Source organism: Cervus canadensis, chromosome 20, assembly GCF_019320065.1.
Source record: "Cervus canadensis isolate Bull #8, Minnesota chromosome 20, ASM1932006v1, whole genome shotgun sequence".
Taxonomy (NCBI): Eukaryota; Metazoa; Chordata; class Mammalia; order Artiodactyla; family Cervidae; genus Cervus; species Cervus canadensis.
In genome coordinates this window covers 46,548,341-46,692,519 of record NC_057405.1, presented here as the reverse complement: position 1 = coordinate 46,692,519, position 144,179 = coordinate 46,548,341, and the positions used below count along the sequence as shown (strand labels likewise).

Sequence of the window (144,179 nt, the reverse complement as noted above, 5' to 3'; positions counted from 1 at the left end):
TGGCCAGGACTGTCCCTAAAATCAAACATCCTAGGACTTCAAACTGATGTTACTGAATCTTATCAGATAGCAAACATCACAAATTTTAAATACTGTGGGTTTGTTGTGGAATTTGTGTTTTTGGTTTTTGGTTTTTTTTGTTGTTGTGGAATTTGTTTACAGTATCATAGTCATTATTTCATTCAAATAATGCCAAAAGACTTTCATACAATAATTGACCTGCCTTTTACAATGTGTGACTTTAAAACAGATTTGCCAAATTTCAATCACATGTATGTTATTTCTTTATAACCAGAGCACAAACTATTTCCTAAAGGAATTCATATACTATATTCCAAGAGTGGCTGCATCAGCCAGAAAATATATTTCAAAACCAGACTCTCACTATAAAGCAAGGGCATAGCTGAATTGCACATGACTGAATAGGATAATGGTAAGAGAAGGAAAACACAAAAATAAAACAGTGAAAAAGAAAAATATTTTGCTTTTAATGGAGGCAAAGATCCTTAGGAAAGTAAAACTTTCATTGACAAGCTAGCTCTTGTGTGCTTTTGTGTGCTCCTGTAAAAGGAGAAGGTTAAAACCATCTATGGTTTCCATATCATGACAAAATGCTCATCTTTGCAATCCTACTGACACTGATCTCAGCGGGCCTCTTATGCCACCAAAAGAATAGTTCTCTGCCGCCATTAGCACCTAATTGGCCCAGCAGCTAACCTAGCAGCAACCTCTCCCTCTGTGGTCAACACCCCCCGCGGTGATTTGCACCTACTGACACCACAGCGGCTAATTCACCTTCAGGACCTGTCAGCTTCCACTCGGGTCACTTTAACTCTGCCTCCTTTGTGACATGGATCCGCTTTTAAAATGGTGATAATCTAGGAAGCATTCCTCTCGGGACCCAGTTGTGATTATATAATCTGTCACAGATCCAAAGGGGTTCTAAATACAGGCGGACACTGAGATTCCACAAGGGATAAGGCACTGGAGGCCCTCATGTCAGATAACCTACTCGCTTCCCTTGGAAGCAGTTCTGTATTTTTATTCACGTACAAAATCACACAATAAGGGCAGCACTGTTATCAAAAGAGGGAGGTAGGAGAGAGCTCTTAGGGGTTAGCCCAACATAATTTTCCAAGTTCCCCTCTGATCTAGGCGCTGAAATCAAAAGCACACACTTCAGAATGAATGGTAATGGGAGCACTAAGTGATTTGAACGGTGATAATTGGTGTGTCATTGCCCATATAAACAAAAGAAAATGCATAAATAGGAATAATCCTGCCCTAGTCCATACAAATTTCACATCCATTATGCAACGAAGCTACAATTACCCATGGTTCTGGCACCCCTGGTACCTCAATTACATTATGTTCTCTTCAACACAGCTTCAATTTCCACTTCAAACTCCCAGTTAACTTTCTTGCAATTTTTAAAATATAAATCCTATATGCCAGCAGATCTGTATGTGAAATTTGGTAAAGAAATAGTATTCTTGGCTTAACGCCAGTCACCATCTTATGCTGGCCTGAAACCAGTCATGCTGAAAACCGATTCTCACCTTGTCTTACACAGGAACTACTGGCATAAAGTATATCTATCTACACCCACCTGCACACTCACTCAAGAAGTGACACATTCCCTCATGCAGGCATCAATTCACACATGCAGATAGGGAGCCAAGAGAATAATGCCTCCCACAGCCAGACAGTCATTATAGATAGATATATGCATGCATGAACACACACAGCCAAACCTTGATGCATGCAGAAGTATTCACACATATGCAACTACCACACCTGTTTTCACTCAATAAAAACACAGCATTTCCCCAAATCTCTACTGTGCACCACTGCTCCCATGAAATATTCAAAAGCAAAGAGATATCCCTTGACAAGATTCCCACAGGCAAGCATGCTAAGGAGTTCTGTCCAGTATCCCCCACCTCTTAGAGCTTCTCGGTGAAACTTAGCTGGCTTTTCATTGAAGGATCACACTCCTTATCACTTACTAATATTAGTATGAATCAATATTTCCCACATTTAATTGTTCTCTGCTAGCATATTCTTCTGTTCCTGAAACACTTTTGCCCATATGGACATGGCTAAGTCACAGGTTTTACAGCCATTCCATATTGACTCGGAGGAATAAGTGGAAAAAAAGAAAAGAAAGGAAAATTTTCCTGGCTGTTGGTAGAATGTGAAGCATGGATGAAATACCTCAAGAAAACAGAACAGCATTAAGCAAAAACAGCACTAAACCTGTTCAAAACCAATATTTAAATCAAGCAAGGTTAAAAGCTATTCATTTTTAAAATCCAAGTGCCTAAACTAGAAGCTCTGTGTCAAAATGCAGTCTGTTTCTGAAAAGAGGCTGTGACTAAGATTTATTGCAAGGAATTTAAATTTCAACGTACATGAACTCCAGTGACAGGCAGTAAAAACAACATTAAGAGTCAGGAGCTATTTCTTTCTTCAAAAAAGAAGGAAAGAAGACTTGCAGTAAAAATTCTAAAGTAAATAGAAATCCACTGATAGCAAGTATGAAATTTGTTTCTAGTTTCACAGGAAAAGTAAATAAATAAAGTGGGTCTAAGAAGGAGTCTCCAACCTAGGAGGAATCACATCCCACTCAACCACTTGTCTGCCCCATATGTCTTCAGGACTGGTTGATGGACAAGTGTGCTCACAGCCAGAAGTGGAACCAAGGATGTTCACAGACCTGGGCCACAGATACTCCAGCAGAGTTTAAAAAGCGAGCAATTGATAAATACAACAGCCCAAAATGTCTCTCTCTGAAGCCAGACATGAAAAAAGAGAGGACCGGGAATGTGAACAGTAGAGAGTCAGAAAGGCAAACAACCATATAAAAGCTGCTGTTCCCGTTAACCTATTTCAAGACATGCATTAATTTTAAAGTGTTTAGCAACACATTCACTTTGATACATTTTAACACAGTGGTCTACTTTTTATTTACAGAAGCCACAGATGAGGAAAAACAGATAATTGGGGAATTTGGATTAAAACACATCTTTATAAATCAGACCTCTTGGAGTACCAGAGGTCACCTGTGGTCCCACAACTTCATCACAGATTCAAGTCTTCTAAGTTAATTCAGCAAACATGCACGCATGCCATAATGAAATACATCACAAGAAAAAAAGGCTGACTGTGGCAGCCACTGAGGCATTTCTCCATTTTCTGCTGACAAGATCTTGAACATAATCCCTCTGCACAGACCACTGAGCCACGGGCTGTGCACCAAGAACACACTAAATGATGAGGTCAGGTTATTCTATACAGTCATGCTTCATGTCTCCAACATAATGCTCAACCTTTAAGACGACACAGTCTATGGCCTTTTCTCCAGGCTATGAGTTAACCCCTCTACAAAAGGAGCATAATGACTGACCATCCCAATATCTCAATTTTCTTTCACTTTTAATACGTACTGCAAATGGACCTAATTATAGAAGTGTCAGACTATTTTTAAGTCTTTCTTGAATGTTACAATATTCCTTCTGTTATATGTTTCAGTTTTTTGGCCACAAGGCCTGTGGGATCTTAGCACCCCAACCAGGGATGGAACTTGTACCCCCTGCATTGGAAGGTGGAGCCTTAACTCCTGGACTGCCAGGGAAATTCCATCAGTAGGCTTTGAACACTGGGGCAGAGAGAGAGCTAGTCCATATAATTTGCTGCCCAGACAGACACTTTTGAGAGTGAAAAAAAAAAACAGGATTGGAGGACGATGGGTATCAGCTGATTGTCTTGGGCAAATGGAAACATATGCCCAATGGAGAGGGGCCCAACCCTAGATTCTAATCTAGTCTGGTATTTAGGAACCATGCCTGGGGAATTTCAGATCAGAGGTACTAGTTTGAAACTCTCACTCTGGGTAGTTTTGGCATTCTCTTCACTGTTTCTAGACTTTGCCCATTCCTGTCCCATTGGCTATGACCTTACATTTAGACTCTATATTTCATCCAAGTGAATCTTTCAATATTTTACAGTTTTAAACTATCTAAATAGTAAGTACAGAGTTCAAAAGGAGCATGATAAAAACATGTGGCAAACATTTTTTTTCCAAAAGCTATTATAAGATCAAATAACAGCTCTTTTTTCTCTGCCCAAGCTTTTTTAAAAAGGGGAATCTATAATGTTCTATTTTTAGATCTATTCTGATTTCTATTCTAAAAATAAAAAAGAAAAGGCATCACACTGAGAATACATAAAGAATGAAAGAAAAAGTCAGGAGACTTATACCAAAGAAACAAAACCCAAGGTTACGAACATGACAGGCTCTGTGTGAACCCTAGCAGGGCTGGCAATAAACCCAAGAGGCAGTCTGAATAAGCACGAATAGAATTAAGACTGTGAGTTAATAGTTTTATTTGTTGGCTCCTGCTCAGAAGTCAAGTAGTTGAGTTTAAGGTCATGGACTTCAGATAATCTATTTTCAAAGTTTCATTCTAAGTATGGGACAACTGCCTTCATTATGTGATCTGACGTGTTCCAAAACTGCTTACTGCTGAGAAATACATCTCACTAGGCTGTCCCGGGACCTGCAAGCCCTGGTACTTTGTTGCCGGCCATTTCCTGTTACAGTGGTCATTACTTGTCTGGTCACAGCTCTTTTTTTGAGAATCTGACCCTTCCTCCTTACTCCTACCACCAAAACAAAAATGCATCGGTAATACGCACTAAATAATAATTTCAGAAGTTCTGGGAGCTTTCTGCACCCCTTATTATGCCCATTTACAGGCAGGTTAAGACTTTTGCTCCTTTAGGGCTTTTAAAGAAGTGCATTTTTAAAAATGGGTTAGGGATTTTGCCAACTTGAGGGCAATATGTTCATGGTTTAATTCTTTATATAGTTATGCAATGTTTGTTAAACTAGTATAGTCTATTTTATCTGATAATTAGTAGCATCTTTAAGAATTAAAACACCGAAAATATGAAAGGCAATAAAACTAAGTCTATATTTATAGATAATTGAAATTAAACTTTTCTTCACTCAATTAATACTTATTATGCATCAACTGTGTTTCAGACATTATGCTATGCCCTGGGAATGAAATGAAAACTAAGTTAACATATCACCTAATGAATACAATAAAATGGCAAGGGCTTTAGGGAGAGAATTGATTTTTTAAAATTTTATCAAGAGCATGCTGTATGCCACACTATATGGTCTATCTTTCTTTACAGCCAAATGCAGTGTTTTTATTTAAACATTATTTACAATATTTTATAATGAAAACACTAACACAGAAATCCAAGGTCACCTTTATACTATCTAGATTTGTTTTTTTTTTTTTTAAGCTAACTCTAGAAGGCAAATGGAGGGTGAATACACACTTAAAGGGAAAAGGGTACTAGTTTTAGGCAGTTGTCTGTGTTATTGATAAGGCTGAACAGGAAGTATATTTGAGATATAGGACTTAGAGACTAATTAGTCCAAAGAGGCTAAAGGTAAGTAAAAAGTGGAACTGACCCCTACGTTTCTGATGTTAACGACTTGGAAAATGAAGGCATCTGAAACAAGAAATGAAAAAGAAACATCCAGATAGGAATTTTTACAGTCTAACCTAGTAATTAGGCATAGTGATAGTCAGTCGTGTCTGACTCTTTTGCAGCCTCATGGACTATACAGTACATGGAATTCTCTAGACCAGGTAACAGGAAGTAATATACAGTAAAGCTTCAGGAAACTTTTCTGTTAATCTTCCTGGTAAAAAATGCATCGATCTGTGTGAACAAACACAGTACCTCAGGTCTTAGAATCATCAAGCTCTAGAGAAAACAATACCTCTACTAAAGCCAAGTATCTTTAGATTTTTATGCAGTTTTGTGTGTGTGTGTGTACTAGTGTGTACTTGTTTGTAAAGAATAGTCGCCTCGTGAGTTTGTTCAGCAAATTTAAAAATATATACAAAACCCCTCATTTTTTTCCCATTTGGACATGTAGAATCTTAGGACCATAGAGTATCACTACTTCCCCACTTGCATGTCAGACTATCCACATTGTCCATTCAAGAAGCAAGACTGTCAGGCAATAAACTCTCTGTGGGAGTGGGTCATTGTACACCATAACAGCTCAATGACACCCTCTAGTGGGAACTCTCCATGAGGAGGGGGGAGGTATATTTTAGTTTCTGCTTCATCTTCTATTTTAATGTACAGAATTCTGAAAATTTGCACATTTCGTAAGAAAATAAATTCTCTAGGGGTGAATATGTTCTCAATGGAAGAGTGAATAGAAAATCAGAAAATTTGGTGTCTAAATGGACTTAGATTCATACAAAATATATTAAAAAACAAACTGACTTCAGAATGGTGAAAGGAACCTAAGTAATAGCTGCAACGACCCACTCAGAGACCCCAGATGTTTTTGGCAGTGCAGTCTGACTGCAATGACCAGAAGCATCCTTCCTGCAGAGACACAGTCAAAGCAAAAGGGGACAAGTCTGTTATAAACACAACAAAGTCCAGAAAAGGCTATGTGAGAAACAGAAAGAAGAAAGAAAGGTATTTTTATATGTCAATATACCTTTGCTGGGGCAAAAATCTCAGGTGAGCTTTCTTTGCTGAGGAGAGAAGAGAATATTCAGACAAGCTGAGAGAAGAGGGTCTGTAAATCGTTCTATCTTGGGTGAAGGGTTAAAAGGGCATTTGTGAACATGAACATACACAACTTAGGCCATGATGGATAATAAGTGCATTTTGCCATTATGCCACTATTGTGGGTGTCAGTTGGTCAAGACCCAGTACTCAATTCTCTGAAGCTGGGTCCATTGCAAAAGTCAATACTGAGACTTAGTTAAATGCCTAAAGCCTTGCAAACTACCCTATCAGGAGTGAATTCCCTGAGGCACTTCATGGAGGAACCCACATGACCAGCTGCAGACAAATCTCAGCCTCAAGTAATGCATTTTCAGCAAACTCTTCATAAGCAAAAACTAAAAAATAATATCAGAACCCATTGCATGTGGTTCATTTTATGTCTGCTGATTATTTACACTTTTCCTTAGTTAGCGTAGGTGTGGGCACTAAGGAAAGATCCTTTTATAAAATGGTCAAGTTAATTCATATAAATGTGTAAACTACATAGACCTGATCAGATATTTCAGATCAAGTCTCTGGTCCCCAAGTAAGAAGCCATTTCTGCATCTCTTTCACTAAACTTTTTCTTCCAGTCTGGATGTTTGATAAACATTCTATATTCTAGAAGAATGGAGAGATCATCTCAATGAAGTTTAGCATAAAAGAGGCAACTGGTGACTATCTGAGTCCGAAGGCTTGGATTACAAGTTTGGATCCTGACCCTGCAAATGACGAGTTGTGCCACCTCAACTGAGTCATTAAACACCCCTGATGCTATTTCCTTGACTGAAAAAATAATAGGGGAAATTGTCCATGATCTTTGAACCTCATGGGGCATACTGAAGAATTAATAAGACCACATATGCAAAAGCACTAGTATATAGTACCCAATTAGTATTCGGTTTCCTAAATCAGGCTTTATCTTTTTTAATAGTTATAGCTATCTTAAGTTTTGTTTTTAGTCATTCTTTATTCAACAAACTGATGTTCAAGTGAAGGATATTTTTCCCCAGCTATAAATGACAAAATATAAGCAGGGTTGGTTAAGTGTGGAGATTCAAATTTTTCAAAATAAGTGTCTTGTTGCTGGTATGTGTCCACCATCCTTTTTCCCAACACCTTCCTCTTTTCTGAGAGACAGGATCACACACTGATTTCTAACAGTAGCACATCTACTACATCTTATTGTGTAGATGATATTTACTGCTTACGAATTCATACAAATGTTTTGAATCCTTTTATCTTGAACCAGGAAGGCTTCCTTTGCCATTCCTAAAGAAAAATACAATGCACACTATAGTGAAACTACTTAATAACTGTATTGCATATTTGAAAATTGCTAGAAGTCTTAAAAGTCCTCCTCACGAAAAAACCTGGTAGCTATATTAAACTAAAATGCATTCCATATGGACTCAGAACTATGAAGCTGGAAATGCCTCTACACTAGGAAATGTTTTGCCTTCAAAAACAAATTTTTGAAGGAATATATGTATATTGCTTGGTTGTTCCCTATTAGGAGTTTATCAATATCATTACAGAAAAACTATAAAACTGGAAAAAGAAAATACCCAATGGATGAGGAAAATGCACTTTTGTTGTTGCTTTTTTTTGTATCTGTATTTGTTCCCAAGGACTTTGGGAACAAAGTACTACAAACCGGGTGGCGTTAAAAAAAAAAAAAAAAACAGAAATTTATCCTTTCATAGTTCTGAGGCTGGAATTCCAAACTCAAGATGTTAGCAATGTTGATTTCTGCTGGAGGCTCTGAAGGAGAGTCTGTCCCATGTTTATCTCCTAGACTTTGGTTGTTGTGAGTTGCTCAGTCGTGTCCGAATCTCTTGCAACCCCATGGACTGTAGCCCCTCCAAGATCCTCTGTCCATGGGATTCTCCAGGCAAGAATACTGGAGAGGGTTGCCATTTCCTTCTCCATATATTGTGGGAGTTGCTGGCAATTCTTGCTGTCTTTTAGCTTATAGACACAATTGACTCTAATCTTTGCCTCTGTCTTCACGTGACATTCTCCGTTGTGTGTTTCTGTGCCTACTTCCAAATTTTCCTTTCCTTATAAACACACAGTCACTGAATTAGGGTCCACTGTAATTGTTTGACCTCAATTTAATTTAATTTCATGTGCAATAACCCTATTTCCAAATAAAGTCACATTCAAAGGTTAGGATCTGAACATATATTTTAGGGTGACACAATCCAGCCCACAACAAATGTCTGACTCAAAAGTACTGAACAGATCCAAATACAAACTTCTGCATAATTCTTTTCAGAAAATAATCTTCCATAAATTTTTCAGAAGTAAACATGTGTTCAGTCGCTCAGTTGTGACCAACTCTTTGCAACCCTATGTACTATAGCCTCCAGGCTTCTCTGTCCATGGGATTTCCCAGGCAAGAATACTGGAGTGGGTTGCCACTTCCTCCTCCAAGGGATCTTCCCCACCCAGGGATCACATGGACAGGTGGATTTTTTACCACTGAGCCACCTGGGAAGCAATGTACTGACACATTTGTTTTTTAAAAAGATGTGGAATGAAAGTTGCAACTCAATTTCTATAAAAAGAAAAAACCCCGGGTGAAACCTGCTGAGTGAGTCTTTGCCTGAGTCCACAGGTACTGGTGTGCCAAGTTATAGGTTAGCCAAAATTAGTACATAAATTCTAACACCACCCAAGCAAAGCACAACCCCCTTCCCAAACACTGTTTAAGATGAAAGTAAACAGCAAGCACATTTAAAATGAGAAAACACTTTTTAAAAAACTGTAATTTGAGCTAAATGCTCTATTTTTTTTTCATTTATTTTTATTAGTTGGAGGCTAATTACTTCACAACATTGCAGTGGGTTTTGTCATACATTGACATGAATCAGCCATGGAATTACATGTATTCCCCATCAAGAATGTTTAGTATATCTAGCAATACTTATATCTAATAAAACAGGGTTAGTCATACTTTATGCAAGCATAAGAAAGAATGGAAAACTTTTATTCCTTTAAAATATTGACTTTAAACTCATAGGTTTTACATTGTGACTCCTTTTTTGAGTCACAGTTTTCTACATCAGAAAGGAAATTTTTAAACTTTATAGTTACTATGCCCACTTTTAGTTTGAGGCATTTGTTTTAACTTCCTCTTTAGCAAAACTTTTTACCAGAGCTATACTAAGTAGTAAGAATTATGAATTTTATATCCTACCTTCTTTCATTTTCCCTGGGGCAGGTAGCTAACAAGAAGCTGGTAGTATGTCAAAAAATTTGAGAAACTCAACCTCTAGACCATCAAGCATAGAAAAATCCAAGCAAAATTGAGTAATGGATAAAAGGTGGGCTTCCACTCAGATATCTCTGCTCATTCTTTCACTAACTATATCCCTACATCATGGTATTGTTGTGGAGAGGTTAATAAGCAGGCAAATACAAAGCAGTGGGCAAAAATTAGGTGCCTGGTTGGTAATTTTACTGATTTTCAAGTGTTAATGATTCTGAGCCTGTTTGTACTTGCCTCAGTTAAGGAGAATCTCAGTGTCTATGAGTTCAGGCCTTAAAAAAATATTGCCTACCAAGCAAAAGAATACACAATGCAATTTCACTTCCAAAAAACACATTCTTCTACCTAATCAGCAGGGTTTAAGAAATGGATTTTACTGCAAAAAAAAAAAAAAAAGAATTGAAAGTACTACATTAACTTTGTGCAAAAATGGGAAGCAAAGTGATAATATTTGGCATAGTCAGGATAACAAGAAACAGAGTCAATCCATGAATTCTGAATAGCAAGATGAACAAAGATTTCATCAAAGAACATGCTGACAAACATAACTCTCTCAGACTGGTCCTTCCTTGCTTGCATTAGAACCAAGGTGTGTAGATACTTCAGCTGTGTTCTCACGACTTCACCTTTCCTTCCTTCAAACCTCCGTCCCTAAGGATCTTCTTTCCTTCCATCCCTCCTTTCCAGAAACAATCCTAAGGAACTCAACACAGCTAGGACCACCTTCCTCAGTTACCACTTTGATCTCATCACTGCAATCTTCTATCAAGTTACAAGTAATGCTCACAGATATTATTCCTCCAACCAAACTGGCCCAGTTCAAACCCAACTCAGGATCTAGCCTAACTATTCACTCTTCTTAAAAGTCTTACATTTTTCATCTCCGGGATATTTTACATGCCATGCTCTGTAACAGCAGAGCTTAGGAAATGGATTTTATTATTAAAAGGAAATGTTACAAATAATACTGTGAAAAACTAGAGTGCCAGAGTGATAATGTGTAGCTATAAGCCACAGGATAAACTAGCCCCTCAAAAAACTCTGGAAACTCACATCTCTCCTTCCTCATGATCTTGCCTTACAACTCTCTTCCACAGAGACTTTCTAGACCCTGCTGGCTAATGTAGGCCTGCTGGCTACATTCCCAGGCATGTCCTCACCTGTACAACAGCCTCTCTGTAATACTTAGCACTCACCTCAATTGCACCTGTGGTTGGTGACGTATGTGCTTGCATGCATCCACCTCTTAGAAATGCTTTTCTGTACTATCATTTCTGTATTGTTTTTATGGACTTTCTGTACCATTTCCCATTAAATGGAAATATATATAATTTCCATAATACATAATAATTATAGATTCCTAAAGAAGCTGTGGATCAGGAATGCACCCTCTCAGACTGGTTGTCTACGTGCCCCTCAAAATACTGAATACCTTCCTTAAAAGAAGCTTATAATCTAATATGGTCAAATGAATTTTAAACAATAGGTCGTTGTCAACAAAGTCACTGTATTTCAGTCATAACTGCCATATTTCCTCGAATGGATATAAATCTCTAGAAAGATCCCTAAATGAAAGAACAAAGGAATGTTACGTTTCTCTGCTTTGTAGTTTTAAAGGCTGAACGCCATCCTTCTTTTCCAATTGCCACCCCATCATGTTTGAGAAGCGCTGGCCGTTTTGTGCTCAGCTCCATTCATTACCCTGACATCCTTTGATTCCGGGCCGGCTCCCCAGCCACCATCCTTCCGAGGTGCCGCCAGTGCAGCTCATTCAGTAGCCATCATCACAGTGAAGTATATCCCAGCAGCTCCAGATGGAAGATGGGGGTAAACAGCTCCCCTAAGAGTGCTCTCTGACGCAGTGCCATCAATCAACCCGCAGCTGGGACCAAATCGCTCAGTGACTGAGCCAGCGACTTCCTGCCAAAAGTGTAGCACACTTCTTAGTGCCCAGCTTCCTTTAAAAGGGAGATGTCACAACTAGGCGTTTTAGCATTCAAGAAGTCCTCAACACCTAATATTTATGCCTCACTTTCTATAACAGTGACCCATAATATTTTTTATCTAGGTTTAATTATTTTATTCTAACAGACAACCAAATTGGTAACCGTCTCCACTTTACTTCCCCTGCAAAGGCAAAGTCTCTTGTTTGCTCGTTTCTTTAATAAGTCATAAGACAGAAAACCAAATAGGTTATTTTACAACATGAGTTGTTTCATTAAATAAATGTTATGGATCATGCCCATTCCAGGCAATAGTAACATCTGCTGACACAGTCATGGAGCAGCAACAGAGAACGGTTTATTTTTTCCTGCAAGAAGCAGATGGGGGGTGGTCCTTCCTTAAGCCAAGATCAAAATTGAGAGCTAACAGTTGGAACTCTGCAACACAAGAGCCTTGGCACCCACACACTTAGGATAAACATCCTCACAGTGACTGCCAGGAATATATTTCTCTCTACTGTAATGTTAGCAGGAGGGTGGGCAGCAAGACACTGCCATGGAGAATAGGAGCAAAACCACGAGTGAAAAATAACCAACTCCACTTGTAATCATACATCCCATTATAAAAATGTTGAACTTAAAGTTACGGCACTTGCAAGTCTTAGCAACATATTCAGGTGAATTGTTAAGAGTCATTGCCTTGGAATTAACAATGTTATTTACATCACATATTTTTAAGAAGGATATCCACCCCCAAATTTACACAGGTTCCCTATTCTCTGCAGATATCTTCTCCAAGATGCTGTAGGTCTCCCATGTCTCAGTATCCTAATTTGCAGGTAGTAGTAGAATTCTTAAGAACTCGGCAAATCATCATTTATTGGTTCCACAAACTAATTTCCTTTTCTTCTGTTAGATAAGAAGAATCAGTCCACCTACAGACAACAAAAGTCTATTTTTGCAACAATTTTCCCATTTCTGTACACACGCAAACACATACATTCCTCCTTCCACCTCATTTCTACTTCAAATGTGCAAGGAAGACCTAGGGAAATTGACGCAGATAGAATGATAAAGTCATTAACTCCATATGATTGTGTGTGTGCCCTAAGGTACATGAGAGATTCCAGGCAGGAGTAACAGCCTCTAAATCAGGGAGCTCGCGTTGAGTTGAGTGATAAGAAAAGCAATGGAATCAGCTTACGGTAACTCGAGAACTGTCGACATTAGTATCCTCACTCTATAGGTGAGAACACTTATTACCTGGAGACACGAAATCAGTTGCCTCATGAATTCACACTGAACAGGCCCAAGAGTTTAGACTCTCTAAGTCTGCCATAGTAAAGTGCTGAAAGGACAAGATTACGAAAATCTTCTAGGAAAAAATCATTCTGTCAAGATAGTACAGAGTACAGTTATTTATTCCTTCTACAAGAATCTATTCATCAGTTAACATGTTCAAGTAATTACATAACTAACGAAAACAAGATTGAATTCCCTACATCAAAGGAAAGATAAGCTCAGAAATAAGGCTGACTATAAATGCCATGTATGTAAGTTAAACCTCTACTTACTATCTCCATATCCAGGTAACAACCCATTTTGGTAAGGGAGATAATACTAGAAATAAAGTTGGGAAATCTCTGAAACTATGTGCAAACCATTTAGATACAGGGCAATTAAAAAATCATAAGATAAGATGATGCATTCAGATTTATATACAGTTGTCATGATACTTAATGCTATGTTTAAAAGTCTATATGTAAAGTAAAATTCCAAATACACATTTCAAAATGGAAAATACGTCCCTCTTGATGGATGCTAGATTTTTGTTCTATAAACTAAGACTTTAGATTATGCATAGAAACTAACCTGCTCTGGAAATTAATCCCTAAAAAAAGTATATGCTCTTTCATTTAAAAAATATTTACTAAAGACCTGTAAGTTTAAGGTTCTTCCTCCAAAAAATGTATATGCTGTTAAATGCCTCAGAATGAGAGTTTAGAAAAAGATGAACAGGCCTTGGTGTAGGGCATTCTTTTATTAGGAGGAAATTAGCAGAAATGGTTTTACTAACACCTTCACACTCTCTGACGCAAGACTGCACCAAACTGCATTCACTCTGCTACAGCTCCCCAGCTTGGGAGGTGTTTTCACAGTAACAGGCGGCTGTTACTTCTAATAAGTCCTGCCCACTTGGACTTGTGTTAACTCAGAACACAAAGGCCTGGAAAGGTTGGTACAAAGGTCAAAATGTGTGACTCACAGACTGAAAGGATCTGATTAAAGATCCTCTATTTATGAAACATTTAAATACAACATCTCATTTTATCCTCACGCAGGTCCTCAGAGACGTCAGACAATTATTAGAATTCCAACTCACAGATGAAAAGCGATCCTTGACTATGATTCCCAAAAGGTCAGGGACAAAACTAGAACTTAATTCTCGCCCTCATGACTGTGAAGCCTTTGTTCTTTCCACCACACCGTATTTAAACCAAATGCATATTTTGTTCATGATAGTATTTTTTAAGCTTGAAAAATACTTGGGTCTTTAATGTGCCAGATTTTAGATGAATAAATCAAACCAGCACAGAAGAAATATCCACTCTTTTCTCAGCCAGAACATTTTCTTCAAGGTAAGGAAACAAAGATATTCATGGATGGAATTGTTGATGAACGAGTTCATGTAAAGTAAGTTGCTAATTACAAAGTACAGTTAATAAATCCAATAGGGAAGAACAAGTGTGAAACTTGAATCACAAAATGAACTTGAAACACAGCCCCTGTATGAAAAGTGACTGATGGTTCCTACTAGACTAGAAAGCGGAAATTGCTGGGCTTTATTTAAGAAGGAAAAAGCAGGATTAGAAGTGGACAAAACTCTAGAAGCAAACACACTGCCTAGAATTCCTACTGCTGTCTGGCTTTTCACTGCTGAAACTTTACAGACACCAGAAAAAGTAGAGCAGAAACACCATGTAAATTATTGAAGGGATGCTGCCATTTCCTGAAGCAGCTGCGATAGTCTGTCCATAAAACATTAACATGACATTTCTGAGTTTTGACAGGTCATTTGGAAGAGAAAGGGTAAAGAATACACAAGTCCTTTGGTGGGAATGGAGACATTTGTTCTGATAAAAAGAAGCAAGCTCTATGGCTGGTCTGCATGCCGGTTTCTACTGAAAAACAGGTAGAAAACATAAAAATTTAAAGCTCAACACTGAAATGGATTAAACTTGATTTGTTCACTATAATATGAACAGGCAAGATTAGAAACTTCTAAAGCTTTTCTCTCTCCTTTTACTTTTTCAAGAAAGAAAGATGCTCTGCCTCCTGAACTATGTTCAGCATTTAATTTATGCCTCTAGTAAATAATTGAGCTGCATGCCCTTTGTACACAGTGAATTAATGTGTTTATCGTTGTGACTAGAGGGGGATAAAGGATAAAAAGTATTAGTTTCTTTAGCTAGCAAAAGGACCATTCCTTTTTTTAATAATGATTTTTCACTTTACTGGCTTATAGGTAGGGCCAATTTTCCTTGCATGAAGACCATCCTGAAGAATACTGGCAAAGAACCACCTGCAGAAAATATACTCCCCATCAAATTATCACCCCTAGAAACCAGAGTCATTCCTTGGATGTAGCCAATGAGGATTCAAAAGGTCCCTATCATTAATAGTAACATTTGTTGAGGTAAATATACCTCAGTGCCTGAGAATGGATTCATTAGTCCCTGAGACCATTTCTATATAAATAATCTTTGCACATGTATGTAAATCCAACCATGTTAGAGGGCTTCCTAGGTGGCACAGTGGTATAGAATCTGCCTGCAATGCAAGAGACACGGGCTCGATCCCTGGATCAGGAAGATTCCCTGGAGAATGCAATGGCAACCCACTCCAGCATTCCTGACTGGGAAATCCCATGGACAGAGGAGCCTGGTGGGCTACATACACTGTATGGGGTCACAAAAGTGTCAGACATGACTTAGTCACTAAACAAGAGCAACCATGTTATACTTTCTCAAAAAACAGTTGATTAATGCCACAATATCTTCCTTTAGAATATGGCCTATTAAAAATACGCAAAACCAAGGCATTTATAGAAACAAACTTCAAGACATGTTGTGAAATACTTGTGAAGCTAAACATTTTGTCCTATTGGCATAAAAAAAACAGGCACAGAGCAATGTAATTTTTCAAATTCTCCTCACAGAAGTATGAAAAGTAAGCCAAAGGAGAAAACTACAAATAAGTGAGTTAGTAATGATTATGATACTACATGCTAACATTCTATAGGAAATTTTTTAATTTTTCTTTTGTAGTTTAACCTATTAACTTAAAAACAAAAATTGATAAACTCGTAGTTCTTTACGTTTGTACACTTTTCTGAGAGTGACTCCAAAACAAGTTTATGAGAGGTAGGATTGTTCCATAGGCATTAACTTCCAAAAGTCATCAATATATTCTAAATAGCCTTAGCTCTTTTAAATTACTTATTAGGAATACAAAATGATTTATTTAGACTTTCTGTGGAGTTATTTACATGATTTCTCTTTGCATAACACCTATTAATACATGAGCTTCACAGAGTATGCTTTAGAAAGTGAAACATTCAGAAGTTCTATAAGGCAGATTTCGTGAAAGTAGAAAGGAGGATAGACGAGGAGCCTCTAACTCTGCCTGGTGGAGCTGGAGACAGAGGGCAACTGAGACTGAACAAGACACTTCATGGTGGAGAAATCCTCCATGCAGAATTTATGAACTTTGGTTAATCTTCCTTTCATCTTGGCTGGCCGAACTATGCAATCCTAATCTTTTAAAGTTCACCTTAATGCCCAGCCCTCTCCAGCTGCCCTTCTATAGTCCTCCTCCAATCCCTTATGTTTTCTTAAGTTTTAATAACCAACATTACACACAAAATCCAGGAACGTATTCCACATATGCATGGAAGATTATGTTCTCTATTATTCATACTTTATTCTCATGTTAGTCAAGTATTTCACTAACATTTTTTGTATGCAGAAGCACATCTATTCATCCAGTAACTATTTCCTAAGCACCTACCATGTGCCAGACCTTGTTCTAAGCACTTAGGATACTTTAGTGAGCAAAACAGACAGTGACCCCTGCCCTAGTAGAGGTGATATTTTAACAGAGATGGACAATAAACATAATACAAAAGACTGTAGAGTACTGAAAAAGCAGTAAGTGTACAGAAAAAAAAAAAAAAAAAAAACAGTGTAATATCACAGAGACTGCTGAAAGATGGAGAAGAAATATTGAGGGAATCAACCAAATTGATTATGATATATATGTGTGTATATATATATATAGGCTTCCCAAGTGGCACTAGTGGTAAAGAATCCACCTACCAATGAAGAAGACATGAGACATGGGTTTGACCCCTGGGGTCAGAAAGATCCCCTGGAGAAGATTCCCTGGAGAATACTCTAGTATGCTTGCCTAGAAAAGCTCATGGACAGAAGAGCCTGGCAGGCTACAGTCTACAGGGTCACAAAGAGTCAAACACCACTGAAGCTACTTAGCGAATATATATATATATATGGCTTCCCTGGTGGCTCAGACAATAAAGAATCTGCCTGTAATGCAGGACTGGAGTTCAATCCCTGGGTCAGGAAGATCCCCTGGAGGAGGGCATGGAAACCCACTCCAGTATTCTTGCCTGGGGAATTCCACGGACAGAGGAGCCTAGTAGGCTACAGTCCATGGGGTTACAAAGAGTCAGACACGACTGACTAACACTTTCACATATATATATGAAATATACAAATTGATTATGATATATGTATATACACACATATATGAAATACACATATGTATAAATGGGATAAATTCCTCTGATGGCATGGAAGCGCCAAGGTGTTATTGATACCTTAGGCTCGTCTCTCTTTTGGCCTACCAGTCCCACGGCCCCAATGCTGAAGGCCATCTTGTGGTTACAAGACAGCCATTGTTCTCCATCTGTCATGTCTACACCAGGTAACAGTAAAGATAAACAGGCATAAAATGCACTTATCACTGCATGAGTACCCTTAGTAAAAATTCCTACTTAAAGCTCATTAAGGCTTGTATCGAAAGAGAGGCTGGAAAATGGTTTTTAACTGGGTAGATATACATCCATTGATATAAAATTTCTTTTAGTGAATAAATAAAAGAGCAAGGGGATAGTGGATAGACAGCTAACAATTTCTGCCACAGTAGTTTTAATGTAAAGTTGTAATTCTTCTTAGTCCTCTTATCTTCCTGAGAGTCTTAAACTAATAGCATAAATTCTAGTATTAAGTACTTAGGGTTTTTCCTCCAGTTGTTGCCTTAAATATTCACAAGCAATACAACTAACAAGCACATGCGTGCTCAGTCATGTCTGACTCTTTGCTACCTCATGGACCATAGCTCACCAGGCTCCTCTGTCCAGGAGATTTCCCAGGCAAGAATACCGGAGGGGGTTGCCATTTCCTTCTCCACCGGATCTTCCCAACCCAGAGATCGAACCCACATCTCTGGTGTCTCCTGCATTGGCAAGCAGATTCTTTACCACTAGTGCCACCTGGGAAGCCCAACAATCACACAAAGATTCCCAAGCAGCCATTTTCCCCTCTCACAGAGCCAATTGATTTCCTGAAGTTTTCTCTGTGCCTGGCATTTTGTTCTTAGTCTTACCTAATTGCTTGACTCTCACAAATGGTGGATATTTCCTTTAGTAAAAAACAGTAAAATGTGTCATATTACTGTCTACTGAATTGATAACTTTAACAACAAATAACACTATTTACTGAGGAAATTTTCCACAAATTTCAGCATAAAATTTATTAAAGTGGGCAAAGTCTCAAGTTTAGTAACTCTCAGATATCTGGACCTTTACAATTAAGAATCTCCTGCCCAGAGATGGGATGAGGGTGCTCAAGAGGGAGGGGAACGAACTGAAAAAGTAGCACTGACATATATAGACTATCATATGTAAAACACGCAGTGGGAAGTTGCTAAATAACACAGGGAGCCTGGCCTGGCAGTCTATGATCTAGGGACTGGGGTGGGGGGAGGGGAAGGAGGCTCAGGAGGAAAGGGATATATATACAAAACTATGACTGATTCCCCATTGTTCTACCACAGAAACCAACACAAAATTGTAAGGCAATTTTCCATCAATTAAAAAAAAAATGTTTTTAAAGAGGTGGGGGATATATGTATACTTATAGCTAGTTCACCATTGTTCTACAGCAGAAACCAACATATTATAAAGCAATCATCCTCCAATTAAAAATAAATAAAAATAACAACAACAACAATCTCCTCAGATGATTTTTGTCTAACAGGAATCAAATCAGAGCCCAGTTTGCCTCTATCATCTGCCAAAATGCAAGTCACTCAGCTTTCTTGAGTCAAGATTCTAGCTATAAAATAGGACTAATTACTTAAATGAGCAGATACTGTTTGCCTTAAAAGTGTACAATGCTGGTCCATTTCCTCCTCAGTCTGGAAGAAATCACAGTGGAGGTGAGGAGCGTCACTTTAGTGACCCTTCTTCAGGTTCCCCTACCTGTCGCCTGCACCGGGTCGGCCTTGACGTTGAGTCTTGCCTCGGAGTCTCCGGGTCTCTGCGGTGGGGAACCTGGGACCCCTCGCCCACCGGCGTCTCCGCGCGCCCCCCTCGCAGCCCTCAGGGACAGGCCGGCTGTGGGGACCTCGTGAGACCGCCCGGCTTCGGGCCTCGGAGGCGGCCAACCTGGCCCGTCCCGGGTGTATTTGACCCCATTCTGTGTGACTTTCGCTCGTCATTTGACCTCCTGGTCCCAGTGTTCTCACCTGCAAAAAGGGAGGGTGGTTTCCTTCTCAGCCGGCCTTGAGACCTAAGGCGCAAGGTCTGCGCTCAAGCCGCGGGTGTCGTCTGAGTGGTAGCTGAGATATTCAGGCTGGGAAGCTGGACCAGGGTCACCATGCCTGTGACGGGAGGGCTGGGGGGCTTTGGGCAGCCCCCGCGGCCACACCTGCCCAAGCTCTCAATGCAGTCAGCGGGCAGGGGTCTTACAGCCTCGGGGGGCGGTGAGTTCTGCGGGAAAGCTAGAGGGTGGGGGGCGGGCCCCGCCTCCCCTCCCAGTAACGAAAACGTGTATTAGGTTATACCAATTTGACAAATTGGCAATAATGAAATGATGAGTCAAACAGTGGTTTCCAGGTGTGTTCAATTTCGTGTCAGCAATTGTAGGTCTTTAGGGTTAGGCATAGAACTGAAAAGTAAAACTGAATTCATGATTACAATCTTAGAAAGACTAAAAAACCTTCTTGGAAAGTAATGTTTCACTTAGATTTTAATTGGAGGAGGAAGATAGAAAATCATAGCTTTAGGAAGCAAAACCAACTTATATTTGATTTTTCTTCTTGTTTGTTAGAGAAATGATGGCAACAAGGTTCCAATCCCTCAGGTGAGTAGGAAGAAAATAATAGACATAGGAGGAAAACAGCCCAAATTAGTTAAACTATATTCTCTGTAACTCATTAACACAGTACCACAGGTGTAGGGTGTTGTAGCTTCTCTTATGAGGTAAAAAAAATAAGCATTCACCTCAAGTGTCTGGCTACAATGACACAGCCTCAAAATGCTAGTAATTAGTATAATTACTTTTGCCAAAGAATGAAACATAGGCAAGATTGTATCTGGTGTATTTATAATTATTCACAATCAGAAGGAGTGCCAGGGTGAGTCCAGCTGAGCAGTGTGAGAGACAGCTTCCTGGTGTGAGGTGACAGTCATTTGGATCCTTCTTTTTCAGGGATAGCGTGCCCCAGTTGGTGTTGAAAGGGTTCCTCATTGTTATCTCTTGCTCCTGTCTCCAGGACAGCCCCTTCCACTGCCCCCCACAGTGGGACCCACCATCCTGCAATGAGCCATCTGGAGAGGGAGAGCTGGCCCCAACTCCCGCTGGAAGTTGTTAGCGCTGTCCCACACTTGGCACCCAGAGTCTCCGGGGAGTTGACCTCTTAACAGGCTTTCTTCCCGTGTCAGAAAGCTGATTGTACCCTTTTCACTACACTGTCAGCGTCCAGCAGTTCTTCAAATTACAGGACAAATCTCTAAAGCAGACACAGGCTCCCCATGGGAGGCAGTCTGCTATCCTGAGATTCCTTCTTAACAAGCACGAGGACCTTGTGGTTTAATTTAAGGGGAAAGAATCCCACCCTGTTTCCTTTTTGTAGCTTTTGAAAATAATTTAAAATCTAAAAGACATAGAAAAAGAATGAATAATAGAAGAAGCCAAATTAATCTCCCAGTATGGTAGTCTCTGGCCATGAGCTCGGAAGTTAGAAAAGCTCGTGTGCTCCATCATTGACCAGTGGTGTGATCCCAGGCAGGTTAGCTAACCTTGCTGCTGCTGCTAAGTCACTTCAGTCGTGTCCGACTCTGTGCGACCCCATGGACTGTAGCCCACCAGGCTCCTCCATCCCTGGGATTCTCCAGGCAAGAATACTGGAGTGGGTTGCCACTTCCTTCTCCACCTAACCTTGCTACTCCTCAGCTTTTTCACCTGTAAAAAGTGTGCATGTGTGTTGTGTGTGTATTCAAAGATTCATAGAAACAACTTAGCACATAGAACCCTTAGCTATTAGTATAAAAATAGAAGACATCAGAGAACTACTGGTGTGCCTCTAACACATCCATTCATAAAAACAAATAATTTAATGGCCCTACTAGGTAGCAGGCTTCTGTATTAAGTCCTGGGAAGCAAAAAAAAAAAAACCTTCCTTCCTCTCAAAGAGATTCTTTCTAAGAATGATATGAGGTCAGACAATCCTAATGCAGGTTTTAACAGCAATCTTTCACATTCCGAGCACAGGGCTGTGAAGTATCATAAATGACCATCTAGTCCAACCCCTTATACTACCCTTTGATTCCTTCTCTTTACTATCTTTTCTGAAGAAAAAAACAAAATCAACTCCTCCACAATAAGACAGTTCTATGTGACAGTTCTTAGAGAAAGTTTAAGCCTCAAGAAAATGATAGGTGCTTAATACTTTACTGGTTTCAAGGTTTTTTTCAAATGCATGTAATCAACACCTTTTGCAAACAATCTTTTTCAGGTTTACTCACTTCAAGATCCACCTTCCCCACATCACACAGTATCACAAGGTCTCCTCTCCTTTCTCTGGGTGTCATGACACCCTCCCCTCCTGCTAGCCAGCAGGCAGTGGGGGAAGTGATCTCAAGTAGCACTTATGTAAAAGAAAACCTGCAACTTTGATGTGTCAAGAAACTCAGATGTAATCATCCCACCCTCCTTTTTCCTGCGATGCAGTTCTTTTAAAAGACAAAAGTCTACTTTCAATTCTGAGCCCATGCTCTTTTATTTTCTATAGCACTTGTAGCCTGCCTGGGCTTGAACATGAAAACCTCCATCGAGAACCATTCCCATTTTGGATGATGCAGCCTGCTAGAAACCTCTTTATTACACTGAGGTCAAATTATTTGTGCCCCTTTCTTGTCACATCTCCTGCCATTTCTGCTCTGATCTCTATGCTCCCACTAAGACGAACTGGTTGATGTTCCTCACGACATGCTCCACTCTTCTGTCCTGAGTCTCTGCCTTTGCCTTCCTTCTCTGTGGATTATCCCTTCTTTCCCTTTTTCTTTCTATTCCTTTCTTTATTTTAAAATGGAGCTCAGACATGCCCTCTCCAAGAAGCAAACTATGACCACCCCCAACCTACACTTACACTTTCATCCCGGGCTTATTCAGCACTTTCTATGACCATTTTGTGTCCATTTTGTTAAAAATTTGTTATAAAATTATCTCTAAAAAAAAAAAAAAAAATTATCTTTGAGCGTGACACCTTGATTCTTTACCACTTGAAAGCTTAAATCATGTCTTCTTCTGCTTGAGAATTCCAGTACCTGCTTCAAAATAGCCTCTCAAAAATGGTTGTTAAAAGAACAAATGGTTGTGTTCCCCCCCCCCCCCACAACTGTCATTCTTTCATTCTTGTTTGATCACACAGAACTAAAAATAGGGCTAAGTCTTATTTGACATGAGTCATTTGTACATTTGAGGAGAGATGTCATCTCATGTCATATCATTCATGTATTCATTCATTTACTCATTTGATCAGCAAATATTTAATGATAGCCTTCTACCTGACAAGTATTATTGAAGACACTACAGAAGAAGAACAGATAAATGAAGTGTAAACCCTGTCACTAGGAAGAATATAATTTTGGATAGTGTCTCTGTAGCTTATGTACTCCATTGTAAATTTCAACCACCTACTTCACCAGTTTCATGTTTTAAATATTTTTAAACTTAATAATACTTTAACATGGTCAAAATAAAATTAAATTTAAAAGGGTACATTGAGAAACCTTATTCCTACCCTGTCACTAACTACTTTATTCCCACTCAGCCTCCTCTGGGCTTTAATTCCTTTATTATTTTAATTCCACATTGCTTTAATTCCTTTCTTTATTATTTTGGAATTTTTATGTGAACTTAAAAAATAAAATTATATACTCTTATTTTATCCATTTCATAAATAAGAGGTAGCATGCTATAGGTACATCATGCACCCTCATCTTTTGCTTAACAATATATTCTGGAAATCCTTCCCAATTAGTACACAGAGAGCCTCCTTATTCTTTTTCAGAACCACCAAGTATTTCATTTTGAGGATATATCATAGTTTGTTTAATTAGTACCCTAATTATAGTCCTCCTTCTGCCCCAATTTTAGACATTTCACATATCATAATTACAGATTCTCCTGAGGTGGACTCTATACTCTCCCAATTCATTAAACTTAGGTTTGCATTAGCTTTGTAGCAAGTATGTTACCCTTCTGGTATTACTAGTATGTAAGCTTTTTATCAAGTAAAATGCTACTCTTTTCCACATGAAATGGTATAAGTTATTTATTCTCCTTTCTGTACTTTAAATGATTTATTTTGACATCAAGGGAAAATTTTGCATTTATCACCACTAAACTTCATTTCATTTCAATTCATCATTCCCACATTCCAGCATGACTTCTTGAATCTTACGTCTATTATCAATCACATTAGCTACTCCACACAGATTGGTAGCATGCATAGATTTGATAAGTGTGTTTTCTATTTTTATCCAAGTAATTGATCATCTCACTCTACCACAATAAATCTCTTTTTCAGAGGATGAGATCTCCTTCCTCATTCCCACCACCTTCCCTTCTTCCTGAACTCTTGCTTTACTCCTTTCCAAGTTCCCTGGTTCCATCTACCTCGGTCCTGCTGTCCACAACATTTTCACTCTTTCCTCTCCACTCACTTTACTCATCTCCTACCCTTGGAATCCTTCCTTCCCGCTTATATCCACCTTAAAGAAAAGTCACTGGACCTTGCTAATGTCCTGATTCATTTTCTTCCTTTTACAGACAAATTCAAGAGCACAATCTGCACTCAGGGTTTCTACTTCCTCCCCCTTGTTCTGGCCACCACATGACTAAACCATACCCACCAGTGGTACCCGTCACCCCCATGTCACCGGACTCCTCTGCATTCTCCACAGAGGCTGAGATACCAGCAGTGTGGGAACACACAGTTCAGAGCCTCCCTACAACATCCGATGTTCCTGAATAGCAGCCACCTGCTCTTGCCAGAGCCTCATTCCCAAACTCACCATATTTCCTGCTGTCTTATTCCCAACCCAAGTCACTCAGTGAGTCTGCAACCCCTGTTTTGTGGTAACAAGACTGAGTTCCACACAAATGCACCAAAACGATCCATTCCATGGGATCCCTTCAGAGCAGGCATCTTTGCATAAGATGCATTTATCCCAGTGATATAGCCATTGCTTAAAATATTTTAGTAACCCATCTATGATGCATTCTTTTATGTTGTCTTAGTGGTAGCAATTTTTTTCCTTGAGGGGATATTTAAATTTACCTTTTAACTGATAGTTTATGGTGATTGGGTGTCAGATTCTTGATCTCCAAAGATTTAGCTTTGGGACTAGGGACCAGGCTTGATCACTCAAGAGCTTTTGTGTAGCAGAGCTTTATTAAAGTATGAAAAGAGACAGAGAAAGCTTCTGACATAGACATCAGAACGGGGACAGAGAATGCCCCCCTAGGTAGTCTTTAGCAAGGGAGCTATATACTTTTTAAATTAGTTATTAACAATAAATCAAAAGAATGTCTCAATGTTGTAAAGATCTTACTAGACCCACTCCCACAACTTACATTTTAAGATGATGGTATTAGAACTAACAATAGAAAGATCTTACCAGACCCACTCCCATAATATACATTCTAAGATAACAGAATTGGTCAGAAGGTTTTCAAGAAAGAGAAACTGTCCTCAAGCAGGATACATTGTTGTTATATAATCCTTAGTACAGAGTTTAAACTGAGTTGTTTGTTGTGTAATCATTAGTTCTGTGCTTAAAGAAAAAAATGTCTTATGTGACTAAGATTAAGGAATGTAGAGAAAAAAAAAAAAAAAAGTTTGTCCTTTCCTCTTCCTTGAGAATTCCAGACCCCTATCTCCTGTTCGAGAGTCCTAGACCCCTCTCTCCTCCTCGGGGATCCCAGACTTCTTATCAATCTGCCTAGGAATTGACTCTCTCATAACCAAAAGTTATTTGAAAAGGTGAATATTCTGATTTGGTTATTCATGTTTTTCAGTCAAAAACAAAGAATAACTAATTTACACTGTCCAAAATTTTCTTGTGAAATTGTTTTAGAAGGCAATTCTGAAAGAATAGCAAATATTTTTTTAATACATGGCAGAATCTTTATTAAAATAAGAATAATTTTTCAAGGAGGCTATTTTGATGATCAACAACCTTTTTGATGTATATGGCTGGGTTTATTTAAAAGTAAAGCCTCTTTACTTACCAAATTGGAAAAATGAAACTCCATTCCCTGCTTCCCTAATACCTCCTCTAATGGGGATTAAAGAGAAAGAGACTTCTGGGCTAAGAATTTACTAATCCCAGTAAGCTTTGGCATTGCTCTTGCATCACTAAGAGGACAGTCACTGACAAGTATACGGCCCAGTAACGCAGTGGTTCTTATTCCTAGAAAGCTTTAGAAAGATCTAGAAATATCACTAAAAGGAAAAGGGAGATGAAGAAAGAAAAGTTACTAACACTATTCTACATATTAACCCAAAATCATATCTTCATTTTGAGATGCAATGGACTTTGAAATGTATGGAGCAGCCAAGAAATGCTGACCTGTACTCTTACATATTTAATATAAAATACAAAATGATGGCACTGGTCTCCAGGCATGTCATGTAGGACTTCATGCCATTGTTGTGTTTTATTTGAAACAAAGCCAATAAGCACTGTATGTATATATGTGTAAGTATGTATATACAGAGTGGGGGAGAGAGAGAGCAAGTGAGATTGGATTTATTGCTCATATAATGATGGAGACCAAGTGGAGACCCAGGAGAGCCAAGGGTGTATAGTTCCAATCCAAGTTTAAAGACCTGAGGACCAGAAATGCTGATGCTTATGGTGTAAGTTCCAACTTTAAATCCAGCAATCTTGAGACCCAAGAAGAGCCACTTTTTCAGTTTGAATCCAAAAGCTTAAAAACATTAATGTCTCAGCTCAGCCACTCAAGCAGGAAGAATTCCCTCTTATTCAGTATTTTTGTTCTCGTCAGGTCTTTAATTAATGGGATGAGTCCCATCCATGTTAGGGAGGGCAACCAGCTTTATTCGGTCTATTTATTTAAATGTTCATCTCATCTAAAAACCCCCTCAACAAGCACATCCAGAATAATGTTTGACTAGATGTCTGGGCACCCAGTCAAGGTGACACATAAATTTAACCATTACAATACTTAAAATGTATTTCTACTTACTTTGAAAATATGGATTTCTAGCTCCTCTTGACATAATTCAAATTGTACGGCAACACCGAAGACCCTCATTCCCATGTAGTAACAAAAAGATGGAGGCAAACAGAGGTTGTCACAGTCCCATCTCCCCCTGAAACACCATGCCCCCACACTCACCGGGTCTTCCTGGCTGGCCTCAGCACATTTGAATTTGAGACCCCCAAGTTTAAACTGTATTGTCTATGAGAACTAATGTTGGTCTTCGGGAGTGACTCTGTGTGTGTTCCTATGGTAACTATTTCAGACACTGAGAAAAACTAAGAGGCATATACACAACTTATACTAACGGAGAGACCTCAAAGGAGAACTGAAATCAGGGTGGACATGACCAGCCCAATGCATTCTAAAGGATTTGAAACACCAAGATTCCTTCTCCTGTCCCCTAGTTACCCTGAGGTGCAGAGAACAACAAAAACCACCACAGACTAGAACTCCTGGGGCCTTATTCTAGACTGAGTTATGCAGACACAAGAACGTGTCAAGCTGAGGAAAAGGGGCTAGCTCTCGAGGCAGGACTATAAATCCAGAGCTTTTGCATTGATTGAAGTAGACGTGATTCTGAAAGTGAGTAAATACCCAAGGAAATTGGTTACTATGCACTTTTTTAAAACCATTGATTTCTCAATCCTTAATTTTAGACAAATATCGGCAGTTTCTTAATGCTAAAAGGTATAAGTGAAGATTAAGCACTGAACCAGAGAGGGCTTTAGGCTAAAGGGAGAAAAAGTCAAACTCCATTACAAAGTGGTGAATCCAAATACCATATCAATTAATGAGTGGTTTCTACATGCCTGGTGCCTGGGTTCGTCTAACAGCTCCTTCGCTATTCACCAGTAACCCTCCAGGTGAAATTTTACAAGCTTCATTTTGGACTCTGGTGGTCTATAATTTCCTCTAGGGGAAAAAGTATATCCTATTCTCCCATTCCCTATGGGTCTTAAAACAGAAGTTTCACATAATAATGGCTCAATAAGCATGCTATATTAAATGACTGGATTTAATTTCCTTAAATACATTCCTCACAGTTAACTATAACATTAAAGTTAGCAAAAGCACTGCTAACTAAAGAAAATGAAATTGTGATAATCACACGCAATTAAAACACACTACCAGAAAAACATCTTTGACTGTGCCAAAGCCTTTGACTGTGTGGATCACAACAAACTGTGGAAAATTCTTTGAGAGATGCGAATACCAGACCACCTGAACTGCCTCTTGAGAAACCTGTATGCAGGTCAGGAAGCAACAGTTAGAACTGGACATGGAACAACAGACTGGTTCCAAATAGGGAAAGGAGTACGTCAAGGCTGTATATTGTCACCCTGCTTATTTAACTTATATGCAGAGAACATCATGAGAAACGCTGGGCTGGATGAAGCACAATCTGGAATCAAGATTGCCAGGAGAAATATCAATAACCTCAGATATGCAGATGACACCACCCTTATGGCAGAAAGTGAAGAAGAACTAAAGAGCCTCTTGATGAAAGTGAAAAAGGAGAGTGAAAAAGTTGGCTTAAAGCTCAACATTCAGAAAACTAAGATCATGGCATCCAGTCCCATCACTTCATGGCAAATAGATGGGGAAACAGTGGAAACAGTGTATAGACTTTATTTGAGGGGAGGGGCTCCAAAATCACTGCAGATGGTGATTGCAGCCATGAAATTAAAAGACACTTGCTCCTTGGAAGAAAAGTTATAACCAATCTAGACAGCATATTAAAAAGCAGAGACATTACTTTGCCAACAAAGTCTGTCTACTCAGAGCTATGGTTATTCCAGTAGTCATGTATGGATGTGAGAGTTGGACTACAAAGAAGGCTGAACACCAAAGAATTGATGCTTTTGAACTGTGGTGTTAGAGAAGACTTGAGAGTTCCTTGGACTGCAAGGAGATCCAACCAGTCCATCCTAAAGGAGATCAGTCCTGGGTGTTCATTGGAAGGACTGATGCTGAAGCCGAAACTCCAATACTTGGCCACCTGATGCTAAGAGCTGACTCATTTGAAAAGACCCTGATGCTGGGAAAGATTGAAGGCAGGAGGAGAAGGGGACAACAGAGGATGAAATGGTTGGATGGCATCACTAACCAATGGACATGAGTTTGAGTAAGCTCCGGGAGTTGGTGATGGACAGGGAGGCCTGGCGTGCTGCAGTCCATGGGGTCACAAATAGTCAGACACGACTGAGCGACTGAACTGAACTGAATCTTATTTAATCTGCGTGGCGGCTGCAGGAAAGAGTCAATTCTCCCATTTATAAATGTGTTCTCAGTCACATGTGTGTAATCTTTTTGTAATATATATTAGTTGAATCTTCCAAATAACAAAAGATTCCTAAATTGATACGTTTTCCCCTACAACTAACATGTTCACCTAATTTATGGTGGAAGACAGTGTTATACATGGAATTTCTGTTTCCTCCATGTTCAGAAAAGAGTACAGAAATCAGAAAACCAGAAATCAGAAACTGAAGACCTACGCTGAAAAAATAGGGGATTAAGGATAAAGAGAATGAGGTTAGATTGCAATGCACTCTAATGATGGGTCCTTTTTGTTGAAATTGTGAGGACTTTAGTAGTTTTTTTTTAAATGGGGGGCTAACATGATGAATTGGTTTTTCTAGGAAGAAATAATCTGGTAGCTTCTTCAGACCATACCCTTCTGAGGTGTGGCCGGGGGAGAGGGGGCATACAATCAGAGGATGTTGTGGTAATCCAGCGATCCAGGGAAGAAGTGGGCTTACATTAGGGCATTGCTGGTAAGAATGGAAATATACTGACATGTGTAAGAAATCTGTGGAAGGAGCAATTTATGGGGGCTCATGCCTGATAAAGGGAATGAGAGGAAAGGAAAAAAAAAGTGAAATAGCAAAGTTTCTACCCCATGGAATTAAAATAATGAAAATTACATTCATATAAGTAAGTCTGATAAAAGGAGAAATAATAAAATCGGTCCTGGATCTGCTAAGTCTGAGATGACAAAAGGATATGTCTTCTCTGTGCTACAGTTTCCACCTCTATAAAGTGGGGAAAATAGCCTCGGCTTTTAAGATATAATTGAAGATTAAATGAGATAATATTAAGCACTTAGAACAGTGTCTGGCACTTGGCAAGTACAATCTAAGTCTTTGTTATATAAATATACATCTGTAAACAGCTTCAGATGCAGGAAGAGATTTTACATATGAGACCTTCTACCTAGGTATAGACTGAAGTATCATTGACTTCTCTTCTGCCTCAGGCTCTCTGTATTTGCTGATTTATTTCTCCTGCCCTTCCAATGCCTACCTTACTTCTAATCACTGATGTCTTACCTTATGCATTACCCCCATGGGAACATATTTCCATGTCTAAATTAGCTCACCCTCCATATCCTCACATCTGTCTGCTTTTTCACCACTTTTTTTTTTTTTTTTTTTTTGTACCATAAGTTTTATGATAAATGGTAGCAGTTGTTCTTACTTTTAGTTTGCTAGCTCATCAACTATGCCCACAGACTAGGATGTTAAATTCCACTGAACCTGTTTAGTTCACCACTGAATCTCTTAACACATACATGATTCCTGATGCCCAATGACAGGCAGCCACTGTCAGGATCCGCAGTGTGGCAGGATTAAGGGTCTCAAAAGAGAAAGTCACCTAAACTAGCAATGAAAGGAAACCACAGTTAATTCCAGATACAAAAGAGCAAGAGAAGAAAGTCATGGTACCTGAGCCCAGTGGGAGCTGGTGGTAGAGAAGAGACTGGCCAACAAGAGCTAAAGCCAGAATCAAGGTTCAACAGTGAGGAGGGAAGATATATAGTGACCCTAATTCACTTTCCTCCCATCCTTCCATTGTCTAGATACAACCAGAGGGCAGGGCAAGGAGCCAGGGTAATGCAGTCATGGCAATCAGCCGCTCATGGCACAAAGCAGGGCAGAGAGGAGCTCAAGAGCAATTAGAGAAGAACCAGCACAGTATCCAGTGAGCACTAGTAGTTGTTTAATCAATGTAGAGATGACAATTAAAGCCAAAAGAATAGACCAGAATTCCAGCAGAAGTATATTTAGAAATGAACAAAAAATCCAGGAGCAAATCTTATGACCATATTTAGGGACCAAGAAAAGAAAAGAGTTAAAAGGAAGGAATGTGACATCTGCTGCATGTCACCCATTTTTTTCATATCTATTTTTCATGTGCTGATTCTATAATTTTACCCATGAGTATTTTCAATAACCAAATTTCCCATCCCACATTTCAGTTGAGACACATTTCTCATCCATTTTGAAGCTTGTGGTGTTTATTAGAATGTGAAGTTCTGCCTTTGAGTCCACTGGAGAGAAAAAAAATGGTAAATGTAGTGAAAAAAAGGGGGGGGGGGCGGGAATCAAGTGACTGCAATCACCATATCACTAAACAAATTAGTTTCACTAACTAACTATAAAAGCAAACTTGAAAAAGGTGAAGTAAGTAGATATCAAAATCTGCTTTATCAGAGAAGCTGGAAAAGCAGGGGGGAATACAATCATGCAAAAGAAAACAGACAAAAAAGGAAGTTCCATTTCAAACCTACAGAGAATCGTACCTACAGAGTCCAGTTTCCATTTAGCGTACAATACCTACAACAGAGTTAATTAGAATGTTTGCAAAGTTTTGGAGACCCAGAGTTCAAGACAGGATCTAAGCTTCTTGGCAACAGGAAGTCTCATAAGGCCCCTTTCAGCTCTGGTCTACCGATCAGAGTTTAATAGAACACAGAATTATTGTTGCTTTTGTTATAGTTGCAGAAACACTCCATCTGACAAAATTTGGACAGACCCTTATAGAAAAACTGAGTGAAATGCTTGTCAGTATTTGTATTTTCAGTTTCTCTATTAAAAGACCTATAATTGCTAATGGTGCACTCTTGTAGCTCCCCTAATGTACACCATGATAATATAAGCCTTAAATGTTACATTTTTTACAAAACAAAAATTTTACATGTAGGCACTCAGATCATTTCATGAGTTCTGCCTAAAATATTCCTAGAAATTTTATAGGATTAAAAAAGCCTAGTAATCTTTATTTCACCAAGAGATGAGATTGTCAGGTCTCTATTTCCCAACATAGGACAGTTGCTACCAGTTTCAAACAATCATCAAGCCCTTGGAATTTGGTTTGAGGTAAAACTCAACCATATATGCAGTGTGAGTAGACAGAGTCTTCTAGAACTTTGAAGATTAGCTACGTAATTAGAAGCATTTGGGCTCTATTTCACCCTTATATGGGGCTTCCCTGGTGGCTCAGCCTCAAAGATTCCATTTGCAATGCAGGAACCACAGGAGACATGGGTTCGATCCCTGGGTTGGGAAGATCCCCTGCAGGAGGCATGGCAACCCACTCCATTATTCTTCCCTGGAGAATCCCATGGACACAGGAGCCTGGCAGGCTACAGTCCATAGGCTCACAAAGAGTGAAACATGACTGAAGTGATGCAGCACACACACACATATGCACACACTTGTATTCCCATAATACTACCCTTCTGATTGTGTAAACTGCAGGATTCAGGCAAGAATACTGGGTCATAGTAAGGTTAAGGGTGAAATCATCCTTAGAATATGGGGCAGAGACTTGCTGTATTTTGTTTGCCTCATTATTCCTTCTCTGTATCATTCCAATTTTAGTATACGTGCTGCCGAATCTTCCCTGGTAGCTCAGAGGTTAAAGCATCTGCCTGCATTGCGGGAGACCTGGGTTCGATCCCTGGGTTGGGAAGATCCCCTGGGGGAGGAAATGGCAACCCACTCCAGTATTCTTGCCTGAAGAATCCCATGGATGGAGGAGCCTGGTGGGCTATAGTCCACTGGGTCGCAGAGTCGGACACAACTGAGTAACTTCACTTTCATTATTCCTGGAAAATACCTGGCATATAACAAGCACTCAAAAAATAGTTGCTGAATGAAAATGAATGAATGAACAATCACTTTAACCTGATCTAAAACATGTCTCTTCAGAATGGAGAAAAGCATTTACAGTGAATCACCCTGGGATCTAGGTATAATGGTAAATTTGTGAAAATTTCCTTTATGATTCAGGGAGCTCTTTTTAAGAACCAGCCCATAGTGTGGAAACTTCTCAGTCTAATATTTGACCGACCATTTCCTATTCTGACTTTCACATATCGTCAAATTATTAAGGCACAATCCTGACAAACACATCAACCACGGTAGACTCCATGAGCACTTAGCTTTTGTTCTTAGTGTGGGTGAAAATAGAAACAACAAAAGTACTTCTTTTATCTAGTTTATGTAAATGAGATGATCCATTTTTATACTAAATTTGGATTCTATCAATCCCAACCACAACTAATTTGTTTGATTTCACATTGAGAGAAGGGAATGGAGATAAAGAATCCTTGCAAAATATAGCCCTAAACAAAAAAGAATTTAATAATCCCTTTGTTTCTATTTACTCTGGAAGCAAATATTCTCATGAATGTATCAGGAACCTTATCATGTGTCTCTCAGTAGAAAGCTTTCAAGAAAAGATTTATTATCACCTAATTTTTTTTAGAAGCAGGATTGTGAGTAGATGACTAGTGGAAAATGTCTTTTGACTTGACTTTCAGGGTACATTATTCACATCTGCTCTACGGTACAAAATGCATGATGTCTTAACTAGAAGCAGACGTTTTTACCATGGGACAACCAGACACCAGCTAATCTAGGTATAAGCAAACCACACCATCGCCAGTGTGCCCTTAGCGTATACCTGCAGCCTGCCGAGGGAGACAGAAGCAGTGCTTTAGTTGTGGAGGTTTTCATTGTCTCACTTTCTAGTTTGTTCATGCAAATATTATATATCAGCTGCCTACTGTATGCAGTGCTATACTAAGATTTGGTAATCTGTAATGTGAGGCCAGCATCCTCTAGGACAAGGAAACCACTGTAAACTCCAAGGGGAGTTCTATCCATGAGCACAAACTAGAACCAACTTAGATTCTTCAGTATCTTTGGTGTGTTGGCCATTTTTGTATTCATTATCCCATGCGATATGCATATATTTAAGAGTTTTAAAAATGAGGCTGAGAGTGATTGCTTAGTCTGCTGGAGGTCACAGAGTTAGGGAACAGGCCTTCTCTTCCACAAACTTCATTACATGCTACATTGCTACCCTGGAGCCACCTGTCCTAAATCACTGCTTTCTCTTCTACAATATATTCCATACTAAAAGGAAAATGTGAGGCAAATAAATGTATTTTACAAGGGCCAAGAAATTCCAAAATCCTCTAAATAAAGAGATTAATTTTAAAATAAAAAAAATGTACAGAATAAATTGAGAAATATGGCTAATGAAGGTAGATAAAAATCAGTCAAATGTAAAAATGATTTTTAACATTTTGATCAGATAAAGGGATCCCTAAAAATTAAATCAAATATTTGATGGGCTAAAGAGTCAAAAGCTTAAGATGTAAAACCAAGTTCTTCCATGTCTCAAGGGAAACAGTTTTCAATAAACTCAGACAACTGCTGCTCCTGCTAAGTCGCTTCAGTCGTATCTGACTCTGCAAGACCCATAGACGGCAGCCCACCAGGCTCCCCCGGCCCTGGGATTCTCCAGGCAATAGTACTGGAGTGGGTTGCCATTGCCTTCTCCCGAAACTCAGACTAGACACTTGTAAATTTTATACGAATGTTTTTTCAGACTAGAATACAGGTCCTTGGCTTAGCATGAAATTCTCTTCAAAATCTAGTGTTGACATCCTCTTCCATTTGCATTAACTTTCTAGTCTGATTTTCGTGTGTCTCCCAAGTCTTCCTAATAGCCCGTGTGTGTCTGGGTGACACCACTTACCACAATGTTATATTCATCAGTCACTTACCCAGATTCCCCATAGATGCCTGAGACTTGATTTTCATAGCTAACATATACTGAGTGCATGCTCAAAATGCATTTCTCATTTAATTTTCAAAACAACTCTCTGACCTAGGTACTATCCTCATTTTGCAGATATCAGGTCAAAGAGGTTAAGTACCATGCTCAAGACTAAGGACTAGTAACCCAAATCTAGCTCAAAGCCTTACCACATGACCACATCAGGCTTTCTCTAGTATTCATATTTTTATTCCCAATTCTAACCCAGTCCCTCAGATGGAGCAGATGCTCAATAAGTGTTGGATTGATGATTGAATGAAAGCCCAAATTAGTTCCTCCTCCTCCTCCACTCCCCCACTTCCTTATATCTCAACCTTCATTGCAGGAGATTTACTGCCCAGACTGAAATTAAATTAGATTGCTTTCCTTAACTATACACTGACTAACTTGTGAAGGGCAACAGCTCAGAAATATACTACATAGCAAGGGGATATCAGTCCGGAACTAAATCCATGCATAACTCACTAAGTGAGATTTGAGAGTTGGCTGTATTCAATAACACATACTAGATCCAAATATCTCCAGATCTTTATGAAATATTCATGGCTTTATGTTTATGAAATCCTCATTGCATTTCATAAATACTAACAATAATATTTCACCAAGAGCCAAAAATGGCTTATAGAATTAAGTGATTTGATTTGGCAAAGATCTGTCAGTAAATCTCTAGCTGAGACTGAAATAGATACTATAAATCTGACTACTTAGTCTCAGGAGAGAAGAACTAGTTTTCTTCCACTAGCTCACCATCTTGCTAACTACATTTTTTCTTCTTCCTACTTCCCTTTTTCTGCTTTTCCCTCTTATCTTGTTCCCACCCTTTGCCAAACACAGGAAGTATGTTGTAGGGAAAATAGGACAACCCTTGTCAGATCCATTAAGAAAAAAAATCCCTGAATTCCTCAGAAAGCATCACCCTTTCCCTTTCTGGAACCCATGTCTTTCCCCTAAATATTTAGTAGTTATAAAGGTATTATGAGGGGGAATGTGTGTATGTGTATTAGTCACTCAGTCATGTCCGATTCTTTGAGGGGGAATGGATACAAGTATGTGTATGGCTGAGTCCCTTCACTGTTCTCCTGAAACCATGACAACTTTGTTAATTGGCTGCACCTCAATACAAAATAAAAAGGTTTTTAAAAACAAGTAAATCAAGTGTTTTCTTAAATGGACCCCAAAGCAAATTTTCTCTTAGCACAGCATTCTGTCAGAATCAGACTGAGATTCTAACATTCTATATTTTCTCATCCATTTTACCCCGGAAATAAGACCAACGAGATGCAAAATCAACATTTCATTGGCATTTTTCTAGCATTAATCAAGTAGTGCTTTCCTTTCTTAAAGCCTTCTCACTAAGGAATATTCCACCAGAATTTAACCATGTAATATCAAACGTGAAAAAGAAAAAACTGGATTCACCAAAATATTCATTCAGGTTTTTTTCCATAGGATGTTATGGAAAAACTCGAACAAACTTTTTGGCCAACCCAATACAATTGTATCATTTATTCAGAAAAAGCGCATGAATCTTACTAAGTCTTTTTCACAATATTAGAAATCTGATTATCATAATCGAATGAACTTGAAGGACATAATTCTTCTTCAGTCAACAAATTAACTTAAAATCATAATATTGAGTAGATAATAAAGTACAGATCAACTTGTTTTCAGATCCACCAAAAAGTATTGATGTGATTTAGATAGCCTTAAAATGTTAACACAAAATCAATATTTGAAATATTAATATATTTAAATTTTGTGCTGAAAATGCATTAAAGATTTAATGGAAGAAAACAAAATTATTCTAAGGTTCCAAATTAAGTAGAGTTAATGCCACAAACAACATATCATTTTCACTGTTTCATGAACTCAAAATTCTAAACCACAGTAGGGAAAATTGTTCAATTTTTCACTGGTATAATAATAATTTAACTCTCCTATGGTTGAAAAAATGGACTATGATTAGTTGTCAGTTTTGCAAGTTAGGATTGAAAATGTTTTACTTTTTGTGCTAATAACAATCTAAACACCTGTAATTTTTTAAAATTAATTTTACAAAAGTCTCTTCATACTTCTTTGTTAAAAGAATGGATAAGCAAAGAAAGCAAGCAAAGATACATAAAAAATATTTCAGTGCTTTGGAAATATAATTGGGCATTGTAGGAAGATAATCAGAGTGCATATAAAAATACATATAAAAATAAGAGCTGAAATACTAGAAACTGTATGTCAAAAAAGAAACATTCATGAGGACTATCTACCATTAACTCTACTTTGGTGAGGAGCACTGTTACTTTGATGATTAGAGTCTGGTGAGAAGGGATTATGTAATCTTGAATTTCTCTAAAACTGGGAGCACTGTGTCTGTATCAATGTCTTCACTGCAGGTCTGAGCAGAGGTACTTACGATCAAGTGAGCTTACTTCCAGTATTTTTTTTTTTTTACATAGACTAAATATAACGATTTTAGAATACTTTAAGGTCTCTTTTTCTCTCCTAATTATAAACTCTTCGGCAGCAATCTGGGCCCCCACCTGCTGGTCAGTTTGAGAACTTGTGGAATTCATTTATCCTGTTGTTTTGACTTTTGCTATTACTCAAGATTGGCACTCCTTCCCATTTGCACAACATTGCACACTTTGCAAGCTTTAAAATATTTTTAATGTGCAGCCACAAAATCAACTCTTGATTTTCTCTTTACTATTTTCTTTACTATTCTCTAAATTAAGTGCTGTAAGTTTCTCCAGAAATATAGGGAAGAGATAATTAACTTGAAACAATCTTATTTATGCCAAGCCTTTTCCTGAAGATTTTCAAGTAATTATGCAAGGATTTTAGGAGCATATGAAGCAGTTTTATTTGAAAAAAAAATTCTCTCTCAAATGACTAAATACCCTTTGCTTTTAACTATTTTTGTTTCTGAGTTTTCACTCCAAAAGAAAGAACACTTCTGAGAGAATGACAATATGATCTCCAAAGTTTCTACCAGCTCTCAAAATCTGCAATTCTGTGAAAATAGATTGATGCAGATAATGCCCAGGAAAGATTCCATTGCAAAATCACTTGTTTGATGCAGGTCCTAAAACTTAGTTTGAACTAAGGATATGTTAAAATCAAATAAGAGCATTTCTGCATTATTCATAAGCCGAGTAACCAAATAAAGGAAGAACCATTTCTCCTAAGATTTGATGATAGGTTTTCTTAAAATAGCTTTGCCTTTCTTTGCTTTATTTTCCTTTCTTTTTCCCTTTTATTCTTTCTTATAATTATATTCTTTGGGGGCAGTTCAAACATCTTCTCCCTGAAATATTAAAAACCCCAGTTTTCTTATCACCTCTTTAAATGGGTTTCATAATTCATCTACAATGAGCCTTATTGTAATATTTTGAACAATTAGACCTGACATCCATGTTCAAGGAAAATGAATAGATACTTTAGTTGAAATTACTTGAATTCTTTTTTTTTTTTTTTTTTGGCCCTATTTCTTTCATCCAGATAAAACTTACATTTTCAAAGAAAAGCCACCTATCTACTACAGAATGTTAGGAAACTAGATCAATCTTGAGCAAAGAGCTAAGAAAAATTTACCATGACATTTGCCTTAAAACTAAATGGTCCTGGAATAAGAGATGTATCTGTTCAAAATGTGTTTTTATAGGTTCCAGGCCTTAGTTCCCCTAAGGCAAAGATACTTAGTTTAACAACGAAATATTCATATTATATAGTTTGTACAAATGCAGTGAGCAAGACAGCAGTTATTCTTTCAGATTTATTTGAATCGGTAAATGTTCCTACACTGCAGCCTCCACTCCCGCTGAAATAAGGTCCAACAAGCATCCTAACGGCATCCAAACAAGATTTGGTCTCCCCGATTTTTAGAAACACACCGCCACCTTGAATCCCACATTCACTGTGAGCTGCTGCCTCTCTCTTACATTCACAACCCCGCATGGGGAAGAACTGCCAGGCCCCTAGACGTGATCCTCACTCATCACTCCCTTCTGCTTCAGCCCACTCCAGTCTCCCTTTTGATTCCATTTCTCCAGCAAGAATGCACTTCCTCAGGAGGGCCAAGTTGCTAAAAACTAGTGGAAAACTTTCACTTTCCAAAGTCTTTGACCTCTCATTAACATTTGATACAAATGTCTGCTCCTTAATTCTTAGCTTCTATGATAACACCCCTGATTTTCCACCACTTTTCTGGCTGCTGCTTTTCCACCCAAATTTAAATGTCCACCTCCCCAGGGAAAAGCGCTGACCCCTTTTTGGTCCTTATTCTCCACTCTCTCCTTCAGTGGCCCCTTTCCTCATGTGATTTTCTTATGCCAGCTCCTTCAAATTTACACTTCACACTTCTGAACTCCAGGTGCGAATATTCAGCTTCTTAATTCACATCTCAAGTTGGATGTTTTATGATGACCAGTCAGCTAATTAGCTCCTATGATCATTGTCTCCCCTACTTGCTTCTTTTCTGTTATGTCATATCTAGTTTCTCCTAGAGGACAGGTCCTCCTTGATACCCAAGTATTCCTCATTCACAGAAACAAACAGCACCATTGCTTCAACCTCCAGAGGCTCATGTGGGTTTGTTGTTTTCTCTGTCTCTTGCCATCCACTCACTTGACCCATTATCACTGCTCCCCCAATCAGTCCTCCTAAATTGTCTCCCCATATCCATTCTCCATAGATTAGTGACAATAACATTTTAAAAGTTCAAATTTGATTATGCTACCCATTTAAAGGCTATCAATGTCTGTCCATTACTAACCTGGACTACACAGCCTCCCACAATTGGAGCAGGACTTGCCTGGCCAATCCTAATTTGTGCCTCTCCCCCTCACTCCACGCACTCCTAGAAGTCTTGCCAGACAACTTTCTCTTACATCTCATAGGTACTCCTAGCTACAAATCCTAGTAAGAAATGTGATCTTTTAGCTGGGATCCAAGAACACAGATTCTGTTGTTAAGGGGCAAGGAGAGAATGAGTAGTAGATAGCAGATTGGAGACAATAAATTAATCCTTAGGGAGAATAGGAGAAAGTAAGATTGCTTATAGGTTTACGGGTTGAGGTTCACATACCCCAATCTGCCTCTCCTGATAGATTGTAAACTTAGGAGAAAGCAGGGTCTATTTATCTCATGTTCACAATTTTATCCAAGCATTTAGCTCACTATCCGCTACTCACAGGCAATCAATGTATATTTACTTAAGAAATGAATAAAATAATTAAGGAAAAGTAATGGATAAATGAGTATACATGACCTTCCACGACTCAACATCCTTTAAATATTACTTGACATTTTAACGTGGCATGCTAGTGTTAGTGCTATTTAATGAATATTTCTGGCACCCTGTCACTGGGTACATGGCAGGATTACACATACCGTGCTCCTTGTGTCTGGGCGAAGTCATGTCACTTTGCCCAATGAATTGCAAGCCAAGGATGTAATTGCCAATACGAGACCCACCAGTACTGTCATTCCCACTGCCACAGCCACAGACAACATAAGAGCTGGTAGTTTTTCCATTTGCTTGCATTTCTGAGAAAGGTGACATAAAGCAGCTAGCCTACTGTGAATATGTGGCATAAAAAAAGACCATATTCCCAAGGTTCATAGATGTACTTTACCCCTCATACAGACATAAGTTCTTTTAATATAATCAACTGAGGAAACATTTTACTTCTATGAAATACATTAGTGAATTCACAGCCAACTTGAACTCTGAAACAGCAATATCAACTATAAAAGTCAAGTTAAAATAATTAATTTGAAACAACTAGCATAATAAAGAAATCCAGTGAGAATGAAGACAGAACACTTAGGGTAGAATACACTTTTAAGAAAAGCCTTTGCTTTAGTATTTTAAAGAGCACAATTAATTTTTTTTTTATTTAATACTTGCACATGTATGCATCTGAATGCAGAGTTCCAAAGAATAGCAAGGAGAGATAAGATAGCCTTCCTAAGTGAACAATGCAAAGAAATAGAGGATAACAATAGAATGGGAAAGACTAGAGATCTCTTCAAGAAAATTAGAGATACCAAGGGAACATTTCATGCAAAGATAGGCACAATAAAGCACAGAAACAGTATGGACCTAACAGAAGCAGAAGATATTAAGAAGAGGTGGCAAGTGTGAACAGAGCTATACAAAAAAGATCTTAATGACCCATATAACCATGATGGTGTGATCATTCACCTAAAGCCAGACATCCTGGAGTGTGAAGTCAAATGGGCCCTAGGAAGCATCACTACAAACAAAGCTAGTGGAGATTATATAATTCCAGCTGAACTATTTCAAGTCATAAAAGATGATGCTATTAAAGTGCTGCACTCAATATGCCAGCAAATTTGGAAAACTCCAGCCAAAGGACTAGAAAAGGTCAGTTATCATTCCAATCCCAAACAAGGGCAATACCAAAAAATGTTCAAACTACTGCATTCATTTAACATGCTGACAAGGTGATGCTCAAAATCCTCCAAGCTAGGCTTTAATAGTATGTGAGCAGAGAACTTCCAGATGTTCAAGCTGTATTTAGAAAAGAGAGAGGAGCCAGAGACGAAATTGTCAACATCCATGGGGTCATAGAAAAAACTAGAAGATTCCAGAAAAACATCTACTTCTGCTTCATTGACTACACTAAAGCCTTTGACTGTGTGGATCACAATGAACTGTGGAAAATTCTTAAAAATATGGGAATATCAGACCACCTTACCTGCCTCCTAAGAATCCAGTATACAAGTCAAAAAGCAAAAGTTATAACTGAACATGGATTCATTCAAAATTGGGAAAGGAATATGTCAATTGTTTGTCACCCTGTTTATTTAACTTATATGCAGAGTACATCATGTGAAATGCCAGACTGGATGAATCACAGGCTGGAATCAAGATTGCCGGGAGAAATATCAATGACCTCAGATATGCAGATGACACCACCCTTATGGCAGAAAGCAAAGAAGAACTAAAGAGCCTCTTGATGAAAGTGAAAGAGGACAGTGAAAAAGCTGGCCTAAAACTCAGCATTTAAAAAACTAAGATCATGGCATCCGGTTTCATCACTTCATGGCAAATAGGTGGGGAAACAATGGAAACAGTGAGAGACTTTATTTTCTTAGCCTCCAAAATCACTGCAGATGGTGACTGCAGCCATGAAATTAAAAGACGCTTGCTCCTTGGAAGAAAAGCTTTGACAAACCTAGACAGCATATTAAAAAGCGGAGACATTACTTTGCCAATGAAGCTGCATCTAGTCAAAGCTGTGGTTTTTCCAGTGGTCATGTATGGATGTGAGAGTTGGGCCATAAAGAAGGCTGAGCGCTGAAGAATTGATGCTTTGGAACTGCGGTGTTAGAGAAGACTCTTAAGAGTCTGTTAGACAGCAAGATCAAAGCAGTCAATCCTAAAGGAAATCAGTCCTGAATATTCATTGGAAAGACTGAAGCTGAAGCTGAAGCTCCAATACTTTGGCCACCTGATTCAAAGAGCTGACTCAGTGGAAAAGACCCTGATGCTGGGAAAGATAGGAGGCAGGAGAAGAAGGGGACGACAGAGGATGAGATGGTTGGATGGCATCACTCACTCACTGGACAGGAGTTTGAGCAAGCTCTGGGAGATGGTGAAGGACAGGGAAGCCTCGTGTGCTGCAGTTCATGGGGTCACAAAGAATCAGACACCACTGAGCAACTGAACAACAACAAGTAATAGCTTTATAACAAGTGGTACAATTAAAAGAGGTCTTTTTTAACCTTTTGTTACACAGATAAGTTAATCACGTGTAATACACTCACATGTAATTGTACAACATAAATATTATTAAAGGGTACAATATAGAAATACACATTTTTTAGAGAAAAAAGTCTCACTGAGATACCTTTAAAATATACTAACCTGGCTAATCTACTTTGCTTCTTACTTTCTGAATCTATCATTAAATGTAGATGTTGAAAAATGATTGAAAACTAAGACATATTTTTTTCTGAAATTGAGTGGACCATAAAAATTAAACCTAATTTGGCTAATATCAACCAACTTTCTCCTTTACAATTAGTACAATTAAAGCCTCTATTCTAAAATTTCAATAAATTTTACTAGACAATGTTTAGATCCTTCCAAACCAAGCAATTTTAGTTGCTTTTAACCACTTCACCCTAACATATGATTCCATGATTCTTATGTTATTTGATTTGAATCTCCCGCACAGCAATACATATAACTAGATGGTTAAGGCATGTCCAAGATTTGCTGCCCTTTTCTGGAAGAGTTGAGTATTTTCTATGAGGATGAAAAAGATGTTACACTGAAGTCTGTTGCTTTAGATGACTAACAGATTAACTACCCAAGCAAGAAAAGTAAAAGGAAATAATTGGGTGTCTCTTTCCTTATGACTTAATCTTGTAACTCCTATATAGATAGTATCACCTGAGTGCAGACTGAAGCTAAACTAGTTAAAGTTCTGAGATTCAAGGTTTGTACATTATTTTTACTCTCCTGTTCATTTCTATATGTCATAAATAATTTAAGAGTTTTACCATCAGTTCCTTAATATAAAAAAGGCAAATCTGAAGGAGTTTAAAAGGGCAATGTAGGCAGTAAAAGGATGACACAGCGAAAATTAAAATATTTCTGAAATCATGGATTTAAAAGATTTCTAAGTATTCTCCATCAAACGTCCACCTTTTTTTTAAGCCTACTCCATGGAATTTGGGGATTATGTTGAAGACTGTAGGCCAAAACTTCTCTGTAATGATGCCAGGAAATACAAAAAATGAATATTTCCAGATGAACTCACTGGCAATTCCACTCCCCATGTATAAAAGCCTCATTTACCTTTTTTTTTTTTTTTAAGTAGCCTTTCACACAATCTGAGTAAGTATCCAAATTATCGCCATTGTAGTTCACATATCTTTGTGACGAGTCCTGAAAAGTCACCAAAAAACACACTTCCAACCAGGCCATTTGGACCAGAAACCACATGCTCGAGTTTACCATGAAAAACAGGATTGCAGATCGGGCACAAGCTTGGCAAAGCCACGGGGCACCAGCTGAGCCTTGCTTCCTCCAGGAAACACCAGCTGGGTGACAGTCGGCATCCTTCCAAGGGCATGGTTCCCAGTGGTCCGTCAGAGAGTGGAAAGAGCTGGGGCCCCTATGGTTCAGTCATCCGTGCAGGCACCGTGCAGACACGTGTTGTGAGCAAAACGTGAGAGCTGATGCGCCCTGCCAAAGACTTCCCCACGCTTGCTCTTTGGTGTCCTTTAAGACGAGCCGGGCCACAGCCCCGTTTGTAGGTTTCTGGTCACTTAGATTTATGCTTCCTTTGACCTTAGACAACATAAAGCTATTTCCTTCATAACCTTCTTAAGAGAGGCTTATTGGAATTTTGAGGGTTTTTTCTATTTTAAAATTCCTTAGATTTTTGTCAAAAGAGATTCGAAATACCACATGAAATTACGTACGCACATCCCTCACCACCACCTCCAGATAACTGAATTACATCAATAAAACATTACATAGAAAATGCTTTGCTTCAATTTATGGGAGGTAGATTTAACAAGAGCTGGCTCATTGTAGGAGAATTCAACTTATCTTTTCCTGATCCTTTTATTCTATACAGGGAAGGAAATTTATATCAGTTTAAAAATCTATTCCTGCTTCTCATAACTGAATCTATTATTTTTCTCTATGATCCATCAGGTAAAAACAAGAATAATAGATTGCTTTGACAGAAACTTGAGCATAAATGTCTCCAAGAATCAAACGTGTTAAGTCAAAAGGGTTTCAGGTAGTATAAAAACAAGAAAGGATAACCTTCTTTTTACATTTCAAAATCAGACCTTACTAAAAATTTATTGTTATTAGCTACTACAAAAAGAAAATGATATAGTAGTTGAATTTTCGCAATGAAATGGGAATATTTTAATTCATTTCTGTATATGTTCAAGCAGGATTGAACTCCTAGAAATAAGCTCAAAGAGAATGAGCTGTTTTCTTTTAATTTTTAATAACTGGTTATTTATCATTTGCTCTTTGCATTAGACTCTTTGACTTTAAGTAATTGAAGTTGCCTTATACATAGTCAAATAATTAGAAAGATTAGTGTTGACCTTCCCTTACAAATATTCGCTGTCCAATAATCCTTGTGGCTCAAACTGTAAAGAATCTGCCTGCAATGCAGGAAACCGGGGTTCAACCCCTGAGTTGGGAAAATCCCCTGAAGAAGAGCATGGCCACCCACTCCGGTATTCTTGCCTGGAGAATTCTATGGACAGAGGAGCCTGGCAGGCTTCAGTCCATGGGAGTCAGACACCACTGAGCAACTAACACACACATACACACACACATAAAGAAACCAAGTGACTCTATAATTGTTAGCTCCACATGGCCCATTTTAGTTTCAAAAACTTTAAGTGTATACACACACACACACACACACACACTATTATTGTGTATAGCATAGCTACTTCATTCTAGGGGACTTTCTCCTTAATGGATGCCTACCCAGACTTCTCTAATTTTATTCAGATAAGCCAAACTCCCAGCCTGTCTCCAGAAAAGGTACCCATATTCCCAGCTTCAGTGGCAGAACATATTCTGGGGAAAAAAAAGTGTTAGTCACTCAGTTGTGTCTGACTCTTTGTGACCCCATGGACTTTAGCCCACCAGGCTCCTCTGTCCATGAAATTCTCCAGGCAAGAACACTGGAGTCGATAGCCATTTCCTTCTCCAGGGGATCCTCCTTACCCAGGGATTGAACCCAGATCTCCTGCATTGCAGGTGGATTCTTTACCATCTGAGCCAACACAGAAGCCCAGAACTTATTCTAAGTCAGCACAAAACAGTCTGTTATTGGTCTAGGACTGGGCATATGACCCCACCTTGCCTGAAAAGAAGAATGATTTTTATCCAACTGAAAATGCAAAGACAGAGACATCCCATTTTTCTTGCTGGATGGAGAAAGGGGAACCCCAGTTGGTTCTGATGGCCATCTGTGATCATAGGAATGAGAACAATGCTGATGGCAGAGGGAAGGTTGGGAAAGGACTTCGATCTTTGTTAACACCATTGATGGGATTCCCAGGTGGCCACTGGTAAAGAATCCATCTGCCAGTGCAGGAGATGCAGGTTGGATCTCTGCGTCAGGAAGTTGCCCCGGAGAATGAAATGGCAACCCACTCCAGTGTTCTTGCCTGGGAAATCCCATAGACAGAGGAGACAGGCAGGTTACAGTCCATGGGGCCTCAAAAGAGTTGGGCAACAAGAACATCACTGAATTGCTAATGGTATTGTTCATGAAACCATCTCTCCTTTGTTAAATAACAAAAATGCAACTGAGTAAATTTAAAGATCAAATTGGCTTTATTCAGTGATTCTTGAATCAAGACAGCATCTCCTTTAACAAATAGAAAACAGCTAGGCCATGCCATAGAAAAGGAAGGACTTTTAAAAACAGGAAAGGGGGTGGGGAAAGGAAGTTATTAGCCAAGAATGCATTGTTTTGGACAAGGTTGTCCTCCTAAGTGGGACGGGAGGGGTCTATCCGGCAGATTACCTCCCTCGTGCTGGCCCAGTAATTCCAGGTTGACTGGTTGGTTAAAGGTTACATTCTTGGAAGAGGCTGAAACTGCAATTAGGGTAAGTGTTAGGTCTAGGTTTGCTGACATGGGGCTTAGCACAAGCGACTCCCCATCTGGGGCCTGTTATCTCCTTTTTAACGACTTCTGTCTTCCAATTAGAGAGTTACAGATTTACTTAGTGCTTAATCTACATTGTGTTGGGGCTTCTGTAACTGCTTAGAAATGCTCTTCCTTCCCTTTAAAGAAAGATGAGAGAATATACTCAAAATATTCTCAATGTACTCAAAACTTTCTTATGAATTGTTTCATTCATATTGCTTTACATTAGAAGATCTTTTCATATATTTCTTTGAGGACTCTCTATACTTATCTAATGAGGCACAAAACTTGATAAACCAACTGCTTAAAAGAAATAAGATTCTTGCAAAGGTTAATTAAAGCTTAAGATGAGTAAAAAACCCTTTTGGCCTAACCAGACAAAAAATACAGTGTTAAAACCAAGGTTATGAAACCTTATTATTCCTTATTCTTATTTTCTAGATCTGAAGCAGAATTTGACCCGTTTTGTAGTCAGTTTGAAAATCTGGCCTATATGCCAAAAGTACATTTTTTTTTTTAATTATTCAGAAATCCTAGGTCATAAAGCAATCCTACTGATCTCTCATTTTCCTAAACTATTTTGATACTTATTTCTCAGATCTTGCAGGCTATTAGATGTTTCTTGCATATTTCCATAGATAATAACTCATCAGCTTTGCAATCTGATTCTTAACATTAAGAGCCTAAAACTAATGTAGATGAATCTCAGATGACACACATTGAGGTATAGAAAAATTCCATCATTTCCTTCTACAAAATGAGGGAAATTTTAATTCTTTTTCTCAACAGCTGCTTCATTTTTTTATGCATGGGAAAAAAATATGTGCAATTACTCCAAGTACAATCAAGTCATTTAACATGGCTTTGCCATCATTGTAGTTACAGGATATTTTAAATGAGAAAAAAAAAATCTCAAAGCACAGGTCCTGCTGTGCAGAAAAGCAATCAGATTCCTTCATAATAACAGCCTGATGGGATTCAGCAATCCAAGGAATAATGAATAACCACTTTAATCAGTAAACAGGAAAATGCTACAACAGTCACTGAGTAAAAATTGAGTATCATCTGTTGATCCTCTTGATCGGCATTTCAAACAATAAATAGAAATGTAAGTCTCTTTTAAAAAGAAAAATAACTCTGTTTAGTACGTTTGATTTGGCCAGGCAGTGGGGAAATGATATTTCATCTTATACTGTCCTTCAGTATTGCTCAGTTGGTAAAATGTACATTTAATCTTTTATATATTATGTGGCCAAGTTTACCTTATTACTTGAATATGTGAAGAGAAATTCATTTTTACAGCTGGTTAATATGATTGTATTGCTGAACTGATTATTGGGTTTTATTGCTGCTTCATTATTTGTTCTTCCTCTTCAGTGTTCATCATAGAAAGTTATTTGTATCTGAATATGAAGAATCTGTTACAAAATAATCCTCAAATTTCCAGTGCAGTGTCTCAAATGTTGGCCGGTCCTTAGGCTCTGCATTCCAGCACTCCAACATGATATTGTAGAATTGCAATGGACAGTTAGATGGTTGAGGGAGTCTATAGTTTTGACCCAACATCTGGATTACCTGAGCACCCGTCATACCTAAAATATATACAATGGAACCAACAAAAAACAAATTGAAAATCAGAGTCTTAAATCCATAGATACTGATACCCTAGAGGGCAAAGCAAATTGACTTCCTCGGAGAGACTGTGAAGTCCTCCATTCTCTTCCCAGGCTGTCAAGACTAAATCCTGCAGCAAGTACTGTCTATAAGACTGAAATTCAAGAGCAAAGGATAAGGAGGCAATAAAGCACCTCATTAATGCAAATCATTATCATCAAATTTTATCTATTATGCTCCCACAGGCGCATGGTGTGGTCAGCCTCATAACTCTGCCCTCTAAGTCTGGGCAAAGCAGTTAAAGTCACACCTAAGTAAGTGACCTACAGCAGAAAGGCCCGCTTTAGAATTACTCACCACTATAAGGCATTTTGCCATAAGTAATGATTTCATAAAGAAGGATTCCAAATGACCACACATCGGACTTAATGCTGAATTTATTAGTACGAATGGCTTCAGGCGCAGTCCACTTCACCGGCAGCTTTATTTCGTGTTTAGCTTCATAGATGTCTTCATTCTCTACCTGTTAATGCATTAAGGAATCAAGCCAAGTTAAAGTGGTATTTTTTTTTGGCCACCCTCATCCATCTGTAATCTACTTCTCATTAAAATATAGAGGGAAAAGATTCAAAATGAGTTTAGTTCAGGTGATAAGTACAGTAGCAAATTAGTCATTAATGAAACATTATTTGAGAGCTTGAAGTGAAAGTGTTAGTCACTCAGTCTTATCTGACTCTTTGCAGTGCCCTGGCTCCTCTGTCCATGAAATTCTCCAGGCAAGAATAAATGGAGTGGGTAGCCTTTCCTTTATCCAGGGGATCTTCCTGACCCAGGGATCAAATATCCCATCTCTTGCACTGCAGTCAGATTCTTTACCATCTGAGCCACCAGGGAAACCCTATTTGAGAGCCTGTGCATGCATGCTAAGTTGCTTCAGTCACGTCTGACTCTGAAATTCCCTGGACTGCAGCCCACCAGGCTCCTCTGTCCATGGGATTCTCCAGGCAAGAACACTGGAGTACATTGTCACGCCCTCCTCCAGGGTATCTTCCCAACCCAGCGATGGAAACCAAGACTCCTGTGGCCCCTGCATTGTGGGTGGATTCTTTATTGCTGAGCCACCGGGGAAGCCGTTTGAGATCCTACTGTGTGTTAAAAGTAGTACTGGAAGGAGCATTATATTACATACGGGAAATTCGTCTGTGAGGACACTGGTTTTATACCTGGTCTTTAACAAACTAAAAAAAGTGAAAACAAAGCCTGTTTTTTTAATTTACTGCTGGTATTGAAGAGCCACTGACTTTGAGAATTACCATGTAACCATTTTCTAATACTGAAAAGTAGGATCCGAATGATTTAAATTACTATATCAACTCCCTGGGGATCTAATTAATTTACAAAGAGAAAAGACAACTTCATGAAGCTCAGAAGAGAATCATATACTTGTGTTTCATGCTCCACACTCATATTTTAGGACATAATGTAGAAATAAACATTTAAAGTCAGAGAAAAACAGCTAATACTACACTTTCCATGTCAGTGTCTTCTGGCCTGATGTCACAAAATTCAGGGAGGTAGGGGGAGGCAGTATTTTAAAAACCAATGATTGCTGTTGAGTTCTGGCAGCATGCATATTAGTCTAGCACACAGTGAACAGCAATACATATAGTAACTGTACAAAGTGTGCTGCTTCTAAATAAACAAAGGCAGGCAGAGGCTATGGTTGTTTAATCGCTAAGTCATGGCCCATGGATTATAGGCCACCAGGCTCCTCTGTCCATGGGATTTTCCAGGCAAGAATAGTGAAGTGGCTTGCCATTTCCTCCTCCAGAGGATCTTCTCAACCCAGGGATTGAGCCCACGTCTCCTGCATTGCAGGCGGAGTCTTCACCACTGAGCCACCAGAGACTGGATATGAAAAGCTGACCATTAATTCAACCGCAAACTTAATTACATACTTTCCCATATGGCTGGTCATTGTTTTCCCTGTTTCTTTCAAGTTGGTGAAGAAACAGAAACAGAAGTTAGTTTTGTCTGTAGAGCCGTGGTATCCTGACATGATCTATGAACCACAGGACTCTCAGAAATATTGTAGGAAAAAAAAGCAGGAATACTACTAGTCTACTGGCCCGTTAGCCTTTTGACTCATTACCAACTAATTAAAACAAAGCCAAATCCACCTTAAAAACTCGTGCCAGTCCAAAATCTGCCACTTTGTAGATATTATGTTCCCCAACAAGGACATTTCTGGCAGCCAAATCTCTATGGATATAGTTCTGGGATTCCAAATAGGCCATTCCAGAGGCAACCTGGGCTGCCATGTCTACCTGCTGCGTCAGATGGATTTTTGATCCAGCATCATCTAGGCAAAAAGAGAAAATAAGAGATTCAGTTTGGAGAACATTTGAAATATTGAAGCAAATTCTAAGAATTCTGATGAGTGAGCTCTCAGTGGGATTAAGTGCCATAGTGATGATCTGTTGAGAAAATAAATATAATCGGTACAAGCTGTTCCATTTCCTATGAAGGGTTAACGAGGCAGCAATTTTCAGAGTTCAAACACATTTCAAAGCTGAGTCCCTCCCTCCCCTAAATGAACATTACTGAGAGAAAGGAGCAAAAGAACCACATGATCCAAACACAGCTATAAATATCTGAAAGAGTCCAGCTATTGCCATTTTGAATACCACATGTCACTGACTCATCTCTTCCTGGAAATTGTTATTTGGTTGTTCTGGATTTCTTTCATTGTATAGTTTGTTTTAGTCTTTGAACCTAAAAATAATGCTAATTTGCATGGTTGAGCCAATGAAAAGTTCTCATTCTTACATTATATTGTTCTTAAAAACTAGCTCACAAAAAAATGTAGGCTCTATATGTGTAGTTATAAACTGTGTATATTACATTTGTACTCCATCAAGTTTGATACATGTGTTAAAGTTCCTTTTTTAGTCTGTTATTCTTAGAATAGGTTGCTCATCTCTCTAGGCATGGTATACCTTTCATAGACATAGTTTCTCCTACTGCTGATGCTGTATAATGAAGTACAGGAAATTTATGTAGTAGAGTCAGTCTGATAATTAAAGAGAGATTAGTGTTATCTTATGTTGCTGTGAGAAACAGTGTCAGCCATCCCTGCATAGTTGAGATGCTATACTGTTAATAGATGTCTTCAAGTTTTTGGAGAATTGAAATTGTCTCACATAAATCCAGACTATCATTATCCTTGTCTGAATAAGCCAAACATCACCAAAAATGCATTGAATTTATGGTCAAGAGTCTTACACACAACTCCTGACCTGAGAGGTAATCACAGTCCAGGAGGGAGGAACACTGGTTTGAAGCTAGAGTGTCAGATTTGAATCAGGGCTCCACCTTAGATTTCTCCCTGACTTTGGGCAAGCTGCTTAATACTCCTGTGCCTCAATTTCCCCATATATACAGCAATAATCATTATTACCTCATGGTGCACTTAGTCACTCAGTCGTGTCTGACTCTCTGCGACCCCATGGACTGTAGCCCACCAGGCTCCTCTGCCCATGGGATTCTCCAGGAAAGAATACTGGAGTGGGTTGCCAGGCCCTGCTCCAGGGGATCTTCCCAACCCAGGGGTCAAACCCAGATCTTCCAGATTGCAGGTGGATTCTTTACCGTCTGAGCCACCGGGGAAGCCCTTACGGCATGGATTAGTTGTTAAAAGAGAATTAAAATGAGTTAATACATATAAAGCACTTAAAATAGTACTTGACATAGGAAGAACTCAGTAAAGTCTACCTGTTCTTATTATCTATCATTGCTGCTGCCTAATCAGAATTAAACAGTTTAAGATTTGTGAAACTAGAGATGCATGTGGATTACCCAAGTGGAAATGTCTAAAAGAAGACAAGCATATTGTTCTGAAGCTCAAAGGAAAGCATGCAGCTAGAGATATGGATTTAAGGGTCATTGTTTATGGGTGGAAGTTAAACATTAAAACTTGCTGAGATTGCTGGGAGGTGATAGAATCATGAGAAATGCCAACATTTACAGTGGGCATAGAAAAATAAACCTTCAAGAAAACTGAGAGGAATCAGCCTACAGAACGAGAGAAGAACCAGGAGAGAACATCCTAACAGTCAAAAGTTTGAGACGAGAAAGTCACCACAAGTGTCAAATAAACCCAGCAAGATAAGAACGAAAAAGCATTTCTTAAATATAGCAGTTAAGAAGTCATTGGAAACACTGGTGACAGGAAGAAAATCTCACTGGAGATGGGGTATAAAGGGTGAAGGGCTGAATGGGAATTGAGGACATGAAGATAGCAAGAAGAGAAATCAATTTCCAAAAACCTAATCAAGAAGGGAAAATAACAAAAAGCTAGCAGAGAAAATGAAGTCAAGGAAGAGAGAGCAATTATCATAAAGTTCATAATAGTGAGGGATTGTCATTGATAACGTACTAGAGCAGTTTCTGGAATGCTGAGTATATTCTTATTCTTGACTTGCATATTGGCTGCATAGTTGTTTATTTGCTCACCTTTACAATTACAGAATAAATCTATATGTCTAAAGGGCATAAATTATACATGTTCCTTTCTACATGTCTATCATCTTTTATAATTAAGAAAATGAAATTAAATAGAATCAAGGAATGTTTTCAAATGAGAAAGACCTAAGCACTGTGTGTGTGTGTTTAATACAAGCAGTGTATTTAAATAGGATCTTAGTAATAAAGGCCACTTATGACAAACTTACAGCTAACATCATACTCAACAGTGAAAAGCAGGAAGTTTTTCCTCTAAGATCCAGAATAAGGTAAGTATGCCCACTCTCACCACTTCTATTTAACAAAGTATTGGAAGTCTGAGCCACAGTAATCAACAAGAGAAAGAAAGAAATTGGAAGAGGAGCAGCAAAATTTTAACTATTGGCAGATGACATGACACTGTATACAGAAAATCTTAAAGACCCCATCAAAAATACTCCTAGAGCTAATAAATAAATTCAGTAACATTTAGGATACAAAATTAATATACAGAAATCTGTTACATTTCCTTACATTAATAATGAACTATCAGAAAGAGAAAATAATAAAACAATCCTGTTTACAAGCAAATAAAAAGACTGGATCATGGAGCCAGATTTCCTGGGTTTGAATTCTCGCTCAACCGCCTTGAATGTTACTATACTTAACCTCTCCACACCTGTTTCTTCAATAGCTAAGTGGGGATGATAATGCTAAGAATTCATGAGGTTGTTAGAAGAATGAACTAAATTAATACTTGTGTATGACTTAGAAACATTCCTGGCACATAGTAAGTGCTATATAGTTGTCTTTACAGAAAAAAATTAAAAATATATGCTCCTCTCCAACCATCCCATATGGTTGATTTCCAGAAAGTCACCTCATCTCATACTCAGAGCAACTACAGGAGGTAGTTTGCCCAGTTTGATAGGGATTCCTGGCACTCAGAGGAAGAGATAATAATTTTTTGTAATATTTATTTATTTATTTATTTTTGGCTGTCCTGAGTCTTCCTTGCTGTGTGGGCCTTCTCTGGTTGCCATGAGCCGTGGCTACTCCCCAGTCGTGGTGCACAGGCTTCTCACTGCAGTGGCTTCACTTGTTGGGGAGCACAGGCTCCAGGATGCTTGAGCTCAGTAGTTGTGGCTCACAGGTTCCAGAGCACAGACTCAGTAGTCGTGATGCAGGGGCTTAGCTGCATGTGGAATCCTCCCAACCAGGGATCGAACCCATGTCCCCTGCACTGGCAGGCAGATTCTTAATCACTGGACCATCGGGGTTGTCTGGTAATAAGTTGCAGAGATTCAAATCCAGGATATTGGAGACTGAAATTTCATGATTCATAAATTTATTCTATACTGCCTCCCTAAAATCCGCCTTATACTCCAGAGCACCGAAAAGCCAGGGGCTATGAAGAGACTTCCATTCATACACACAGTAAATAGCTATATAGTTGTGTTCAGTTAAAGGGTATCTCAGTGAAAACATTCCTGTCTGCATCAATCCACTAGGTGGACTGTCCATGAGAATGATCAACTATATGCTGGAGCTTGATTCGTAGGAAAAGAAAATATCCTGACATATACTAGATGCTCTACAAGTATTTATTGGAAAGCAAACAAGCCCAACTAAACTTAAAAGATGCAGGTATTTATCCTCTTTAAGTTTCAATAAGAAATACCAGGCATCAATTACCCATAGTGCTAAAGTTTTTTGACAAGCTTCTCCCATTTTGGAGAAGTTTATTACAAAAAAAATATTCAGCCAAGCTTAGGGACTACAAAGATGGTTCTATAGAAAAATGTGTTATTTCAACTATCAAATACAACATCTAATCCTATTACAGCGGATATAAAAAGGTTTTCACTGACAGGCACAATAGTGAAGGAAATTGAGTAATACATTTCCTGCCCTGAAAGACTGCAGTGGCCTAGGAAATGTGTACAACCTCAGAGCACACTTCTAATACAACAGCCATATGTCAAAACTGATATAAAAGTTCACAGACCTGCGACAATTTACATCTGCAGCAAGGAAATATTTTCATTATGTTCCATTACTCAAGAGCCTTTCAGCTTAATAATATTTATCGTGATGGTCTGTTTAAGAGTGGCAGATTCATTTTAAGATCACTTTGTTGAAATGAATCCCTCTTGATTCGGAAGGAATTGCCTGTAATGAGCACACCTTCCTTACTCCCCCTGGCTACTAAGAATCCTGGCAAATGAAGGCCTTTGTCAACTTGACCCTGATGGCTCAACCCAGAAGACAACAGAATTCGTGCTCAACCCTGAGTAAAACATATCAACAGCCACAGAAATCCTCAATGTCAAAGGAGTCTGCAACGTAATATAAGTGTACCTTGGCATTCAAGCTGAATATCAAGAGTCTTAAAACAAGTGTAACCCCAAGTCCCAGATTAGGTTCAGAATAACCCCAACTTAATCTATTCATCATTTATTCATTCAATTAGTCAACACACAATTAGTGCACACCTTCTGTGCACCTAACGTTGTTCAAGCACTAAAACTGAGTTGTATTTCAGGAGAGACTAAAAATAAGCTATCTAAATAAATCATGCATTACAAAATGAGTGGGGGCTTCCCAGGCTCAGTGAGTAAAGAATCCACCTGCAATGCAGGAGACATAGGAGACACAGGTTAGATCCCTGGGTTGGGAAGATCCCCTAGAGGAGGGCATGGCAACCCACTCTAGTATTCTTGCCTGGAGAATCCCATGGACAGAGGAGCCTGGCGGGCTACAGGCCCTAGGGTTACACTGAGTCAGACACACCTGAAGAGATTTATCACCCCAGCTACTGTGTTAAGAAGAAATGTAAGGGGTTAAGAACCTAAAGAGGGACACCAATTTGAAGGCTACTGCAGAAACCAGGAGAGAGCTGATAATGATTTGCATAGGAGTAGTGGTGTTGAGAAGTGGTCAAATCCTGGATATATTTCAAGAGCAAGCCAGTGGGATGCTCTGGTTGGTCTGATATAGGATGTGAGAGTAGAGAAGATTGAGACAGTAAGCCTGTGTGTTGGCCTCATCAGAGAAGGAAAAACCTCAAGAGGGGCAGATTACCGAGGCTAATATCAGAGATTGGTTTTTGGACATGTTATTTTGAGATATCCAATAGACATATGTAGCAGAAATGAGGGCTATTTATAAATTTTTGTTTTTTCTTGCTTTTAAGTACTTTAGAGGGTTGTGCTCCCCTATCCCTTTGACTTTATTTAACCAAACGAACAGGGTACAGAAGTTACCTCTGTCACTCCTGGTCAGAAACTTTAAGAGACAAAATGAGATTAGTCATATTTCTTGCTCCTGACAAAGTGATCAACATACCTGAGACACTAGCCAGTCTATTTTTCATATGTTAGCATGAGCAAGAATAAATTTTTGTGTCAAGCCTCTAGGATTTGCAGGAGTTTATTACTGCATTATACCCATATTATCCCACATCATCCAGACTGATACAGCATTCACATAGAGAAATTACAAAGGCAATTGGATATACGACTCTGAAGTAATGGAGGGATATGATTTGGGCAATTGGTAAAACATAAATGTTATTAAACAATAAGAGTGTTGAGATTAGCAAGGAATCTAGTGATGTTGCAAAAGAGTCTTGGAAAATCCCAAGATATCCAGAGGTCAGGGAGATGAGGGAAATCACATAAATTGAGAAGAACCAGAAAGAAAGAAAGGAGAAAAGGCCATTGGATGACATGTCCCAGTAGCCAAATGAAGGTAGTGGTTCCAGAAGGAGAGAGTATCCATTGAATTGAACACTGTTGATGGTTCTTAGGACTGAGAATTGACAGTGCTATTTAACAGCCTGAAGGCTTATCATTTGACAAAACATTTTTGTTAGAGATAACCTGAGATGGCACCTGTATGTTTGTCCTTGGGGATAAGGCAAAAGGAGTCAGTGCTGAGGTTAGTCTCTCTATGGTGGGTAACACAGTACTGTTAAATATTTTATCTTTATGCAAGGGAGCTAGGTATATTTTCTGTTTTTAACATCAGTTAGCAGGTCTTATGCTCTTTGTTCTTATCTAGTTTTGCAATTTAATATCACCAGCTTCACCAGTCACCCTGAAATAAGAAAATTCTATCTTTCTGATATCTTTGTTCTGTTATTCTCACCTCTCTTTACCTCATATATTGTATCAGTCCCCCTCTGACATGTCAAGAAAGTAAAGAAAATGCCTCTTCTTTAAGCATGAATTGTTCTGTCAGTACTTGATCTCCATTTCTTTGAACATCTCATTTTAATGCTTATAATATTTCTGTTTATTAAATTATTCATTTGTAATAAACATCAAAATTCTACAGTGCCATTAAGTCTTCTCAGACTACAGGAAGCAGATGTAAAAATAAAGTAATAGTATATGTCTGCTTTTTAGCCTGAATATGCTGGGAGAAATATCAATAGCCTCAGATATGCAGATGACACCACCCTTATGGCAGAAAGTGAAGAACTAAAGAGCCTCTTGATGAAAGTGAAAGAGGAGACTGAAAAAGTTGACTTAAAGCTCAACATTCGGAAAACTAAGATCATGGCATCCGGTCCCATGACTTCATGGCAAATAGATGGGGAAACAGTGGAAACAGTGGCTGACTTTATTTTTCTGGGCTCCAAAATCACTGCAGATGGTGATTGCAGCCAGGAAATTAAAAGCCGCTTACTCCTTAGAAGGAAAGTTATGACCAACCTAGACAGCATATTAAAAAGCAGAGACATTATTTTGCCAACAAATGTCCGTCTAGTCAAAGCTATGGTTTTTCCAGTAGTCACGTATGGATGTGAGAGTTGGACTATAAAGAAAGCTGAGCACCGAAGAAATGATGCTTTTGAATTGTGGTGTTGGAGAAGACTCTTGAGAGTCCCTTGGACTGCAAGGAGATCCAACCAGTCCATCCTAAAGCAGATCAATCCTGGGTGTTCATTGGAAGGACTGGTGTTGAAGCTGAAACTCCAATACTTTGGCCACCTGGTGCAAAGAGCTGACTCATTAGAAAAGACCCTGATGCTGGGAGGGATTGAGGGCAGGAGGAGAAGGGGCCGACAGAGGATGAGATGGCTGGATGGCATCACTGACTCAATGGACATGGGTTTGGGTGGACTCCGGGTGTTGGTGATAGACAGGGAGGCGTGGCGTGCTGTGGTTCATGGGGTCACAAAGAGTCGGACACACCTGAGCGACTGAACTGAACTGAACTGATTCTAATTTTTTCTAGCAGTTGGAAGTATTTTAAATACCAACAAGCACAGTGTTGTCAAAAACTGGCAAAGATAAAAATGAGGGTAACTTTCCTTCCCTTCCCCCCTAAAATATTCTACGTCTCCTAATTCTGGGCCATGGAAAATACTGCTCCATGATTGATATTGTTCAATTAGTTAGTGTAGGAAATAAAGCATCAAGCAAAACATCTATTCTTCAATTTTCCACATTACATGTAAGTACTCTGATATGTCTATGGTGAACAATTTGTTCTTGCACTACATAAATATTTTTCCTCCCTTTGAGTACACAGTATACAGCCTATTAAAAAGTAGTTGAGCAATTCAATGTTAAGACATTCATTGTCACAGATATGCCATAGTAAATATCCTTTGGGTTATAGAAGGCTTGCTAAATTGACATTTATAGGATTCGCTAAACTAAATTCCTCTTTTTTTTTTTCCTTTTATTAAGTCTTCAGCTTACTTTGGAGATATTCTTGCAGACTTCCATGTCTCATCAACTCTGTAATAATATAAATTGGATCTTCTAAAGTGCAAACAGCATAAAGCTGGATAAGCTTTGGATGTCTTAGGTTCTTCATTATCTGTGCCTCCCTCAGGAAGTCATTTGGATCCATTGAACCTGAAACAAGAAGAGGGGAAAATCACTTTATGTTATTGAGGCATTCCTGTCCTCAGAGCAGCCTGGTGGGAATCACCGAGATTGCTTCCTGCCTCTCAGTAAAGTAAGAGTATTGGTGTCACAAATCTTCAGATTTATCAAGGAAGAGAATCAGTTCAACCAGGGCAACCTAATAACTGATGTGTTGGTGCATCAGGGCTGTGCAGCTTATGTATTATGACCTGTAGGTGAAGAGAGGTTGATTCAGGTCCATATGAAAAATGAAGCAAAAAGGAGAGACTGACAGTCTAATTGATAAAACAAGGCAGGCATCTTAGGAATACAAAGAGAAGACAGTCTATTAACATGAACATGAAAGACACTGAATGTTTAATTACTGCAGTGAGATTTTCTGCCCAGAATCCAAAGACTAATCATTGCCCTGTCCTTGGTACCCACTGTGGGAAGAGCTTGAAAACTATCCTAAAAAGCAATGTTTCTGTCTTTAATTTTGTAGGGACATATAGTATAGACCAAACAGAAAACATTCATGGGCCCCTCCCCCAAATTAGTGTTTTTTTCACCACTTGAAACTGACATTCCACATTTTCTCATGTATTAATACCTCCACAGTTAAGAGTTTTAATAGCTTGATAAGGGAGACATTGGAGCCAATTTTGCAGACTTATCTAAGTTAAATTGCATTTATGTTGGCTCAACTCTGACTCACCATGCAAAGTGCCAAGTAGTTACAATCACATAGAATTTAAGAGAAAGAAGGGTACCTGGAGTTTACATTTCATTAGTCATTTAAAAATCTTTTATTTCTTATACAATATGATGTTTAAGAGTCACTGATGTAATTGAAGGAATACTGTCATTTCACCTCTTCGTATTCACTATAGATAGTGCAAACATTTTCACTGATGCTCAGAGAGTCCATTTTGTTCCTATTCTCTCATTTTGAAGACTTCACAGCTAATATTTGAACCTCAAGCATGGATAAGCTTTGACACTCCAAGCTAACACTCTGACTTGTTCATTAATACTTGGTTAGAAAGCGTTACATGTGACCTGCAGGCTATTTCACAGAGGCAATCTATCCTTTGGTATGCCATTTGAGACTCTAAAAGTTCACTACCCAGGTTCAATCAAGCCCTACCTCACTTTGTGATCTTGAACAAATTACCAAACATCTCTGAACCTCAGTTTCTTCATCTCTAAAACATGGCTAATAATTCTGCCAACATCATAGAATCAATGTCAGGGTAATAGTATTGTCTGGCACATATGTGTTCAATGAGTGTTGACCATATTTGTACTATTATTCACAATCATATTCTTAGGAAAACCAAACAGATCAACTATAAATATCTCTTCACTGACTAAGGAGAAGAGGCAAGGACTTACAGAGGAAGAATATGGGGAAATGGCCTATTCTCTTCTCTATCAATTTTTACTGAGCTCCCTCATTTCAGTTTCCACTGGTTTGCTCCACATAATCAAATAGGATTAAAGTCTTGAATCACTGTGGCAAAATGGAGCTAAGAATAAAAGAGGCACCCACACCAAAATAAGGGACCATTTAGGGTTGTTATAGTTAGTTTGGCCTATGGTCAATTCCATATATAGTGGGATCCTGCCCCCACCCCCAAATAATCTGATTCATGAAGTTTCCAGTGAAAGCATCAATTATGATCTTCATTCAGACAATTTATCTACAATGTGTTTCTATGTTGATGCTTTGGGTGGTCATCAGATTCATGGGATACAGGCCACTTATGTATGGGTATGTTTTAGTTGCTCAGTTGTGTCCAACTCTTTGTGGCCCCATGGACTACAGCCTGCCAGGCTTCTCCATCCATGGAATTATCCAGGCAAGAATACTGGAGTGGGCTGCCAGTCCCTTCTCCAGGGGATCTTCCCAGTCCAGGGATTGAACCCAGGTTTCCTGCATGGCAGCTAGATTCATTACCATCTGAGCCATCAGCGAAGCTTAAATCATTGCTAAATCAGACCATCCACTAGAGCTGGAACCAGAGGCTATCAGGAGCTTCTGCAGGGGAAGCTGGACCAGCTGCATAGCAAGACAGACCCAATCTCAATTCAACATTAAATATTAATTTTTGCCTGTCAAAGCTACTGTGGGAGTTGATTTCAGGCTCGTCTTTATTGCATGGCAGTCTGCTAAGCAATAAATAGCTGAGAAGATTGATTAATGGCCCCAGTGAAGTGAAGACATTTAAGCAATCACCAAAGCTGTTTGCTGCTATTACACTGTAAATCAATAATAATTATTCCTGTTGGAGAGAAAACTATCGTGGAGCTTTTTTTTTAATATAAGAAATCTAATTTTTTTGTTCTCTTTTGACCTGTGAAAGGCCTTCCTTAGAGAGCGATGTTAGGATGGATAGCTAGCTGCTTCTTTTTTGGAAAAAAGATAATAAGATTGGACAGTAAAGGTTAGTCTCAGTTTTCAACAGGATTAGGATTCAAAACCACATATCTGCAGTAATTGTGACAATCTCAGGTGCTGAGTTCGAGTACTGCAGTCACCTAGCAAAACACTTGCTTGGTGTCCAAACCAGCTGTCCCATGACCTCTTGAACATTTATAATGGCAAGTAGGTTATAAACATCAATGTATGCCATCCTGGTGCCCATACCTGGCTTTAATGTTTTCACTGCTACGGGAGTGGTATTGTTCCACAGGCCTTCCCACACTTCACCGAACTGACCGGATCCTAATCGCTTCAAAAGTTGTATGGAGCTTCGGTCAATCTCCCACTGGTCCACAGTTTTATACGACAAATCAAAGGGAGCTGGGACTTGTATCTGTTTCACAGAATAATTAGAATACTGGTAAGAAAAAAGTTATATTTAACAATTTTTTTTGTTTGAAAATAATAACCTAGGTACTTTTAGAGACATCACTCTTAAAAACAAAATATTGTAAATTTTATCCCAATTACTTTAAAATGAAAAGCAATAGTGGTAGAATCTGTGCTATTACCTCATCCAGCTGCTCTCCTCCCAAATCCTGCTCTATCAGGCACCTTGCTGTCCATCTGTCCCACCCCCAAACCCAAATGTCCTCCTCCCACTTACCTGGTGAGCATTCTCTCTGTATCCTTGCCTACCTAAATCAAGGGTCAAGGTCAAATGAAGTTCCATCTCATCCACAGTTATTTCCCCAACTCTCTGACCCATAGCATCTACCATATGTATCATCAAATTTCTCATAATTAATTTCATCTTTTTTCAATTAAATTTACTTATCTGTTCATTCATTTACTTAATAAATAAATATTTTTCAAGCACCAACTAGGCTTCATTGTGTAAACAAAACAGGCAAGGCCTCTGCTCTCATACTTCATAGTCTAGTTTGTCGTCTGTCATTAGATATTTATCTTATTTCCTGGCATTGGCATCTTGAGGGCACAGAAGGTCACCTATGTTTTGTAAATCTTTTCCCTATCTGAATTCAACACTATTAGTTAAACTAAGTATTTTTAAGTCATGTCTTGGTATCAGGTGAGCTATTTCTTAGCATAAGCTTAGATGTTCTTGTGAGGTCATTTCTGTACCATCTAAGATGTATATGCATGCATGCTCAGTTGCTCAGTCGTGTCTGACTCTTTGCGACCCCATGGATTGCAGCCCACCAGGATCTTCTGTCCATGGGATTTTCTATGCAAGAATATTGGAGTGGATTACATTTTCCTCCTCCAAGGGATCTTCCTGACCTAGGGATCGAACCCTCGTCTCCTGCATTGGCAGGTGGATTCTTTACCACTGAGCCACTGTGGATACCCCAAGATGTATATACTTATACCAAATTGCATATTCACCTGGCAGGATTTAGCTCAATAAATTCCCTACATAATGATCATAATTCTTCAGCTTCTATTTGTCTATAGAATCATAATCAAGCATTACCAGGAAGCTTTCAGCAGTCATCCAGGTATAAACCACAGGACTGGCTATACCATTGACTGTACATAAGACCTGAACTCTGATGAGGAGCTGAGGCTTTGCCCAACTAGGGTGACTGACCACTATCTAACTTTAAACACATTTAGGTAAAACATGCAAACAATGGAATTTAATGACAGATGTAGATAAAAATTCTATAAATGTTATCTCCTTCCACCAAAAACCAGGCCAAACAAACTGTTAAACAGTTAAATGATATCTATTATATGCAGACAACTGGATAATGAACCTGGTCATTTCATGTTAATATTCTTGAATACAGATCATCTAAGTAAGAATTATATTCCAGCACTTTTTTCTCCTCCAGCCATATCATTAAATGCTCCAATATCAGGATGTTAGATTAGTGTCTTAGTGCAAAGAAAGAATATTTTCTGTGTTCAGTGATTGCTTAAGGTCAGGACTCGGCAAACTTCTTCTGAAAAGAATGAGATTGTAAATATTTTAGACTTTGTGAGCCATATAGTCTCTGTTTCAACTACCAAACTCTGCAATTATAGCAAAAAAGGCAAAGATGATTGTAAATGAATGAGCAAGTCTATGTTCCAATAAAACTTATTTATAAAAATATTGGGGCTTCCCTGGTAGCTCAGTCAGTAAAGAATCTGCCTGCAGAGAAGGAGATCGGGGTTTGATCCCTGGGTCGGGAAGATCCCCTGGAGAAGAAAATGGCAAACCACTGCAGTATACTTGCCTGGAAAAATCCCATGGACAGAGGAGCCTGGTGGGCTGCAATACATGGGGTCACAAAGAGACAGGCACGACTGAGCGACTAACACTTTACACTTTCATAAAAATATTAATAAGTGTGGGGTAGTATTGACTCATAGGCCATAGTTTGCCTATCCATGCCTTAGATATTCAATGACCTTTTTTTTTCCTGAGCTAACATATCATATGACAAAAAACTCCAATATCTGAAGGAAAAAAGTAACTTCAAAATTAAAGAACACAGCTTGAAAGCAGTTCACCTTTAAGCATGGTTTTCCCAGCTTGACACACAGACCATCACTTGTCTTGGTGTAGTGACTCACGAATTCATTCAGTGTTGAAAAGGTTCTTCTCCGGGTGAGGAAAAAGCCCCCTTCATCCAGTCGTCTGATTCTGTAGTGTTTCACAGCCCCTTCATCTAAAACTGGAACCCAGAATAAGTCCTTTTAATAAACTTGCCAAAGCAAAAGAGATTTGCTTACTTTGTGATGATAGTTCCATGCATGGAATAAAATTTCAACAAATTCTATTTATTTCTCAACTTTTCTTTCAGAAAAGGCTTCAGGAGGCTTACAAAAGCATATATAGCAGAATAAAAAGGAAAAAAGAATGGGAAAATCATATTTTAAAGGAAATATAAAAATAAAAGAGTATGGTTAGCACTAAAAAAACCATGCTTTGAGGCTTAGTATACTTGTTTAAAACAAGCTATAAAAGTGACTGTATTATTCTAACAATGTAAAGAAGGAAATAGTTTCAGAAATCACAGTGTTCACAAGATAAAATCACAAAAGATATTTAAAAACAGTTCTTTCTGGTACAGAGACAAAGGATAATTTTCTCCCATTAAATTATATAACATGGACACTGAAATAAAAGTGCTCTCAGGAAACAAAATCTATGTATAGATATATAGATACAGATATAGAAAGGGAAGGAAGGAGAGACAGAGAAAAACATTATTCAGCCTAAAAAAAAAAAAAAAGGAGATCCTGTCATTTGCAACAATGAATGAAACTGGAGGCCACTGTGCTAAGTAAAATAAGACAGAGGAAGACAAACACTGCATAGTATCATTTATATGTGGAATTTTTTTAAAATGAACTTATAGAAATAGAGTGGACAGATGGCTGCGTGGGGGTGGCATGGGAGGAATAGGAATAGGGAGAAACTGATAAAAGGGCATAAAATTTCAGCTGTAAAATGAATAAGGTCTAAACATCTAGTATATAACATGGTGACAGTAGCTGATAACACTATATTATATAGTTGAAATTTGCTGAGAGTAATTGTCACGTGTTCTCACCAAAAAAAAAAAAAAGAGAAATATATGAGGTGACGGATATTTTAATTAACTCGATGTAGGGAGAGGGAATCCTTTCATGACGTATATGTATTTCAAATCATCATGTTGTACATTTAAATATCTTTTTGCCAATTAAACCTCAATAAAACTGAAAAAAATCATATCATCTGCATACATGAAAATATTTTACTTTCAGTTCTTTATATTAAATGCAGAGGGCAGGCAAATATTTAGTTCTTCCAAAAATAACACAAGGTTCTTAAATGATAATTTTTTAAGTGTCTAGAACACATTCTTGTGCTCTCTGATCTGTCAAGTTACCATTCCCATTGACTATAACTCTTGAGGCAATGTTAATTGCCTTATATAATCATCACCAAATAGAGGGGTTTTATTAGGATATAGAACGAAGCTCATACAGATTTCTGTATATGGATTAAAAAGTTAAAAAGAAAAATAAAGAGAGATGTAAACAATATTAACCTCAATGTATTTCTCCACAAAGCAATAAAAAATATTAGAAGTAGGTAGCTACATTATAAATTATACCTGCAGTTTATATAAATGTTGGCCTGAAAATTCAAGTTTGCCATTTATCAAAAAGAATAGTACATAAATTGTAACTGAGATGTCTAGCAAAGCAATATGTCTCTAACTGGAAATGATGGGAAGCATCACCATTTTTTCCAATAAAAAAATTCTTTTTTAATCAAGATGGACCATATCTGGCTCCAAACTGAAATGGACTACATGGAAATTAAACTTAAGAATTATCTTCTAATGCATCACAAAAGGCCTAGTGACTTCTAAGCCAGAGACTAAAGTCAACAGTTGACTGAAGGGTCAAAATACTCGTGCTTTTCTCAACAAGGGATGCAAATCCCAATGATTGATATGGCTTTGGCAATTGCTATTGATTATAGAGAAAACCTAAGTAAATGTTTACCAACTATTTATAGATAAAAATTTAAACTCTCAACTGTAAAAAACAGTATTTTCTAACTGGTACATGACCAAAACACGGCAATGTCACCGAACCTCCATTTCTTCAACATTAAAATAAAAGAGCAGGCTTTAAAAATTTTCAAAATTTCCAAACGTTTCTACCTTAATGTTCCAACATTTCTAATAACTGTTGCTTTCTCTTTCTGAATTCTCATTTCTTTTTGTAGTCCTTTCAGAAAACTACAAATTGTGAAAACTACACATTACCAAAAGAAAAAGTCATTCTCACCCTGCAACCTTAAATACCCCTTGAATGGTTTCTCCATGAATTTTCTAAAAGCCAGATCTTCTTCGGGTCTCAATTTAAACTCTCAGAACCAGCCTCCTTCCATCACCCTGTTGCATGTACCCTTCCAGCTCCTTTCTCTCACATCACCCAGGTTAATTGTGATGGTGGATTTATCTCAATAGAGGTGGCTCTGTGAATTACAGGGTCTCTGTGTCTTGAACTAATACCTACTCGGATCCTGACACAGAGTAACAACTAATAAATATTTGCTAGTTGAATGAGCGATGTCACTAACTTTTAGATTTGAAAAGAAATAGAAGCTTCTAAAATGTCTGCTGCAAAATTAAATAGCTAGCATTACTGATTCAACAGACATGAATTTGAACAAACTCCCAGAGATAGTGAAGGACAGGGAAGCCTGGCGTGCTGCAGTCTGTGGGGTGGCAAAGAGCCGGACATGCCTTAGCCACTGAGCAACAACAGCAACAAATTTTACAAATATCAGTACTTTGAAGTCAAGACTTCCCCGGAATTTTATTTTTAAGTAGAGGAAAACAAACGTAACCCCAGCATATAAATACAATTAAAAGACAATCATTCATGTTTATATCTAATTTTTTAAGTTTTGCAATAACACAGGATGTGTACTTCATCTCTGATCAACATCACAGACTATATGTGTGTAGTTCATTCAAGTTTTCAGTCTAGGCAAGATTATAAGATATATATATACACACACACACATATATATTTTTTAAAATTAGATCACAGAAGCCACCTAAGGTAAATTCAATACACTGGGTTAGGATGAAAGCACTTTTAATGTTATATTCCTGAGTAATCAGATCCAAAATTCATGTTGTTTTCTTAAAGTGGTTTTAATTTGTTAGTAATGAGTCTACACTCATTACTAAATTGCCCATTCCTAATAAAGATTGAATTCAGACAATCTCAGAACCAAGGAAAAATGAGTTTTCTATTCCTGTTCTAGTTCACCGTGATCTTTATTATTGAACCAAACCTATTCTACATTCTACAGGCTATGAGTGAATGATAATGCTCGTGCCATTCTTATTGTGAATTACTGAGTTCAGACTAGTTAAAGTATTTTAGTAGTTTAACTGCAAAACATTCAAGGCTAGCTATACAATGGAATCATCCATCAACAAACTCAGGAGCAGCACAATTGAATGAATTGAGCTACTAGAAGGCCAGACATCCCAAGCTTGCATCTTGACTCACATTTATACTATTTGACCTAGGGGAAAATGTTTCACTTGTCAACTGATTAATCTACCAGAACATGTCCAAGAATTAGGATATATTGCAGCAATGCAGGTAAGCATGGATGTGGAGTACAATAAAGGCTTATTGAACATTGAAGAATTCAGCTATTTCTGCCCACAACCTTCTATAAGGATCATGACACTGGTCACCTGATTATTTGGCCACCTTCACAACCAAGGTAACTGATTGTGCAGAAATCCATGTGATATAGATGCAGTCTTATGATTTCAGTCCCATATGTCAGGCCCAAATGCATTTACAAGGAGTTGGTGGCAGTTATAAAAGCCCAATTTTCTCCTAATGGTGAGATCTTATTTTAGTCTCTGTTAGAAAAGGTGTTTGTTTACCACTGTACAAAGAAGTGAGATTTCATCAAAAAACACTTTCAAAGAGTTTTTTCCTCAATTTAACACATGACTAACTTATTCAGAACATATTAATTCTGATATTCCAAAATTAAGCTTTTAAAAGACAGAGCCTCCAGAAATTAACTTTAGAATGCAGTATAAACATTAAGTTAAAGGCTGTGTCTGTGAGACATGAAGACAACTTATTAGGCTTAGTGAAAAATATCAGTATAATGAGCAGTTTGGCATTTTACAGATAAACAAATGGTTGAATGAGCAGATTTTCATTTTTTAGCTGGTCTTCTTGCATCATCTGGGCATAGCCTTATTCCTACTGACTAATAATAATCTGCTCTCATACTGAGTAAAACAATGTGACTTAGATGATTGAGCAAATGATTGAAAATCAAGAACTCACTGCTCTAATCTTATTCTGCCAGTGATTTGTTCTTTGACCTTCGGCAAAGAATTTCATTTCAGTTTCCTTATCTAGAAAATGAAAATAATGATCTTATCTATATACTCCCACAGGGGTAGTTTGAGTGTCATTATTCACAAAGGATGATAGATATTTCTAAATGTCCAATGTGTGAGTACTATATTAGAATATCAGTACTATCAAATAGCATTGTCAACAAAAGAGAACCACTTCCAAAGTAAAATTTTCCACTCTTTGCACAATAATGACTACATAACACAGTGGCTACCAAACGTATTATGTAAAGAAACTGCTATAAATTCTGTGTGAGAGAACTCCTTCACATGTAAACCCCTGTTTAGTTGGTTTCTCTTTAGTAGGTTGGTTTTTACTTTTCAAAACTATTACGCTCATGATAACACCTACTATGCCATTGCTTCAGAAATTATGTCAAGATAGTTCTACACCAGTAAGTAAATAATATTTGAGTCATTATACTGTAGCCCCCATTAAAACAGAAGTGAAAGTAATGAAAGTGAAAGTCACTCAGTCGTGTCCGACTCTTTGTGACCCCATGGACTGTATAGTCCATGGAATTCTCCAGGCCAGAGTACTGGAGTGGGTAGCCTTTCCCTTCTCCAGGGGATCTTCCCAACCCAGGGATTGAACCCAGGTCTCCCGCATTGCAGGCAGATTCTTTACCAGCTGAGCCACAAGGGAAGCCCAAGAATACTGGAGTGGTAGCCTATCCCTTCCCCCCCAGATCTTCCTGACCCAGGAATCAAACTGGGATCTCCTACATCGCAGGCAGATTCTTTACCAACTAAGCTATCAAGGAAGCTCCCATTAAAACAGAATCCAAAACAAACATCCATTTTGCACTGTTTTGTTCTACAGCAAACAGAGTAGAATTCCAGTACAAGTAGTTTTGAAAGAACAAAGTATTGATACAGCTATCTCAAAATATTAAAGTGGCATCATGCAGAAGACGTGTTCTTTTTTGGTGGGAAAAAAAAAATCCACCAAAACCAAAGAGAACAAACAGATTTGACTCTTTTCATGCATAAAACTCAACTACTGGGTTGGTCCCCAAGGTCACCTGCCTCCCTGCAAGGCATACTCAGTGAGCTATGAACATCAGTCAATAAGTCTGACTACTAAACTGCTAGGTTAAGTGAAGACTCTTTAAGAGAATATCTATATTAGGTGACTCAAACAATTTACTAAAAAAAGCTATTTGAAGGGTGGGGCATGGGAGGGAGGTTCAAGAGGGAGGGGACATATGTATACTTATGGTTGAGTCACATTGTAACAATGTAACAGAAACCAAAACAACATTGTAAACCAATTATACTCCAGTTAATAATTTTTTGAGGGAGGTGGGAAGTGGGGTTCAGGATGGGGAACACATGTAAATCATGGCTGATTCATATCAATGTACGGCAAAAACCACTACAGTATTGTAAATTAATTAGCCTCCAACTAATATAAATAAATGAAAAAAAAAAAAGAATTTTTTGAGAAAAGCTATTTGAGGATACATCTGATAGCTCTTGTGTCCTGAGATCTTCCAGCATTGTTACTGGTCCAGGAAACCCGTTGATGTGCTTTTTAGTCAAAGACAATATAAACAATTATACTTACAGGCAAAAATCAACTGCCTTTTCCATATTATATAGCATAGAAATCCATGAGCCTGAACCACATCTCTGTCCAAATACTTAGAATATTTTTGAGAAAACCACTGGTCTTATACTCAAGACCTTTATGGTCTAATTCTTTATAAAGGCAGGCCAATCCCCTGTCAAAGCTGGCTCTTAAATTTTCAGAACAAAATATCAATTTTATTGTTTATACCTATGATATCATATGAAGATGAGCATCACTTTCATTAATACATAATTATAGCAATCAATATTTTGTCATAATTTAATTTAAAAACATCTACCACCATTTTACATGAAAAGAGCATTTGCAGCCTCTGATATTGCACAGAGCTAGACATGATGCTGATGCTGAAGCTGAAACTCCAATACTTAGGCCACCTGATGCAAAGAAATGACTCATTGGAAAAGACCCTGATGCTAGGAAGATTGAAGGTGGGAGGAGAAGGGGATGACAGAGGATGAGATGGTTGGATGGCATCACCAACTCGATGGACATGAGTTTGAGTAAGCTCCATTGGTGATGGACAGGCATGCTGCAGTCCATGGGGTCGCAAAGAGTCAGACATGACTGAGCGACTGAACTGAACTGAACTGATATTGCACAGAAAGTCTCTGAGAAACAATTTGACTCTTTATTCCTCTCAGGACTCTAACTTCTCACTTAGTATTACATCGGCAATAAATCACCAGGAATTTACATTCATGGATTATATTATCTCAGTTTCCTACAGAAAATTTTTCACTAGGTTAAGATTTAATGTGACATGAAAGCCAGTGCTTCTACTTTTCAAAACTTACCCTAAGGAAATAATTCAAGTATTTACATGTATTTATTTAGTTCTATCTCTGCTTTGTTCCATAAAGCTCCAAAAGCTTGCATAAATCATCAAAATAGAATAAAATTTAAGGGAAGTGGATGAAGGAAATAGGACAAAAAAGAAAGAAAAGGATGATGACTCCAGAAACAAGGCTGGTATACTGTATGTTAGGTATTCTTTAGATTTCCATTCCATTCATGTTTGCTAGATATGCACCAAAGATTTGGCTCTCTGCATTTTTGACAGCTCACAGCCGTGAAGGAAAATCATTCAGTTACCTGATTCCCTGAAGAAAATATTAATAAATTCTTATTCAAAAAAACACATGATTTCTGATACTGAAATGAGAAATTTCTCGCATGAGTCCTCATAAAGAAAAACACAGAAAATGTAATAAGCAATATCACCATCAACATTCTTAAGAGTAAATACATCAACACATTGCAAAGGGCTGGTTATTAGACTGTCCACTAAGGTGAGCCAATTTCCACCTTGAAATTCAATGAAAGCATTGTATGGGAAACTAGACACTGTCCATCATCCAAAACAGGGAAAGCAATAAGTATAAGGATATTTATGCAACATTTTTATAGCATGAAATGACTGGTAAATTGCAGCAAATCTTAAAATTGAGAATTAAAGATAAAATCATAAAAATTATGTAGTAACAAGAAAAACATATAATGTGTTCAGTGTAATAAGTGGGGTAAAAAATTAAGAGTATAATTGCAAACATGAGGATACATTTGGCTGCTGCTATTTCCTGGGGTCCTTTCCTGCTGAAGAAACCCAGCTGAGGTTCCTTGTGAAAACCGTAATTGCATGAGGGCTAGGATGATTTAATTTGCCAACAGAATAATAGTTGTGCTAGACTGGCAGATTTGTGAATATTTAACTCATTCTGTTTTTTCAAACCAACTGTAATAAAAGTATAGTGAATTTAAAATAAAAGCATATACATAATGCTTCCCACTTTATAGAGAGGCAACATAATTAACCACCTGAGACAATGTCCACACATATTATTCAAGACTGTCTATTAAGATACTTGATATTCTTTATATAAAGACCTCTATGAACTCATTTCTCTTTGAACTTGACACTTAAAATCATAATGCATCTCTTCTCACATAACCCAGTGAGAAGCACAATATGGTTCCATTTCTGCCTTAACTGCAAGAGAACCCCAAGCTAAAGTGATTTCTAAATTGTGATAATTATCTCCCATTAGAGGCTCAGCAAGATCTATTTCTCTGTTTTTTTCATTGATTTGTCTTTTTTAATGTTTAGCTGTATTTTATGTTTTTTTTAATGTTTGCTTATTTTTTTATGTTTAGCTCTGTTTCAGCAACGTAAGCCAACTTGAAAGCTTTTGTAGAAGAAAACACATTCACAAATGAAATGATATATAATCAAATAAAATGGCATATCTGCCAAACATAAGAAAGAATCTCTAATTAAATGAATTGCCCAACACTGGAACAGGCTGGTTCTCTGGGGTTTCTGGGAGGTTTAATGCTCCACTTAGAAAGTTAAAATTATAAGGGATTTCTTGGAAAAAGCAATATTAGTTTAGACAGTTTTTGCAAATTCTACTAGTCTATTAAAAAAAAGGAAAACATGATATGTGAATGGCAAGAAACTTTACATATGACTGAGTCTAAATCCCTCTTTTACTATGAACCTAGAGTTTCAAAATAAACTGCTAGTAGTTTGCGGGGCTGGAATCCAAGTCTAGTTATCTAGGGTGTCTTATTAATGACAGTAGAAATAGCAGAAAACTTTTAAGAATTTATTTCCTGTTTCCTGTTGTGTTTCTCATTTTTTCAAGAAATAATTGACTGATTTCCTAGGAGAACGTTTGAGGACTTTTAGAATACCACCTTTATCTTCCCTATCAAACTCACCCCAAACTCTCAGGAAGCCTTCTCAGTGATGGAGAACTCAAGCCCTGAATCCCTCTTCTCCTTCTTTGCACCCCAGCTCAGTAAGTAGCAGACACGTTAAACAGAATGAACACGAAAGTCATGGAGAAATGTAACGAAAGGCAATTGAAATACTTCGAAATGAAGTTTTACCTCCTTGGGAAAATACAAAGGACCAGCTCATGTATTAACTAATCGATTTTCATAGCAGAATACTGCCTCCTTCCATTTTTCATTGTTTTCACATACGCGAGACAACTTTTGGTCATTTGCTCATTATGTTCCTGCTGTTTATTTCAGACAAGTATTAGGTGAAGTGTACACAAGTCTGTTTAGATTTGGCTTCATTTGTCATAGCTGGTGGCAAACACAGCTCTGGTCATGTTCAAGTAAACATGTCACATAAAGACCAACCATCTCCGAGTCCTAGGCTGCTTTTGGAAGGCTGGCCAACCATCTTCCTAATGCCTCTTACTAGTTCAGGTGTGAATCAGGTGAACAACCATGGATACTCAGCATGATTCACCACTATCCCCAGAAAAAGAGTCCAAAGTACATGTTTCAATGCAAGGGGGGTCAACGCCTCCATCTTCCTGTGCAAAAGGTAGTACTCTTTACGCACAAACATAAAACCGATTGTGTTTTTATTGAGCACCCGCCTTAAGCAAGCACTGTGCTAAGTGCCTTTCTATGTCATATTTTATTTAATTCTCATACCAACCCTAAGGGATGTGGATATTTCTTCACTGTTTTACAGAGGAGAAAACAAAGTAGAGGGAGATTAAGTAAATTTCCCCTGGATACAAAGCAGGTAAATATTCATTCTATGAGTCGAAACCAGGCAACAAAATGCTGAATCCCACACCACACGCTCAATCCCTCCACCAACTGTCTCCTTCTATTGCCAAACAGCAAGTATTTTTAGGCTACTCTCACAAGTCACTGCTCACAGCTCTGGGAGCAAGTAGGCTTATGGGTACTATTTAATCCTGAGATGAGGATAATGCTACAGAGAAGGTCTATTTCTGCAACTGACACCTTTTTAAGGGAGACGTAGGTTGAACATTCTTCCATCTAATGCTGTGATTCCACTTTTCTTATTCTTACTAGTTCTGAGTCTTCTCCACCTACATCTTCTCCTTCTATATTGGTTCTGACCTGGACCACCACCTCAGCTTTCACAACCGTCCTTGGTAACACTGCAGACACACGGCTTCAGCTGAGTATACTAAATGTTACGATGACTCCCCAGTCTCTCTCCCCAATGCACCTTCCAGACCCCTACGGGCACCTCAGATGTACCAAGTCACAACTTTAATTCCCATGGTCGTATTCCCCAGTTTCCTCCCCACTTGAATATTCTCTCTCAGCGAATGGCATTGCCATCCTGAAACCCAGACAGCAAAGCTAGAGATTCAGGAGTCACCCCTGATTCCTCTGCCTTCCTGATTTCTCATCTCCAACTGAGCATTATATCCTATCAACTTGTACTCCCCATCACCATCACCCGACAGCATATCCCCTCAGTTTCTCTCTTCTGGATCACTGCTTTCCCTGTCTCCAACATCTCTGTCCATTTTCCACAGTCACCAGAGTCACCTTCTAAAACCCAGATCTGAATTTATGATTCTCCTTTTTAAAGCTCTTCAAGTGTGCCCCATTGCCTGATGGTCATACACCTTAACAGAATTCTCTCTTGCATCCTACCCTCACGGTTTCAACACTTATCGGTAGTTTCTGGAAGGCACCATGATGCTTCCTGTTTCTGTGCACTTGCACGAACTGTTTACTCCAACTAGAATGTTGTTCTATTTACCTATTAGAGACAAGTTCATTTCTCAAGGTCCAGCTCAGGCTCTTCTCCTCGATGAAGCCTCCAGACCTGGGCAAGCAGAGTGACTCACTTGGTCCTTCATAGCCCACTGTTAATAGACTTCTGCTATTGAACCCATTCCACAGTGTTGCTCCTGGGTATTTACACTGGACCTCTCCTACTGGCTTCTGAGCCCTTTGATCGCATTTAACTGGAGGTGCGAATGGTAAAGAACTCGCCTGGCAGTGCAGGAGATGTAAGAGATGTGGGTTCAAGCCCTGGGTCAGGATGATCCCCTAGAGAAGGAAATGGCAACCCACTTCAGTATTCTTGCCTGGAGAATTCCACGGAAGAGGAGCCTGGTGGGCTATCTTCCATAGAGTCGCAAAGAGTTAAATATGACTAAGCGACTGACCATGCATACATACACACAATTATGTGAGACATGAGGCCAGTGAATCAGTCACTCTTTCTTGGCTTCTATTAGGTGCAGCATCCTTCCCCATCCCATTGACTTAGGGTGTGGGTGTGTGACTTGCTATGGAGTGGGGGCAAACAACATATGGCACATCCTAGCAGAAGCAGTAAAGAGTCTGAATAGTAGGTCTCCTCCCCCCTTGCCCCTTCAATCTTCTGCTCTCCACCAGGAGAATGCCATACCTGGGACAGTGGCTACTCCTTTGACCTAAGTCCCAGAACGAAAGCTATATGGAAATGAACCTAGGCTTTCTATCTGGGACAGAATCTAACCGAGCGTGACCAAGCAACATGTCACATGAGCAAACCACTGAGATTCAGGAGCAAAAGCTGATTGATACAGGACATTTTAAAGAAAGCAATGTGACTTCTGAACGAGATTTAAAAGCTGCCAAAAGATCTGATTTTGGAACTAGCTATGCTCAGATCTAGTTAGGTTACCTTTGATGAGCAACTTACTCTGTCTTGTCTCCAATTCCATCAATTACAAAGAAAGTGTCTTAAAAGTCATTTCCATTTCAGATTCTCTAATGTCTACCATTCTAACAAGGAAATAAATATAGCCATCATAACATTCGAATGAGGTAGAGAAAAATTATGACTGCCACTTTCCAAAAGAGAAAACTGGGACACAAGCTTCAACATTTAAATAAAACCTGAAAATTCTGAAGACTCGTCGTTATGACAAAGTCACCTGCAGGGAAAGACAGTGGGCTGCGTGTGGAGTAAAGTGCCTAACGCTTAGGATTCTGCCTTGTCTACTGGGCAGCCCTCCCACCCAACAGCAGCTCCATTAAAGTATCCAACCCTCATTTCTTGCAATCTAAATTACCAAAACAAACACAACAAAGTGCAGGTTACACCACAAATTTCAAAGAGGAAAGAACAAAGCTAATGTCTTCTTCCTGCCATCCCAGACAGCAATGATCATATTGTTAGTTTCAGAGTCCCATCATTAAGCCATGACACTAAGCTAGGATCATGGGACAAGCTCTCCAAAGGCTTGGGTTTGAATTTTAATGAAAATAACATGTATCTACGTTGCCACCTTAGTGCCAGGCAGTGTTCTAAGCACTTTTCATGCATTAACCCATCTAATCCAAACATTAACCCCAGGAGGCAGATACTATATTTAATCTCCATTTTACTAAGAGGACTTCCCTGGTGGCTTACAGTAGAGTCTGCCTGCAAGGCCAGGGACCCGGGTTCGATCCCTGGGTCAGAAAGATCCCCCTGAGAAGGAAATGGCAACCCACTCCAGTATTCTTGCCTGGAGAATCCCATGGACAGAGGAGCCTGGCAGGTTACAGTCCATGGTGTCGCAAAGAGTTGGACATGACTGAGCAACTTTTTCTTGCTTGCTTCCTAAAGAGGCGCCTGAGGCACAAAGAGGCTAAGTGATTTGCCCAAAGCCACATTGCTCCTAAGAGAAAAAAGCCAAACCCATGCAACCAGGCTGCTGAGTTTCTTTCTGTTGATGGGAGAATCCAACTATCACTCTGATGACCTCATCTTCCCAACCTAGATAATCTCAGAATAAAATTCTGCTTCCATATTTCTCTCAAATTTCCAATGTAAGAAAGTAATCCTCATTTCTACTCCAATCCGTCATTATTCAATATAGAAATTCAAAATATTTTCCCTGATTTCAACTATTTGCTTAGTCTTGTAAAAACCAGAGTTAACACAACAAATAAGTAGATACCTTTCCTATAAAAGTGTGTCTTTTCTATTTAGTTGGCATTTCCCCTCCACTACCAACTAGAAGATACACTTCATGAGGGCAGGGACTGTCTTGTTTACCATTGTAGCCCAGCCTTCTGAATACCAACTGCATATAGTAGGCATTAAATAAGTATTTGATGAGTGAATGAATAAATCACAAGTTCTTTAAGGCTTGAATCATCATTTTGTTCAGGATTATACACATAAAAGATATAAAGAAAATGATGCTTACTAAAATTATATGAAAATAGAAATATAAGTTTTGCTTCTTTCCATTTATATTTTTTCCTCCATATTTTACTTCTGGCAAAAGATTTTTTAAAGTTTCTGCAGGTGAAAAGGAGATAGCTATAAGAGAGGATTTAAGGAAGGTTCCTGCCCCACTGAAACAAATAGGAAAATAAATTTAGTCTCTGCCATGGCTAGGCTTTTAAGACAACAGAATACTTTCTTAATTTGTAGTTCCCGTGCCAAAGCATCTAATAACCTGATGCAAAGCACGTTTCTAAGATGCATTAGAAATGATTTCATGATTGATGCAATGCTGACAAATAGTTATAAAGTAGCTAATATACATGTATCAGTTGAAATACATAGTTTAAAAATTAGAGCTACTCATTTATTAAATTGGATTGTGTCTATTTCACTTACTTTGTATATCATGAACACGTCTTATGTAATATCAGGACACGGAAAATAGATAACTTGAATCATTAAGAAAATACAAAGCTTGGTCAATTTTTTGAAATTAATAAAATTATTGCCAGCAGGATGTGATTTTATTTATAGCACAAGTTGATAGAGATATTTTAAAATTAGAAACTTCTTTTAAACTAAAAATCAGATATCCTTCCTTTAAATTAATGAGTCGTGGAAACAGAAAATCTAAACTAGAAAACCTCAGGTATTGTTTCCATAACGGCATGATATTTCTTGACATGCCACTAGAGGGAGCACATGCTTGACTAAAAGCCCTCCTTGGCTGCAGTTGCGAAGAGGGAAGACCAGAAAGTAGAAGTCAGCGTGGTGTTTTGGTTTTAAAATAAAGGTACACATATAGCATTCAGCATTGTAGACCACTTCCATGTTTGTGTAAACACCATGTGAAATATTCTCGTTAGGCTTAATTTTAGTGTTTTGTTTTTGTTTTTTTTTTTCAATAACACGTTTTCGCCACTTAGACACTTTATTTAAGAATTAGGTAACCTTGGGGAAAAAAAAAAAAAAGAATTAGGTAACCTTGAAATATAGGAGAAGGCAATGGCACCCCACTCCAGTACTCTTGCCTGGAAAATCCCATGGACGGAGGAGCCTGGTGGGCTGCAGTCCATGGGGTCGCTAAGAGTCAGACACGACTGAGCGACTTCACTTTCTCTTTTTACTTGCATGCATTGGAGAAGGAAATGGCAACCCACTCAAGTGTTCTTGCCTGGAGAATCCCAGGGACGGCGGAGCCTGGTGGGCTGCCGTCTAAGGGGTCGCACAGAGTCGGACACGACTGAAGTGACTTAGCAGCAGTAGTAGCAGCAACCTTGAAATATAAACATTTATTTAGTTATTATTTCCGTGAAATATAAACTAAACTTTCTCAAGGCCGGTGGTAAGGAGGAGGAATTGGAAGGCCTGTGAGTCTCTGACTTTCATTTCCAAAGTCAAGATATCTTAGTTTCCTGTTCAATCAAAAACTCAGCACCATGTCTCAAATAGTCTTCCTTATCTATGCCTCCTTTTGTATTCCCCTGCTCAAATCTTCGCTTAATCCTTCCCCTTTTTCCCCAGTTTGAGATCATCAAGTTCATATATTATCAAAGCCCAAGATCCAGAGAGAATTGGTTTGACGCCTCAGGTGTGTCAATGTCCTACTATCCAAAAATATAATCCGTATTGAATTTGGGTGCCTAGAGAAAAAAGTTTTTTGCCTGTGTATCTGTGTGTGTGTGCGCGCGCATGTGTGTGTGTGTACAGACATAAACACAGATATATGTACTACATAATAAAATGTTAATTTAACTTTATAGAGTAAAACATCTGAAACATAATTTATCAGTAGTAATGTTAAGAAAAGGGAGGCATAATATGATTACTTACCAAAAAACACCACTTGCTATTATGGGCAATGATATTTGCAATTAAGTTGAACAAAACTAAATTATGACTTTAATTAAAAGGCATTTTCTAAGATAGCACCGATGTTTAAAATTTAATACATTTTATATGAGATACTGGAGTTGTTAACATAGAATTTTCTTTCTGCACTGTGTGCACTTTTTAAAAAGCAAAACATCTCTAACCAATATCAAAATGCTGCCAGAATCCACAGACATTTCATTGCATAATAAATTGAAGGAGCACTTTTTTCCCAACCAATTATTACTTTCCCTTCCTTGGGATATACTATTGTATTTACATCCATGGCTAATAGTAATAGAATTCCTGACATTCTCTTGTGGCCACTATGTCCACATTAATTTTAAATGAAAAATAAATGGAGGCTGGGGGACTGATAATGAAACACACAGCCTTTTGCCATTGGTCAGCATCGGATTAGAATGAGTCAGCAGGTCTTAGAAAGTTTGGGAACAATAGTGGGATCTCAGCAGTTAGTGAAAAGTGAGTTTGGGTCTGAATTCTGGGCCAGGCAGAGAGATACAGGGCCACAATGCCAATGACATCCTTCTCCAATTCTGTCTTCCCTACAAGCCTTATTATCTGGAAACAACTAATTTGTTAAGGTGAGAAGCTGTCTTTCTAAAATAAGTCTGAAACACAGCAAATAGGATTATTTGTGATCTTACATGGTCCAGACTTGAGAGGTTTAAGAAAGCGACAATGGCCTTGCTTATCTTTGCTGCTGGTAGATGACAGGGTAAAGACGTGAGCGTTTGAGCATCTACCGTCTTCACAAACTGTACTGGCAACTATGGAGACAGAGAAGAAGCGTGAAACAGAAGCAATAAACATATGTTGCTTCAGCTCAAGGAGTGTATAACCTAGTTTGAAAAGCACATTTTTACCTACAGTGAAAGAGTAATTCATAAATTTAAATGAATCTTTGAATATGTAAGTTCAGCATGAAGGATACACACAAGGTCAACATTCTTCCCTAACGAAGCTGCTGTTGTTCCATTATTTTTTTAATTCCCTTCAGAATGAATTTATAAGGCATGCAGAAATATTTACCAAGTTATAAGCTCATGGTATCACTCAGGTTAATCAGCCATATGATTCAGAAATTTTTTCCAGTGATTCTGGCCACTCCCAAGTATCAAAACTGCCCTTAATGAACATAATAATTGCCCCAGATATGGCCTTTCACATAAAGTGATATCCTTTCTGTAAAGGCAGTTCTGCTATTTGTGAGATACTTTGGTTCTAGAAATTCTAGTATATTTATTTTAAAAATTAAATTATGTTGCTGCAGAGACCAACCTTATATTCTCAAGAGTAGGTAGCAGGCTTCAAAGCAATCACAAAGTACTATTGTAAAAGTGCTGCACTTTCCATGGGACCTACATGTTCAATGTAATGGAGATGTATCACAGTGAGTTCTCAGCTCAGCAGACACAAGTTTAAAAAGAGATATGTCCCCTGCAATTGCTTCAAACCCCTCTAAACTTATTTCCTTTGGTTCCCTCTTCTTTCTACTCTAAGTATTTCTTCTCATGGACTTCATCATGGCTCAGGTGACTAGTTTCCCCCAATCACAGTTACCCTAGATTATGCATTCTCCCTTATTTTACCTCATTTCTGATCAGCCACCAATTCCTGTTGGCTTTATCTTTTAAATATTTCTCACCTCCATGCCCTATCCTCTATTTGCTAAACCTCTGCCCTGACTCAAGCCATCACTGATAGAGATAAACAAGACTCTCTAGCAAAAAGCTCCAGGAGCTATTTCTAAACTGCACGATACCGGGCCCACTGGGCCTGTCCCCCCACTGCCCTCTTTGAGCAGTAAGAAGCACTGCACCTGAATTCTACTTCTGACAGGTCCTATGGTTTTCTTTTCCACAAAAGAGGAGCTACAATTTCCCACGGTGCCAAAGCCCAGAGGAGCTGGGCTTTCCAAACCACCCTGCAAATAGCTGATATCCAAAATCAGGCTAAGAGGTGTGTGCAAGTTTCCTGATGAGAGGGACTGGCTGTGGGGAAAACTGGGTCTTGCTCTAGTGGGCAGGGTCATGCTCAGTAAACCATTAATCCAATTTGCTGATGGGTGGGCCTGTGCTCCCTCCCTGTTAGTTGTTTGGCTTGAGGCGACCCATTCCTGGAAAGGCAAACCAGTCCTGGGGTCCGCAGGCTCCACCGCAGAGCTAAAGAGGACCTCCAAGAGGACTTCTGCCAGCACAGACCTCCCAGGTCTGCTGCTGCTGCCGGTGCCCCGTCTGCAGCGACCACTGCAGACCCACTCCTCCGGAGGAGCCCCTCACACACTCACAGGCAGGCCTGGCTCAGTCTCCTGTGGGGTCACGGCTCCTTCCCCTGGCTCCTGGTATGCACAAGGTTTTGTCTGTGCCCTCCAAGAGTCTCTGTTTCCCCACGTCGCGTGGAAGTTCTGTAATCAAATCCCACTGTCCTTCAAAGTCAGATTCCCTGGAGAGTCCCAGTCCCTTTGCCAGATCCTCAGGCTGGGAAGTCTGATGTGGGACCTAGAACATTTGCAACAGCGTGAGAAATTCTTTGGTATTATTGTTCTTCCCATTTGTGGGTCGCCCACCCGGTGGGTGATTTTAATGTGGCTCTGCCCTCCTACCATCTCATTGCTGCTTCTCCTATGTCCTTGGACATGGAGTATGTTTTTTGGTGAATTCCAGTGTCCTTCTGTTGATGGATGTTGCAGCTAGTTGCAGTTTTGGTGTGCTCACAGGAGAAGATGAGTGAAAAAGCTGGCTTAAAACTCAACATTTAAAAAAACTAGGATCATGGCACCCAGTCCCATCACTTCATAGCAAATTGATGGGGGAAAAGTGGAAACAGTGACAGATTTTATTTTCTTGGGCTCCAAAATCACTGCGGATGGTGACTGCAACCGTGAAATTAAAAGACACTTGCTCCTTGGAAGAAAATCTATGAAAAACCTAGACAGCGTATTAAAGACCAGAGATACCACTAAAAAAGGCTGAGCACTGAAGAATTGTTGCTTGTCAAACTGTGGTGCTGGAGAAGACTCTTGAGAGTCCTTTGGACAGCAAGGAGATCAATCCAGTCAGTCCTAAAGGAAATCAACCCTGAATATCCATTGGAAGGACTTATTCTAAAGCTGAGACTTCAATACTTTGGCCACTTAATGCAAAGAACAGACTTATTGGAAGAAACCCTGATGCTGGGAAAGACTGAAGGCAGGAGAAGAAGGGGACAACAGAGGATGAGATGGTTGGATAGTATCACCGGCTCACTGGATATGAGTTTGAGCAAACTCTGGGAGTGAAGGACAGGGAATCCTGGCGTGCTGCAATCCATGGGGTCACAAAGAGTCAGACATGGCTTAGCAACTGAACAAGAACAACAAACTCAGGCTGCTCTCGAGGGCGCTAAGGCCACTTCTGCACTTGCCCCATAAAAAAAGGAGAGTAACAGAGGGGCCGTGTGGCTTCTGGAGACAAGCAAAGCCTTAGTGCGGCTGGCTAACCGTAGGTTCCCAGGCCCTACTCCTTGGAACACTGACTGACTCTGCTGTCTCACATCTGTGATTGCAGAGAGCAGTGATGATGCTTCTGTTTACGGGTCATTTCTCCCCAGAGTGAGTGAAGTCGCTCAGTCATGTCTGACTTTTTGCTACCCCATGAACTGTAACCCACCAGGCTTCTCTGTCCATGGGATTTTCCAGGCAAGAATACTAGAGTGGGTTGCCATTTCCTTCTCCAGGGGATCTTCCCAATCCAGGGATTGAACCCCGGTCTCCTGCACTGCAGGCAGACTCTTTACCATCTGTGCCACTAGGGAAGACCTTCTCCCCAGACCATTACCTATAAATTGTTCACCCGTTCTGTTTTCCACACTGCCACCACCGTTTAGCCCAAGGCACTTTCTACCTAACACATCCTTCTATATTTGAACCTAGAGAAAAAGGTCTGTATTTCTCAGGCTGGTATACAAGGCCCTGAACAGTTTAGCTCCAACTTTTCAGGCTCATTTTTGGCCATTCCTGCTCTCCTCCCTCACTGCTTTACACACACACACACACACACAAACACACACACACACACACACACACACACACCTGCACTATCCTTCCCCCTTCTCACCCTCCATTCCACATAACACCAGATACATCACAACTCCGCCCATTGTCCTTGCCAGAAATAATCACTGTCACTCTGCTACCTTGTGATGCAAACTGAACACAAATGTGGCCTCTGTGAATCCTTCCTAATGCCCTCTCCTAGACTTGGCCCCTGCCCCCTCTCATCTCACAACGAGACAGCCATGTTATAACCCTCCTGAGACAGTGCCCTGCTCTCCTTGATGCCCTCGATTTAACAAAGGCCTGGCACAGAGTAGGCACTCAAACGTTTGCTCCAGAAATAGACAGCATAAAAAAATGATATCAGCTATTAGATGCATCAACCTGAATACTAGTGATGAGCCTTTTCACCTCATGCCCTCAGGGTGGTCATTGTTTCATTATCTTCAGTCTAGTATCATCTGCTCTTGAAAGGGTTTCACTGAGGATGAATCTGGATCTCCCTCTCCTTCTCTAGAGATTTTCCCATGCAGAGTTACCTAAAGTAAAATCATTATGTGCAATGCCGTGTTTTCTCTGAAAAACTCACCTGAAAGTCATTTTTTAGCCCTCAAGGTGTATTTTTCTGAAAGTGTACCTTAAACAATAATATAAATGCTTATGGGACACCAAATCAAATTAATATTAATAGCAATAACAATAATCATTTCCTTTAAAGTAACTGATTGAAGTCAAGAAATAGCCGAACCAGTTGACATGTAGTCAGAATTTTATATTTTTCATCAGAAAAACAATTCTCTACCAATGACAAATAACAGTAAGGCCACTAAAACTACCTGTCATGCATCTAATGAAGACAGATTCTCCGGCTACCACATATAATATGTAATATCCAAAAGCACTGCTCTAATTCACAGCTAATTAGTGTCACGCCATTATGAGAGGTGTCACGGCCCTAACTCTCTCCCCAGATCAACGCAGACCTCACAAGAGATGACAGGCTTGCAAGGATCACAACAAGCCAATTAGCACCCACCCCAACCTTGGGCGGCTGCTTTTCAGCGACTGCCCCAGCATCAATAAATCACGCGTCCTCATGAAGCTCTTCTCTGACAGCTAGGAACCATTGCCGCCGGAGGAATAACGACAATACTTCAAAGGAAAACTCATGTGGGAAAGACAGAGATAGAAAAGGGATATTATTTGCCTTCTTTTAGTGCACAACCATCAGCAAAATTGAAGCCCATCAATTCAGGCTGATTAGCAGACAACTGCACTAAGAAATAAATTCATGACTGATATACCTGAAGATCGTTAGTGGTAATCAAAGTCAGCAATTGGCTTGTTCGTTCATTTGTTTGTTTGAATGTAGATATATCAAAGACCCGTTTTCCCCATTTTTCTCCTGTATCACCCTCCTTCTGGCTAATGAGAAAATTTCCCTTTCAGCAGAACATAAAGGTCTACATTTACTTGCCCCCCAGTGAATACACAGCAATCAGATAATTTGTTTGCAAGACTCTAAATGGTTTGACTTCATTGAAAAGGAATCTATAATGATATGCTGGTCTCCAAGTAGAGCCTACAAAGCTTCCTAAATCCATAGGCAAGCGCTAGAGTATTCTCAGCACATAAGAGCCAATATCCTTGTAATTTTATTCTAAGCCTATAAAGCTGTTTTGTTCTATAATATTCTACTTAGAAAGTGTTCAGAACAGTCACTGTAGCCTGGGAATTATTTAAAGATATGACTCAAGTAATCCTACTTTTCCTGTGTTTTCCTCATGGGAATATTCTTCTTCTATATTTTTAATGCTAGGATCTAAAACTTTGAATCTAGCTTTTGACTGATGACTACCTAATATATAAGCACCTGTAATGCTTAAAGATAACTCTGAGGTTCCCTATGCTTCTTGTCTTTTAAGATATTATAAAGTAAACACATACTTGACACTTAGCCAGAAAACTACATTTGACCAAATGTTACATGTCATGGGTTAATTAAATGCATTGGCATTCAGAATTTCAATTCATTTTCTATTTACCAGGCAAATACAAATGAAATGTTAAAAAAAAAAAAAAAGGTATTATGACAAGATCAATTCTGACAAGCTTAGACTCTGCTTCTTGCTTATCATTTCTCTAGAAGGATAGGCTAGTAGATTATGCAAAAGTGCAAAAACACAGGCAGATCCATATAGTTTTCATTTCATACTTAGAGAGTATGTATTTGAAACTATTTATAGATACTACTAACCATAGATAGAAAAATTTTTTTTGCTAATTTTTATATTACTTGAGTGGATCAGTACATTTATTGTTGGTACTATTCTGAAGATAAAGAAGGCAAACTTAAAATGAACACGTCCATGTTCACACAGAAGGACATGACTACAGACTCTCAAATCCATACTTAAATCACACAAAACAATTCCCATACCTGAAAGGGCGAAATCGCCTTTCTGACTTTCACTTTCTCTGATTAGAAAAGCTCCTGTCTGATTTTCTGAATATAATAGTTGTTTTTCAGCATCTGTTCTCTTGATTGCTCCAAAGAACCACCTAAAAAGAGAGAGAGAGATAAACTTTAATTAGCCAATCAACATTCATTTTTTTTAAGGAGGAAGAAGTTTGGCAAGAAAGTATTTCCATATCATAGAGGCTTGATACTCTTCAGTGAAACTATAACAGGTATAAAGAGTAGTTGTCGATACTTGACATGATTCTTCTGGATGTCTTCAATCCTCATCAGGAGTCTTTGATACATTACAAAATAGGAATTTGGGTGATGTCCACTACGACATCCCTTCTCACACGTGCATTCTGTCTGAGAAATCCTGTATTCACTTTCTGTCAAATGCAAAGCTTCCAAGGTGGGCTTACCACCACATGGTTAAGCCTGACATGCTCCATGCTCCATGCTCCAAAATTGCTCATCATCACCATCAGACTGTCCACTAACTCTCCTAACACCTCTAGGTGTTAGGAGGCAAACATTCTAATCCAGGGATTCATATATTTCACATCAAACTATGAACAGTCAAAAATGTAGTTCTCTGAGCTGTTCTTCTTCTTCTTTTTATTATTCCTTTTTGCAGCACACAGGCTTAGCTGTCCATAGCATGTGGGGTGTAGGATTTTAATTCCCCAACCAGGGATCAAACTCATGTCCCCTGATTGCAAGGCAAGATTCTTAACCACTGGACCACCAGGGAAGCCCCTCTCTGGGCTTTAATTTCGACATTTCCCCATCTCCATTGCTGTCAACTCCTCCAGTAATGTGAGATGATTTCGCAGGTTTAGAAGGAAGTTTTCATCCATGGAGTGAGTGAGTGAAAGTCACTCAGTCGTGTCTGACCCTTTGTGACCCATGGACTATATAGTCCATGGAGTCCTCCAGGCCAGAATACTGGAGTAGGTAGCCTTTCCATTCTCCAGGGGATCTTCCCAACCCAGGGGTTGAACCCAGGTCTCCCACATTGTGGTTGGATTCTTTACCAGCTGAGCCACAAGGGAAGCCCAAGAATACTGGAGTGGGTAACCTATCCCTTCTCCAGCAGATCTTCTCAACCCAGGAATTGAACTGGGGTCTACTGCATTGCAGGTGGATTCTTTACCAACTGAGCTATCAAGGAAGCCCCTTTATCCATGGAAAGATCATATGAAAAAGATACTTCTGCCTGGGTAGTATCTTCTCAGTGTCCCCTCCACTTCTTATCTTTATCCTCTTATCCATAACATTCCAGAACTACAAGAGTCAATAAATGTGAATGTGACCAACTCCAACAAAGAATTATGGATATTAATATCTGAGCCAGTTTAAAAATTATGTCAAGTCAGTAGACACCAATATGATAAAGAGGAAACTGAGATAGCCAGCTTTTCAAGAATAGACTCACTATGGGGTCATAATTTTGATCTTTATCATTAAAGATTTTAGGTAAAACATCTATCTTTCCAGGTTATCATCTTTTAAAATATAAGCACTCAAAAAGAAACGTAGGCTTGAGGGAAAAGATACAAGCTGAGTGAGGAACTGCAGGCTGGAAGAGGCCCTCAAAATTGGCTCCAATTGTTTGGAGAGGTCATGGGTATCAGGGAGTATGAGTGCACGAAGGGTGATATAATTAAAAGAAGAAGTGGAAGAAGTTGGGGGAAAAAAAGACATTAAAATATAATTACCTCCTGACAAAAGTAGGATGTTTGTTTACCATTTTCCTAATCATCAAATTTCAAATTATATACTATTAACTGTATTAGCCAGGAAATGCCAGAGTATGTTAGAGCAATGAACAACTCCAAAAATCTCAGTGGTTTAGAGACAACAGAGGTTTATTTTGTACTCAGCTGCACATCCACTGAAGCTCATCTGTGCTACAGCCATCTCTGTGTCTACCAAAGAATTTCCATCACCATGCTTCCATGACTGGCCAGGAAGGCAGGATTGGAAACTGTGGCAAATCACAGGCTGGCTTTTGGAGCGTCTATTTAAAGCTCCTGCTCAAGAATGAGCCTACGGACAAATAAGTTGTATGTTCATGCCTAAATGCAAAGAGAAAATGTAATCCTATGACTTGCTTGAAGGCAGAAAACTTGGAAACACTGTGTAGACTACGTTAATGACCACCACACCGATTCAATAACAGGAACCAAATTAATATCCATAGACCATTGTTTGCCCAACTGAAATTATAAAGGGCTTGAACCTAGACAACATATTAAAAAGCAGAGACATTACTTTGCCAACAAAGGTCCATCTAGTCAAGGCTATGGTTTCTCCAGTAGTCATGTATGGATGTGAGAGTTGGACTGAATATTCATTGGAAGGACTGATGCTGAAACTCCAATACTTTGACCACCTGATGCTAAGAACTGACTCATTTGAAAAGATCCCGATGATGGGAAAGATTGAAGACAGGAGAAGAGGACGACAGAGGATGAGATGTTGGATAGCATAACCAACTCAATGGACATAAATTTGAGCAAGTTCCAGGAGTTGGTGATGGACAGGGAAGCCTGGAGTGCTGGAGTCCATGGGGTCTCGAAGAGTTGGCCACAAGTGAGTGACTGAACTGAACTGATTGGAAATGTTCCAAGGTGGCGATGGAATAAATTCATAGAAAAATAGAAATTTATGTTTTCCATCACTGCATAAATAAGTAAATAGAATAATGAAATATAATTAACAACACAAACAGAACCAAACATACAAATTAGTGATGAAAGTATAGATTAGTCAATAAATGATGCTGGTACCATTCATAATCCATATGAAAATATTAATTGATGTTACTTACAGCATATACAATAATTTTACATAGATTAAAGACCTAATATAAAAAGCAAACTTTAAAACACTCTGAGGATATTGGAGTAGGGAAGTTTTCCTCAACAATACAAAAAGAAACGAAAGACATGTAAGCCTTAAGGGAAAGACTGATGATATTTATTGCATCACAATTAAAAGCTAACAACACCAAGATTGCCATGAAATAAATTTTAAATATAAGCCACAGACCTGGAAAAGGTACTTGCACAGCATATAACCAATAGGACTACTATTCAGATTATATAGAGATCTATATTCACTAAAAAAATAAATAAGTCACAGTATATACTATGACAAAAATTGACATAGTATATACTTGATAGCTGGCAGAAAAGAAAACCTAATAACCAGTTAAAAAAAAAAAAGGAAGGAAGTATAGCCTTTATCTATTGTCAGTAATTATGAATATTAAGAATATTTAAATATAAAAATGAAATGTGATTTCACTTTTCAGGCTGGACAAAATTTAAAACTTTCACATTCAGACATTGGGAAAAATATGAAACAAGAACCTTTATACAATACTAATACTAGTGGCAAAGTAATTGGTACAATTCATTCAGACAGCATTTGGCAATACCTGGTAAAACTGAATATTTGTATAGTACTTAATTTCATTTCTAGGTTGTATACTCTATGTGCTCAAGGAAATATACCACAAGAACATTTAGTAAAGGATTCTCACACTGAAAACTGGAAACAACCTAAATGTTCACTTCAGGGGAATTGATAACTAAATTATGCACATAAAATGGATTACTATGTGGGAGTTAAAGCAAATATATTGTTGAGGGACAAAAGGAAATTCAAGAATGATTCATAACATTATCATGCCATTTATACAAAGTTTAAGCAAACACACTAAAAAAAGTCATAGATTTTTATGGATAAATGCCTATTTAGTGAAAGCTAATGTTGAAAATTCTGAAAGATATGGGAATACCAGACCACCTGATCTGCCTCTTGAGAAGTCTGCATGCAGGTCAGGAAGCAACAGTTAAAATTGGACATGGAACAACAGACTGGTTCCAAATAGGAAAAGGAGTACATCAAGGCTGTGTATTGTCACCCTGCTTATTTAACTTATATGCAGAGTACATCACGAGAAACGCTGGGCTAGATGAAGCACAAGCTGGAATCCAGATTGCTGGGAGAAATATCAACAACCTCAGATATGCAGATGACACCACTGTTATGGCAGAAAGTGAAGAACTAAAGAGCCTCTTGATGAAAGTGAAAGAGGAGAGTGAAAAAGTTGGCTTAAATCTCAACATTCAGATCTGGTCCCATCCCTTCATGGCAAATAGATGCGGAAATGGTGGAAACAGTGACAGACTTTATTTTGGGGGGCTCCAAAGTCACTGCAGATGGTGATTGCAGCCAGGAAATTAAAATACATCTACTCCTTGGGAGGAAAGTTATGACCAAGCTAGACAGCATGTTAAAAAGCAGAGATGTTACTTTGCCAACAAAGGTCCATCTAATCAAAGCTATGGTTTTTCCAGCGATCACGTATGGATGTGAGAGTTGGACTAGAAAGAAAGCTGAGTGCTGAAGAATTGATGCTTTTGAACTATGGTGTTGAAGAAGACTCTTGAGAGTCCCTTGGACTGCAAGGAGATCCAACCAGTCCATCCTAAAAGAGATCAGTCCTGAATGTTCATTGGAAGGACTGATGCTGAAGCTGAAACTCCAATACTTTGGTCACTTGACGCAAAGAACAGACTCATTTGAAAAAGCCCTGATGTGGGAAAGATTGAAGGCAAGAGGAGAAGGGGACAACAGAGGGTGAGATGGTTGGATGGCATCACTGACTCAATGGACATGAGTTTGAGCAAGCTCTGGGAGTTGGCAATGGACAGGGATCCCTGGCGTCCATGGGGTCACAAAGAGTCGGACACGACTGAGTGACTGAACTGAACTGATAGTTAAAGTACTCAGGCAATTTCTTTTTAGACTCCATTTCCAGCAATGGAAAAATTTCTTCAGACAAATGTTTCAAGCAAAGAAGCAACATGGATCAAATATACTGACCAATCCCATACATTTTCCTAATTTCCAGTGCATTAATTATCCAGCAATATTAAAATGTTTGGTCCAAATGTAAATATGTAAACCTCTATAATAATTATAATTTATCTTGCAGATTAAATTCTTAGAAGTACAACTATTTCTCCTATATCTCATTTTTCTAAAGAATAAACACTCCATTCTGTAAGTTTTACATGCAAACATTACATTTGTATTTTGGATAATCAAGTTTATAAAATAACGTGTTTTCTCTGCCCAATATACATATAAGCAAACAGTTCTGTAAATCAAATGGTTAAAGATACGGTCATTTTACTACACTTGCAGAGAGGAACTTCTATCTCACCCATTCCAGCCTCTTGGACAATCACTTTACAAGGCAAATCACACCAGTAAAAAAATCAATGATAATAACTATGAAATACATGAAACTATTGGGTTGGCCAAAAAGTTCTTTCAGGTCTTCCCATACCATCTTGTGGAAAAAGCCGAACAAACTTTTCGACCATCCCAATATTTAATTGGATGTATCAGCTCACTTAATATCTGGAATTTGACTTGGCTGAGCTACCATCAAGAAGCTACCATCAAGAAGAAAATAGGACTTCCCTGTTGGATAAAAAGAATTTGCCTTGCAATGCAAGGGACACCAGTTTGATCCCTGGTCTGGAAAGATCACATGTGTATTGGAGCAACTAAGCCTGTGTACCACAGCTCCTGAAGCTGTTCTCTAAAGCCTGGGAACCTCAACTGCTGTGCTCACGTGCTGCAACTACTGAAGCCCATGCGCTCCAGAGCCCGCGCTCCCCAACAAGAGAAGCCAGTGCAATGAGAAACCACAGTTTGAGAGTAGGCCCCCCCTCCTCACAACTAGAGGAAGCCCCTGTGCAGCAATGAAGACCCACCACAGCCAGAAAGCAAATAAATATTTTAAATAACTGAAGAAAATGAATAAAAATAGATTTCTGGATGCAGTGGCATTATAATGCCATCTTTCATACTCAGAGATGATGCATCTGCTATAGATTGTGATCACTAGAGCGTATGCTGTTGCATAGACTAATGGGCACTCGATAGTTCGTTCCACCCTCTGCACATGTGAAAATTGTTCCTTAATTTGTGGCCTGAGCCTCGGACAGAACTGTAATTCTCCTCAGTTCTGCCTTCAGAGCCCTTGCCGGCCGCGTTCTGGAGGAGTACATCCACCACGGCCATTTGCAGTGCTCTCTGTAAGCCGTAGTTCTTATGTGCAGCAAACAGTGAATGCCAAGAAGAAATCAAGAAATCCTAAGAGGTTATAAAACATCAGAGAAGAGTCTTATAGAGCATGATCCTCAAAATGTGGGTCAGCATCGCATGGAAACTTGGAAATTTGAAGGCTTTACGTCGTACCTACTGAATCAGAAAGTCTGAAGGTGAGGCCCGGCAACCTGGGTTTTAATAACTTGTCCCCCAGTAAATCTTATACACACCAAAGACTGAGAACTACTGCGGTGCAGAAACAGTGAAGAGGTTAGAAATTTACCTAAGACATCTGAGAACAAGTTAGATCTGGCACTTACATGTGAATAACTATCCAATAAAATGACACTACACACACTCACACACATACATTTTATTGATATTTAATGAAAATAACCTTTATTACTATGCCTTATCCACCATGAAAGAGACCTTGATTAAGATTAACCAAAAAGAAGAGGAGCTCTGTGGTAACTTATAACCTTGGAGAAAAATGCTTCAATTAGATGAAAATGGAGCAAAAATTACAATTTTTTTTTAGACAAAAGGAGTATGTAATTGAAATCTAAGATTTATTTTGCAAACATTTGAGTGTCTACTGTGTGTAAATTACATAGCCCTGACATAGAAAGATCTGCAAGACATATTGCTGGATATGAAAGGGTAAATTGCAAAGTACTAGGAATATTATAGCTTTATTTATATTCCAAAAGCCAACAAGTCAAAAATTATATGTGCTTACTTCTTTGGAGATTAGGAACAGATAAAAAATGATGACAAAGGACTTTCAACTTTTATTCTGCATTCTTCTCTGTAATTTAGATGTTTATAATAAGATGCAGTTATATCATTTCACAATTTATTTACAAAAAATGTTGAAAGAAATCAATCAGGTACATGCTACAAAAAAAAAACTGCACGTTACAAAGATCTGGACTAGAAATTTGGGCAGTTAGAATTAAAAGCTACAAGAAAAATCTCAAAGGAGTATGGAATGAGTGAAAGTGGATGAGCAGTGAAACAGATGGAAGATCAAACATGACACCAGGGTATCAAAACTGTATCACAGAAGGACAACGTACTCAGCAGCACATCAGGAGGCAGAGTGCAATGAGAAGTAAGAGCTACCGCATCTCACTGGGAAGTTATGCCTGTATTTCCTCATTTGTACATGGGAATGATAATCATTACCCTGCAGTCTTGTTTTGAGATTAAGGAAAATCATGTGTGTAAAGTGATCAATGCCTGGCCAAACTCACACTTAATAAATAGCACTTACTTTAAGAGAACTGATTGAAGGGACAAGTTATATATTTGTTTTTAGACATGGTGGCTTGGAGGAAATGATAGAACACAAGTGAATATGTGAACCTGATCTTAGGCCTCTGTCTGAACTGACTTCTCTGTCCTGCCTGTCCAGTCTTGACTAGGCCATGCCGCCACGAGGTGGCAGTAGTCCATTTTACTAATCCAAAACAGCGAGCTACAGCAGTCAGTTCAGTGCAGTTCGGTCCCTCAGTCCTGTCTGACTCTTTCCAACCCCATGGACTGCAGCGCAGCAGGCTTTCCTGTCCATCACCGACTCCCGGAGCTTGCTCAATTTCATGTCCATCGAGTCGGTGATGCCATCCAACCATCTCATCCTGGGTTGTCCCCTTCCCCTCCTGCCTTCAATCTTTCCCAGCATCAGGAGGGTCTTTTCCAATGAGTCAGTTCTTTGCATCAGGTGGGCAAAGTATTGGAGCTTCAGCTTCAGCATCAGTCCTTCCAATGAATATTCAGCACTGATTTCCTTTACGATTGACTGGTTGGATCTCCTTGCAGTCCAAGGGACTCTCAAGAGTCTTCTGCAACACCAACTCCAACTCCAACACAGTTCAAAAGCATCAGTTCTTCGGTGCTCAGCCTTCTTTATGGTCCAACTCTCACATCCATACATGACTACTGGAAAAACCATAGCTTTGACTAGATGCAGCTTCATTGGCAAAGTAATGTCTCTGCTTTTTAATATGCTGTCTAGGTTTGTCAAAGCTTTTCTTCCAAGGAGCAAGCGTCTTTTAATTTCAAGGCTGCCATCACCATCTGCAGTGATTTTGGAGGCTAAGAAAATAAAGTCTCTCACTGTTTCCACTGTTTCCCCATCTATTTGCCATGAAGTGATGAAACCGGATGCCATGATCTTAGTTTTTTAAATGCTGAGTTTTAGGCAAACTTTTTCACTCTCTTCTTCTACTTTCATCAAGAGGCTCTTTAGTTCTTCTTCACTTTATGCCATAAGGGTTATGTCATCTGCATATCTGAGGTTATTGATATTTCTCCCAGAAATCTTGATTCCAGCCTGTGATTCATCCAGTCTGGCATTTTGCATGATGTACTCTGCATATGAGTTAGATAAGCAGGGTGACAATATACAGCCTTGACGTACTCCTTTCCCAATTTGGAACCAGTCTATTAGTCCATGTCCAGTTCTAACTGTAGCTTCTTGACCTAACAGATTTCTCAGGAGGAAGGTAAGGTGGTCTTGTATTCCCATCTCTTGAGGAATTTTCCACAGTTTGTTGTGATCCACACAGTCAAAAGCCATAGTGTAGTCAATGAAGCAGAAGTAGATGTTTTTCTGGAATTCTCTTGCTTTTTCGATGATCCAACGGATGTTGGCAATTTGATGCCTGGTTCCTCTGTCTTTTCTAAATCCAGCTTGAGCATCTGGAAGTTCTTGGTTCACGGACTGTTGAAGCCTGGCTTGGAGAATTTTCAGCACTACTTGGCTAGCATGTGAGACGACTGCAATTGTACGGTAGTTTGAACAACTAAGACGGCTACCCTTAAACTCTAAAGACAGCTACCTAGACTCTAAAAAAAATAGATCTCTAATACCAATACTTGTATCCTCCCCAAAAATAGCAAAAAAGAAATTGGGTAGATCAACTTGGCATAGCCACCCATGGGAAAGTTCCCAGGGATGAGTCCCCTGGTGGAAGGCAGGTTAGGGGTGTTTCTATTGCTGTCATCACAGTAACACAGGTTATTATAGATAAAAAACTACCTATTGTCCCCACCAGTGTGGTCTGGGAGAATCAGCGAGACTAACATTTTTGCAAAATACCTACAGTTTGCAGGGTGCATTCATAATCACATTTAGCCATTTATGGTACCTAAGGCTTGGAATCATGACCCCTTAAGCTATGGAGATTCTATATGACTTTCCTGCACTAATCTGTGTTTCAGTAACATTGCCAGGAAAGTCTCTATCAAAGTTCCCTATGGTCCAGGTAATTTTCATGTCCTTTCCCCTTTCCTCCCTGTCCCTTCCCTTTGGCTCAGCATGGCTCTTGGCTTGCAGTAATTAATCCTGTCACTTTTCCCCACTCCCTTAATATGATAAGGACAAAAAGATAATAATAATACTGATCAATGTATTCTCTTTGTTTTCCCTCCTTTCCATTTCCGCCACCACAACCTTTGTCCCATGCATCATCACCATTTGGACTATGGAAATGTTTTACTGCTACGTTTAATCTTAATAGCTTGTGCTTGCAGATCACACACAAGGAGCCAGGCACTGTGGCTACAAGTTTTATGTGCATCACCTCAGTCTCTATCCCACTTGCTTACCACCACCACTAGATTAATCATTAGAAAACATGACCTGGTACATCTCACCAGTACATACACATTAAAAAGTTTTAAGGGTTCCCTTTGCTCATGGAGTAAAACCTTTATTAACTCACCTCCATGTGGCCACTAGCCATTTCTTCAGCCTTATCTTCCCAATACCAATTCTACTCCAGCTAAACTCATCCTCTTCCCACCATTGGTGGTAGCATCACTTAAAACCTGCCTCCCCAGAATTCCTTCAGTGCTCAGCCACTACTCCTCTGGTTTGGCAAGACACGCACAAAAACTAGTGTTGCACAGTATTACTTTTTATTTTGAGATTAGTCCCTGTGTTCACCTGAGGCTGCAGACCTCTCTGGCATAAAGACTGAGTCTGGTAACACCAGATATGCTTTTTGGAGCATTTAAATAAATACTTGCTGATGAAGCAGTTAACACATTGTATCTCAGTGTGGGCATTTTATATAGTCTTTTGATTTATACTGAATGCTGGACTTAACATAATGCCTGTGTTTCACGTAATCTTTTATTTGTTCTTCCCAAAGAGTCTGGAGGGCAAAGCATTTAAGGAAGAAGCCTAATCTGTTCTGGGCCAGTCACAGCACAGATTCGAATGTTAATTGGCCTCAGACCACAGATTTCAATCTAACCACTCTCTTCTGCCCAAGGGAACAGTTCTGCATGAATGTAGAGACCAAAAATGAGGCTGACTCTTCTGTCCTCCAAAACACAGGGATATCAGGGCTGCACAGAGGAAAGCGAGTGTGATAAAGTCACAATGTCACATTCAGTATCTGAGGTAGGACTTGCAGTCACAGAAAAACCAGGAAATTCCTTGTTTGGGTCGTTTGATAAAGCTTTGTTGTTGCTATTGTTCACCTCTGTAGTCATCATGAAAGGGGACTTTTGAAGGAATTTTCTCAGGGAGGAAGTAAGGTTAACTAATTGGTACTTTCCCCACTGAGGAAGGTACAGTACCACGCGTTTATGAAAGCATCTGATTGTAACCTGAATCCACTTCCCTGAGTCTAGTCATCAAAAGTACACAATTCCTCACAAAAAGTTTAGGAAGAATACAACAAAGGTTAGACACGCAATCAGTCTCAAGGCACTGCTTTTCCTTCCCAACCATTTCAACAGTGTAAAAGGAAATAAAAGTTAATATTATTTAAAATAAAAAACAAAATGTGTACATATAAGATGTTCATCAAGCCTGAAATAAAAGTATAAAATTTAACCTATGTACTCTGTTTTTGTACATTTGTGATCATGCTTGTCCTAGAAACTAGAGGAATATGGGTTAGAGTTGAAAGCGTTAAACATTAAATAGTTTCTATCTTTGTCACATCCAAAGAAAGTAAACTGATTTGGTAATTCCTGGGGAAATGCTCTGCTTCACAAAACACCACACCTGTTCATTCACATTTCTTTCTTACATGAATAAGCTCTGAGGTACTAACATTTCTTTTTAATGGTTATATGGGTCACTAATTTCAGAGTGATTTAGTTTCCTACCCCTCAAAAATAGTTACCTTCCTTCATGAATCATTTTCTTTTTCACTCCAAGACAGAAAACTAAAAGGAACTTTTTAATTCACTTAACTTTATAGAATTTTAATTTCCAGTGTCATGAATGATATTTATCTCAACCCACTTCATTTAAACCATTGAGTATTCTTTAAAAAGCAGCAAAATAACTTTTTCTTTGAGAACCATCTTCATGGAAAAAACAAGACCAAAGGTTTGAGTCTAATCAGTGGATGGTCCCTGTGGGCACCTGCTCTGGATGGGTTCATAAAGCCATGTTTTGGATTTGGCAGGCCAGTCTGAACTTTCTGGATAACAGGTTTCTCATACAAAAAGAAAAAAAGAAGGAGCGTCTACATCCTTTTTATAAATATCAGAGATTATATTCAAAATATTTTGTGACTGATACAGTACAGGTACCCATTATTAGAATGGGCTTCCCTGGTGGCTCAAAGGTTAAAGCGTCTGCCTGGAATGCGGGAGACCCAGGTTCGATCCCTGAGTTTGGAAGATCCCCTGGAGGAGGAAATGGCAACCCACTCTAGTACTCTTGCCTGGAGAATACCATAGAGGGAGGAGACTGGTAGGCTACAGTCCATGGGGTTTCAAAGAGGTGGACATGACTGAGTGATTATTAGAATAGACACCAGCAAAACCAGAGGCTCATGTTTAACTTTCAACCATGGTACTTATCATTTTAACACTAAATGATGCACTGTGTCATCCCTCACTTTCATTGAATTCTTTACTCGATATAACAGATAGGAAACATCTTTAAAGTATCTTTACCTTCTCATTACCATACAGGGTAATATTGATATAATTTTTCTATATGCTTTATATGCTGAAATATTATCAGTTATATTTACTTCATAAGTATATGAAGAACAGATGAAAAAGCAAAAGAGGAAAAGAAGAGTGCATTTCTTATCCTTTGAGAATCTTAGAGTATCAAGGGAGAGACAAAAGGTCATTTTAACTGAGTAATAACTCAAAGAGAAAGTGATCAAGCAAAAAGAACATTTAATCACCAAGGGATCTCTGTCAGAGATATGAACAACTAACAGTGAGTCAATGATGGAAGCCTTTTTAAAGAAAACACACTTTGAATACAGGTTTGGAAAAGATGAGCAGTCCAAAGAAATAAAGGGCAAGGGCACGTGCACAACTGAAGAACCAACAAGGTGTCTGTGAGCAGGTTGGTTTGGTTGGCAACAGTGAGGGGGGGACCATTAAAGGAAGAAGCAAGAAAACCAGTTCTTTGATGTTTACAGGTAATTGTAGGTGGAAACTACTAACTCAATGGGAGAAGCAGATCATCAGCAACATTTTAAAAGTTCATTGGGAGGATAAGACATTCCACTTAAGATTTTAAATGGGAGATAGTATTAAGTATGAGGCACACCAGCAAAAATGACAGAAAATTTTGATTTGCACTTTAAAAATTATTTAATGAACAAATTTAAGAGATGACAATATGGAGTGTGGGAACAAGAAAGAGTTCTTCTGTGGGAGGAACACAGGAGAGTTGATCAGAAGTTTAGAGCTGGAAAGACATTTTTATGTGAGTCCATGAGTAAATCTTTGAAATTCACTGTAAATGTGTCTTAATGAGTATGTGCATTTTTCTGGGACATGAATACATCACTTCTTTAAATTCTCAGTGACGCCTATGACAGAAAATTCTCATCTTCCTCAGTAAGTTTAAGTGGTTTTTTTCAGGTTCACACAAGAACTGATGACAAAGCTATAACTACAGTCTACCAGCATAAAATTCATCCACTCATTCATTTTTCGCTCAACAGTGCAACAAGGATTCATTCAAACACCTACTCTGTACATGCACAGTTCAGGCTGGTAGAATTACAGCTGAGAATGGAAGGAACAAGAAATCCTGCCTCTGTGGATCTTGCATACTAATGGGGAAGGACAGCAACAAACAAAATACATGAGTAATTATACAGTGTGTTCAAAGGTGATATGTGCAAAAGAGAAAGGAAAAAGAAGCAAAGGAAGGAAGAGGCAGATTGCATTTTTAGAATCACTCTTAGTAGGCAGCAGTATGTGGCAGGCGGAATTTCAGAGGGTTTTGCCTCGTGTTCCTAAACTCAAAGTAATCAAAATAAATAGAGATGTGGAGAAAAACTGAACTGCATCTTTGAGAGGAGTAAACGAGTGAGGATCATAATCTACTCTAGGATTGAAGCCAATATCCAGATTTTTCAACTGCAATTTGGCCAAGATCTATAGGCAGATTTTTTTTCTAATTAAAGAACAAACAATGTCCATCAACTTCACTCATGTTTTATTAGTGACATTTATGAAATGCAAAACACCAGGAGCTACAAGTATCCTCCAAGGGTCTCCTGGGAAGCAGTGGCTCTTTAGCCAAAGAAAAGTGAGCAACCTGTTTAACGGGAAGAGTATTGTTTTATGAAAAATAACTATACATAGGATAGAAATACTATTTCTGATTATAGTAGAATAAATAAAGTAGGATTCATTCATAGATATCTCTTAAAGCCATATAAAATCAAACTATTTAAATGAAATTATCTTTCACATTTGGCAAATATACAATGAAGAACGAAATCTCTGTCTAATCTTAACCCACACATGGCACAAAGACACACATATATGTGTGGAAATGGATGTGTAAATATATGTGAGGGGGAGGGGAATGTGTCTGCAGCTACAATCACAGGTGTGCACAAATTGCACTACAATTTTAGGGATTTAAATGAAACAGGTGTTCCCAGGCAGACAAGGAGTGAGACAAAGAATTCAGTAAAGGTCAGAAAAAACATTGCTTTTCCTTTTTCTTTCCATAATCTGACCCTGTGCACCCAGCTACCCACTAAGATTGGATATAATTAACAATTACCAATAATAACCCTAGCATAAATAACTGAAGCTTATAACCTTCATAAATGCCACCCACTGGACTTTGAAATGCTAGAAGCTGAACAGTCCATAGAGCAGCTGGTTCTTGTCAAACGGAAAGCCAGAAGCAGTGCCAGAAAATACACCTTTTGTTTTCAGTGTCAACAAGCTATTTGTCAGGAAACAAAAGGAAGGCTCCACCAGCCCTGGGAGATGTTTCTGAACCTGAAAATTGGTTCTCTGCTTGTTTCTGCTTAGAGTTAGAGGAAAAGGCAGTTGCAAGAGTATATTAAAACCTCACTCCTGGGAACTATTAGGAGGAAAGGCCATCTGAGAGAAGGAAAGCTGTCACTCAACACCCACTCTGCCACACACACACCAACCAACACCACTTAACTTCCTCCAGGGCCTCAGTTTCCAACCCCCTAAGTCTGCATAAGAATGCCAGGCAGAGCGGGTCCCACATGAATGCCCCCAGGCCTGCGGTGGAGCTGAGGATGCTGAAAGTTCCCAAGTGGAACACACAATTCAGAGGCAGGAAGCCAAGTACCCAGGGTCTACAAATTACAGCCTTGTTTAGGTTTGTTTTTGTTTTTTTTTAGAACAGACTTATGGATATGGGAGGGGAATTGGGGGACAGGGCGGGGGGGGGGGGACAAATTGAGAGAGCAGCATTGATATTTATCAGTTCAGTTCACTTCAGTCGCTTAGTGGTGTCAGACTTTTTGTGAGCCCAGCACGCCAGGCCTCCCTGTCCTTCACCAAATCCGAGTTTACTCAAACTCATGTCCATTGAGTCGGTGATGCCATCCAACCATCTCATCTTCCGTCATCCCCTTCTCTTCCTGCCTTCAATCTTTCCCAGCCTCAGGGTCTTTTCAAATGAGTCAGTTCTTCGCATCAGGTGGCCAAAGTATTGGAGTTTCAGCTTGACATATGCACACGTGTGAAATAGGTAGCTAGTGGGAAGCTGCTATGTAGCATAGGCAGTTCAGCTTGGCGCTCAGCTCTGTGATTTGAGGAGACAGCCTTTCTCTTACATCTGTATCTTCGAACTCAAACCTTTGTTCTCTCTGGCCCACTCTGCCCCATGTTGGACTTCACTCTCTTATTTTCAACCCATCCAACAAGTCATACATTTAAAAATTGAAAGCAAATACTTAGGGACAATCTAGAATAGAAAGCAAGCTCACACAAACCAGAAATCTCTGTTCTTAAAATTTTAATATCCTTTCCCCTAAAGAGAAAACTTGCCAACACCTTCTTTTCCCTCAGATCCAGGGCCCTACTTTTACAGTTTTACAATGAAATACCCCCTGCTTCTGTAGTCAAGGCAATTTGGTCTGGGCCTCCTTCTGGAGATTCCAACAGACATCAAATTATTCTTTCAGTAAAGGTCCATGCACTCCAGGTCTTGATTCTTATCAACACCAACAGAGAGAGTTTTGAAAATAGAATTTTCTTCAGCACATCAAATCCTTAGGCAAGCAGCCCTCCCACCACTGGCCATATCAGAGCATGGCCACATAGTTATGCATATTCTTGTGTCAAGGGCAAGGACACACCCAAGCTCAAGGGTGAAGGGACAGAGTTTCTTCCAGTTACAATTATCCTTTAAATAATATAATCTTATTAAAATAATGAATTTCTTGAATTAGGTTAAAATATTTGCTGTCTCAAAGTGTCATAATAAGGGGATATGTTCCAATGATACACAATGTAAATATTATTTATAAATAACATATAAGCTATTTGTATACAAGTTCCCAGGTGGCGTCAGTGTTAAAGAGTCCACTTGTCAAGGTAGGAGATAAAAGAGATTCGGGTTAGATCCCTTGGTCGGGAAGATCCCCTGAAGAAGGAAATGGCAACCCACTCCAGTATTCTTGCCTGGAAAACTCTATGGACAGAGGAATATGGGCAGGCTATAGTCCATGGAGTCACAGAGTCCAATACAAGTGAGGACGCACACATTGGTAAATTGGTATGTGTTCTAAGAAGCTGAACTATGCCCTGCATGGATGGCCACCTTACTAATTAAACAACTGTAATTCAGTAAGATTTCATTTCATACTTTTCATGATACAAAGACTTTCCCAGCTACTAAAACACTAGTAGCCTGGGATTAATTAAAGAACTCAGTGAAATATATAGTATAGTAAACTCTAACCGGTCAGTTGTGTCCCAGACAAGAGATTTTTTTTTAATTGGAGGATAATTGCCTTACAATGTTGTCCTGGTTTCTGCCATACAACAGTGTGAGTCAGCTATAAGGATACATATATTCCCTCCCTCTTGAGCCTCCTTCCCAACCTCCATCCCATCCTCTAAGTTATTATCACAGAACACCAGGTTGAGCTCCCGGTGTTATCCAGCAACTTTCCACTACCTACTATTTTACGTATGGTAATGTATATGTTTTGGTGCTACAGAAAAGAGATTTTTAAACCTTATAGATTTGAAAAGACCTGCTGTTGGAATGACAACACAGGACAGGAACACTCAAGAGCTTCAAGATTGGGACTCTCAATAGGCATGAGTTTTTTGCCAGGCTGAGTGATGGTAGATTAATTATATAAGACCCCCTCGTTCCCAGTTAATTCCTATTCTTTCTTTGGATTGTAGCTCAAGTATCTCAGGCTAGGAAATCCTTGTCTGCAGGCCAGGTGAATAGGAGCACCACATTTCTTTCCTTGTTGTTTTTTAAAAAATATTATTTGATTAATTCTCACTTCCCTACCATACTTGTAAGTGCCAAGAGAGCAAAACCCTATTTTTCTGCTCATCACTCCAATGTTCAGAGCCTACCACAACACCTGGTATTAAGTATACTCTTAGTAAAGACCATGAATGAATGAACAAATGATTATTTGGGGATGTGAGTCTTATCAAGTTAAAATGAGTCCTATGAAGTTAAAGCTGACCAAATAACTTTTAAAAATAAGACATTAATATAGAGAGAATCGTCTGAAGGTTTGGAACAGAGAACAAAAAAGTAAGTCAGATTTTATCAGTCATTAATATTCTCATAGCCAATCAGATGATCACAGTCCTACAAATAAGGGGAGAATAACAACAATCACCATAAGGATAGCACCTGGGTTTCACCCCACAAGTCACAGTGTCATCATACCTACATCATGGCACTCATTCTCATGGCAAAGCTTGGGGTAGTCAAAGCAGGTGCTTCAATATCCTCATTGTGTGGAGGAGGAAACTACAGCCAAGAGAAACAGCGTAACCTGGTCAAGTCATGTAGGTAACAGGCAGTGCCAGAGTGTTGGCAGATGTGCAAAGCACTTCGGTGCAATTTCTCTAACACTGTACAGAATGTGCAGTAAGAAACGTGTCCACAAATCAAAATTTTACTCTACAGAGTGGGTCAGAAATAAAAAGAAATGATTGCATAAAGGGATTAAAAATATTATAAAAAGATATTTTAAAAATTTTACCTAAATTTGTAGAAAACTGCCCCCACAATGTGGTTTTAGTAAAAAACAGGTTATTTAGGGATACATCCCTTTCATTGTGAGTAGATAATCTCTTTTTTTTTTTTTATAATCTCTTATGCTATGTTCCAGAGAGAATGCTAAACAGAGGGAACCATCGCATTGGACTATTGTAACAAATCACGTATTTTTGTTTTTCATTTTTTACATTTCTCTTCAACTTCACTGATTTTCTACAAAAAAAGAAAATCACATGAAGATATTTACTTTTTATTTTCTTTGACATCCTGCCTAAAAAAAATACTACATACAACACAAAGGACTGTTCAATTTCAATAGTCTAGACTTATTGTGAATCAACTTATTAAAAATGTTCTCATAGAATAACAGAATATACCTTTAAAAAGTTAAACACTAATTCCTGTTTGTTGTTCAAAGATCAAAATCATGATCTTTTGCTGCACAAAGATCAAAATTTGAAAATGGAAAGCAAAATAAGATTCAAATAAATATTTAAATAAGCAAAACATCCCTAAAATTATAGATGATATTGCAGATAATGAGTTATGAAGCTTAAAGCAGATTTTCTACACTACCAACCAAAAAAATTGATTAGACATCTCAAAAATAAATCTAAATTATTACTTATCTTTCTATAGAAAATGGTATTATAAAATCATTTTCACATGAAGAACCAATCGAAGAAAATGAAGTCAAAATATGAAGGAAAAAAATTCATAGAGAAGGCAGTTCATCTAATAAATGTGATGTTATGTTTATTATTTGCCAGCTTCTTTAAATAATTTGCAGTGCTTTAACCTTCTAGATAAATATTCTCCTTCTTACCAAATTTGGTCCACATAGTTTTTAATTCTTTATTTAAAGAGAACCTCCTCCTCTAGACTATGTAAACTGTAGATTCATGAAACCTAGATCCACCCATGTTCAGAAATATTTTCTTAAAAAAATCTCAATAAGACACAAGCTTCCCATTTCCTATGGTTTCATACTCATAACAAATTTTTAAGCTTAGTATTATAGCAATTTTCAGACATATTCCAAAGTAGAAAGAATAGTTTAATAACTTACTTTAGCTTTATCAACATTTTTGAAGTCTTATTTTTTGTAGGGCAGGCAAACCTTGGAGATACTGAGCATTCTCGATGGTTCCAGACCATCAACATAAAGTGACTATCACAATAATAAAGAATCTGCCCGCAATGCAGGAGACCCCAGTTCAATTCCTGGGTTGGGAAGATGCCCTGGAGAAGGGAAAGGCTACCTACTCCAGTATTCTGGCCTGGAGAATTCCATGGACTGTATAGTCCAGGGGGTCGCAAAGAGTCAGACACAACCGAGTGACTTTCACTCACTCACTCATCACAATAATAAATGAATCACATGAATTTTTTTAATTTCCCAGGGCATATAAAATTATGTCTACACATACTGTAGCCTATTAAGTATGTGATGGGCTTCCTTAGTGGCTCAGTGGTAAGGACTCCAGCTGCAATGCAGGAGACATGGGTTCGATTCCTGGGTCAGGAAGATCCCTTGGAAAAGGAAATGGCAACCCACTCCAGTATTTTTGCATTGGAAATCCTACAGACAGAGAAGCCTGGCAGGCTGCAGCCCACAGGGTCTTGAAAGAGTAGGACATGACTTAGCAACTAAACAACAATAAAGTATGGGATAGCATTGTGCCTAATTAAGACAATTTACATTCCTTAATTTAAAAACACTTTATTGCTTTAAAATGGTAACTGTCATCTGAGCCTTCAGTGAGTTGTAATCTTTTTGCTGGTGAAAGGTCTTGCCACGATGTTGATGGCTGCTGACTCATCAGGGCAGTGGTTACTGAAGGTTGGGACAGTTGTGGCAATTTCTTAAAATAAGACAACAATAAATTTTGCCACACTGATGGACGACTTCTTTCCTTAAGCCTCCTGAATTAATGTGTGCTAGCTTCAAAGTTTCTTCTGCAGCTTCCTCACCTCTTTAAGCCTTCTAGAAGTGGACAGAGTTAGCACATTGCTCTGAATTAGGCTTGGGTTTAAGGAAATGTTGTGGCTCGTTTGATCTTCCAACCAGACCACTAGAGCTTTTTCCGTATGAACAGTAAGGCCGTTTTGTTTCCTTATCATTCATGTGCTCACTGAAGCAGTATTTTTAATTTCCTTCAAGAACTTTTTCTTTCTGTTCATAGCTTGGCTAACTGTTTGGCACAAGAGGGCCAGCTTTCAGCTTATCTTGGCTTTCAACATGCCTTCCTCACTAAGGTTAATCATTTCTAGCTTTTTATTTAAAGCAAGAGACATACACCTTTTCCTTTCACTTGAACCCTTAGAGATTACTGTAGGGTTATTAACTGGCCTAACTTCATTATAGTTGTGTTTCAAGGAACAGGGATGTCTGCTGGAAGAGAGGCAGAAAGATGAGGGGAAAGCCCATTGGTAAAGCTGTCAGAACACACCCAACATTTATCAATTAAGTTCTCTGTTTTGTATGTGGTACATGGAGCCCCAGAACAATTACAATAGTAACATCAAAGCTCACTGATCACAGATCAGTATAATAAATGTATTAATAAAAATAAAGTTTGAAATACAGCATGAATTACAAAAATGTGACAAAGACATAGAGTGAACAAAAGGTGTTGGAAAAATGGCCCTAGCAGACTTACTCTAATCTGTGAAAAATGCAATATCTGAGAAATGCAATAAAGCAAAGCAAATTTAAACAAGGTATGCCTGTATATGGGGTTTCCCTGGGAGCTCAGCTGGTAAGGAATCCGCCTGCAATGCTACCCACTCCAGTATTCTTGGGCTTCCCTGATGGCTCAGTGAGTAAAGAATCTGCCTGCAATGCAGGAGACCTGGGTTCAATCCCTGGGTCAGGAAGATCCGCTGGAGGAGGCCATGGCAACCCACTCCAGTATTCTTGCCTGGAGAATCCCATGGACAGAGGAGCCTGGCGGGCTGCAGTCCATGGGGTCACAAAGAGTCAGACACGACTGAGCGACTAAGCACAGCACAGCACGTGCCTGTATACATCTAACTGATATGAGTACAAATGGTTTCCAAAATTTGGTGAGAAAATTATAGTGAAAAAAATAACTACAAAAATTTCAATGGTGTTATGTTAGTTTTTAAAAATGATATTTTATGATCCACTAACTTTTAAAATCAGATTCTGCTTGTTCTTTAGAAACTAAACAAGTAGATTCTAAAATGTTTTAAATGTTGAGAATTCTCTAAAATGAAAAACATTACAATAAATATTTACTGAGGCCTACTCAATATGCCAGCAAATTTGGAAAACTCAGCAGTGGCCACAGGACTGGAAAAGGTCAGTTTTCATTCCAATCCCTAAGAAAGGCAATGCCAAAGAATGCTCAAACTACCGCACAATTGCACTCATCTCACACGCTAGTAAAGTAATGCTCAAAATTCTCCAAGCCAGGCTTCAGCAGTATGTGAACCGAGAACTTCCAGATGTTCAAGCTGGTTTTAGAAAAGGCTGAGGAACCAGAGATCAAATTGCCAATATCCACTGGATCATCAAAAAAGCAAGAGAGTTCCAGGAAAACATCTATTTCTGCTTTATTGACTACATGAAAGCCTTCGATTGTGTGGATCACAATAAACTGTGGAAAATTCTGAAAGAGATGAGAATACCAGACCACCTGGCCTACCTCTTGAGAAACCTGTATGCAGGTCAGGAAGCAACAGTTAGAACTGGACATGGAACAACAAACTGGTTCCAAATAGGAAAAGGAGTACGTCAAGGCTGTATACTGTCACCCTGCTTATTTAAATTATATGCAGAGTACATCATGAGACACACTGGGCTGGAAGAAGCACAAGCTGGAATCAAGATTGCCGGGAGAAATATTAATAACCTCAGATATGCAGATGACACCACCCTTACAGCAGAGAGTGAAGAGGAACTAAAAAGCCTCTTGATGAAAGTGAAAGAGGAGAGTGAAAAAGTTGGCTTAAAGCTTAACATTCAGAAAACTAAGATCATGGCATCTGGTCCCATCACCTCATGGGAAATAGATGGGGAGACAGTGGAAACAGTGTCAGACTTCATTTTTTTGGGCTCCAAAATCACTGTGGATGGCGACTGCAGCCATGAAATTAAAAGACGCTTACTCCTTGAAAGGAAAGTTATGACCAACCTAGACAGCATATTAAAAAGCACAGACATTACTTTGTCAACAAAGGTCTGTCTGGTCAAGGCTATGGTTTTTCCAGTGGTCATGTATGGATGTGAGAGTTGGACTGTGAAGAAAGCTGAGCACCGAAGAATTGATGCTTTTGAACTGTGTTGTTGGAGAAGACTCTTGAGAGCCCCTTGGACTGCAAGGAGATCCAAGCAGTCCATCCTAAAGGAGATCAGTCCTGTGTGTTCATTGGAAGGACTGATGCTGAAGCTGAAACTCCAATACTTTGGCCACCTCATGTGAAGAGTTGATTCATTGGAAAAGACCCTGATGCTGGGAAGGGTTGGGGGCAGGAGGAGAAGGGGGCGACAGAGGATGAGATGGCTAGATGGCATCACCAACTCGATGGGCATGAGTTTGAGTAAACTCTGGGAGTTGGTGATGGACAGGGGGGCCTGGCATGCTGTGATTCATGGGGTCGCAAAGAGTCGGACACGACTGAGCGACTGAACTGAACTGAACTGAACTGAACTCTAAGACTAGGCTTACTTACAAGTTTACATTATAATTGGAAAAACATACATGTATACCAGTATAAAAAGACAAAAAGTCAAAAAATATATGCTACCTAACCATATCATACATCATTGTGATGCCAGATAATTGGAGAAATACATTTTAAAAGAAATGTATTGTGAGAAAGTGCTCCCTAATGTGACATGTATGATCAATACATCAATGGTGCAGACAAAATTTAACATATAATGGCTGATAAGGCAGAGACTATGAAAAGAACAAAGATCTATGCAGTATACTTGCTTGAAATACATAACTATATTTCTACTTTCAAATTAAAGTGCTGTTTCTGGGCATTTGATTTGACAAACAAAAAACAAGGCTTTTCTGCCTTATTATTTCTCTATACTTTATTATTTCTCTATTGTAAATATTCGTATCTATTATATGTAGTTAATTAAAATTAAATTTACAGCAATAATTAGGTCACTTGAAAAGAAATCCCTGATAATAAGAATAAGATTACAAAACTGTTTAACAAATTTCCTAAGCATACATATACATATCTCTCTAGTGCTTTTCTATATCATACCAAATAGTCCCTTTAAAAATAATAGAAAAAAAGTTAAACCTAAGAGACAGTCAGAAAGAAATAATAAAAACCATGGTGGGAAAAACAAAAAGTAGAAAAAATCCACAAGACAAAAATTGATTTTTTGAAAAGATTAATAAAAGGTATGAGCCTCTAGCAATATCGCTCAAGAAAACAATCAAAAACAAATTATCAATATCTATAATTAAAGAAGGAACCACCACAAATTCCCACAGACATTAAAATAACAATAAAGGAATATTGTTAACAACCATATGTCAAAAAATCTGACAATTTGGATGAAATAGACATGTCCCTTGATAAAAAACATCTTACACAACAAACACAAGGAGACATAAAATCTTAATAACCTTATATTCATTAAAGAAATTGTGTTTGTAATTTAAAACCTTCCCACAAAGAAAACTCCCTATCCCCAAGGCTTTACAGGTGAATTCTGTGAAAATTTAAGGAAGAAATAATATCAATCTTATACATAAACCCTTTCAAAAAATACAAGAATATTTTCCAATTTACTTTATAAGGTCAGAATTACCTGGTATCAAAATCAAAGACATTTCAAGAAAAATGTCTCTCATTAGCTCAGATGCAGGACCTTTAAAATATATTGGTAAAATAATTCCAAGAATATATTCATACATATATATATATATATATATATATATATACTGATGCTGGGAAAGATTGAGGGCAGGAGGAGAAGGGGACAACAGAGGATGAGATGGTTGGATAGCATCACTGACTCTATACACATGGGTTTGGGTGGACTCCAGGAGCTGGTGATGGACAGGGAGGCCTGGCGTGCTGCGGTTCATGGGGTCACAAAGAATCAAACACGACTGAGCGACTGAACTGATAAACTGAACTGATACATAGACTCTGATTTTACCACTGACTTCAATATTAGGTTAGGTTATGTAGTTATGTATAAACCCCATGTGTTAGTAAGATATATCTTACAGAATAAAGATACAAGCAGTTATATTTCTTGTAGGAGGCAAAGTTTATCTCTAGAGTCCAGTCAGTTTAGCTACCTACTAAAATAGAATGTCACTGAACTGAACTGAATTCTCAGAAGAATGTGACAGAATCTAGAGTAGCTACAAGGATGTCCTGTATTCATTCAAAAGTTAGCAATACTGCAAAGAAACAGGAAAGTATGATTCACACTCAAGGGAAAAAAAAAATGCAGTCAATAGAAATTAACTCCAAGTAGGCCTAGATACTGGGTCAAAAAAAAAATGGGCAAAAAGAATAGACACTTCACAAAAGGAGGTATAAGACTGGCCAACATACACAAGAAAATGTGCTCAACATCATTAGTCATTAAGGAAATGCACATTTAAACCACAGTGAGTGGGACTTCCCTGTAGCTCAGACTGTAAAGAGTCTGCCTGCAATGCAGGAGACCCAGGTTTGATCCCTGGGTAGGGAAGATCCTCTGGAAAAGGGAATGGCAACCAAATCCAGTATTCTTGCCTGAAGAATTCTGTGGACAGAGGAGCCTGGTGGGCTGCAGTCCATCGGGTCACAGAGTCGGACACAACCGAAGCAACTTAGCACAAGATATTTATACCCAGTAGAAAGGCTAAAATTTAAAAAAAGACCAAGAATATCAAACACGGGCAAGATACAAAACATCTTTCATCTGTTGTTGTAAGAGTGTAAAAGAGTACAACCCTTTGGAGACCTATTTGGCAGCATCTTATAAAGTTAAATATACATAGGGTAAACCTAGGACACAGCCATTCCACTCTTGGATGTTTACTTAAGAAAAATGAAAACATGGTCATAAATAGACCATACTGAGAGCAGTTTTACTTGTAATGGGCAAAGATGGGAAACAGCCCAAACATCCATCAAGAAGAGAATGAAAAAGCAAACTGTGGTACAGTCATACAGTGAACTAGCACTTAATGCTAGAAATCAAACTAATGATACATGCAACAACATGGTTGCATCCCAGAACCATCATCTTGAGCAAAAGAAGCAAGACCCCAAAAAGTAAATGTTGTAGGGCTCCATTTATGTGAAGGAGCAGAAGAGGCAGCAAAATGAAGAAATCACAACAGTGTATGTCCAGAGACAAAAGAAGGGAGGTGTCTGGAAAAGGACTATGAGAGGTCTTTCTCAGGTGATGGGAACATTCACATCTTAACTGCAGTGTCGTTTCTACAGGCATGAGTACACATTTATCAAAGTTCATTGAAGTTTAGGATATGAGCATTTTGTGGTGTGTACTCTGTACTTCATAAAATTTACTTTTTTAAAAGCCAATACTATTTAGTTTTTATAATGCCAATACTTCCTTAGTTAAACTTGAAAATACATAGGTTGGCATTTGTGAAAAAGATTCACTTGGAAAGTCTGAGCTTCTCAGAAATCTCCCTTTAATAAAATATACCTGCGCTCCCATCAGTTCAGTTCGGTTCAGTTGCTCAGTCATGTCCGACCGTTTGCAACCCCATGGACTGCAGCACGCCAGGCCTCCCTGTCCATCACCAACTCCTGGAGCTTACTCAGACTCATGTCCATTGAGTCAGTGATGCCATCTAACCATCTCATCCTCTGTCATCCCCTTCTCCTCCCACCTTCAATCTTTCCCAGCATCAGGGTCTTTTATAGTGAGTCAGTTCTTCACATCAGGTGGCCAAAGTATTGGGTTTCAGCTTCAGCATCAGTCCTTCCAATGAATATTCAGGGCTGATTTCCTTTAGGGTGGACTTGGTTGGATCTTCTTGCAGTCCAAGGGACTCTCCAGAGTCTTCTCCAACACCACAGTTCAACAGCATCAATTCTTCAGCAGTCAGCTTTCTAGAAACCCCCACTTTTTAGATGCCCCACATGAGTATAACTGTCCTGGCTTGTGCTTCCTTAGGGTCATATTCTCAGGGAAATGGCTGGGTATGGCTATGTGAATCTCTTGAAGATATTAATATCTACTTCCCTGGTAAGTTATTTTCCTTTGTAAAAAAAAAAATCTGGGAAGAAGGCTTTAACTCAAAGGACAGCAAAAATTCCGGGCTCCATGTAAAGGAAAGTTGGGATTAGTGCAGCCTCATAACATCTGTCAAATGATATCATATAAGACTGCCACTGCTTCTTTGATTATGACAATATAGATACACATTTTCAGGGGACTAAACTAGGGCTTAAAGCCAGAAGACAGGAAAGCAGGTATCTAATCTTTAATATGTCATACAAAGCTGTGCTTCTGGTTAGCTAGTTTTCTTAGAAAGGAAATATTAAGACCAGGAAGTAAACAAAAACACACTGTTTGCTGTCTCTCTTTGAAAAATGACCATAAGTTTCATATTAAAATCTATATATGGACTCTATGCTTATTTAACTCTAAAAAAGTACTTTAAATTTCAGTTCTAAAAGGAAACTACCCCTACTGATGATGTCATTGTGAACTTATGCCTGAACCACAAACATGTTTTCAAAGTAATCAAGCCCTTTTTAGAAATAATGAAGCTGCAAGCCACACCTTTATAATTTTGACCTTTTGAAAGACCAGGTTTATAAGAAGGCCCAAACACTCAAGGTATGTGATGATATCTTTCTCTGATAGTCTATTTCTCAGCAATGTTCTCAACTATTACTAACCTTTCATGTGTCATAATCCTTTGTGAACACTATGAGTCATGTTACATGGATTTCATAATCCAGGATGGTAAACACTCTTAGGAGAACAAGCTAAAAGTTCTCCATTGATGCTGAAGTCCAAAGTCTTCCACTTAATCTCTGCCTATAAATATGTTCCCATGCTGTATGGCCTCTGACCTCAACTTCCTTCTCAGCATTTCTATAGGATGTCCCTTATTCTGGTAATCTACCAATAGCGCTATAAGGTACGGAGAGCAAGGGTCCTAACTTTCCATGCTCTTCTTCCTTCATGACAGTACCTACAGTTGAGGCACTCTGTATTTCTTTACAATGCTAGAGCCATCAAAAATATTTTTTAAAGACTCCAGCAAATATAGAGACTATGGCTAATTCATCCATGTATTCATTTACATAGTTTATGACTTTGGAATCAAGACTACTGATTTCAGTTCAGAAGAGCGCAGGAAGTAAGTCTCCAATTAAAATGCACTAAGGTAAAATCAAAAACAAAATCTTCAGAATCTAGGGCTACACAAAGTGATCTTAAACTTTCCACCAAAAGTATGACACATATTAGGAAAACATGATAAAATTAACCTCAGCAAAATTAAAAACTCTTGCTCTGTGAAAGATCCCATTAAGGAGATAAGAGACAATTTACAGACTGAAAGAAAATACATGTGATATAAGCAAACCATGTATCTGACAAAAGATTAGTGTCTAGAATGTATAAAGAATTCTTAAAAATCAATAGTAGAAAAAGGTCCCTTAAGGAAATGAGCAAAAGACATAGACACTTCATGGAAGAGGTTATACAAAGGGTAAATAAACACATTAAAGGATGTTCAACATCATTAACCACTAAGGAAATGCAAAATAAAATCTAAAGATATCCTTACTACTTTTCAAAATGACTAAAATAAAAGATAATGACAATATTAAATGCTGGTGAAGATGCAGAGCAACTGGATCACTCATACATTGCTGGTGGGAACATAAAATGGCACAGCCATTCTGGACAACAGTTTGGCTGATTTGTACAAAACCAAAATGCAGCTTGGACAGCAAGGAGATCAAACCAGTCAATCCTAAGGAAAATCAATACTGAATATTCATTAGAAGGACTGATGCTAAGGCTGAAGCTCCAATATTTTGGCCATCGGGATGCAAGGAACTGCTTCATTGTAAAAGACCCTGATTCTGGGAAAGATTGAGGGCAGGAGGAGAAGGGGATGATAGAGGATGAGACGGTGGGATGGCATCACCAACTCGATGCACATGAGTTTGAGCAAACTTCAGGAAACAGTGAAGGACAGGGAGGCCTGGTGTGCTGCAGTCCATGGGGTTGCAAAGGGTCAGACATGACTTAGCAACTGAACAACAAAATGCAGTTACCATAGGCTTAGCAATTGTACTCTTGGGCATGCATCCTAGAAGAATGAAAATTTATATTCACAAAAACCTGAATAAGAATGTTTATAGAAGCTTTACTTATAATAGCCAAAATATGAAAATAACTCAAATGCCCTTCAGTGGATGAATGGTTAAACAAACTGTGTGCATCCACATCATGGAATAAATAGTCAGCAATGAAACAGAACAAACTACTAATACCCGCAACAACCTCCATGAATTGCTGGGCAACTACACTGGTCAGGAAAAAAATCCAATCTCAAAATGTATAACTTCAGTTATGTAAGATTCTTGAAGTAAAATTAAGGATAGGGGGTTAATAGTTTTCAGGGGTTGGGGCCAGGGGCTGGAAGGGCTGGGACCGGTGAGAAGCAGGGCAGTGGTTGACACAAAAGAATAAGAAGAGGGATTCTTGTGGTGATGGAACTGCCTGAATCTTGACAGCATCCATGTCAATTTCTTGGTCCTGACATTACAGTACAGTTTTTTGGGTGTTTGTGGGTTTTTTTTGTTTTTTGTGTTTTTTGTTTGTTTGTTTGTTTGTTTGTTTGTTTTTATTGCACTGTCTTCCTTGGCTATGCAGGCTTTTTTCTAGCTGCAGTGAGTGGAGGTACTATTCATTGTGGTGTGCAAGCTTCTCATTGCAGGGGCATCTCTTGTAGAGCATGGGCTCTGGGGTGCATGGGTTTCAGTAGTTGCAGCATGTGGGCTCAGTAGTTGTAGCTCCCGGGCTTAGAGCACAGACTCAACAGTTGAGGCGCATGGGCTTAGTTGCTCTGAGGTACGTGGGATCTTCCTGGATCAGAGATCGAACCTGTGTCTCCTGCATTGGTAAAGGCAGATTCTTTACCAGTGAGCCACCAGGGAATCCCAACAGTACAGTTTTGAAAGATGTTACCATTAGGGAAAAGAGGGCACAAGAGATGCCAAGTATCTCTGTATAATTTCTGTCCACTCCACGTGAACTTACCATTCTCTCAAAATAAAATGATTAACTCAAAAGCTGATATTTTCAGCTAGTACATTTAGAATGGATGAACAATAAAGTCCTAGTGTTAGAACACAGAACTATGTCCAACCTCCTGGTACAAACCATAAAAAGTACAGTGTTAGTCATTTAGTTGTGTCTGACTCTTTGCAACCCCACGGACTGTAGCCCACCAAGTTCCTCTGTCCATGGGATTTTCAAGGAAAGAACACTGGAGTGGATTGCCATTTCCTTCTCCAGGGGATCTTCCCTGCCCAGGGATTGAACCCAGGTCTCCCGCATTGTAGGCAGAGTCTTTACCATTTGAGCCACCAGGGAAGCCCCTGGAATAAACCATAATGGAAAATAATACTTTTTAAAAATTATGTATATGTGTAAAACTGAGTCACTTTACTGTACAACAGAGATTAGCACAACATTGTAAATCAACTGTCTTTCAATTAAAAAAAAAAAAAAACTGATGCTTACAGATTGCCCAGTTTCTTAAAACTCAGAGTGGAATCAGTTATCTCACTTGCTTAAAATTCAATGTGCTTTATTGTTTAATAAATAAAAAAATCATTAATAGAAGAAACAGGTTTATTTCATCTGTGCCACAGGCATGAGTAGTTGTAGCAATTACAAATTACTGTGGCACAAGATGTTGAAATATAAACTGTGTCTTGTGTTTAAAAGTATCCAAATTATTAGTATTAATTGTAATTGATCTGCTACTGTTCTCAAGGAACCAAATTGGAACCGCAAACAAAAATAACATATATTGATAGAACAAAAAAAAAAGTATAGAAAAAAAACAGGAGAAGAGAAACATCCACTTCTAGAAAGATGACAAGGAAAAAGCCACAGGGCACCGATTCCTGGGCTCCAGTTTCCCAGTTAAATGTTTGAAGTCAGTGAGATGATGAACAAGACCTATTGATTAGTAAGAAAATTCTAAGTGATTGAAGAAGAGATGTACCTAGAGCAATTCTTGAGTAATAGTGTCCCAAAATTTGCCGTTATTGAAAATGAAGTGAAAGTGAAAGTCATTCAGCTGTATCCGACTCTTTGCGACCCCATGGAATTCTCCAGGCCAGAATACTGGAGTGGGTAGCATTTCCCTTCTCCAGGGGTCTTCCCAACACAGGGATCAAATTGAGGTTTCCTGTACTGCAGGTGGGTTCTTTACCAGCTGAACCACAAGGGAAGCCCAAGAATACTGGAGTGGGTAGCCAATCCCTTCTCCAGGGGATCTTCCTGACCCAGGAGTCAAACGGGGGTCTCCTGCACTGCAGGCGGATTCTTTACCAACTGAGCTATCAGGGAAGCTCGGTGTTGTTATTACTGTTCTTTAAATAGTTACCACATTCACGGTAAAAGCATAACAGAGACAATAAAGGGGCCAAAGTAGGTCAAACATCAGTTAGTATAAGAAAGTAATATTAATAGATGATAGATCAATAAATAGAAAATTAGATTTGTTTTCACTAATGAAAAAGTGTCAAGAATGTGAATAATACATCCTTCAAGGAGCCAAGTTCTTAAAGATTTAAGTTAGAGAAAGCTGGCTACTCTTCCTAGAAGAGTAATCAGGAAAGAAAAGGTTTTCAGAAGACAAAAGCTGAGTTATTAGAGAATCCTTGTAACTGATTTACTGGAAGAAGGGAAACACAGCCTGTAATAAATGATGGCATGACTTGGGACCTGAGGAGATGTGTCAAATGGGGCAAGAAATAAGGGTATTGATCAGGGAAGGAGTGATAAGGAGTAATAAATCTCAAAACATATTGCACATGGCCATCATATTTGCCTTATGCAGAGTGATATGTTCACAACAGGGTTAGGATCGGGCCTTAAAGAGCTGGCCATGGGACATTCTAAACTGACTGCTGAGGTGAAGATAATAAGTATTAATGACTTCACATGATGAAGGGACTAATGAGAAAACATATTTAAATCATCTAGCAGTGTTTAAGCACTTCTATTCTTTAAGATGAAATAACGTCCATCCATCATATTAATAGAACAAAATAAAAAGTCTCAAATAAAGACCCTCAAGAAAAGGAGTTATAATTTTTAAAGTGTCAAATAGAATGATAAGTGACAATACCTATAACAATAAACATTATATAAGCAAATTAATATTATTTAATGAATAATGGATATAAGCAGACTAAATGGTCCTTCAAGTCATAGAATTTAAGACTGTTTATAAGACCAAACCTAACTGTGTGATTTATTGTTTGGGGCACCAAAGATAGAAAGTAGAAAGACCTAGAAATAATAAAAGTCAATGTTAGATAGATGCTTATCCACTTAAATTTTTTAATCTCAAAAAAACATTAATTTAGAAAAAGAGGAGTTTGGAGTTTTTTAATAGCATCAAAATAAAGTCATTGTAATTGATAAAAAATTATAGTTAAAAATTAAAATATGTTCATATGCGTAACAGGATAAATCAAAATAACATAAAGCAAGAACTATTTGAAATTAAAAGCGAAAACAGGAGATTTTTAATACAGTATTATAGGTCTACAGCAGATGCAGTAAACAAAAATATGTTAATGGCTTAAAGAAGAAAAAAAATGATTAAAAAGATTGAGATCAATAAGAAGAAAACTTCAAAGTGAAACAAGAACTTTGCAGGTTTTTTAATTTTTTTTCATGCTAATGTACAGGAGTAAGGGGGCTCCCCAGGGGGTGCAGAGATAAAGAACTTGCCTGCCAGGACAAGAGACAGAAGAGACCCGGGTTCCAAACCTGGGTTGGGAAAATCCCCTTGAGAAGGAAATGGCAACCCATTCCAGTATTCTTGCCTTGAGAATCCCAAGGACAGAGGAGCCTGGTGGGTCACAGCCCATGGGGTTGCAAAGAGTTGGACACGACTGAGCAACTTTACAACCCCCCCCCCTTACACACCCCCAGGAGTAAGGCAGGGTAGTTGGAGACACTAATCAAAAAGGACTATTCAGAAGTAGGATCAGGGCTCAAGGGAGAAGCCAGCCAGTATCTACAAGAAAGGAAAAGTAAAAATCACTGTAATATTCATAAAAAGTGTCCAAGGCAGGGACTGTGTAACATAATGTCATGAGACGATGGGTGGCTAAGGCACAAAGCCGTTCTAGACACGCGCTCCTTGAATGAAAACTAATGATATCGATATTATGAGTGAACAGAATCCACAAGTAGCACCAACTGGGAAATGCTTTTTCCTGAGTTCTTGGATTCATTGGAAGTAAGTTTACAATATCATAGAGAGGCCGGGCATACCACACCCAAAGAAACAGCATTTGTGGGACACCTGAAGGGTCATTCTCTCTGCCTTCTGCTCTCCCCTCCCTTGCCCCACTCACTTTGACACTTAAGAAAAATAAAATACTAACATAACCAAAATCAAATACAGAAGGCAGCTTTGCCTCTCCCAAAACCACACCTCAAATCAGCCTCTCACCCTGCATACTCAGACCATGGAGCCTGTGTGCTCAACACCACAACAGCCTCAGGAAGGAGTAATATCTACAGAACAAATACAGCAGAAACCAAAGATTCATGTGGGAGACATAATAAACCTGTTTAATAATGCAGTACTCAAAAGCAAATCTTTAATAACCATGAGGTATATTGATGAATGTGCCTAATCTGCTCAGCATTGTTACGACACTTCATGTTTAAGGTATTTTACATTGTTAATTAATGTTGGCTAATATTTGAAGTCCTGTTAATTACAACTAAAATGTCAAGTAGCATTACAGCAAACACACATTTATTTATATTTCATGTCTGTGTTTAATTTCTTAGCGGAGGGAGAAACATATTTGAGATGCACAGGATAATTTTACATGATGACAACACAGAATTGCTCATAATATTTTTGTATTCAGAGCTATTTTTAGATGTGCATACATTACATTGAATCCATTAAGAAAAATTGTCTTATAAAAGAGATAAATAAGAGAAAAGCAAATGCAATATGAAAGGTTTTGAAATGCCTAGGACTGAAATCTAGATACCAGTTTATTAATAACACAGCCTTTCACTGATATTAGAAGTACAAGGGATCAATTTGTTCAACTCCCAGATTTTCCCTTTTTGCCCTCAGCATCCATGGGCAAGAAAGACTGTGCTCTCAAAACTGTACAATGGCCTACAGGCTGCCCCGTATTAATAAGAGTCAGTTTGAAATGCCAAATACAGATGAAACATTAGCACAAGCTAATTAAAAGGCCACTCTTCAATTCTGAAAACCTAAGCGAAAATAATAATCTTTCCTACACGAATTAATACAACTGAAACTGGTTATGTTCGCCAATATTCTTAGGATGAATGTACATATTCATGGACCAAGAAAGACGTCTCCCTTAATATCAAAATAAACAATTTGGGAGTAATTTAATCATACCTTGTATATCAACGTTTCAGGGTAAAGCAAGACATTGCATCTGTGAGACCATCTACAAAGTTCTTCTTTTCTCCCTATTTCTTACAGGTTTAATGAGCGATACTAATTCAAATTCCAGCCCGTAAACACCACTTAACAAAATCATTTTCAGTTAGACCCACACTCCCTCTGCCCGCACCTTCCCAAAACAATCATGTGGCAGAAGTGTAAGCCAAAGGGAGAGAAATGAAGAGTGAAGTCAGAGAAGTAAAGGTGGAAATGGGGGGGTCACTTCAAGGAGACTTGGGGTCACTAGCTCTGAGTGAGATAGGAAATTGCCGGAGAGTTTCAAGCCGAGAAGTTATTTTAACTTCTTGACATTTTAACACTCTGCCTTCTGGGTTGGGCACAGACTATATCTAAGGCAACAGTCAAATCAAAGAGGCCAGTTAGGATGCTATCACAGTAAGCCAGACTGAAGATCAAGGTGAGTTGGACCAGATTGTGGCAGAGGCTGGTGAGGTACTGATTTGTTGATATTTATTGAGGATGGAGGCATAATGACCTTCTGACTGAAGTGAGAACTGAAAGGAAAATGGCAGTCAGTGATTCCAAGATATTTGGCCTGAGTAAATGGAGAGATTGCTATTGACAGAGCTGGGGAAGATGGTGGGAGAGGTTCACAGGAGAAACACGGAGCTCAGTTTTGGAAATGTTGGAATGTTGGAAATGCCTGGAATCTGGAAATTCCCATGAGGATACAGTGAGGTCAAGTAGATCACTGAATATACACGCATCAGGTTGAATGAGCTGACACAGAAAATGAGGCCAGATTGAGAAGAGGATCACAGTTAAAGGACTGAGCACGCCTATATTTAGTGGTCAGGGAGAAGAAACGGTGCAGTGACAGGGGTAAACCAGGTGCCAGGTGAGTGGGTGTCCTTGTGATCAATTAAAAGAAGTGTATCGAGGACGGTGGAATTATCAAGTGTGTTAAATAGCATTGATAAGTTTGCATTCCCACCAACAGTGTAAGAAGGTTCCCTTTTCTCCACACCCTCTCCAGCATTTATTGCTTGTAGACTTTTGGATAGCAGCCATTCTGATCGGCGTAAAATGGTACCTCATTGTAGTTTTGATTTGCATTTCTCTGATATTGAGTGATGTTGAGTGTCTTTTCATGTGTTTGTTAGCCATCTGTATGCCTTCTTTGGAGAAACGTCTGTTTAGTTCTTTGGCCCATTTTATGATTGGGTCGTTTATTTTTCTGGAATTGAGATGCAGGGGTTGCTTATGTATTTTTTGAGATTAATTCTTTGTCAGTTGCTTCGTTTGCTATTATTTTCTCCCATTCTGAAGGCTATCTTTTCACCTTGCTTATAGTTTCCTTCGTTGTGCAAAAGGTTCTAAGTTTAATTAGGTCCCATTTGTTTATTTTTGCTTTTATTTCCATTATTTTGGGAGGTGGGTCATAGAGGATCCTGCTATGATTTATGTCAGAGTGTTTTGCCTATGTTTTTCTCTAGGAGTTTTATAGTTTCTGGTCTTACGTTTAGATCTTTAATCCATTTTGAGTTTATTTTTGTGTATGGTGTTAGAAAGTGCTCTAGTTTCATTCTTTTACAAGTGGAGATGCCTTAAAAAACTGGAAATAAAATTGCCATATGACCCAGCAATCCCACTGCTGGGCATACACACCGAGGAAACCAGAATTGAAAGAGACACGTGTACTCCAATATTCATTGCAGCACTGTTTACAATAGCCAGGACATGGAAGTAACCTAGATGTCCATCAGCAGGTGAATGGATAAGAAAGCTATGATACATATACACAATGGAATATTACTCAGCCATTAAAAAAATACACATGAATCAGTTCTAATGAGATGGATGAAACTGGAGCCTATTATACAGAGTGAAGTAAGTCAGAAAGAAAAACACCAATACAGTATACTAACACATATATATGGAATTTAGAAAGATGGTAACAATAACCCTGTATGCGAGACAGCAAAAGAGACACAGATGTATTGAATAGTCTTTTGGACTCTGTGGGAGAAGGCGAGGGTGAAATGATTTGAGAGAATAGCGTTGAAACATGTCTATTATCATATGTGAAATAGATCGCCAGTCCAGGTTCGATGCATGAGACAGGGTGCTCAGGGTGGTGCACCAGGATGACCCAGAGGGATGGGATGGGGAGGGAGGTGAGAGGGGGGTTCAGGATGGGGAACACATGTACACCCATGGCTCATTCATGTCAATGTATGGCAAAAACCACTACAATATTGTAAAGCAATTCTCCTCCAATTAATTTTTAAAAATAGTATTGATAAGATAACTAAAAGGAGGACGAAGATTGGACCAATGGACTTTCTGTGAGGAGTTTTCTTGGCAACCTTTAACAAGAGCAGCTTCCCAAGTGATAAAAGTCTAACTGCAGTTAGTTCAAGAAAGAATCAGTCAGCAAAATCCAGTTTGGGAAGCAAAAGAAATACATGGCAAGGAATAGACATAGAAGAGGAATCCATGTTAAGAGATATTAAAAGAGATAAACCAATTGTAATGTGTGGGCTTTAAATGGATTGATGAACAAATCACAAAGTAAATCCATAAAAATTTAGATTCAAAGTATTAAAAATACATTTATAAAACTGTGGGAAGTTTCACATTAACAGGGTAGTTGATGATATTTTATTTTTTTTTTGGATGATATTTTATATTTTAGGTTATTTTATATTTTTAGGTTATTTTATATTTTAGGTTATTTTATATTTTTAGGAGTGATCATTATATTGTAATTATATTTGGTTTCTTGTTTCTTAAAAGTATTTTGTGAATTATATTTCAGAGATAGCTACAAAAGAATTTATGGATAGAATTATATGATGCCTACTGTGTGCATGCTAAGTCACTTCAGTCATGTCCCACTCTTTGTGACCCCATAGACTGTAGCTCACCAGGCTCCTCTGGTGAGGTTTCTCCAGGCAAGAATACTGGAGTGGGTTGCCATTTCCTCCTCCAGTGGATCCTCTTGACCCAGGGATTGAACCTGTGTCTCCTGTGGCTCCTGCATTGTAGACAGATTCTTTACCACTTGAGCCACCAGGGAAGCCCCTGATGCCTAGTATTTGCTCCAAAATAACCCATTGGTAGGGTGGGAGTAGGAGTTGGAAGGATTATCAAGAAATTTGTTGAGCTGAGTGATGAGACATGGGATACAGTTTTCTATAGTTTTGTAAATGTTTGAAAATTTCTATGTAAAGACATTTAAAGGAGTAGCATGGTTGAGGGAGAGAAAAAGAAAAGACTCCAAGTAAAGGCAACTTTTTCAGAAGTTTGCTGTATAGGAGAGGAGATTAATGTGCAATAGCCAGAGGGGGAGAGGAGTGAAGGGTTGTTTTTAAGATTTAAGAATGTTGATTTTATTTGCTTGCTGCTGCATGGCTTTCCAAGAGGAAATTAGTTCTGAAAGATAATTTAATTCTTTACTAACTGGGATGTAAATTATAGTGGTGAACTTAAGAGAGGTCAAGAATTTTTATAAGAAATCAATATCCATAGATTCAATTTCAGTTGAACCTACAGAATGCTAAAGATTCAAGCACATTCTAAACTTGCTAATTCTTTTCCAATATGCCCACAGCTGTTATTCACTCCTATTCATTCACCAAAAACATACGGTCAGAAACCTACCTAATAACAATGATTGAAATTTCAGTTTCAAAGTTATAATCTGCCAACATACTTGGTTAGCCAAGTATTATGCATGATAGTTAATTCATTTGAATTAAATGTAACAAATGACTGAATCAAAAATGGTAGAAGCAAGAGAAATTGTCGTTTAAATTGTGTAGCCACTCTTTACAATCAAGCTTTCCAACTCATTGACCTCTTAATAGAGTTATTATTAAAGATTTTCCTTAATACTCCACCGTACTGAATTTTTTTTCAATATTGGTGGCTAAACTAACAGGTAATGAGTTTTTGTGTTGCAACAACTTCTCACAAATAAATAGTGAGCAGGTGAATGTCTGTTTCTATGGTTTCTGTTTACAGTAGAGAAGAACATGCACAGTGATTGTTTGACATGTTACTTTCCTCTGTCATAGAAATTTAAGTATTGCCTTCTTATCCTCTCCTTCATCTCTTCCATCTTATCTTCACTCCATTTTCTTTCCCTTCATCTGACTCTCTTTCTCAATGACCCCTACCTCTAGGTTCCATTAAACATGATTTCAATTTTTCATTCCAGGAAAAGTGTCTGTACAAGAAAAGGGACATGCCGTAGGAGATCCATCTGCCCTTTTTTAAAAAGTTTATCTTACAAAATACTTGGTTTCTAAAATAGAGCTGCAATTTAAGAAGTAATAACAGGTACTTTCTTCGCTTGGACAAAGCTTCTCTCATGACAAATCCTCCAGGGATAAGACTAGTTTGCTCCCCTCTTTCAGCAGAGACTAAGATCCAGCAGATAAGGTAAGCTCCAGGAATGCAGTAACCTTGCCAATTACTTGGGTTGCACTTAGCAAATATACTTACTTTCTGCTGGATCAAACTAAACCATATGTTATTTATACTCCTATCTTTTTTTAGATCAAACTGCCAACATCCGCTGGATCATCGAAAAAGCAAGAGAGTTCCAGAAAAAACATCTATTTCTGCTTTATTGACTATGCCAAAGCCTTTGACTGTGTGAATCACAATAAACTGTGGAAAATTCTGAAAGAGATGGGCATACCAGACCACCTGACCTGCCTCTTGAGAAACCTGTATGCAGGTCAGGAAGCAACAGTTAGAACTGGACATGGAACAACAGATTGGTTCCAAATAGGAAAAGGAATACATCAAGGCTGTATATTGTCACCCTGCTTATTTAACTTATATGCAGAAAACATCGTGAGAAACACTGGACTGGAGGAAGCCCAAGCTGGAACCAAGATTGTCGGGAGAAATATCAATAGCCTCAGATATGCAGATGACACCACCCTTATGGCAGGAAGTGAAGAAGAACTAAAGGGCCTCTTGATGAAAGTGAAAGAGGAGAGTGAAAAAGTGGGCTTAAAGCTCAACATTTAGAAAACTAAGATCATGGCATCTGGTCCCATCACTTCATGGCAAATAGATGGGGAAACAGTGGCTGACTTTATTTTTCTGGCTCCAAAATCACTGCAGATGGTGATTGAAGCCAGGAAATTAAAAGATGCTTACTCCTTGGAAGGAAAGTTATGACCAACCTAGATAGCATATTAAAAAGCAGAGACATTACTTTGCCAACAAAGTTCCGTCTAGTCAAGGCTATGGTTTTTCTACTAATCATGTATGGATGTGAGAGTTGGACTATAAAGAAAGCTGAGTGCCGAAGAATTGATGCTTTTGAACTGTGGTGTTGGAGAAGACTCTTGAGCGTCCCTTGGACTGCAAGGAGATCCAACCAGTTCATCCTAAAGGAGATCAGTCCTGGGTGTTCATTGGAAGGACTGACGTTGAAGCTGAAACTTCAATACTTTGGCCACCTGATGTGAAAAGCGGACTCATTGGAAAAGACCCTGATTCTGGGAAAGATTGAGGGCAGGAGGAGAAGGGGACAACGGAAAATGAGATGGTTGGATAGCATCACCAACTCAATGGACACGGGTTTGGGTGGACTCTGGGAGTTGGTGATGGACAGGGAGGCCTGGAGTGCTGTGGTTCATGGGGTCGCAAAGAGTCAGACACGACCTAGCGACTGAACTGATACTGATATTTTTTTTACAATGGCCCAAAACTATAGCAACTACAGGTTGCTGACATATGCCGAATGAATAAGTACATAGGTTTGAAAAACAACTTGGGATCACTCTTCTCACAATACCCTCTGTACAAAACTAAATCAGTAAGCGTGTTCAGTGACCTCCATCAGCTGCAACAATGCAGTTAGAATGCTAAAACAAAATGCTTTCTAAATATTTTATATTCCCAGAACTGTTGAGCAAAACTTCCTGGGAGATGTTCTTCCTTTGCATTTGAAGATTAGCTTCTATTAAGTTAATTTCAAAGTCAAATAAACTGAAAAAGTTCCCAAAAGGAAAAAAAAATACTATTTAATCCATTATATAAATGAAATAGCTTTACAAGATAAATATGAGTCTTCTTAACTATAAATGTAAATGTATAGATAAGGTGAACAAAGTAAATGAAAAGTGAAAAATCATCATTGGAACTGTGCAGAAGCTAATGTAAACTTTACCTGATAAATATTCAACCGTCTATTCTTTTAAATCCTCAAAAGATTTCATAGTCTATATGTGAACATGTCATCAGAACAAAAGTGGTTTTACTATTATGAACATAGTATTTGTTTGACTATTAAATCAGCAAACAAATCCTTCTTGTTTGCCTAAACGGAGAATGTCAGACTTTCTTTGTGAGACCTTCTCCATCAGTGGGAATGAGCAAGGCTATTAATTCCTCTAAGTCCCTGCAGAAGTCTTCTGTTTTACTACTTTGCCCATACAGCCAATTTTCCATCAGTGAATGCAAAAGACTTCTTATATCACTATGGAGTTGCTTTAACCCAAACTGCCCACAGTTCAGGCAGGAGGTCAAGTCATTCTTGGGTCACTGAATCAATCACTTGGTTTCATCTCAGTATGAGGAATATTTTTGTGGGTTCTTTTGTTTTTACATTGTGAAAGATGATCAGCACTAAAATGTAACATATCATTTGCATGGTAGAAAAAAGTAGAATGAGGGAAGAAAAGGATGTAACTCACTTTCAGCGACAATGATTAGCATTTTATTTTCTTCACTATAGGACCCATCAGAAAGCCTGACTTTGAAAAGTTACATCTGGCTATAGTCTCCTTGGTATAAACACTTATGTAACACAAATGCAAAAACTCCAGGGATATTTTTTAATATAGTTAACATACTATAAGCCTAGAATTGTGGACTTCCCTGCATACACACATTTGTCTGACTTCCATTCTTAGCATGGAGATGCTAAGTATCCTTACCAGTCTTTCCTCAACTACAAACCAAGCCATGCTATTGTGTCTACTCATCAATTCTTTCCCTTTCCCATTCTCTCTAATCCCTCACATACTCTCACTTTGTTTTTCTTAAACACCAGTTTTACTTTATATTCTTTTATTTTAGCTTATGAGATCTTCAGTTTGTTCCTTACATTTCTTCTTCTGATGGGGTTTATTAAAAACTCATCTGCTTCTTCTGAGTCCCTTTGCTGTTGACCTGAAAACTGTCCCAACATTGTTTGTTAATTGGCTACACCCCAATGTAAAATAAAAAGTTAGAAAAAAAATTCATCTGCCTTTTTATTCACATTTTGAACCACTGCGTGCCTTCCTTCCCTTTTGTTCTTGGCTCTTTGCGTGTTTCTCCTCTAACTCATGTGGGCCTCACAGAAGGCTAAAGTCTCTAGGGAGGGCACTTTTCTGCCTGCCCTATGGATCAAGAGAAAACCAGAATGAATCCTACACATGTGCACAAACACACTAACCGCTATCCTGGAAACAAGGAGAAAGGGCCAGGAGGTTGCATCAAATTCTCCAGCAGACAAAGATATGTGCCCCTAGTTGAAATTGAAAAGAAATGAAACAAACAAGTATGAGGCAGGAGAGACAGCACCAACTAGTGTTAGAACCAGAAAAGCAACATGGAGCAAGGGAAGGGAGCAGTGAGGGAGGTTTTCGGCCAAGTCTTTAATTGTATTCTATCAAGCAACCTGTTAGTCTGACTTAGAATTAGTCTCTCAACAAAGCTCAAAAAAAGACAGGTTTTTAAAGTACTCTTTAATCAGTAAATAGATTAAGACATAAAATTCTTTTCTTTATAATTCAAGATCCTAAAACATTAAACATATCTAGACCTCTACAGACCCCTATAAAACTCAATATATGTTCTTGAGGGTAGAAATACAAAAAGAATTCAAAAACAGAAAGACAGAGAAGGAAGAAAATAAGCTAGACTTAAGGTCAAATCCAGTTGTTATGAACACACATTTAACTGGACTCTGAGCTTCCTCGTAGCTAAGAATAAAAATGTGATGTGTAATAAATTAAGAATTTACTATCTGCTATAAGGAAGTAAATCAATTTCTCAAGAGAAACAAACTATGTGTGCTAATTTAATGGCAGGTTCTTATATTTTTAAAACATGATTCCTTTTAGAACATGATAAAACTATAACACCTTATCCTAAAAAATGCACGAATATATATCACACAAATTTTATCTGCCATTTCAGAGGGCTCATGAACTCTCTCAGGCCCCTCTCTGGAACCTTTAGGAGTCCACAGTCTGTAGGTTAAGAATTATTGTCACCGAAATTTGGAGGAGTATCTTAAAAGTCATAGTGGATAATGACAACGGTAATTGCAAAAGCTCTATTTTAGGTCTTTCTTATATTAGGAGGACAATATTAAAGAATAAGTCAGTGAACACCATATTGTGAGAAAGGTAAAGTCATGAACAATATAAAATTAATCACAATATCTACATTTGACCTTTTGGCCAGCATATCTGTTACTTTTAATTTTCCTGATTGATGCATGAAAATCACTCTTCTACTCATTTCTTTAAATGCTCAACAGAAACATAGAATCTACAAGACTCAGATAAACAAATCCAACAGCTGTTTGTCATTCCCTTACCTTATTTTAGTTTACTAACATATATGCCCAAACAATATATTATTTGGTTTTATTTGTAGACTTCAGAAAAGAGAATCATATTATATGCAATCTCTTAAAATTTTCTTTCCACTCAACATTATACTTTGAAAACATACCCATGTTGTTGCATGCCACTCAATTCATCATTTTCACTAATGTATAATATTTCATTGGATAAACAAACCACAGTTTACCCCTCTCTTATAATGGACATTTGGATTGATGCCAGTCTTTCACTATTAGAAATTGAATTGCTATCTACATTTCCTAGGAAAAGGTTAAATTTACCATGGAGAAGGGGGAGGGGAAGAACTCACAGATTATTTGTTAGTAGCAGTCAAGGTCATGAGCTATCTAGTTAAATGGATGTTCATTATTCATCATTCTTTAAATCTTACCCTAAGTTTCACACATTCTTTTGTATTTATAAAATGTGTTTTTTAAATAGAACTTTTTAAAAGCCATTGGTAAACTGGAATATTTTATAATATTAAATTTTTCATAAAGTGGACCATGATGCTTTAAAAGTTATCAGTGGTTTCACTAAGCACCAAAACTATCATAAGAGAAAAATCATCTATTGAGATCCTTTGATGTCCATTAATTCTCATGTAACTATTTCACTTTCTACCGTTTTACCAGGACCTACAAAATCAATATCATGACTTTCCATTTTTCTTAACTACTGCTTATTAAAGTAAAGTTTTTGATAAGAGATAGTACAGAGTTCAGAGTGATTCAGCATCAAAACTAATATGTGCCTATAAACTATTGCATAACACAGATACAAGAAACTGAATCACTTTTGTACTCTTTTTTTTTTCTTTTTTTTTTTTCTTTTTTATTAGTTGGAGGCTAATTACTTCACAACATTTCAGTGGGTTTTGTCATACATTGATATGAATCAGCCATAGAGTTACACGCATTCCCTATCCCGATCCCCCCTCCCACCTCCCTCTCCACCTGATTCCTCTGGGTCTTCCCAGTGTACTCTTTTTATCTGAAATATTATTCTATTCTCTCTATGATAATACCCTGAAGTTAAACCAGGAGTATCCTATAACTATAGTATATAATAGAAGACAATCAGGGCTTACCTAACGGACTCCCTATTTGTCTTCTAAGAAAATGCAAAGAGGACTACCTAGTCTTTTTATTCAAAGGAGGACTACATATTGTTTTTTTATTCTGCAACAGGTGTATCTGAGTTCATTCTTTTTATTTTGTAAAATAGTACTACAACTACACCATAAAAAAGAAGGATTAAAAATGTAGATGAAGATATATAATAAAGTATGAAGTATTTTCAAAGAACTTTTAAAGTGACTAAGTATTTCCAAGTAAGTTTTGATCATCAAGCCTATTTAATATACAGATCTTCCTAGACTTAGGATGGAGGTTATGTCCCAATAAACTTATCATAAGTTGAAAATATTGTAAGTCAAAAATTCATTCATTATACTTAACCTTCTGAACATCATAGCTTAGCATAGCCTACATTTTATGTGCTATGCTTACACAACACTTACATCAGCCTACAGTTGAGCAAAACCATCTAAGGCTATTCTATAATATAGTGATGAATATCTCATGTAATTTATTGAATAATATACTGAAAGTGAAAAACAGGATGGGAGTATGGGTACAGGATGATTTTAAGAGTACGGATTGTTTAAAAACTCACCATCGCATGGCTGACTGGGAACCAAGGCTCACTGCCACAGTCCAATATCATGAGTGAGCATAGGACCCTGTAACACTAGCCCAGGAAAAGGTCAAAATTCAAAATTCAAATTATGATTTCTGCTGAATGCAGATTGGTTTCACACCATCATAAAGTTGAAAAATCGTAAGTCAAATCATTGAAAGTTAGGGACCATCTGTATTTTCCTATATGTTTCTTTTCCTTCACAGACAAACTTCTTTAAAAGTTATTTACATATTTGCTGCTTCTACTTTAAGACCTTGAACTACGCTTAGTCTTTCCACATGACCCTAAAACTTGAGACTATAGCACCCAAGAGAAAATTTTTTAATTTTTCCAACAATTTTGGGAAGCCCAAACTGCACTAAAGCTGAACCCTTTATTTATCCTCATTCTGCCTTAACTTCCAAATCCAAATACCTAACCCACCGAAGGATGTTGCAAAGCTACCAACTCTGATGCCCTAAAGAAGGTGACACTTTTGGAAAATCCCAACAAGACATAGTCCTTAAGACCCTGCATACTCTGCTCAGAGATGGAGGCAGCTAAGTTCCACTGCCTGTTTTGATTTTGTCTTTCCTCAGCTCTGATTCTCAGGATGGACCCAAGTCCAGTGAGTAGAGCCCTATCATACAAAACTATGGCTCAACCCAGCCTACACCTCCCAGTGCAGAGTCCCAGTCAGAGCATGAAGTTCCTTGTTATAACTCACCTACACTCTTCAGTGCATGATATCATCCATAATTACATGATAAAACTGCTTTTTAGTGTCACCAGTAATCTTCCAGTAAATCTAATGGTCTTTACCTCTTCCTCATTACTCTGACCTTTGTTAAGCATTTGACCCAAAACTTCCCTCTTGACACTCCATTTTGATAAGATGCCGTTTGTCTTTCTTCTTCTTTAATTCTTCACTGTTTTCTTCAGGAGCTCTTCTTCCCTACATTAGTTAGGTTTTGCTTTCTAATAGCTAGTCTTCCCTCCTTATCAGAGGGGGTTGGTTCCAGAATACCAATATCTGTGGATGCTCAAGTCCCCTATATTTATAAAATCATATATTATTTGCATACAATCTACACATATCCTTTAGAGATACTTTAAATCATCTCTGAATTGTTTATAATACCTAATACAACATAAATGCTATGTAACTGTTGCCAACATGTGACAATTCAAGTTTCATTTTTTGGAAATTTTTTTCCAAATATTTTCTATCATATTTAGTTGAATCAGTTCAGTTCAGTCGCTCAGTCGTGTCCAACTCTTTGCGATCCCAATACACAGATATAGAACCTACAGATATGAAGAGCTGACTATATTTGGTTAACTCAGGAATCTAAAAGTGAGCAATTTGGAGTGAGTTCAGCTGATCTTAGCTGGGCTTGATCATGAGTCTCCACTCAGCTTGTGAGTCACCTGGGACAAACAGGGCCTCTCTTCACATAATCTTCCATCTTCCAGGAGGTTGCTTGAGCTTTTTCATAGTAGTTGCAGAACTCCAAGGACAATAAAAAAGCAAGCCCCAACATGTAAGCCCTTTTCGATCTCTATTTTTGTCATGTTTATAATTGTTCCACTGGACAAAGCAAGTTTCTTGGCCAACTGAGAGTCTGTATGGGAGGAGATTACCCAAGAGTATGTAACAAGGAGGTGTGAACAACAGAGTTATTATTACAATCTACTCACCACGTCTACACACCTAAACTATGGGCATTTCTAAAGAGTTAATCTTTGACTCCTTCTCCTGTTTCTTAGCCTCTCACACTATAGTTCTGAAATCTACAATGCCCTGCAGTTCTCATATCCCTGTAACACCTATAACACCTCAGAGTGAATGCCTTCAAAAATCTATCTTTATAAGATAGACCTCTTTTTGCCCATATTTTTGTATTTTTGCATTTCTCCTGGACATTTCCACTGAGATGACTCAGTACTTCACATTCGACATTCTTAAAAGTGAACGTATTGTCTTTTTTTCTGTTTCAACCATGCCCCCAATAAAAAGAGGACTTTATGAAATGTATATTTCTCTTAATATTTCACGTGGTCTCAAAAAATATATTTTTAAATCCTCTCTTTTTCTTCTTCTACATCTAATTAGTTTTGCCTCTAGTATTTACCAGATATTTTGCATTTATTTTATCTTGCATTTATTTGAATCTGAGTTTCAGTTTTCTTGTCCTAAAAGCAGTGATAAGAAAACTTGCCTTGCAGGACTATTACAAAGATTAAATTAGCTCATGTATACAGTTTTGTGTGTTCAGCACATCAAAGATACTTAAAAATGTTAATTATTTCTCTTCCCCTAAGTCCTCTTGATTTTTCATTCATGAAATTGCTATATTCCTACTCTTCCTTTTTTAACAGTACCACAATTAGAAATTAAACCCTGATAAACTCATGCTGGAGACATTGGGTACAGCTTCTCTATCACCACCTAGCCACTCTCTTCTCCATTTTATTTCCACATCATCACTGTCTTTTCAAAGCATGACTATCCATCTGTTTCTTATCAAACAAAACCCAAACTCTTTAACCTGGCATACATGGTCTTTTCCAAAACCTTGTGCCAACCTCTTTCTTCAGATTTATTTCTCATAGCCCTCTCCATAAATACTTCAGTTAAATTACACAACTTCCCATTCCCTGGATATACTTTTACTTCCCTTCCCCCATGTTCAACAATTTGTACTGAATTGTCTCATGGATAAGCATTGAGTAAAATTAAATCAGACAATGCTTCTACTACAGGGAATTTGCAACTTCAGGACACAATAGAGAGTCTCACCTCCTGGGATTACAAATTGGCTGGAGCACAGACATTGTCTTAAACAGTTTTCCAGTCATGATGCAGGAAATGTAGGTATCCTGCCCTCTAAGACTTCACAGTCTCATATGAAAGACGAAAGTTATGCAACTAGCCATCATATGATAAAAGCAGAGACTCCAGAGGCAGGATGGAGGCAGGCAAATCTCAGTTTCATCATTTATCAGCTGTGTAGCTTTGAGCAATTTGCTTAAATTCTCTTAGCTTCAATTTCCTCATCTGTAAAGTGTATTGCTATTCACTCAGTCATGTCCGATTCTTTACGATGCCATGGACTATAGCTGGCCGGCCTCCTCTGTCCATGGAATTCTCCAGGCAGGAATACTGGAGTGGTTTGCCATTCCCTTCTCCAGGGGATCTTCCTGACCCAGGGCTCAAACTCAGGTCTCCTGCATTGCAGCAGATTCTTTACCTTCTGAGCCATCAGGGAAAGTAGCTACCTCAGCAGGTTGTAATATATAAGGTAATACAAGTGCAATTATTTTGTATTTTTTTGAATAGCATAATGATAAAGTCTCAATAAATACCAGTTATTTTTTATTATTCTGGAGGAGGGCACGGCAACCCACTTCGTTATTCTTGCCTGGAGAATCCCAAGGACAGAAAAGTGTGTGGGAACTACAGTCCATAGGGTCACAAAGAGTTGGACACAACTGAAAAGACCTAGCGTGCACATTATTTATTACTGTTCTACTAACAAGATATACAAAATTATGGGGAAAACAAACTATGAATTATTTCTATAAAGGTTAGAAAAAGGCTCTTGGAAAGGGGTCATGAGAGCAGAACCCTGAAAGAAAGGTGAGATTTTCCCCAAACCAGAATGTATCTCTTCTACCTCTGCACATATTCATCCATGTATTTGTTTCTTCAACATCCTTTAAAACACTATTTTTAAGTGCAAGCTATATGACAGACAGTTGTGCTACTCTATGGCATTTATCAGCATCTGTCCTGTGCTGGCTGAGACAGAAAAGCAGCTCTGGCACCCAAGAGTTTGCCTGGCACTTCAGACTAGGCCTGGGAGTTCTCCTGTTGAACATAAACAACCTCACAGAACACCAACAGCACACAAGGCCGCTCTGTGACCATGACGGATCAAGACAAAAACAAGATCAGCTCACTCTTAATCATATCTGAACACTCACCAAAAAAATGGACATTGTCCAAGCACAAAAATGACCAAGCATCCACCTATTTTGGTTAACATAAATGACTGCTATTTCTTTACCAACCATAACTTTAATCTTGATCTAGTCTTCCCTCTTTCTCAATAAGATTAATTAAGATACAAAACCATACAGTTACCCTGCTGCCTGACAGCAATCCATCCAGAGGAGTCTTGCTTCCTAAAATCTCCCCAAAGTCACTGCCCCAAATCCTCTCGTGTGTTCTAATACTCCTACTGAGATGCTCCACTGTTGTCCATGGGGTGCTGTCTCTTTCCTTGTAATGAATAATAAACTACTAAAGGTGTGTTCTTGGTAGTCTTTGTCTAATAGGCATTGACATACATTCTTGGTTTAATAGTCTTACCTCCAGAAACTGTAAAATTATCTGGAGAAAAAGCACTGTCTTATTCATTTTGTTATCTCCCATTGTTCAAAAACAGTGCTTTTAACATGGTAAATATACACAAAAAGCGTATTGAATGGATACATGGATCTGGTAGACTCTATCTTCTTCAGTGACTAAAAATGCTGAAAAGATATGCAGAAAGTATCCTGAGTCCAACTTCACAGAAATAATACAGGCACCACCAGAGACGACATTCTGGCAGCGACTTTGCAAGGAGCACAATTCTGGAGCTTGCAATAGTGTCCCTTATAGGAATCTTGGTATGTTGTAACTAATTTTCAGAAATGGCTAAAAGATATATGTGATACTGGGGTGACTTTAGTCTATCGAATTACTGGCCTTTCACTGGAACTATATAGGCTTCCCAGGTGACATTAGTGGTAAAGAATCCACCTTTCAGTGCAGGAGACACAGAGACTGGTTTCGATCCCTGGGTTGGGAAGATCCCCTGGAGATGGAAATGGCAACCCACTCCAGTATTCTTGCCTGAAGAATTCCATGGACAGAGGAGCCTGGTGGGCTATAGTCTACGGAGTCATAAAAAGTCCAACACGTCTAAACAAATGAGCACACATATAGGATTTTTCTGAATAATCCAAATCAACTGCCGTGTGTTATGCAACATTTGTGTTTGTGGAAAGATTTATTTTAAAGTAAGATTCTAAAAGCTCTTCATATTAGAAACCTAATATAAAGTTCAAGGGTTTCCCTAGTGGCTCAGTGGTTAAAAAAAAAAAAAAATCCGCCTGCCATGGAGGAGACCCAGGTTCCATCCCTGGGTCAGGAGGAGCCCCTGGAGAAGGGAATGACTACCCACTCCAGTATTCTTGCCTGGAAAATTCCATGGACGGAGGATCCTGGCAGTCTACAGTCTATGAGTCGCAGAGTCAGATATAACTGAGTAACTAACACTTTCACTTTTCATAAAGTTCAAAAGTTCTCAGCAATAATATTTCTTGAATTGTATTTTCACTTTACCCTTAAGAAGGCACAAAAGTAATGGATAAAAACTCTAATTGAGAAATTTATTCTGAATTTAAAGGCTGTATAAAATAATGTCATATGAGTAAAAAAGAAAACATAAAAAAAATTAAAGGCTAACACTAAAATTAGTTCAGTTTTTAAATAAAAAAAAAATATAACTGAAAAACTTTGTGGGAAAAAAAATGACATGACAAAGGTATTACACAAGGGTAGTTTATTATAGTATCTGAAATTAGCCCAATGAGCAATAAGTTGGGTAATACAGATCACATGTTCTACATTTGCATCTATGCATTTTAGAAAAATTCTTCTGTTATGTTCATCTTCAAAGAAACATTCACATAGACTAACTGCTAAAGTTGCAGTCTTCAGGAAAAGAGCCTTAGGAGGTCTGAAATATTATTGAAGCTGAAATTAATCTGCACAACTACCTTCCCCAGAAAGTCCTTCCAGTGCTATGATGTGCTAAGAACTGAGAATGAGAGAATGCTGCAGAGAAATTAACAGCTAATTGGTAAGAAAGCTGGTAAAAAAACATGTAATTATTTTGTTTGGTAATGTTTTAGAAGGTAATAGTGACAATCCTAATATTCAGTAAAAAAAAAAAAAAGTCAAACTTTCAGCATGCACAAACTGAAAAATATTTCATACACATAATAATTTGAGGTTGTATATGTTCAGCATAAAAACTGAAATTATAACTCTGGTCCCACAACATTAATTTTGTAAATTGGGTTTTGGTTTTCCATCCATTAAAAGCTCAGGCCAGTGATTCCTTTACTTTAAATTAACCACAATATAGTTTAGGTATGTGTATATGCTATTTTTAGATATCACTTCAGTGAAATTCACAATCAGTTCCTGGCTTGGTATTCATTCTACATTACATAGAATATTCAAATCAGTCTATAACCCCCTAAATATTTTTCCCTTAGGGACCGAATGAAGCCACTAATTTCTAGGAGCCTGGAAATTATGCTATTATGACTATAACCAGAAATTGAGGCATGGACAATTCATTGAGAAAAAAATGCAAAATGGTCCATCCCTCAAATGAGGAAACTCAGTAGATTTTCTTGGTAGGTTAAAAAAAAGGAACTCAGGCAGAAAAAGTCGAAGAGGTGGTTCTTATTTCCATAAGACAGCTGCTTCTTATTTCAATAGAAGACCTGAGATTTACAGATAAGCAATCACCATTTAATTATTCATTTACTCAACCAACATTTATGAGTGTTTATTATGCACAGGCACTACACAAAGTTTCGGAGCCCAAGGCAATAGCTCATCTCCCCACCTCCCACAAACAGAGCTTAGAGTCTTAGAGAAAAGAATGAGAATAATGAAAGCTGATACTAAAGGCTCTGAGCAGGAAGACCTGATGTCTTCTAGAAAGTCAGGAAAGCCTTCAGGGAGAGAGGAACAAACAAGGTAAGACCTGAGGGATGAATGAGAATTGGTCAGGGCAAAAAAAGAGGGAGAGTTTGCAAGCACAATAACCCACTCCTGGGGTGTCCCAGGTGGCGCAGGGGTAAAGAAGGCAGAAGATGCAAAAGACACAGGTTCAATCCATAGGTCGGGAAGATTCCCTGCAGAAGGAAATGGCAACCCACTCCAGTACTCTTGGCTGGAAAATCCCATGGACAGAGGAGCCTGACAGGCCACAGTCCATGGGGTCACAAAGAGTCGGACACGACTGAGCGACTGAGCAGGCACACACAGGAAGCTAAAGACCCCAGGGAAAAGGGTGTATGGAAGAAAGATGGAAAAATGCTCAACATGTGAATGCTGCTATAGGGAAAGAATATTGTGAGTTGAGGCTGGAGTGGGGTGTGCAAAGTGTTATCCATTTGAAAGTGTAGTCACTCAGTTGTGTCCGACTCTTTGCAACCCCGTGGGCTGTAGCCCACCAGGCTCCTCTGTCCATGGGATTCTCCAGGCAAGAATACTGGAGTGGGTTGCCATTTCCTTATCCATTTAGGCAGAGGTAAAGAAAGAGCTGACCAGCTAAATAACAGATAACATTTCTTAAGCCCTGACTATGTGTCAGGTTCTCTATGGTGCGTGCTTTCTGCACAACAACCTAATTAATTTATGTCACATGTTGATCCAATGAGATAGGGGTCATTTTTATTCCTATTTACTGCAAGTCACTCAAAGTCATGACAGAGCCAGATTCAAATTCAGATCTTTGGGACCCATAGCCTGGTTTTTAAGGACACCACAGGCCAGATCAAAAAGGGCAACCAGCATTATACCTCAATCAAAATTCTATACCATTAACATTTGGACCAAATTAAAATATCCAACAGAAGAACTAAAAAATGTCTCTGATTTTTATTTACTGTATAGATTCTCACTGTGGTATAGGCAGTTGCGAAATACAAAGTTTTCTGAGCTGAAAATCAGACACTTAATTGAGGCAAAGTCTTGTTTGTTTCTCTTTGGGAAGCCTCAGGACCTAGTCCATAGGACACAGTGGTTGCTTAATAGTCCTACTTTACTATATAGAAGGTTGTGTCTACTTTTATGTCAGTTTTGCGAAATGCTTGAAAAAGTAATACTAGGATCTATCTACAGAGACAAACCAAACCTTTAAATAAATTCACTTGAACAAAATCAAACCAATTTGAAAAAAAAACAAACCAATAGAATCTTTCCTCTTTTCTCAAAGAATGAATTCAATCAAGCTGGAATTTAAGTTCTAATCTTTAGGACTGAAGCACAGTAGTTTATGAGTTATTAATATTCCATGTACATATAATGTTTTCCCTCACTAAAAATTTGTTGAAAATCTGAAAAGGAAAAAATAACCCATACTTTTATTAAGAGCGAGTGGTTCTGAATGGCATGTTGCAGCTGAAACTTCCAAATAAAGTTTACCAATTAAATGACTGACTTCTGACTTATTTTAATAATTCCATACTATGGTACTTCATTGCTTCTCAAAGGAATAATATTTTGAGATGCATGTAATCAAGTTTTACTGCTATTAATCAACTATTTTAAACTGTTATTAATTACACTTATACTTTTACTCTGATTTTAATGAAATTCTGCTGATTTCTCTTTTCCTCATTTCTGTAATTTTGCCATTGTTCTTATAAAATGTATTTAATGTAGCAGTTAATTATCATTTTTCTTAAAAATGATGAAAAAATACATATAATGCATTAAATAATGGACATAAACACAGTTATATAAACATAAATGTAGTACAATTATATTAACATGAAAAACCATGTAACACTATACCTGAAATGTAATTTTTTTTCCGTTTATTTTTATTAGTTGGAGGCTAATTACTTTACAATATTGTAGTGGTTTTTGCCATACATTGACATGAGTCAGCCATGGATTTACATGTGTTCCCCATCCTGAACCCCCCTCCCCATTTTTTTAATAAATCTTAAAAGTACTTATTTTACTTCTTTTATTTAAATTTTATTCATTTATTTCTGGCTTTGCTGGGTCTTAATTTTTACAAAGTATTTGAGCAATAAATTTATCACACTGTTATTTTATATTAAAGGATAAATAAATAAGATTACATCATAATTTTATAAGAAATGCAGTCATTTAATTACAGAGTTTTCCAGTTAATCTCAGCATAGAAGTATGCTTTTATTGATTTAAATTGTTTGTCTGAAAATTCTTATCTTGGGATTATCCAAAACATTTAATTTGATAAATAGCCACATGTATTCTTATAATGCATTTTACTTTTATATAAAAATAAACATTTTACTTAGTTTTTTAAACTATAGATCTAAGAATACTTTGTCTTCAAGGAGAGAAATTGAAAATATGTTATTTTCCAATTCTACCTATATGCATTTAGTCTTCCCTGAAAACTAGAACAAAGAAAAAGAAAGAAATGGTGTGGATTAAGAATATTTATGTGACTGCTTACCCATCGGTGATTTTCTAATGATTTCAACTACTCAAAGTAGATATGCTAGATTGATTTGTGAATATCCTGATGCCTTTTTATTTATTGATTGATTGATTGATGGTAAATAATTTTTAAAACACATTGTTCCTCTCTCTTTAAGATTCAAATGCAGGCTTCATATCCTAGCAGAGAAAGACATCTACTGACATCTAAGCTGAAAACAACTAGGAACATTGTGTACAACTTATATTGGATAATTATTATTAAATTCAACAGTACTCAAATAACCAAGTGGTAAAGTTGCAATTGTATTTTTAGATAGTGGTGTAAGAGAATTCTCTTTCTGAGCATATACTAGTTTATTTCCCCATGCTACTTTCTTCAAGCCAGACAGTAGCAATGACTTTACGTTAGATAAAATCTTGACAGAATTTTAGTCTGACACATTAAAGAGGAGCATGATTAGAAAAATATTCCTTAAACAAATAGAAATTCTATTATCTTAAAACTTCATAAAATTCTAACACTTTTATCTGACAAGCATAAACTAACAATAAATTTACAAGTTACAAATATTTATTCTTGTGCTCTTTTTCAAGGCCATCTACATCATGGTGAATAGGAGAGGAATTGTAAACAATATACCTTTTGTTGTTATTGTTTAGTCCTTAAGTCGATGTCCAACTCTTTTGCAACCACATGGACTGTAGCCCACCAGGCACCTCTGTCCATGGGGTTTCCCAGGCAAGAATACTGGTGTAGGTTGCCATTTCCTTCTCCAGGGAATCTTTCCAACCCAGGAATTGAACCCATCTCCTGCATTGCAGGAAGATTCTTTACCACTGAGCCATGAAGGAAGCCCAATCTACCTTTACATGGCAATAAGAGTAGGAAAATCTTTTCACAAAGTACTTGTGAGTCCAGTCCAGTTTAACATCAAAGGTGGGAACCTCCAAAAGCACAGAAACAATTATGGAAGCAACTTTTAAACCCTTCATAGATGAATGATGCTTTGTGGAAATTATACAGTTACTGATCTTTTTGCTTTTCATCAATCTATTTCATCACTTGAATTTTTTTCGCAATAGAATTTAAAGCCATTGTTCTTGGCTCCAAGATTCATAGGTAATTTCCATAACATTCTTTTCTGGGAGAACTTAACCTATATCTCCAAGAACATCGAATTTTAAAAGGGTGCAGTGAGTTCCGAGTAATCAGAGCCTAAGAGTAAGATTTTTGAGGGATTCCATGTTGAAGATGTGGAAGAAAAACACTCATCTATGAAAGGATCTAGGAATTAAAATTGAAGATAAAACAGTGATTCTTCCTAGAAACAAAATAAATCATTAAGAATGAACTTATTATATCATCTAATGTAAAGTATTCAGAAAAGGTAAAGCATTTCTAGGTGGAATTGAGTAATCAATTATTATATTAGTTTGTCTTTTAATAATAGTCTAGTTCTTTTTCTAACATCTTTATTTCCTAACATTAAAAGAAACAAAGGAACAAACCAACACTGAAACTTAACTGACATGCCCTGCTACTAATTACTCCAAAAGTATTTCCACTGTTTTCTTATTAATGCAAGTCAAGGATAAAGACATTAACAATAGATACTAAAATGCATTGCACTAAACTAGTCTAATAAGGAACTGGATGATGACTTTCATTGATTTCCCACTGCCACTCATCCCACACATGTGAAGATAATAATCTTTACTTAATACTATATACTGAGCTCCTTGTAAAATAAACATTAACTTTCATAGAATTCATAAGGAAAAAGAGGAAGTTTATTTATTCATAAGTAATAGAAATTTAAAAACTCACATAAGAAAGTTATTAAAAGAAGCTTCTTTTAAAAAAAAAAATAATTCCCCGGGTATTAAGGCACTGTGGATCACTTGGATACTTTCACTTAGAAGACTAAGTTAAAATTGCTTCTACTTGAAATGGGGTGAAATTCTAGAGGCTACAGCCACCTGCAAAAAAAGCACTGAAGCAATTTAGCCGTTTGGTTGCAAGAACCTCATTAGCAACCTGGGTTCACAGGGAAAAGTCATGGTGTACACTTGAAAGGAAACAAGTGGCTCATGCTTACCAGGAGGCCTGAGAGCAGTATGTGAGCATCAGACGTTTTTTATTTTTAATTATTTTCTAACTGGAGTATAATTGCATTGCAATGTTGTGTTAGTTTCTGCTATATGGCAATGTGAATCAGCTATATGCGTACACATATCTCCTCCCTCTCCGGCCTCCCTCCCACACACCCACTCTCATCCCACCCCTCTAGGTCATCACAGAGCACCAAGCTGAACTCCCTGCCTACACAGCAGCTGCCCGCTAGCTTTCTACTTTACACGGGGTAGGGTATATATGTCAATGTTACTCTCTCAGTTTGCCCCACCCTCTTTCTGCCCCTGTGTCCACAGCTTCATTCTCTACATCTGCGTCTCTATTCCTGGGCATCACCTTTTTATGCCGGTGGATGTGAAGATCCCAAGAGAAACCTACCACAAAGATACAGGATGGTAGTGACACATGGGAACACTGCTGAGAACTAATTCCAAGAGGAAAGGTCAGGAGTTATGTACAGAGGGAAAAAAGTATTCTTGGCCACAGACAACCCCTGAGAATCAAAAAATAGCCATGATAATGTAACTGTCTTACTTTGTTAGGCAAAAAGAATTTAAAGAAGTAAGGGTGCTGTGTTTGATCCTGTTACCCAAAACATTATTGCTTTTGAAATGCTTATTTCAATTCACTTGCTGTCTTCAGCACTTATTGTTCTGTCAAGTATGAATGTAGTTGAACCACTACATTTGAAACATAAGAGGTCATGACGTTCCTATGTAATAGAGAAATCTAGAGGTCTAGGAGACCCCAGAGAATTTACAGATTAGGAAACGGAGTCCTAAGCAGTTAAATGAATTGAATATATTCAAAAATAGTATATTATGAATTCAAAGCACTAGCATTAATATTATGTTACACTGAATATAAAACATATATAACACCATATCTTACATGGAAATCATGTAGTAGAAAAAATCATATTATAAATGCATATAACTAAGCATTCAGTGAATAAAGACATTTCATATAGATTATCACAGAAATAAATGTTCATACAGGTGATTTTCTTATCTGAGAACAGATCAATTCCATTTGTCAGAAGTCTAGATTTCAATTCATTTCTATTTAGGTTTAAAATAAGGTGCTTCTTAACATTCATAGACCCCTGATGTTGGAAAAAAATCTCAAAGTCCCCTAACTCTCTTCTGTATTTGAATTTGAGTTTGGAAAGCAGCAACAATGCACCATAGCTCTTCCTACAATATTTTTCCCCAGGCCAGTAAAAAATGCTGCAGTTCATGTCAAAAGAGAAAACACATAAGAAAATAAGTGAGTCCCCAGATATTCCTCTACAAAGAATCCACTCTATAAAATGAGTCCTGAGAAACATTCCCAGTCTTGGGTTTCATTGGAACGAGGTGGAAACAGTTTCGGCAAGTAACAGTCAGAGCCTGCTTCTCAACTCACCACACCCCAAGTATCCGTTGTCAAGACCTTGCTCTATCTATTTACTATTCAAACCAGCACTAGCATAACCTTGCCCTCCCCCTAACTCCCCATGCCACTGCTCCACCTGCCACTTGCATTGATGGACGGATATGTGCACAGATGGATGGATAAGTGCCTAAGTACATAAAATTTTCTTCCTTGGTTCCACTATAAGTCATAGGATTTATTCAAATATCAGGGTAAAGACTATCCCCTTCTCTGGAGAAATACCGTCATTATTTTCCTTTTTAAAACCTCTTGAACATCTGTAGCTGGCTAATTTCTAATTATAATAAAAACCAAATGGGATTCAAAGAAGAATATCCAGTCATGATTTTACTAGGAAAAAGTGACATCTTCTAAATGTGACCTTCTATTAATTCGTTAGTTAGGTTTTGTGTGTCTATCAGGACTGGAGCTGATGCTTCAAAAGTTTAGAAAAAGAGAGAGCTGGACTTTAGGTTTGCAAGTGTGGTTTAAGGAAGACCTGTGATACACCTGCTAAAGAAACACAGTTCTATGTTAATGTGTGGCATGACTTCTTTTGTGCTCACTCAGTCGTATCCGACTCTTTTGTGACCCCATGAGCCTGCCAGGCTCCTCTGTCCGTGGGGTTTTCCAGGCAAGAATACTGGAGTGGGTTGCCATCCTCTTCTCCAGGGGATCTTCCCCAACCAGGGATCAACCCGGGTCTCCTGCATTGTTGCAGGCATATTCTTTATCATCTGAGCCATCAGGGAAGCCCGGACTTCTTTTACAGCCAAAGAAAAGAGAGAGTATTAAATACACCATTTGTTTACGTTGATGAAAAGGTACCTAGGACAGGTGGAGTATACCACTGTAACGGAAGTCACTTCAACAATTACCTTCCAGTTTCACTCTCCCCTCTCAGGGGAGCTGTGTTTCAATTAGAAGGATTTTTCCAGTACTTCCTCATAACTTTCTAAGTAGCTCTTTGAAAATTAATGGGTTTGCAGCTAGGTAAGAAAGAAAAACCCATTACCCGCCCTCAGAGAGTTGAGAAATAGCGTGTGTAGTACTCACGGCTCTGCCTGGAGGCTCCTGTCTTCAGCCACATAGTTAGAAGGAATGTAGCCCTGCAGCTGCTGGCCGGAGCTGTCGGCCCGTTTCTCCAAGTGCCTGGCCAGCCACCAGCCCTCGTGGGACTTGTCCAGGACTTGGAGCTTGTCACCCGCGTGGAAGCTCAGGTCCTCAGCCGTCCGAGCCTGGTAATCAAATAGAGCCACAAAGAACTGGCCCTGGCTTCTCTCCGGCTCTGGAGCCGGCGGCCGGGGAGGCTCAGGAGGGCTGTCAGCCCATGGGTTCTGAATCACCCCGGGCTTGTCCGCCTCCTCAGACGACCAGCAGTGGGGACAACGATCCAGGCAGGGCCGGAGCCTCAGGCAGAGGTTACCCATGGCGGCCCCGGGAAGAGTGGGGGAGAGGGGCTTCTCCCTCTCCCCTCACTCTCTGCAGATCCACTTTCTCTTCCTCCACCCGGAAACTTTGCAAACAGCACCAACCCTGCCGGCTCTGGGAGACTGTACAAAGCCCCGTTCACAGCTTCGGGCCAACCTGCTCGCAGAGACTCACCGGCTCCCTTTCTGTGGCCCCACGGCAAAACCAGGGAGAGAAAGTGGGCGGCTGATCGGTGGGAAGGTTTCTCAGGATTCCCACCACAAAAAGAAATTTGAGAACGCCTTATTTAAACAAATGCCTGAGAAGAGAAAAGAGGCATCTTGGTTCTTGGCCCAGGAAAAAGTTACCAAGAGAAACAGGTGAACTCCAAGCAAGTCTGTCTCCACGCCTTGCCTTTGCCAGCAGCTCTCTCCCCGCCTCAAGTCCGTCTCAGAGGTTTGACCAGTCCTGACCCTCACTGCTCTTTCTTTTCTGCTAATGACTAACCAGCCAGCCCAGGCTATTGCCTTTAACATCCTGAGCGATGAACAGACTGTAATAATTTCTTCTTACTTCCTGATTCCTTTGTGCCTGTGACCTTAATGGGATTCTGGTCGCCTCTACCTCTCCCTTCTCCCACACCCAAGGGAGACCAGCGCCCTCACCAGGGAGCCAATTCTTAAAGCAGCTGCCAAAATCCTTACTCCTGGACAGACAAGCTAGCCCAGGGACTGTTTTGTCCTGCTGAGCTACCAGAACAGAAAATAAAGGCTGAGATTGGTCCTTTCATAAAGATGAGTAGGATTGTTTTGCCACCACTAAGGGAAATAGAAAGAAAAATTAAAGTGTTTGGGTATTTGCTACTAGACAAAAGGGCAATTGGGAAAGTCATTGAGTCCCTACCTTTTTTTTTTTATCACTGTGAATAGATTTTAATAGCATCAAAATAAGTTCACAGTCTGGAAAAATACAAGAGCAGATGACTAAAATGCTGAGAACCCAAAATACTACATTTTCCCACAGAGATAATTTCCCATCCTTCGTGTACTATTTATGAAACACGGGGGCACACACACACACACACAGACTAGGTGACCAGTGGAGAGAAAGAGTACAAGGGTTGCATACGAACTGGTGTGGAGGCTCTTTCTGTTCAACTTTGACCTCTAAGCCTGCACTAGTTCTTGCTAACTTCATTGGCAGGAACTCAGACACTAAGGAAGCCAACATCTTGGACAGAGATCCCAATAGGCAGTGAGTTTTGTTCTACTTCCCCTAGTTCAAGACAGCTGTCTCACAGGTAGGTGCCCTGGATCCCAAGAAACCTAGGCAAAGAGTTTAGACAGATCAACACAAGGCCATTTTCACTAGCAGAGAACTCTGCCAACTTGTTTAGGCTGTGTCACTTATTTTTGTATAAGGCATTTATTTTAAAGTTTCTCTCTTAAAAACAATTTCTCTGAATGTTACTGGATCCCTGAACCCCATCCAAACTCAGAATTTCTGTTCTTTGTCAATCAGCAAAGCATTTTTAGTAATCAGAATAACTCAACTCAAGGAAAAGAGGAAAAAAGAAGAAGAAGAAAAGAAAAAAAAGAACTGTGGCCTTAGCCTCCCTTCCTATTTCCTTGTAC

General features: G+C 38.5%; 1 protein-coding gene across 1 annotated transcript; it reads right to left on the bottom strand.

Annotated features, from left to right (window-relative positions):
• Nucleotides 1-45,958: 45,958 nt before the first annotated feature.
• Nucleotides 45,959-143,178, bottom strand: FRK (fyn related Src family tyrosine kinase). The gene is made up of 8 exons (XM_043439662.1): nucleotides 142,192-143,178; nucleotides 84,618-84,739; nucleotides 63,237-63,400; nucleotides 60,936-61,104; nucleotides 58,133-58,291; nucleotides 50,093-50,274; nucleotides 48,270-48,435; nucleotides 45,959-47,890 (listed from the first exon to the last, which is right to left on the bottom strand). The coding sequence occupies exons 1-8, from the start codon at nucleotides 142,563-142,565 to the stop codon at nucleotides 47,682-47,684; spliced, it is 1,545 nt and encodes a 514-aa protein (XP_043295597.1). The 5' UTR covers nucleotides 142,566-143,178; the 3' UTR covers nucleotides 45,959-47,681.
• Between the last annotated feature and the right edge of the window lie 1,001 nt (nucleotides 143,179-144,179).

Excerpts from the sequence above, each read along its gene's own strand:
- FRK (XM_043439662.1), bottom strand. The coding sequence starts at position 142,565 with ATGGGTAACCTCTGCCTGAGGCTCCGGCCCTGCCTGGATCGTTGTCCC. Across the intron at positions 61,105-63,236 it reads TGGGAAAACCATGCTTAAAG|ATACAAGTCCCAGCTCCCTT; the intron begins GTGAACTGCTTT and ends TCTGTGAAACAG. Across the intron at positions 48,436-50,092 it reads GACTGGCACGAGTTTTTAAG|GTAGAGAATGAAGACATCTA; the intron begins GTGGATTTGGCT and ends ATGCATTAACAG.